Source organism: Erithacus rubecula (genome assembly GCF_903797595.1).
Source record: "Erithacus rubecula genome assembly, chromosome: 10".
NCBI classification, from domain to species: Eukaryota; Metazoa; Chordata; class Aves; order Passeriformes; family Muscicapidae; genus Erithacus; species Erithacus rubecula.
Genome location: NC_136662.1, coordinates 6,421,332 through 6,531,913, shown reverse-complemented (window position 1 = coordinate 6,531,913; position 110,582 = coordinate 6,421,332). Strand labels below are relative to the sequence as shown.

At 37.1% G+C, this 110,582-nt stretch overlaps 2 long non-coding RNA genes across 5 annotated transcripts; one reads left to right on the top strand and one right to left on the bottom strand.

Annotated features, from left to right (window-relative positions):
- Positions 1-31,344: 31,344 nt before the first annotated feature.
- LOC306805654 lies at positions 31,345-90,784 on the top strand. Of its 4 annotated transcripts, none has more exons than XR_013775256.1 (6): positions 31,345-31,763; positions 61,265-61,377; positions 67,039-67,153; positions 86,398-87,300; positions 87,388-89,044; positions 89,703-90,784. It is a non-coding gene; the product is annotated as an uncharacterized lncRNA (long non-coding RNA). The 4 variants fall into 4 exon arrangements; XR_013775257.1 differs by having other exon boundaries at positions 86,398-89,044; positions 89,703-89,925; positions 90,010-90,784; XR_013775255.1 differs by lacking the exon at positions 86,398-87,300.
- LOC306806089 lies at positions 41,275-42,944 on the bottom strand. The gene is made up of 2 exons (XR_013775389.1): positions 42,663-42,944; positions 41,275-41,808 (listed from the first exon to the last, which is right to left on the bottom strand). It is a non-coding gene; the product is annotated as an uncharacterized lncRNA (long non-coding RNA).
- Positions 90,785-110,582: the final 19,798 nt, after the last annotated feature.

The window sequence follows — 110,582 nt, the reverse complement described above, 5'->3', positions numbered from 1 at the left end:
ATAAATGGTCTTTTTCCATGCAGTATAAGATGAATAGCTAATACAGTAATATACAGTCCATTTTTCTGAATAATCCCATGTTCTTTGAATTACAAGAAAGTTTAAAAATTATTTCTCAAAATCTGCAAAACACATAAAAGCTCTGGTTTTTCCAAGAGCCACTATCTACTGACTTTTCTGGGAAATTTCATGTTTGTTTCTTTTTCCAGAGGACTCTGGTGATCCACTGAATTGACAACTTAAACTACTTAAACTCACACTGCATTAACAACAACACATTTTAACCTTATTAGGGTAATTATTCACTTATAGAGTTATTCAAAAATGCACTAAAATATTTAACTAACTGGTGTTTCTTTAGATAGTAACTGAGAGTATCAGCCCATAAAATCAGTGTGTACTAATAGTGACATATACTCTAAATTATTATAAATATTGTACACTCTCTCATCTGGTTTAGTTATTTGTTAGAAGGAAAAGAACAAGGACAGCTGCAGCAGAAAAACCTGTACAAGACATAGCTTGGTTACTGGTTATATAGACCATTATTTCATGGAATATTCCCAAACTTCATTTTGGGTAAAAGATTATTACATGATTGAAAAATTCTAAACTGCCATCTGTTTTTAGACCTGTCTCTAAAGAAAATACAAACCAGTGTCCACACAGAATGCTAAAGGTTCAGGGCCACCCCTGCTCCTGAAAAAAGACAAGTGCTTTTATTTAAATCAAATCATGAAGACAGTGATGACAAAATGTCACAGAAATGCATTTATAAAATGAGTTAATCAATAGCTAATTCTGAAAAAGAATATAATGTAAAGTCATTGCTGATATCCTCTGACCTCACAAAGCACAGGTTAACATCACTGAGAGAATGTTAAGTAGATAGCCTGCAGGGACTAAAGTTGAAAAGTGCTACAGAAGTATTTTCTGAGTGTAAGGACACTGACTGCAATCAGAAGGAAAACAAACATTAAAGACCTATTTTAAAACCTATTTTTCCCCCCCAGCTGAAAATAGAAAGCTGCTCACTACCACAGGATTCCACTCAGTCAAATTAATCATAGAGTGGAGTGGATTAAATTTAGATTAAAAAGAAAATCATTTTTACCAGAAGGGTTAGCTCTGAGGTATTCATGAACAAAACAGCAAAATGAATGTTGAGGGTTTACAGAGAATCATCCAGGAACCTCCATCCAAGCAGCCCAGTGCTGTGGCACTAAACCCATGCCCAGCCCAGGGTTGGATGGTTTGTGTTGTTATGGTTTGTGTGGCAGCCAGGAGTGATCTCAAGGTTGGTCTGTGGCTCTGACAGACTCAGAGGGTTAAAGGGCACTCTGATCAGTTCCTGTTTATTAGCAACCCTTGATTAGGGAATGGCTGTGCCACTGCACAAACACAACAGTCAGCATCTCCTCTCCCTCCAACAAAAACATTTACAAAGGCATTAATAATAAGATTGATAACACTGTTGTTATGTTGCTAATTTTACTAGGTGTGCTAATTCACATGTGGGCTTTTATGTAAAATATATCCAAACTTTTGAAGCAATATGTCTTAACCTGAGAATGAGATGCTGCAAATTCAGTTTGTGTGGCTAGAGCATGGATTCAAATGCATTAATTCCATTTTTGTTAAAGGTCCCCTATTACAGGATTACAGAAAAAATAAAAAATTGAATTTGTAAAGAAATAGGACAGTATCAAAAGTTAGATGAACAGTTAAAATGTAATCAGAAATTCACAGCTAATTCCAATATTGGAAAACTTTTCATGCTATAAGAATAAGAACCATTTGGGCTTACTTGAGTGCTACAGCAGCTCAGAAAGGTGTTTTGGATGCTGATTTGGGAGAGTTAGTAAGAGACAAAAGACTGAAGAATTTAGTGTAGGAGGGAAAAAGAAACAGTATCCAGAACCACTAGAAGAAATGCAACAAAGATAATACATAAGGAGGTGACTATTTTTATTTTCTCTACTTATTTAGGAGAGTATCTCAAAAGAAAATTCTGAAATCCCAGGTTTCTATTTTTTCACTAGATGTTTTTTATCAGGTAAAAATCAGAATAAAATTATCAGCAATGTCCTTAAAGAACTTAATGAAAATAGCTTTACTTCTACTTCCAATGCATAATTATAGATTTTTTAGTTTCATGTCAAGGCTGTTCAGCTACTTAATGTTTGTGTTTAACCATCAGAAAAGTTCATGCTATGGTTTATGTTTTCTTTTCACTTTTCTAATTCATAAAGCATCTCTTCTTTTTAATGCATAAGATGCAAATTAGATAAACATTCAAATGTAGAACATGTACAAAATTCTTCTATTGCAACAAGCTGATCTTCTGTGTTTCCTATTCTCAAAAGAGAAGTTAATTTTTGCCAGTTTTTTTATTTTTACATCAGCTAAAGCTATGGATACAATCTAAATTCAATTCAAATTTTAATTTAGACACTAAGAACCTATTTGAACATATTGGTTTAATTGGAAATTTTATTTCATTTATCTTTTTCATTTGGGTACATTCACCAATTATAAAAGACTTTAAAGACTATTTTTCTTGTAAAAAATCTAAAAATGACCACATCTTAATTAATCTCTGCATGCAAAAAGCCTTCTAAAGGAATAGCCATCTTGTACAATTTAGTTTCGTTTTTTAAAAAATGACCATGCAAACCACTAAAATTAGAAATAGCTCACTGTTGATAACAAAACAAGAATCAGATTCCAACATGCCTGGTCCAAATCAGAAGTGAATATGTATGATATGCCCTTATCAGACTGTAAGCATTTGATTGGGTTTTTTTTTTGCATCCCTGAGAGCTTGTTTGGAAGTTTCACATCCATAGATGTGCCTGTAGTTATCAGTGTGAACACTGAGCTGCATCTTGTCAGCTCTCACACTTTGCTGCTGTCCCTTCAAGAGAAAGCACACACTGAAAGGAGTGTCCCTGTCCCCAGCCCACCAGGGACCTGCCACAGGGCACTGTGTGGCACAGCTTTCACCCTGCCCTTCCGGACTTTGTGCAAACCCATTCTGCTACATCAAGACAGAGTTTAGATTTTGTAACCAGTATTGGGATAAAAGCATTAAGATTATAAACCAAACTTTTCTCATTTCTGTGCCAGCAAGTGCAGTAAGATGAGGAGTTTTCACTGACTGATTCCCCTTTCAGGCCTCACTCCTTTCTCCCATGCACTGCAGCATTCAGAATTTATCACTGCTTTCATGGGTAACAATAGCATCAGCTGATAATATGCCAAAGCAATGGAGTCTTATTTCTTTCACTTCAGGGTAACTTAAAGTCTTAACTTGGGGGTTTTTTGATCTTGGGCTGGGAAATCATGGGGAAGACTGAATTTTACTATTTACACACTTTCCTTTGTATAGGTGATGGAGCATTAGCAAGATACAGATATACATGTGTTTTTTGAATTAAAAAAATTAACATACATAATCCAAGGAGACAACACAGTAACTTGAATAGGATCCATTCACATACAACTGAGTAAAAATAATCTGTCCATATTGCAGCTATTCTACACCACCATCTGTATCTGATCTTTATATAGATGGATGATACATTGACTCCTGCAGCACGGTCCAAAGTCTCACAGCAGAGAGAACACTTCTTTCATCTGTCTCATCAAAGCAGCCTTCAGCCAGCCCCACACCTCCAACACCAATAGAAAATGCCAGACAACATCACTGCAATTTTAGGGTGATTTATCCAAATGGTACCAAAAGAAGCATCCCTAAACAAGGTGTGCAACTGCCCAGGGTACAGGTGCTACTGCATCTCACAAGCCTAGGATGTAAATGTGACAAATTCCAAAATAACTTGCTGTTAAATTTCCTTTGAATGCGTAATTTCAAATTATTTCAAATAACTCTTGGTCATTCACATGGGCAGCTGCCACTTTCAGCCCTCACTGTGTGAATTAACTCAGGGCTGAAGCGTTTTTTGTTTCTGCCTGCCACCACAAGAACCGAAATCCAGAGGCAAGAAATTCCTTGCAAGGAGGGTCACAAGAGTTTCTGCTTTTCTACTGTATATTTAATGTTAAATTTTCTACTTCACTTAATTTATTCATCTTTGATGAGAAAAGGGGTCACTGGTAACATTTCACTAATTCACACTGGTTGCCAGGTTGGCACACACAGCTGAAAAAATACAGAGCTGCTTTTTTACCTTCATTTTTTTCTTTCCTTTCCACCACTTTTAAACATAAACTGAAAAATATTACCTTTGTAATACACAAGCAATCCCTTTCCTGCACAGTCTAGAGTTGTAGGCCTTCCATCAGTCTTTTTCACCACACTTTTAAAGGCACTTCAGCATTAAGGAGCTCCATAACTGCACAGCAACTGGCTGGCTGCCAACCAGCTGCAAAACAAACGCCCCTTGTATTGACGTTAGAGGTTCCTTGATCATATTCAATAAAGAACCTTTGATGTTAGCACTATTGGCTAATATCATCTTACAAGGTCTTGAGGGAGAGTTTATCAAATCTGTAAGATGGATCATGATGCTAAAAAAGAGCCCTCTGGTTTCAGAATACAACAAAGTTTGTGTTTTGTGAGGTAAAAAATTGTATTTATAGGTGGGAAAATGTCAAAAGACAACATCATCTATGATTCACCTTTTTTTTTTGTGTAACATTTGGTGAACCACAGATCTCACCTTGTCTGGCAAAACCCAAGTTGAGCTCTCATGTTATCCAGCCTCAACAATGAAGTCCCCCACAGGACACTAAACAAACCAGCCATGCCTGGGTACCTTTCTGTCACTCCATATCCTCCCTGCTGCCATCCCATATCCTCCTGACCCTCCTTTGCCACAGACAGGCAGCTGCCTCCTCCTTTGCCTTCCTGGCAGACTTTCTGCTTTCAGAACCGTCTGTCACCCTGCCCACAATGTGGCACTTCAACACTTGGCAGGTTCAAAGGAAAGCTTCTAGTGCTCTAGTACTATGGGCTGTTTGGTTTAGTGAAACCTCTTTAAGCACATGAAACAGTAAAAGCAGAGACTGACAGGCTGCCCAAAAGGTTCTGAAACAAAAGGGACACTGGCCCAGGAAAAAAAAAAAAGATGGTGCAATACAAAATTTGCCTTGTTACAGAGTGCTCCAAGAGGAGTAACCCCTGGAAGGGTAGAAATCTTTCCACATCCTTTACTGAAATAAGGGAGGTGTACTAGGTTTTGGTGGTAGTGGTTTTGACTTCTTTTACTCTCTTGCTTCATCTTTTTCTTTCATTTTTAGTTTTCTGTTCCACTGTGGGAAATACCATAGGAGACCCAGCTTCTTGTCCTCTGTTTCAGCTACAGCAAAATTTCACACCTCCCAGCCCTCTAGACACGGAACAGCATCTGGCTAAACGTTCTGGTCTGGAAGATTCCTTCCAGTATCAAGCTGGAGACTTCCCTAGCATCCCAGCCATGTCCTGTTAGTCTGGACAGGCCAGGTCTGTTCATAAGCAGGAGAAGTGACCCTGTTGGAGGGCTGGTGTCAGTGTGTTTGGGTCTCAGCCTTGCCTCCAGCACTAGTTATCAACAGATGCTAGTGAAGTGTGTAAATACCAAGCAGACACACTTTTCTGTTGTATTCTTCTATCTTGCAACAACCAGAGGTTTATTAGCTCACAGATGTCTAAAATTTTCTCTCCCCTGATTTTTAATTATAGAGGGAAAAGGCAGAAAAAGGCTATCACATATCACTTACATGAGAAAATAAGATATTCTGTTTCATTTTTGTGAAAACACACAGGCACAGATGGAGATGATGATTATCATCATCATCTTTTGAATGCTGGATTATGCTGTCATATTGGCCTGGCTTACTCAGCAAGGCACAGCCATTCTATTTTGTTAGACATAGCACATATGAAATAGTTGACATTATTCTATTTCTTGGGCCAGCTCCTCCCTCTTCCTCCTGTTTTGTCTGCCCAGCTCAAGGACTGCTGCCTCTTCACTCCCACCACCAGTTCACATTCAGGGATTTTTTCACTTTAGGCTCAGCATTTTGTGCACTCTCAGCTCTGCTGCACCTCCTGCTCTGGGAACACAGACAGGGGAACACTCCCCACTTGTCAACACCAGCTGGAAAAACCCTCAGGCCTCCAGGCCCTGTAAAATGACTCACTCTGTCTTATGTAAAGGACAGAAGCACTAGAAATGGGCTTTCAATAATAAAAAAAATTCTTATTGATCTGCATGCTGACTGGATACCTGCATACTTATTTACCAGTTTGCTGTGTGAGATGTTCAGCCTAATTGATTTCATGCCCTGAGGCAGATATTTTAAACTAATTAACAGATGTATGAACTTCCTTAGACATGAGCTGTTCAGGTTATCACATTGCATTGAACCAGTGTCCAAACACCAGCTCACAATGTAATCCTAGCAGGGAGGAACTACCCAGTGCCACAGTCTCCAAAAAACGTAACATTTCTCCTCCCTGCATTTTTGTATCCTTGAGCTCCTTTTTGCAAACTATTCTACATTCACTTCAATGAGCTTTGCTGAAAATGTTATTGTTTCTTTGAAATAGAAAACTGAATAATAGAACAAACTATGACCATACTTTGGGGAAGAAATAAATCCGTAAAATTTCTAATTTGTGGATGAATTGATTAGTTACTCAACTCCCCAAAGTTAAAAGTGTAAGATCACCCAAATGTTTTATACCATAGCTATGACTCAATTGCCTTTTAACAGTGTATGTTCATTAAATCACTAAAACTTATTTAAATTAATTTTTATATGTATACAGGTATAAAAACAAAAAAAGGCCTGACAAGTTTCTTTTGGAAAGGAAGAAAGGTGACATTAGGAGTAGCCAGAAAATTATATAGATTAAAAGAATTCAGACAGACAAAATATTGCTGTCCAACAGCTCTAATACTCTCCAAATAAAGATTATATTTTGGTAAGCAATTTTCTGAGCATTAGAAAACACTTTCAGTATGAAGCATAACCTAGAGAAGAAAGGAGAGAGGGTGGCAGTTAAGTAGAAAAAAAAAGATAAAGAACACGAATCCCTGAAAGTGTCATTTTCAATGTATTTAAGAAGGGTTGTAGAGGCATAGAAAAGGAAAAAATTGATACAACGAGATCAAATTGCCTGGAACTGCTATAATCATTAATGATTTTAACTGTAAAATAAATTCACATGTACAAAATGATGTCTCAAACAGTCGGTCCCTGTTCTAAATGAAATCAAGGGTGATTGTACTGTGTAGCTTAAAGAACATGAATTACTAATTCTAATTGTCAAAGAACTGATTGAAATTGAGATTCAAAGAGTTGAAATGTCTAAAGAAGACAAAGAATTGTCCTTGCAAAGATAGACAGTTTCCAGACCAGAGAGGGTTTTTAAAGAGCTGAAGTCCTGAGACTTTTAAACAACTTAGGAGATTTGGGCTGTGAGAAAATAGAGCAGTGGGTTTTCAACAGTGGATTAATAAAACTAGATCTTTTAAAATACTTTAAAGGTTTCTTGCATTTTTGCCCATTTCTGACTTTTATTGTATATTAATATTTTCAGAATTCTGTCTTTACATATCCACTGCTGCTAAGACAGAATAAAAAAAAAAAAAAACCTAAGTCATGTTAGATATTACGTTGATAAAGCATTAGGAACAGAAAATTCAAAAAAAGGTTAACAAAATGAGATAACCATATTTTAAGCATTACTATTTCAGGCAATCCAGAGGTGTCTCTAATTTTTATGAGACTTGCCTTCCTTACAGGTATTTCATATTAAGGATAAGATGCCTACTTTCATTTTTCACTTCAAATCTGTACACCTTTTTTCCTTCATTTTCTTTCAATAACCCTAAAAAATTAAAAGGTCACTAGTGATTTGCACATTTCTCATATCTGGCAAACATTAATATTAAAAAAACCCAGAATTTTTTAGAAAACTAGATGAACAAGAGAAAGTTTAAAAACTGGAAACATTTGAATTATGGACATTTAGTTCTTCACACTCCTGTGAACCTGTGAATTTCCTTTTTATACTGGAAAGTCAATATGACAGTCAAATTTATATCCACAAGCTATGCTTAAGTATTAAACACTAGATAATGTTATTAATGGAATTTTAAAAGATAGCACAGTTCTGCTCATTAACACAACATTGAAGTATTTTTGCTTCTTCAGTGTAAGATGACTTTTTGATTTCACATAATAAAAAACTGAAGCCAAACAACCTGGGTTTTCTTTCCAAACCTACCCTATGTTTTTCTAAAATAACAAATTTAACCTTCAGAGATGTGCATGGCATAAAAGAGGCAGTCAACTAGTAGTTTACTTTGCTTTTTATAGCCACATTACTCTGTATTTTCACTGAAAAAGGCCACACATGCTATTTTAAAGTCTGATGACTCCAGCCTTTTTCATGCAAAGCCTCAGCCCCTCCCCACCTCCTCCTCAAATGCTCAGACTGTCCGGTGACTTGAACAAGTATTGCTTTTTCTGCACAAGCATCTCCCTCCTAAATCAATATACCAGGGTGAAGGCAGCTTGTCATTTCCTGTCACAGGATACCCTTCTAAATTACCCTTTTCTTTTTAGGAGTTCAGCAAATCATGTTTCAAGAAATAACCATTTTGATTTCCTTTCTGATTTAACATGTTAAAAATAAACACCAGCCATACTGCACATGAAGTCCAGAGCCAGATGAAAGAATTGTAGATCTAAAATAAACATAAAATTATTTCTCCTCCCATCTAAAACAAGTTATACTAGAAGTCAAAAAAGAAAGCAATCTTTTGGTGGGATATTTTTAAAGATATTTACAAAAGTAGAAAAGGGATCTGAAGAAATTACAGAAAATTCTTTCCCCTACTTTTAAGATTTTATTTTGGAGAATGCATTCTCAATTGATAGAAAACAAATGTCCCCAAAAATGCTTAATATATCTCAGATTTAAACAGTAATAATCTGAAAGGTGTTGAAATTTAATCCAGTTAAAGTTACAAGCTTTCACACCATGTTTTACCTTGGAGTTCATGTTTTAGATGAGGAATTACTACACATGCTGTACTGTTAGCACAGCTCTCAGAGCAAGAGTCACAACCACAAATTCCATGCAATGATACTAAGAATGAAACTCTGAAAAATGGGGCCACTTGTGTAGTTTAACCAAAATATTTTAATAAATAATAGGCTTAGATCAAATGATAATAGAATAATTTATTTGATTTGCAAACTAACCTTTATTAAAACTTCATTATGAAGAGTTTCAAGCTATAAATGTCTGGTTTTAAGCCTGAAAAAGGGGCTGGCCCATGCCATGAGGTCATGATGGAAACACTGATTTAGGGCACAGAATGACAGAATGCTTTGGGTTAGAAGGGATCTTAAATACCATCTAATTTCAACCTCCTTGCCATGGGCAGGGTCACCTTCCACTAGCCCACACTGCAGACAGAAAAGACATTTCATACAATCCTAAAAACCCTGGCACAGCAAATTGAGGGCTCCAGTGCAACTTCTCTATCTCTGTAACTCCACTCCTTCCAACACGTTTAGCTCCTTATATGTGAGCAATTCTGTTTCACTCGTTTCCATACACCATTAATTTTATGTCTGTTGAGATAATTTTAGAAGTATCTAAAGTTTAAATCAAAGAAAGTCATTAGTAATCATCCACCCAAAATTACAGCTTTTAAATGTTTGTTCTGAGGTTAAAATAAAAACACAGGGTGTTCAAAGTTCTCCCATTTCTTAAATCTAACCAATGCTGAAAAAAAAGAAAATAAAAAGTTCTTTTTTTTTGTCCACTAGAATTCCTTAATTTCTTAACTTCATTATTTTACATGTGTTTTATATCAATCTTTCACTACACTGACTGCATATCTTCTGTACTCTTTATTCTCATTTTGGAAAAGATGGACAAAAAAGGTTAAAAATCCCTCTACAATCTACCTCAGCAGAACAGCATCAATGAGAAAAGCCAAATGAAACACTCCAATAAAAACCAGCATACATTTAAAGCATGGATGTTCTGCACAGTCCCTAGTGTACCTCATTAACTCAACCAGCTTTTACTGCTGCTAGTTTTGGTCAGTTTCTGAGGTCTCTAACCAGATCTCCCATCACAAGAATGGAATTTTTTTTCTTACATATGTTGAACATTAATCTGAGTGTAGAAGATTCCCTGTTTTAGAGAAGCACACAGTTTTCAAAATGTAAGAAAAGCCTGGCTTTGCCACATGTTGATAAAGGTTAAGGAAACCTGCATATGTCCTAAAATTAGACCACGACTACCTCTGTATTTTCCACCTTTACTGGGTTTGTCTAGGTCTCACATGTGACAGATCTTCATTACACTGGCTATTCCTTCATTATTAATGAATGCTCTGATTTTATCCCCTTTCATGTATAAAGAGCCTCGTGAAGTTGCAGAGTCTGCTTTTCTTCTCCGAGGTACCCAAGGTCATTATTAGCACACTGGAGGGAGTGAATGCAGTGCCCTGTGTGCTTACTGCTCTGGCTTAGGCTTGGCAGTGTTGAGATTTCAGTAAAAGCATTACTGCTGCAACAGTGAACTCAGCATAGGGAAACCTGATCATTGGTGTTTCTTTTACTTACAAAGTAAAAGAAAAGCTTTAGGGTAAAATATAGCTTTTCCATTAAGCTCCTTTCTCAGCAATACAAAATGCTATGAAAGTGGCAGTGCTTTTACTTATTTGGTGGTTGTTAATTTACAATCAGATCAAAAGGTATGAATTAGGTGTTTGAACTTCCTCTTTCCCTACTGCTGTATTTGAACTAATTACACCAAAAAAGTCCATCTTACTTTCTTTAAATAAAACTAATAGCATGCTAATAAAAAACCAAAATGAGTTATACAGTTTTCTATTTGTATCTCAAGTACAATGAGGTCAGTAAAAATACTCTCATTAAGTTTAAACAGGCTCTGGCTCAGACATTTGTATGGCAACAACTGGACAATCAAGAAATATGGATGTCTTTCATGAGGCTTGGAGCATTTTACATCAGATTCTGCCATTTATCATGTTAACATATCAATGGATATCAATGACCTGGAATACAAACAAGAGGCATTACAGTATTTCATTGAAGGGACTAATAGATATTGAAGTTCTTAATTGATTTGATGAAGGGCCAGCACTTTAAAAAGTCAGGAAACCTAAAAAGATGAAAATCCCATTATATGCATATGGATGAATATGGGCCTTAATTCAGAATAATCACAAGCAGAAACATTCAGAAACACTTTGTCTTTCACCTCTATCTTTACCTGTAGAAATCTCAAATGTTTTGTTGGTTTTTTTCTGCCCTTCTCTGTCCTTCTCCTTCCATGTTCTTAGCTTTTCCTCTACACCAGTCAAACATTAATTCCAATAGGTATTAATAAGTGGAAAGTCCTAACTTTGGGGTTTTTTTGAAAATTAATATCAATGAAATTTATTTTGGATTTTAGTCTCTTTTTAAATATCAGAATATTTTAGATTTGATTCTGAAACTGTATTAACTTTAATTTTGATTTCTTCTATTCATAATTTTGTTAGAGTGTTTTTTAGCCAAGTGAAAAACTTCACACGGTCCTTAAATACTGAAAAATGCTTTTGACTATAATGAGATTCCACATGTAGTTAAAACAATTAATGTGCATTGCACATCCTAGACAGTTCATGACAAAGTTTCATCCTAGTACTGTGTCCACAGTAAGCCACTTCCCCACACTGGCATGCCAGGTTACTGTTGCTTATTTTTCTTTGCTCACATATTCAAGTACATAACCAGCATTTCTGAGGCAGCACAATCCTTTGTCATAAACATGTAACATTTATTTTAAAGGCAAATATCTGTGGATTCCTTCTAGTGTGGCTGTAATAATTTCTGAAATTTTGGCTTGTGCATTAATAGGTATCTGTGGCATAAACCAGCTGCAGGTAGAGTGAGCAGAGGCTTGGTTGCAACACTCAGCTGCATTTGCCTGATTCACCTGCTGCAAGCCACACACCAACAAGAATCACTAACAGGGCAGCCAGACTTCCAAATCCATGGTGCTCCTCTGTAATCCCCTCTTGCACTGCCAGCAGCATGCAAAATAAATGATTTATTAAGCTTACCCTGCTTAATGCTAGCCAGACAAAAAAATTATGCAAAGGCTTGGTAGGCCAGAATCAAACGGGTTTAGACTTTGGGATGTTACCTACAATTTGTAAAATGAAATTTTATTTCAATTGTGTTTTTAAATTATTGTTAAGGAGAAGAACAATCTCCCAGTGCATTCCTCTTTGAAAAGGTCCCATATACCACGTAAACATTTGCTCACTGTTGTCCACATTTCCCTTTCCTTTCATGTTTATTATGTAGCTTTCCTCTGTTTTTCAGACCTCCCACTTTTCCTCTTTTATGGTTATAAACACTCAATGTCCTGACATTTTCTTCCCAGCCATCACCCTATTCTACTGAGAGGTTTCTCATTACCTCTGAGGCTCTCTGTGCACAGACAGCTTCCACTCTGCCCTCCCCACCCCAGTGCCAGTCAACTGTGCTAAATCCAGACATTCCAGATGCCACAGATACTTGTCCATTACATTATCTCCCTTCAGCCCATCTGCTAAAATCAAATTTGCTGGATCGAGGACTAAACAAATGCTTCCCCTTCCCTGGCCTCTGGCAGCACTAAGCCAGCTTAGGGTCAGCAATAACAGCAAAACTTTGAACTCGGGACTTTTGGTTTTGCATGAAGATATCCAACTCGACAAATTAAATTTAAATGAACAATTGAGCTCTCCTGTCATATTACACACTGTTATAGTATTGAAAAATACTTAGAGAAAATAATCTTTGCACTATTTTAGGACCTGAAAGACCTAATGTTCGAGCCCTTGGAAAGAATAGGAACTTGTTAACAAATAAATAGTAGCAGTATTTATCAATGCAGTTATCTTTGTAGTCCTCAATAACCACACTGCTATTTTGTATACACATGTACTGCATACCATCTGCTGATGTTTATTTTAATTCGCCAGGAAAGGCCTGTGTTTAAGTTGGAATTTAAGTGACAGAATCAGAACAAAAGAAAAAGGGCAGTAGAATAAACTGAATAAATTCCAAGTCTGACTTGTAAAGGCAGACAATATAAAAGCTATAATCTTAGTTTAATCCTCACACTTTTTAAACATAGTAATTACTAGACATCTGCTGGTAACACAGCCTTGCTATTGGATAACCTTAATTACCCTGTAATATTTCCTGACACTCCCCAAAATATGCCCTATGGATAATAATTCATTCACGGTTCAGCCCCATTATTAGCTACTAATTCAAACAATCAAGACAAAGACAACGAACAGATGACCTTGAACAATTACCCACTCACTGAACAGAATTTATTTCATGCTTTTCAAAGACTTTACTGCTTTCCTGGCTTCATAAGCAGCACTCAAAAATTAACAAAACTCAAGCAAAAAAAAGCTGCTGAATAAAAAGAGATTTGCTGGGGTACCCCATTTCCCTGAAATATCATTTGCTTCCATTAACAGCATAATGGCTCCTGCAACAAAGTTCATTTTCTGAGATTAAACAGGGACCCAGACAGACTGGGTGCAAACCCCGAAACAATTGTTTTAATAGACTGGATTTGTAAACTGTTCAATTATCTGCAAGAAATGTATTGGGAAATCTGAAATGAAACACAATAAATACATATAGGTATAATAAATGGTATTCATGCAACTGTTGCACAAGCAGAGGAAGTATCAGTGACTTCTGTGTGGAGTAGATGGCTGTGAATGTCTGAGGTTTTCTTTGGGCTGCCCAGGAAATATTTCAAGTCACAAATTACACTTTGTCCTCTTTTGAGCTGCCATAACCTGGCACCCTTATTTCTGATTTTACAGGTAAAAGCAAGTGCAAAAGATGGACCATTTTTGCCAAATAAAACTAATCTCTATTACTTTGCATGATTTGTTATGTTCATTTAGAGAAATGTGACTAGAATTCCAGAACTGCTAGGAAAATATGCTTGAAGGAAAAGATAAGGAAAAAAAGACTGCTTATGAAAATTCAAAGTCAAAATTAAATCTATCTTTTCTGAGAAAGACATTATCATCCTAGGAATAGAGCTAAATTCCTTAAATACCTGTAGAAGTGAATGGCAGAAATAAGATATTGTGAATAAAATAAAAACATACAGATGCTACAGAATTTCCCCCTGCCAAAATCAGAACTGTGATAAAAAATAACTTCCAAACACAATCTATTTATATGTCCTAATCACAATGACTTTAAAGATAAGAGTTTTTTATTGTAAAGTGCATAAGAATGGTCAATTTTTTAAAGTTTAGAGCAGGATGCTTAGCTCTAAGTCCAGACAGATAATTGGAAAGCCAGAGATAAAAGGACAACTTTAGTTTTCCTTGACCTTAAAAGGTATGCAGTCTGCAAATATAAAGCACTTCATGAAAGGGGGAGGGGGGAAAAGAGCTTTTTCCTCCAATGGAAAGCATGAGATTGCAATATCTTAAAAAAAAAAAAAATTGTGTCAACACAGCTTTACTGACTACTTGAGGTTTCTTGCTGAAGCTATGCCCTCTGTACGTGCTTTGCTTATCAATAATATGTAATAAAACTTCTGAGATTTTAAAGTCCACATTCCAGAAATGAGGTACACAGGATGAAATTTCTTCTTCTGAGCAGATGTTTTCTACTTTTGCACTACCCATCAGAATTTCCTCTTCGAGCATGGCATTAAAGTGCACATGTCCCTATAACAGTGCAATTTTTCAGTGTAGTCACTGTAAGAGGGAGTTCATCAGGGAATCCTCACTTTGAGGATTTATCCAAGTAGTTCTGGAAGCACTTTCCAAAGGAATATATGGACCAACTTTGGTATGGTCTCTTCTGGTTTCAAAAACCTATTAATTACATCAACATTCCTCCTTTTCTTGTTTTTCTTTGATCATTACATAACCCATAATCCCAACATTCAGGAGTTTTATTAGGGAGTATGCTATTTCTGTCTAGAACTTTTGCGGAAGTGAACATTGGATATCTCATTTCCAAGATAAAGAGTAGCCTCTCATGTCATAATAAAACTGCTATGAAACAAATTTGTGATCAAGGCTTTGTAAGAACTGTGTGCTCCTTTCTTTAGAAAATCACTCATGTAATGGATTGTCAACATAAAATATTTTCTTGGGGATAAACAAAATAATCTCTTGGCCAAGGGTCAGTAATGGCCTTTTCTTATGCATAAATATTCAAATTAATATTTTTGAAGGGAAAGTTTAAAGTACACTTGTTATTAATTTCTATACATACCAAATTAATGCAACTTGCCTGAAGCTCATGTCCGTGTTCATTCAGGAGATGAAATGTCATCTACAGCAAGATAGTCTTTTCTTCTAATTAATGTGGTCATGAAACAAATGAAACACAATATGCAAATAAGAGCTATGATGACTAAATAAAATGCTGTCCCTCCAGGAACAAAACACTCAAAATAAACTAGTTTCATATGGTTGGTTTTGAAAGGCCCATCTGTTAAAAACTGAAAGTATTTTGCTTCAATTACATCTGGTTACTAATAGGTGCTGTGTTTCACTTATTTCAGGGAAATTTAAAAGACAGAAGTTTTTGTTAGCGTTTAGGTCCAGAATGAACTATGTAACTGGGTTATCATGTGTTAATCTTAGATGCTGGGCCAAGCTCAAAATTAAATTCACATTTCTGTTCCCATCTGAAAACTTCCAATGTGATTCTATGAATGTTATACAGCCAAAGGTCATATTAAAGATTACAGATTTAAGCTCTGAATCTTATGAGTGCTACATAATACCATAAAGCAAACACAAGGAAATCAAACTTATTTACAGAGCGAAGGTGTCCTGCAAAAATATGATTCTAAGAAAAATTACTCTTTTAATTCAATTGTTCCATTTTCATGTAGCATGTTTAACCTAATCTCCTGGAACACACAACAGTATCTGGCATGATTAGTTTAGAAAATACTCACTTATTAAATAAACATGAGAAACTGAAGGAAAGTGAGAGGATTCACTAAGAGGAATTCTGTTTCAAGCATTTCCTTGGCTGACTCAAGGCCTGGGCAAGGTGGCCTGGCTAGTAACACCTTCATAGCAGAAATTGAACATTCCTGCCAAAACTCCAGTGGGAATTTTGACAATGGATCTGTAACCAGTTTCACCTCCTGGACCCTTCTGGGGCCTAGAGTCTGTCACTGGAAGTTTTTATGCTTTTTTAAAAAATACTGTGTTCCAGCTATCCTGGACAAGGTGAAGACAAGATAAGGAAAATCCAAGGCCAGTCCACTTGTCTGACATAAAGGAAATCAATACTTCCTGGAATGAAGCAGGTTCAAGACCTGGCATGCAACTTTCTCCATCATAAGCAATTATTCTGACCACCAAATTGTGTTCTTAATTAGTTTTGTCCATCTGGACACAAATCTTTTCCAATAAAGTCTCTATCAAAACTCTTAGACTCCTGTGAGAAGTCTTTCTCTCAAGCTCTTGCCATTTTTCAGTAACACAAAATCTGCTTAATTTCATTTTTTAAATGAGAATTTAAAGCCCCTAGAAAAGTTACAGGTACAGAAGGCAGTGTTACTGAAGCAATAAAGAAATCACCATCTGTATAGGCAAAGATGATATTCTGACAGAGTAGCCCTTGGAGCTACAGGAGAGCTGGCCAGAACCAGAATGGACTCAAGAGAAGCAGATTTTTATTTTTTTTTCTCAGTAACACTGTTCAGGAATCAAGGCTTCAGAGCTTTTAAGGCCTAATCCACACAGTCAATGGAAGAGCTGAACTTCAATTGCTACCACCTGCTTTTAATTTCTTGGGGGTTTTTTGGGTTTTTTTTCCCCCAGATCTCCTATACATGAAAGCTTATTTTTCTTTCTTAGATTGAATACTTTTTCTTGCCTATTTTCCCTCTTCTTCCTGAAGTCATGACTGCTTTTATCTTCGATGTAGTCAATTCCAAGTCTAAACCAAAGTACTCTGTGTACAATGTACTTTTAAAAATTGATATAAACAAACCTACCAGCTTTTTTCACTTCTCCCTACTTCTGATGCCTTCCTGGTGCTGCCTAATTCCTACTTTCTCTTTTCTTAGCTCAACCTCTACTTTTACACTCTGCAAAATGCATACCATTATTCCTTACTCTTTCTCTTCCTACTTTTATTTTCACGCACTGTCTTCAAAATCCAAATTTGTTTTCAATTGCAAAGATTTAAGGATTTTTTTTTTCCCTCCCAAAGTAATACTTTCATTCCTTAGCTTTAGTATGAAACAAAACATGTTTGGTTGTTTGAAATAGCAAGGATCATCCCACCTCCTACATGGTGAATACCAGCTTGAGTCATAGGATCATCTCTCTCTGAAGCTTGGTGCTAAATCCCTGAAGCATTTTTAGAACTCCCATCTTTAGTTTTGCCACAGATGCATTACATCAGTCTGTTTTGTAGTTTCCTACTTGATGGGAAATTTCCTGCATACTGTACATTTTGTAATTGTAGCTTACTGCAGTCTGACTTGAAACAGGTCTCCTGGATGATTTTTGCACCTTCTCACTGCAGAATAACCTGTATCTCTGCAAGGGACAGAAATCATCGTTTCCACATTTTTACTTCATAGATTTTCCACGTGAAGTGAAACTATAACTATGTAAGATGCCATTGTTGTTATAAGGAGACAGTTTTAGCAAAGCTGGTGGTTTTTCCATTGCTATGTTGCCCACAGAAGCTCAAACATTGTCTGGCAACTATTCTCAAGGGCAATTGTCTGGCCAACTTAGCAGTGGACCCCCTGCCATCCTAACAGATGGGCACCAAGTGTAAGTAGCCATAAGACCATATAAGTGCATTTAGTGTGAAACTTGGGGCATAATTCCCAGCCTTGATCACCATATGGCTTTTCCATACAGAGTTCGTGATAAATGGGATGCACAGGGCTAATCTAACTTTGAACATGAACAGCATTAAGGAAAATAATAACAAGAATAGTTCCCACCATGTGAGAAGCAGCAGGTAAGTCTGGAATTAGCAGGAGCAGTAGAAGAATAGGATTATCATGCACCAGCATCTTCCTCACACTTATATTTCTGTTGATCCATTAAGATTTTCATGACTCAACTTCTGAAAAACAAGGAAATGGGCTCCTTCACTCCCCTCCTACTCCTCTACAGGGAAAGAGAATGAAAAATTGTGAAAGCCTGTGCCTTCAAGAAAAAATACTTGGACTGATTCACAAGTGAACTGAGCCTACATTTCACAGTCACTTCAGTACTGAATTCTGCAGGACTGCTTCAGAAGAGAAGCTCAGGATTTCGTAGACTTATTAACCGTGCACATATTAACACTTTTATTCTGTATTCTAATTGGATATGCAAAATGTTTCACCTCCCCTAAGCACACAGTGTTTCAGATATATCTGATCAAGTGCTCAAGGAAAAAGGGAAGCCAGTAGAACTTATGATTATATCTGTGGCCACCATCTTTATTGTAAGCAGTTCTAAGTAGTGCATGCCTTGCTGCCCATGGAATTTAGTTATTGCAGCAAACTGTGCTTGTGTATGCTAACAGAGGGGATTGTAAACAAACACTAAGTACTGAAATATGGGCTTAGCTCCAAGAAAGTGGATCTTAAAAGTTCATACATTGGTTCAGAGTATTTTTAGATAGTACTTTAAAGTTTTAGTTATTGTCAGCAAAAGATGCTGATTGTGACTTTTGAAGAGTAAGAAGTCCTGAGAGTATAAGAACTCTGAAGAAATATTTAATCTAATTTTAAGATGTCAAGTGGTAGGAAATCATCTGAAATAGAATTTACCTGGTTATGTTTTTTCCTTTTCTATCATACTTAAAGGTGGAGTTCATGGTCGATTTACACCACCCTAAAAGGATACCAGCTAAGGGAAGGAAAAAGTCCCACCTCTCCCATCTGCAGTTACATATTTCTACAGGAAAGGGCAGTGCCACTCTTCAGTGAGGCAGGGATTCAAGGTATTTACAGAACCATTGTCTTAGATAAAAAAGAGGGAATTTGAATGCTATATAAACCAATACAGATTTTGCTGAAAACAGTTCCAGCTGTGCAGCTGAAAGTCCAACACAATGTAGCTCTGTAGTCTTGGCTCCTAAATCTGGGAGAGAAACACCTTTCATGAACAGATATTTGAATTTGCTTGCTTTCCAACTGTATTTAAATAATCAACTCTTCTGGCATGAACACTTGCGGAAAGCAAATGTCAAAGTTGCTTATGTGAACTTTTCTTGAAACACAATTTAAATCTGTCCCTCCAAAAATTTCAGTTGATACATTCAACTAATTAGGAAGAGAGATAACTGACAGTATTTAATCAGAATCCAGAAGTAAGCATAACAGAGAATCAGACACAGTCATGCTTTTGGTTGAGACATATGACCCCTTTCTGAATTAACTTCCTGCTTACCTGAAATAAGAAGAGTTAAATGAGTGCCTATTTATACATTCATTATTTAGGCTACCAATAGCTTGTCTCATATACAGTTAGATATGATTAGAGACCATTATGTTTATTTCCTCTTAAGAAGATTGGATCTTTTAATTTTATTTCTAACTATTAACAAAGAAAGTTTGAAGCTGAATCAGTTTCAAAAATCAGTTAATTCACTGGTTAATACAGTATATTTTATCAGACCTATGCACTCACTGGAGACTCCAGTCTATTCACTAGTTGAACAAACCAAGCATACAAAAAGAACATATCCTAGTCAGCATCAGAATATAATTAAAAATTTAAAAATCCCCTTGAAGATACAGAATCTACTACACGTATTAGGACATCAAATTCACAATAGAGAAAAGGCCTTTCAATTGTGCCTCTGTTAAGAAATGAATCTAAAAGTTGCACAGCTTCCTGTTTATGTTCTTTCAGAAACTTCCAGGTCCAATTCATTCCATCTATTTGAAAATGTTTTCTCTGTTGTCAGCCCTGTGAGACTGACCTTAAGCACAAGTCAAAGCATGGGCTCCTTGTGATGCCTTAAGTTTTAGCTTTTATATTTTTGAGATCAGTACTGCTTTAGTGTATAACTCAAACTCCATAGCCTGCCAGCTATTGTTCTCCCATTTTATTCAGACAAAAAAATTTTTCTCTAGGCTGAAACTCAAGGACACCTTACTGTCTCAGGCCCTGAAAAATGTAAACAGAAAGTGAATTGGGGGGAGCAAACTGGGGAAATGTGATTGCATTACCTGAAACTGTAATTGGACAATTAACCTCTGATATGCAAATAGACCAAACTTATATCTCAAAAACTTGTGACTTTTGTCCATCTTGGGTGTAGTCTCTGTGAAACTGCTTCACTGCCCAAGGTGAACCCTTTGAAGGCCTTTCAATAAATACCTGCCTGTATCCCTTAACTCTGTCTAGCCTCTCTTCTAGGTAGCCTCTCCAGGCATCACTTGGGATGAGTGCAACTACAAACACACCACTGAAAATGGCAGGTGGAATCATCATTACTCTCTCATCATTCACTCCATAACTTCTCCATCATGAAGTCTTAAATACACCAAATCCATAATATGGAAAGCAAAAAGGGGACTTGAATAAGACAAAACTAGACATGGGTGAAGTAAGCACAAACAGCAAAAGTTGACTAACTAAAATACCATTTTGTCTATCTTATATTAAACTGGCAATATTTTAAAACATGTTAAGATTTTTCTCTAAAACTCTTCCTTTAAATCTTTAAGGATATAAAATTGAGAAATGACTACAATAGAAATAATTTTTCTATATAAAAATTCTCTACAAAAATCTGTTTTTCTATGTCTTCTTCTTCCCAAAATATTTTACTTTCTAAGGTATCAATAATACATTCAAAATTGCAAACTGGACAGTGTAGTGACCCGTTCAGATTCCACTTTCATAATCCACAGAATCTTTGCATTTAATCTTTTGTTCGAAGACCCCAATGTTCTTTGATGCATGCACATTATTTTCTAGTGATTGCCACCACATGAAAAGGGTGTTAATCCTCTGCTAATTAACAACTTGTTGAGGTCAGAGGGGGTCAGTACTTTACATTTTTGGATTTGGTGAATTTTTTGTTCATTGGAACTTCTTGTTCTCATCAGTTCAGGTATTCTGTAATTTTGTTCCATGTCAGTGATAGCATCCTCTGGCCTTCTTAGCCCAGTAAAGAACATACTAAATGGAGGTTTAACATGAGATTCAGTTTGCATCTCATGCATCTCTTAGAGTATTTTTATACTTTAAGTAGTAAAGTCCCAAGTCTAAGTCCTTTTATTACACTGTTTCTTCATGCAGTTTTTTAGAAGGTTTATCTAGACAGGACATGGAGTTCCACTGCTTTTGATAGTCATACTTAACATTTAAAAACAATACAGTAGTTCTAAAAATAGTTAAAATATTATAAAAGGTAATAAACCAAATCCTTATTGATGGGGGGAAAGATTGAAGATGATCTTGCCACTTTTATTTAGTCAGTAATTTTATATATACCTCTACACATACTTATTTATATGAGTAGTTCTTCATTGCCTTCTGAATTGGAAAAGTAGCTTCAGTAACTCCATAAAATTTTAACTTCTCTCACTGAAATAGAACTATGCTGCCTGATCTGGGTATGCTTTAAAAAGGTTCTGCAACTTGAAGAAAAGCTTCACCAATACAGTAGATGTTTTGTTTTGCATTTAGTTCCCACAAACTGAAAAAGGTGCATGAGAAAAGGCATCATGGAAACAGATAAACAAAACTTGATGGGATTGGCAGACTATGAAGAAAAAAATACAAGGCCACCAAATCAATCGATATTCATACAGTAATTAAGACAGGTCGAACCTTAAAAATCCTAACAGTGAGTTTTATGACACATTGTATGAAAAGGCACTTCCTCTTATAACTAATGAATCTGCTCTATCTTTTCTAATCTCTCCAGATCAAGCTGCATCATCCCTTGTGAGAGGTAAGGAATGCAGACATTCCCACTCTCTTCTACAAGCTTCAGTACTTAAAATTTCCTTTAAAATCTATCATAATCTTTGCAGTTTCCTTCACCCAAATAAATGCCCTGCATTTACTTGATAGTTTTCATCACCATTTGAGCAACTGATATTTTTAAAATACTCTGAAAAGGAAGAGTGAATTCTCTTCAGTAACAGTTTCTTAGTCTAGTTTAAAATTAAATGAAACTGCTTAGAAAGAAAAAGAAAACCACCACCACAATATAATCTTCATTATAATTCCATCAAAAATTCTTTATAAAAAGTACAAAGCCATCTAAACTGAAGTGCAGACTTAGCCACACCTGTGTGGACCCTGTCACTTATTCCCCTTTACATAAACAGTATCTCACAAACAGCACTCTATAGATGAGAGACCATTAGCACAGTTTGCAAAGGGAAGCAAGTGATCTTATCCTTTATAATATTGATTAAGGGAAAAAAATGATTGGATGGGTTGCTTGGTCTAAAGTGATTTTGTTATCTGGACTCAGTAGAACCTCATCACAGCAGAGGTGGCTCATGATCCAGGATGTGCCCGGGGTTTTTGACAAAGGAAATCCCTCCAGGGTGCTGAAGTGGTGCAGCTCTGCCTGAGCCATGTGTGGCTGAGGGTTTCCCTGAGGTACCAAGCACAGACCTGGCTCCTGTTACAGCAAGGCACTGCTTATCTCCACAATCATTTCTGAATGCTTTTGACTGCTGAAATGAAGCAACTTCTGACATTTCATTAATGCATACATTATGTTAAAGTGAGACTTGCTGAAGAAAGAACACTTGCCTTTCTTTTCATGAGTCTCTTTTCAGAACTTGATTAAAGAATTTTACTTTTTTATTAAATTATTAAGACCATTTTTATTTGTTCTGATAATTATTTGTAGCAATACATTTCCATGCAGATAAACTAGTAATTCACTTGAAATACTCTTCTTTCCTTAACATATTAACTAAATAAGGAATGTGAGTGTAAATACTGGCATTAAAACAGTGCTAGTTTCAGCATTTGAAGCAGTTTCATTACTTGAGGAATTGGTGTATTTAGATAAAGTTAAATTAGGCCACAAGAAAATATATTTTTTAAAAAGATGATGACCTAAATGGTGAATTGTGACAGCAGCCAAGTAAATAACTTAACAAGAAAAAGCTTTGCAGAATATTGATTTAATGCATCACTTAAGCAACAGAATATCTCAAACCCGCATTATCCATGCTCTATTTCCCTGTACCTTGGACAGTTTATCTATTCACCTCTCTCAAAGGAACAAGCACATATTTCTACATGGATTGTTTGCTATGATGTACAGTTTTTAACACTATGAAAAAATTAGAATAATTCTATTTTTGTGAAAGATATTAGTTAGTAGACATTTTAGAAATATACTGGAATTAAAGTTACAGAAAAGCAACCAAGATAATTAATGTATTATCTTTACTCTGGGAAAATCCATCACTGGAAAAAAACATATTTTCACTGTTTTAAAGGACTGCAAACTGCATTTTAACTTCATTGGAGAGTTTCTAAAAGAGCATTAAAACCACCAAAAAATCTCATATAAAATTACACTGATTTTAAATTATACCTTGAGATGTTACATTTAGAACTAAGGCTATATAGGTAGTGCTTTCTCTGAGAAGGAGGGAGAAAAAGCAAGAAAAAATAATGGGGTTTTGGTTTTTGTTTTGCTTTTTTTTTCCTTTCTTTTTGAAGAAATGATTGAAAGAATCTTATTTTTTATAACATTCTGGTTTATTAGCCAAAGTAAAATCTGGTGTTGTAACGACTATTTCAGCTAATATTAGACTTTATCAGTGTTATGCCATTTAATATGCATGAATGACATCTTGATGGATAGAGAGGCATCGGATCTGAATTCTCTGATTTCCTCTGTGAGGCTGCAGAGCTGGAGCTGCTGCTGACTCCATGTGCCCCAGCTGCCACGGCAGGTTCTGCACGTAGACTGCCCTGTTCCTGCAGCATGCACTCTAACAGGGTCCTACAAGAATTATGAATATTATGAATGAGGCACTTCCCTACATGCCTGTCCTCAGGAAACACTCAAACCACTTTTTCCCCTCCAATACTCTTGATTTTTCCTCGTTAAGAACTCAATTTTATGGGAAATGTGCCACTCACCAGGGTAACAGAAACCCAAACAAAATTATGATTTTCATGGCATTTGTCAAGAATATGGACAGTAAAAATACTTTCCCCAGCACAGGGTTTCAATCACTTTTTATTCATATCTTCATTATTTCCATCACTGTTACTTAGTCTAAAAGGTACCTCACCACAGCCTAGTAAAAGATATGGAGGTAAATTCAATACTAGGGAAATGAATCAGAGTTAAATTCCTTTTTAGCAGTATCTATTTCACCAGACAAAAAAAAAAAAAACAAAAACTGGTTGTAATTTTCAGATCTCTTCTCAGTCTTGGAGGGGTTGGACACAAGCTCTCACTGACTTCCCTGCCTCCCTCCATGCTGTGGTAAAAGGTCCCATGCTATTTGCAGTCTACACTTTGTAATATCTGGAAAGCAGATTTAAGGAATTGCACAAGTTACCTCCTGGCCAGTTTTATTTATTTTTTACAGCTAAAGGAGTTTATAAGAGCATTGTTGGAGCTTATTTGACCACCCTTTTTAAATCTCTCCAGCTGAGCAAGGAAGGGAATAAGACTCATCTGTTCACCTCATGTTGATTTGTCATTTAACATCTGTGTCAGAGCAACACCCTGTAAGAACAGACACTTTGATGCCACTGCAGCTTTATCTCTGTCAGGACTAGGGCTGGGTGTGCTATTTACTGGGAATAATTTATTCAGCAGATTTCACCCTTTCTTCAGTTTAAGAGTTCCCTATACATGTTCTAATTAGAAGAGATAATTGGCTTAATACTCAAGCACTTCATTCTTACTTGTTCCCTTTGTCCAGAGGTGTCCTGAATAAAGTCAGGGTGAAATCCTGGTGCCACTTAAGACACTGAAACCCACTCTTCTCTTTGATTTCACTAAGGTCAGGATCTCAGTCAAGGTCCCTCAAGCAAGAAACCTCCAGTTTAGATTGTGATAATGCCATAAATGAGGTCCATAATTAAACAATGGGAAGGAACAAATGATACAGAGTGAGGGATAGAGTAATAGGATATTTAGATAACATCATGATGGCTCTATTAAAAGAAAAAAAAAAGTAAAAAATACAATAGAGATTATTTTAAGTAGGATGATATGTAGGAGGGCTCAGGATAAAATTTTATTCCCCTACAAGGATCAGACAAATATGCAAACATACTTTTGGAACTGGAAATATTTGAACAAGTGCAGTTTGCATTGACTTGCTCCCTGTGCCCTGTCACTTTTGTCCCCTCTGTCTACACCTTGTTCATTAACCAGCATCAAAATCCTCCTGCTAAATTAATTCTTTGCTCTGTAGTGAATAAGATATTCATTAATCGATGCCAAATACATAATTAAAGATAAAATGTCATTCCTGGAGTAGCAGTTCTGTTCAACTATACAATAATCTATTTCTGAAAGCATCTGTACTCTGCATGCACCTAGCAAGGATCAGTGCCTGAAGGCAGTATTGAACTATATTCTCTGAAATGCCTCATGTTTTGCAAGCAATTTCAAACTCCTCTGTTCTTCAACACTCAGTCACTAAACTATGCTGCTTAAATTATTAAATCCTTTTAATTTAAATTTTCATAAGCTACCAGAGGAAAAATGTGCTTCCTTAAAGTAACAGGTCTGGCTTCTTGTAAGGAAAACTATGGTAATGTTATTGCTTTTATGCAGTATTAGCATCCTTTAAGGAAATAAAATAAATTATTTCATTAAGGAGCAAAATGTGGAAGGCAGATGGTTTAAAAAAACAAATCCTTTTGAAACTGTCCTGGTTTAGGACCACCCAAAACTGGAACAGAAATGGGACTAACTATCTACTACCTTAATCCCTGAAAGACTGAGATGTAAGACAAGAACTATGAATTAAAAATGGGAAATCTCATCACATCAAAATTATTGACAAAGAAGAAAAAGCATCTCCAAGATTTATTATATTGGTCCACAAATAATATATTACTTAGAAAAATTTGGAATATATCTCTTACTTTAATATATTTTTACTGAAAAAGATGTTGCAACTACTATAGGCTTGTGTCCTAGTGGTACTTTATTCTCACCTGAAATATTGCAGTTCTGTGCAGCCAGTGCTGTAGGAGAGGGACAGTGCAGGGAACACATTATTTAATTTAGTGAATTCATATAATTTGAAATACTTAAACAGTCATCTATTTTCTCTGTGAAGAGAGAGATGATTTATCCCAGGGAATGATAGATTTAATAAAAAATATTCTAAATTAGACCATGTAGGATTTTTTCAAGGAAAAGACTTCTACATTTGACACATGAACTGCTAAATACTATTATTCTTCACAAAATACTGGATTGCACCCAGTTTGATAAGTTCTAGATTTTGAAAACCAGTCTTTACAAGGAAATTAAAATACAAAGTGCCAGTTACAGACATCTATAAGGAAATGACAGTTTGATTAATAATTTATAAAATGTATATTATATATTACTACTTAATATAGTTAATTGGAGATTAAAGAACTTGCATCTGAAACCAGAAAAAGATGCACAACCTTGTAAAAGTAGTTTGAGGGAAAAATTCCAGTTATGGCCACCAAGTCTGACCATCCCTATAAAGCCTTCATTTTTTAGGATGAAAACTGATCCAGCTGAGTGTCACACAAGTGTCTTTTAGGGGAAATAAATTGTTTATTCTGAAAGGAATTAAGAGGAAAAAATGATAGAAGAAAAGGGATAAAAGTGGAAGAATTTTTAAAAATAAAGGAAATTACTGAGGAAAGAAAAAAAGCATTATTAAAGAAATGACCAGACTTTCTGGAATACAGAGATGTGATATAGAAACTGTATCTAACTTCCATTTTTAGGTTTATCTGGTCCAAAGCATGGTTGGCTCTAACTTTATTGATCAAACCTTTCTGCGATCTCATTTTTAGCCAGGCTTTAAGTTTCATGTCATGAAATTTGATCTGAGGTATACTGCAGTTACCCCACTGTTTAAATAACATTTCATCTAAAATTTTTCTTTTACAAATCCAATTCTAAACACATTATTTTAATTTTCACTTGAATAAATTTCTAAAAATTTTAGGATTAATTAGCTAATAATACTAGATTTTTTTCCCTACTGTATTAAGTTCACCTGAATGAGGTCTGAATTCCTCACTTCCTGTTATAAACCAAAATCAGCTTTATAAATATACAACTCTGAGCTCAACAAATGCATGAATTCCAGTATGTAGATCAATATTCCAAGATCACTTTTTAAATAGTGGTTAAATTACAGCTGTATTATCTCAGCTACCCACCAAAAGCTGTCCCTAAGCAGACAGACCTGCAGAGGGAAGAGGAGTCAGTCATCCTGACTTTGACTAGTGAGGGGATAGCAGCCTTCTCTCTGACTTTTAAAAATCCTCCCAGTATTTCATCTGGTTTCATTAACTTCTACAGAAATAGAGGAGACCAAGGAATTAGACTCAGTTGGAAAAAAACAAAAGCAAAGCATACACCACCTCCCATCCCCCCCAAAAGCTTCACAAAATCCATTATGATATTTGTAGCTAAACTCATGATTTTTCTTAGTGGCAGTGGTAGATATTGCAGCCTGCCCAACTGGGTCATATACAGAAGAGATGATTTGCTCAGAAAACATTTCAGCTATTTTCACCCCTCCTGGTGAGATGAGAACAAACCTTTACTCACAACCCCCTTGCACTAGACACATTTGAAAAACTCCTTGTGCTAGCTTTGGGCTGTTCTTAACTGGGGAATAGAACCATTTCCAGAATATGTGCACACACTGCATGTACATATTTCCAAGCTCTGGTAATTCCTCCTCCTGAAAGGGTTGTTGGGTGCCCTTCATCCACTTGCTCCCCCTCAATGATTTTCAATGACTTTTTATTTTTCTCTGCCTTTTTCTGGCTTCTTCAGTATCTCCCGGGATTTTTTTTTTTTTTTTTTTGTCTGATTTATTTTTTTGATGCACTACCAGTCTCAAGGGATTTTACTAGCAGTGACTAATATAAACTTGAAACTTTAGCAAATACCACCTACTGCTGAGTTATAAAATGCAAAGGTGTATAGAACAGCAAAAATTCTCTGGCAAAGTTGTAAGCAAATACACAGTCTATGAAGTTCAATTATTTTTCAGTGAAATAAAAATGGAAAGACTTAAAAATGCTGGACATGAAATCTGCACTATACGCATGATAGGACTGCATTTGATTGTCTAAAGGAACAGCTAAAATACATATTTTCAGAAGTATCCATGCAACATATCAACATGCAAACTGCATTATTGCCTTTATTTTGTTTCTGAAAGAAATTTATCTCAACGTTTGATTTTTGTCTAAGTGTTGTAGGCCTTACTAAGAAGAAGCCAAGGGGAAAATCTGCTCCTCCTCCCTAGTAGACATTAGTTTATATTTCCACATGAAAAAAAATCAATGGCTGTTTTTAAAAGTTCTTTGTAATTGCACCCTGTACAAGATGTTCAAGGCCATCCTACTTTTCCTCACCCTCATACCAACCATCTGCTCTCTAATGCTTCCAAATATTGAAAATGTTCCTTTAGTAAGTATAATTTCTAAGTTCAGTCATATATTTTCTTTTCTAGTGTTCCTGGCCAGGGAAGCTTAAAAATTCCCAGGAAGAGGATCTGTATTAGGAATTAAGCATCCCTACTAATCTTTGCTAGATCAGGGAAAAAGCTGCAACACCAAAAATCACAAACCCAGAAATGGAGATTTGTGGTGTTAAAGGATGGACTCACAGAGGACCACAGAGCAATAGGATCTCCAGACTCTGACAGCTCAGCTCATGCTGCATCTTATCTCATGTGTTAAACTTCATCACAAGGACAGAATTTTAAAAGTAACGTCATTTTTCACACTGTGGTAATTTCATGGTGCTCTTATTCTTTGATTCTTACAATTATAAATTCATCTTTAGCAACAATAGTTGCGAAAGAAGCAGCTTATTATTCAAGGAGAGTGAATATGATGTAGCCTAAATCTTAATTTTGTTTTCTTTTCAATGGACATGACAGGGAGAATAAAATGTCCATTTAGATGCCCAAATACATATAAAAATGCACTTCTCTCTCTGGAGGCAACAGCAAAGTATTAATTTGGTCTCCAAAATACTGTGAGTCACAAAAATGTGTATTATCTATGTCTTTGATTCATGGCTCAAGAAATGCAGGTAAATAATCATTGCTCCAGAGTCCCTAGATTTTCCTGAAATCCACTCCTGAGTTGTTTGAGGAAAGAGCTAAAGAATAATAAATGAACCCAGATGTTTATTCCCTCTCTGTAAAGAGCTTTTCAGCATTTTAAAATCAGAAACTGACATTCATGAAAAAGATGTATTTAAGACAAGACCATGTATTGGTCTTAAAACCAAAGAGTTTACTGCTCTCTAGAGTAGGGTTTCTTTTATTAGTGTTTCTTCCCTCTTTAATTGAATTAAACAACAACAAAAAAAAACTCAACCAAAATTATGAAGACCACCAGCACAGTGAAAGAAAGAAAATGTCTCCCAGGGTTTTCAGTTCTCTTCCCTCAGTGTTCTGGAGTCCAGATGTTCAAAACCTAGTGGAACTGAAAACATTTTTAGAGGGTGGAGAGAAAGTTTTGACGCTACAGTTGTAGCTTTATTTTGTCCAAACCAGACAATTATCTTTCTTCATGAAGATTAAATGCCAAACAACAACACCCACCAAACCACACCTTTTATATATTGTTACTAAACAGTATTTATAAGTGAGCCTGCTGAAAAAAACCCCACTCTGCATCTTCTTAGCACTTAGAATCAAAGGTCTTTACAAGGCCTTCTTAACTCAGACTAGAACATTTACTGTTTTCATCTTCTTTAAAATCCTGTTTGTCAGGTGTGTCAGCTTATTTTTAAGAAATGTACTTTTTCCTGCTCACATATCAAGCAAACACATATTGATTTGCTGCAGCCATACCAGGTCACAGGATATGGAGGAACATTCCCATATCTTACGCAGCTACACCTGGAATATGGTGTTCAGCTAAGTGATGACAAGGGTGGTCAGTGAGGTGATGATAAAATTCTATAAATAGTTTAAGAGGGTGAAACTCTGAGGAAGGAGAAGCATTGGTTTAAGGTGGACTGAACAAGCTTGACTGGAAGAAACAAAACGATGCCCTGGCAGCCAGGGCCAGGCATAAGCTGCTAAAAGGATCTCGTACACACCACGACTGCCAGCAGAGCAGTCTGGGCTTGGCCTTGCGTACACCACAGACATATAATGAATTTACTATCCCAGATTAATTATTCTGGGAAATTTCCAAGCATATTTAAGCACTTCAACTGCTAAATTGGGCCCCAAGTTCAACAGTCCACCAACAGGAGTCACACGCTGGTGTATTTAGAACTACACTCGACACAGCACTGGAAATGCATAAGGGGAAATAAATCTGCCCAGAGAGGAAGATGGACACAAATCTTGCAGATCTGTCATACCTCTGTTTTCTGTAGTTCTAGGAAAACATGCATGTGGGATTTGGGAAAGGTCTTTTTAATAAGGGTTAATTGGAGAAGTATGTCACACATGACTGAGTACCGTTTCAAATTACTGCTCACGCTGGCATAACTAAATCAGACAAATGACAGAATACCAAAATAGGGAATAGTCAATCTATTTCCCTCCTACTTAGTATTTATATCTTAATTATTTTCAAATATCAGCAATTACAGATTTTCTGGAATTTGTTGCTTATTTCAAAATATTACTAAGACCATATCATAGAATGTCCCACAAATCCAATAGATCTGTAAAATCTTTCTTCTGTTGTTACTTATTAGTCTAGGCTTTCAAACTGCTGGATTCATTTACCTGCTTTATGTGATGCAGGATAAATGATACTGATATATCTTTTTCTGGGCTTAAAAAAAAAAAAAAAAAAAAAAAAAAAAAAAAAAAAAAAAAAAAGGAAAAGGAAAAATAACCAGTAAACCAAATTTGTTATTCCCATGAAAATCACTGTACTGTCTGTAACATTGTGTTACTATAAAAGTTAGGCCCCTAACCCCGAACCCGAAAAAGTCACTTCAGTTTCTCTGTGTTGCACAAGTTAACTGCAAGCATTTCCTGACGCTGAGAATGCAGGCAGAAAAAGGAAAAACGTCGACTTGAGAAAAGCACAGCTTCCAATCCCCACCCACCAGCTTCAGTCAAAGGGATGACTTCAGTCCCTTTCTTAACTAATCCTGTCACTGTAAAATCCTACAGTCATTCTTCCAGCATAAAGGGAAAACGGACTCACTAGGAGGACCTAGACTCTTTCAGCTTGAACTGTTAACCAATGGTGGAAATGCAAGAATGCTGAAGTTGTGCCTTCAGAGCCAATAGAGTGGATTTGTGTGTCCCACATGACTGTGTTTCCCCTGTCTTTCACATGGGCAGTATTTAGTTCAATTCAGAACTGCAGATAGTATAGCGTGCGGAGCAGCAATGGGATGTCTGAGCACAAGTAGCTGACTTCCAGGAGACTTCAGGAAGCACATTTGTACATTTCTCCTGAATTATCTGGGATTCTGCACCTTTGACATTCTCCAATCCTCCTTGTCGCTGCAAAAGGAGACAGTGACCTGCACAGCGCAACAAAACTGTGAGTACGGGCTCTATTTATTTTTATTTTCACCCGGTAAAGCAAATATCCTAAAAATGTCAAAATGCTATGTGCCCTAAATTAGTGATTACTTTTCTTGTAAGATGAACAAGTATCTAAAGTGTTATTCAAATTCAGAAATATTTCTTGCATGCTTCAATAAAAGAAAAAGGGGGGGAAAAAAGGCAAAAGCGAGTTATCCTCCAGGGCAGTGCCTCCATGCACGCTGCATGACACACTGCTTCCTGACTTAGCCAGTGTGCTGCTTTGTTCATAAAGAAAAACAAAGACAAAAAGCCCTACACACGTATGTTGTTCACTTTTATTTGTACTCTGTGTCTAATCAGGCCTGATCTGTCCCCAAGGGGAAAACATAAAGGCAAACTTTAACTCCGCCAGCAAGGGCAGCCCAGACTTTGCAGACATCTGACAGTTATTATAATTAGCTATGAAAGACAGCAAAGACACTTTGGGGCAAATAGCTCTTACATTTGGAACAATGAAGTCGAGCAAGGTTCCCATCCCACCCCTTCCACGGGGGGAGGGGGAGAGGCGAGGCAACGGGGGAGTGTTAGGAAAGGGTTATGGCTGGACTGAAAACACACAACTAGTGTAATATCTGGACTCACTCAGCATGAGGAGAGGCTTTTTGATAAGCAACTTTACCTCTAGATTGCAGCTTGCATTCATTCAGATTCCTGGTGGGGTGGGAAAGGGTGTGGGTCTCTTCACGGTATAACGTCAGAAGGTCGGGGTGGAGGGGGCAGCAGGGACGAAAGGGGCAGAAAGAAGAGAATATCCATAGCAAGAGACATTGAAATTGTTTCCCAGAGCTTTACTGGCCAGATCTCCTTAAGCCCAAGTTGCTTTCTGGGCAAGATTTATGAGAGTTCTCAAACAGAAGCAACAGACAAAGCAGCGCTTTTTTTCTTCTTCTTCCTCAGAAAAGAAATTGAACCCAAACGAATAACCGTATAATATACAGCACTGATTTGTATTTTTGCTGTTCCCCCACCCTCCCCACATGCTTGTAAGACCTTTAATAAGGTATTTCCCCCCTGCCTGCACGATCCTTCCCACCCCCCTTCCCTACCAAAAGTTAGATTCTGAAAACTACGATCAGAAGGGAAAAAGCAAAGACAATAGAAATCTGACTCGGTCCTGGCAGGGCTGGATCTCTAATAATGCATGAAGTGAAAACAGTTTCTAAGTGAAAGATGAGCAGACTTGTTTAAAAAAAAATAAAAAATTAAGTGCAATAAGGAGAAATTGTTGAAAGACTCCAGACGCTACTAATTATGGCTTAAATAAATCTTCCTGGACAGATGTTTGCTTGCTCCCACTGCAGGGAAAGGAACGTTAAAAGAAGCATTTTTTAAAAAAGGATTTGACATGAAACTCCTACATATTATTTTCTTTTTTTTTTTTTTTAATTTTTTTATAAATACATAGTTTTATTCTTTGTCTGCCCTCCTGTTATCTCCCCCTCCCCCAACCGCCGCCCACTGTGAGCTGAGACACCTGAAGGCTAGACACAATGATCAACAGAGCACTGCGCTCGCCTGTCTGGATTCCAGCCAGATTTTTTTTTTTTTTCCCTTCCACAATCAAGGAGCCTGCACGCAACGCACGGCAAGCCCCTTGCTCTGCTATGTGCAGATCAGACAGAAGTCTGAAACGTGCTGCAGAAAAGATTAAAGACAAACACAAGCCTTTCTTCCTTATGTCGGCCAGGCTCAGTTTCAACTTTGTTATGATTTGCAAAAAAAAAATACAAAATAAGAAACTTTGTAAACATATATACACATTAATGTACTAAACATATGCACACACTTTCCAACACAGTGTATCTAGGGACATCCAATGTTTCCCGTTTTACTGTGATTTCTACTCTAGGTTTACAGTCAATGCAGTATTTTATGTTAAGTTCATGCATCACTTACATAATTGCTGTGTAGCTCTCAAATATATGTAAAGATTTAGTATGCGCATATATTACATAAAGGCAAGTAACTACTGTACAGATCCCCATTCCTGAGTGCCCATCAAGCTGCAATCTTACCAAATCTTTGTGTTTAGAGAGATTAGCAAGAGCCCTGGACAGTTTTATGGTAGTTTCGGAGGCGGCAGGGAAATGCTTTGTGAGCAGGCTGTGTTGCAGCGGGGAAGGGGAGCATGGCAGGGCGCTGAGCTGGCCCCCGAGCCCTGGCCTTGGCTGCCACAGCCCCGAGACACGCCGAGTGTCAGCGTGCCACCAAGTTGGGCTTGGGAATGCAGGACTCCCCAAAATAGTTGCTCTCCGTTTGGTGTGGCTATGGGTGGGGTTAGCAGACATGCAGGGGAAAGGCAGATTCAAAGCCTGGATTCTATTTAATTTTTAAACGCATGCTGTGCAGACCGACCTATTTTCTAAATTCTTTGGAATTTCATTACCTTGCGGTACAAATTACGGTGTGATAAACATGGTGACTAATATTTGCTTTTCAATATGAACTTTGTATGAAAAAGACCTAACAGAAAATGCATTTTAAAATACACAACCACATGCACACATGTGCAGTGCTTTTTATTTACTCCCTGAAAAGGCTTAAACTATATTTTAATCACTGTAACTGGTATCTTAATGGAAAGATAAGAAATTTTTTAGCTTTTTTTTCTCTAATATTGCTTATAAACTCTCTGAGAAAAGGAATCAAGCATAAGTATCCCATAAATTTAATCTTAAAAAAAAACTTCCTTTCCAAATAGAGGGGATATGCAAACAAAAGATTGCATGTAGTAGCAGCAATATCCACAGCAAAGTAAAAATTCCTGAATAGAGATTTCAGAAAAAATAAGTGAATGAATCAAGAGCAGCAGTCAAATTTGTATTCTGGCAATTAATTTTTTAGTAAACAAGGGATTTAATGCTTTTCTAAATGAAAAATTTACACACCTTATATGAAATATACAAGCAAACTCTACACAATGGTCATGCATGAGGAGTACATATTTGTAAATTATATGTATGCACACATGTTCACTAATATTAAGGTGATAATTTCCTTTCTACTTTTCCTGACATATTATTGTGTTTTAAAACAAAATTGGTCGCTTGTTTCAAAAAATGTGTTTCAAAATAATGCCTGCAGTTAAATTATGAAGTGCTCACTTTCATTTTCTTAATGTAATGACAAGGCAATCATGTTTTTATCCTTTCCTAAAGGCTGAAATCCTATGCAAATCAATTCCTCTAAACTTCAGAAGTGATTTACACACTATCTTGTCTTAGAAGGTTATTTCAACTGGCAATTTATGCAATGTTTGTCAGTGTAAAAGTAATGTCTAATCATATAAGAGATAAGCATTAAGCTGGAGAATATGAATACAGGGTCCTTGCCTCCATGTTTAGTTCAGCACTCTCCCCTTCTCCCAGTAAGGTCTCTTGGGTTTTGGGAGTGCTGGGTACAACTTCTCTGACTAGAGTAGGGAGGAGATACCTGACCAGTGTTGCTTTAAAAATGGCATTGTCCTCTCCTGCTCTTGTTGTCCGTGCACCTGAGATTTGGAGTTGTGTGTTTTAGTTTTTTAGAGGAAGAATTTATTTACCTTGCGTGAAAATTGCTGACCTCTGCTTTTTACTGACTTCTTCAAACTTTTTAATAGTTGATGCTGAAATAATGCAATAATGGAAGCTCATGCATATTTTTTACTCCATTCCTTAAAAATTTGGCATCTATTACAGCTTGTCTCAGCCTGTGGATTACATTTGGTTTTATACATTCCATGGTACTACTCACACAAACTTCAAATTCTAATTTCCTTTTTAAAATTCTCCTCTCCCCTCTTCCCCCTATGCTTCCTGTTGCATTGGCTTGTTTGAGCCTTTCCTAGTTCAAGCAGAAGTGTGACTTTTAGTCCTAAGTATAAAGTGCTTGGAATTACCTCCACAACTTGCAAAAGATTGGTAGTTTCACTGATACCTCTGCAGAGCTGAAGTAACTTGAGAACCTACCAGAAACATAGACAGTCTCAATAAGGTAACGGGGTCAAATGAGCTCATGCATTACAGATAGGAAGAGAACAGTACATTGCATTTTTACAGATAAAAAGCGCAGTGTTTTAATGTAAACATATTTCTGTTTGATATTTCAGCAAACTGTTGCAAAGCTCAAACTAGAGCAAAGTCAAAACTACTTTCAGCATGGTACAGTTAGACCAGATGGCCACGTGTTCTTTTCTTATTTAGATGAGACTTTTCCTTTCAATAACATCTTTCTTCCTGACCTGCTTAAAAATTCCAGCGAATGAAATCAGCACAGGATTTTCAATTCTAATTGACCATGTGCAGAGGAAAGGCCAGTAGAGAAATCAGTAGGACCATTGTAAGGCACACTGCATCAATCTCTCCTTTGTCCTGAATCTTTTCTTGTATGAGCTAAAATAATTAAGAATATTTAATTTATATTATTTGTACAGCAGCAAAACTAGTGGTATTCAGGCAAAACTCATAGTGAGTTCCTCTTTTAGAAATGTATGTAACAAGGAAAATGTATGTCTGACACCAGACAAGCAGGTACTTGACATCATTTAATGGCTAAATACTAAAAAAAAAAACAAAACAAAAAACCCTCATAAAACTGGAAACAAAGCTCCCAAAACAAACCGACCAAAAAGACTGAAAGGTGTGGCTGAATTAAAGCATGAACAACTTTACCTTTTCTAATGAAGGTAGAAGATTTGAAGACTATGGTACTTAAATAAATTTTTGAAAAGCATATTTTCAAGGAGTCTGAAAAATATATTTTTCCACTGTCCAAAATATTGAGCCTTAAACATCTGTAATCTTCAAATGCTTCAAATTTGCCTACACAGGTTTTACCCGCACGCATCCCACCCACACTACATTGGCTGTGATCTGCCTCAACTGTGTCTGTGTGATCTACATGACAGGTACAGACTACAAAAACTGTGTGTATCACACACAAACACTACCTACAGAAATACACACCCAGAGGACATCATTGCAGCCTTGCCCACTATTTTACTTGCATTTAGTGAGATGTGTGTGAAGCAATGTAACAATATCTGAGATTTAACAAGTAGAGTATGCAAAGTATGCATTTTATGTAGCCCATGGATAAGGTAAGTGGGTAAAAGGAATCTTTCAGAAGAAAAGGGGGTGGGGAAAAAGACTGAGAGCAATCTAGAACAAGATTGGTTGGTTAAAAAAGTAGAAAAAACTTATGGCTCTACTATTTCATACAAATTCACTCTACTCCTCACAGCTCAGTTTAACATGATGCTTGAATGGTTGGTGGTTTTGTATTATCACAATAAGCTTAAATCAAAAAACAACATCTGTAGAATATAAATTTTGAAAAATAGTTATGAAAATGGTTTCATTAAGACAACCTGAAGAAAATAAGGGTTTCATTAAACCTAATATTTTTTAAATTTAAGGCAAAAAACAAATCCAGGAGAAAATTCAGTGGGCAGCATGGCTTTTGCTATATGTCAAGCATGAAGTCCAAATAACATTTGCATGAAGAAACATGCCTGAGAACATAAAACAAAGCACAGACCTTGGGTCTGGCCAGGCAGACATGGTAAAAGGTCTGATTTCAGCTCTCCAGCAAGAGGTTTCATAGCCTTGGGCAAGTCATTTAACTGCCTTGCTTCACATCTACGTCACATTAGCAGAATTTAAGTCTTGAATGTGTGATGATAATTATGAGGTCAGCAGTGAGATACCACAGAAGAAGGTCAGGAGAGACCTCACATGCTTGAAAACGACATAAAATACTAGACAGAACAATGGTCTTTTGTTTTTGTTATTGAGATAGTTTTTGGTGTGGTATTTCTACAACAAGAAAGATACAAAAAGACAAGATACAAAGCCTCTTTCTCAAGAGATCAATGTCATTCAGTTCTAGCTTAATTTTCTACAGCTCTTCATGTACTTGAACATTCATTTCTTATTTTTCACTAATTTGCAACAAAATATCAGAATACAGGATAAACGGAAGATACTGCTCCATCCGTAAGGATGCTCAAGATTCAGCACTCCTGCAAGACCCACCACTAAAACACTGACCCCAGTAATGGCTTATTGAACAGGCTGTGCCAGGGTACCAGTGAGACAGAGCAGGTTAAAAGCTGCTCAGAGCTCAGTCCTGTGCCCTGCACATGCACTGCCTCTGGTGTTCTGCACCAAGGGGCTCATCCTGGAATGGCATCGAGTGCATTATTGTTTATAAGGCCTGAAGGCACCTGGCAAACCCCTCCCACCCTCGACGTTCAGCACGTGCTCAAAGCATCGCGCTGAAACAGAGCTTTAATTTCTACAGAGCACATTCTTCTGAAAAGTAAATCCCTCTGCTGGGTTCTGCCCCCATGAAATTGTGCTCTCACATTCACCTTTCTATCGACACTTCTTTGATTCTAGGCACTGAACAGACTAAGTTAGAAGCCCCTTGGTAGTGACACTAAAAATCACTGTCAGGAACAGAAAAACAGTGAGCCTGCACTGTCCAAGAGACTTGACAGGACACCTTTTGAGGCCACCATTATGTGTCTGAGTAATGGCCAGAGAACTGGAAACTTTGTTTTCTCTCCCTGAGGAAATATGAGGCACCTCTGTGCAAAACAAAAAAAAAAAAAAAAAAAAAATCCCTGAAACATTTTCTTATCAATGTTGTCACTAATCAATATTCATGCACAGTATGAAAGAAATACTCAGACTTTCAGCTATCTTGCATCAGCATGGCTCACAAGATGTAAAAACTAATGACAAAGGCAATGTGACAGAGCTGCAGAACATCCCAGCAGGTTTGCAGAAAGGGTAGGGCAGTAAAAAGTGGGTGAGAGGAAAATATCCTGTGTGGAAGTACAGCCTTGTGCAGTGCTCAGAACAAGGAGAGGAAGTGAGCAAAATGTGCACAGTTACATGCAACTGATGGGCTGTATTTCACCAGCCTATTTTTACTGTCAAGGCTCCAGACTATATTGGAAGTCTATCCAGTCTCTTAAATCATGGGATGTGGATAATGGCATCAGATAAAATGATTAAAAGCAGTTTGGTCTCATGCTTTCATCTACCAAGTGTAATAGATGCAAAACTGAAAGACTTAATTGCATAACAAAAGTACAAACAACTCTTTGTTTTATCTCTGCATTTTTCAGTTTAGAGAAATCGATGAGGTTTGTTTGATTGAAAAAACAATGGCAAACAAGATGATTCTTTTCTTGCAGCATCCCAGCTGAAACTAGTTTCATCTATCCAAACAAATAAACTCAGAAGTAGTTGCAGAAAAAAATTTTATACCACATCCCAGGAGATATTTTACATAGAGCTTCAGAAACAAAGACTGCTTTTAAGTAGTTTACAGAGTTTAATAACTGCCTTTTTTTAGAAGTAAAAATCTGATAATTTCCCAGAATGTCTTATCCATACACTGAGTTTGTACTACTGTTTTCAGGTATTTTTTTTTTTGCTTATTTGAAATCATTTTTCTCAGAGAAAAATTTACAAAGGAAAGGATTTAAAAAGAAGTCTAACAAATGACAACAGTGAAGAAAAGCAATTCTCAAGGTTGATTAAAAGACTTGGAAAGGGTTAAAAATTCAGATCTTTATGTAAGAATTATAAATGAAAGGAGAGTTAAAAAGGGGGAGAAGCGGGGGAAGAGCTAAGCTGCTGGTGACTTGAGTGTATTTATGGATTACTATGTCCTGAAAAGAAGAAAACCAGAGTTGTAAGATGACACTGCAGGGGTTGTCTGGACTTTTCACCGAGTGTAAAGTCTGTTTAGTCAGTGTCTTAATGCCTAATGCTGACCTTTGCCCTCTTCACTCCTCCCTGCTCCAGGTGCAACATTTTTGCAAGTGCTTTAACATTATTGGAAAGTTTTTGCAGGTTTCACACACTGCAAAGTGCAGAGAGCACTTTATAGATCCATTACGCCCACTCAATATCAAGGGTTAGCACAGTTTTTTATCCTAAGTACACACACTGATTTGTGTTACACATTTTCCTTTATTACTATTACTGATTATATTAATAAAAATAAAAGCTTATTTGTAACAGTATTTAATTTACATAATTCTATACAAAACAAGATACAAAATTAAATATAAACTCATCTCATGCACCCCAGCACTGTGATTTATACCAGGAGTATGCAACATATGCTGGCAATGCTATTGATCTCTCTTAAATTAATTCTCTTTGCTATGGAAATGGAAGACAAAAAACAAAACCCATTGCTACAAAATAGTCAAGGCAATATAACTTATTTTCCTCAGGAAAAAAAAAATTGATTTCTTGTACAGTTATTAATTAGATTTGAACTGATAAATTTTAAAGAAAAGCAGCACTTTTAGAAACTAACAGTAAGAAGAGCCAAATTACATAAGGTCTGTACAATTTCAATTTTGATTTACAAAAATAGTGTTTTAAATCTATAAATTCTAGTTTTCAGTAATGAAGGTAATATAATAGTACCCACGATTATTTCTCTGTGCTTTATGTTTAGTAGATGATTGCTAAGATTTTTGAGGCCTTAACTTTTCTGAGAAGAAAGTATAATTTGGGTACCATCATCTTCAAGAGCACTAGAGAGGATGTGTTGTTTCTGGAAAGGGTACTGTGAGCCTTTCTTGCTCCTATGGGCAAGGAATTCATTTTCCCCATGCAGCCAATGCTGCTGGACTTCCAGCTCCTTTGGATTTCACCTGGCATTGCAGATGATCTTCACAATATAGTTACTAAACTTCACAATATCAGTTATTAAAACTCACCCTTCTGCAGTGGCACAAAGCAAATCCAAGACTGCCCAGTCATGCTTCCTGCACTTTCTGGACTGTACTAGCTAACTATGCCCCCACAAAAAAAAAAAAAAAAATTGAAATTGAAAACTTTTGAATAACTGACTGACCCCACATTCCTTCCTCACTGAGCTATGCTGAGAAATGTTCATTACATTGAAGGAAAAGAAAGGATTGGTTTAAAAGATGTGAATAGCAGCAGGTAGGCTTTATGGAAAACCCTAGTAGTGTAGCCAGAATAACCCAGGATAACACATCTTCTATGCACAGCAATACTTCAAGGTGAGACTTATATAAAAAAACAGAGTTCAGATGAGGGTTTATATTTAGGGAATTGCCATGACAGAGAGATGTTTGCATCTGGACTAAAACATTTATTTTACCTGGATTACCTTTTAGATATGCTACACAGCTATACTGCTTACAGGATACTGTACCTCTCTAAAAGATTATTTTAGTGTTTTCCTATGGCATTTCTAAAGAAAAATTAGCTTAGGCCATCTTTATTACCTTGAAAGTTTTAAAGGGTCTGATATTGGGGGAGATTCTTCTTTAAAACAAAATATGGATCTTAATATAGTAGTTTATTCCAGGAATAGGCACAGGTCAAGGGGTCAAAATACTCTGGGAAGTGGGTTCTGAAACAGTTTTCTTATGTTTTTCAATTTAATTTGTGACACTGCAACTACAAGAGAATAATGGGGGGAAGAGGGCTGTTTATTGCATATCAGACTATTTCTAGAGTTGGGCAGCTTTATCTCAACACAGAGAGTGCTCCTGTTCACAGTGCAGCTGCTAACAACTCCTCAACACTCCTTGTTTAATAGTAGAGTACAATTAGAAGTCAAAACTTTAAAAACCTGAAAAGTTATTACTGCAGTAAGCCATGCAACTGGATTTGATTTCTAGCCAGACTGTGTCCCTTTGCTCCTGACACTGTTTACAAGACATATTTAGTGCAGGTGGTACTCTCCTTAATTTCACTGAAGGTCAAGTGTACTTGTCATAATTGTATTTTTTGCACAGCTGAGAATTCAACTACTTGTGCAGACTGAAAACAGACATTGTTTCTGTAAAGGAAACACAGAGTACTGAAGAGTTGGACTTGAAATAAACAGAATGAAGTAAATTCTCACAGTTTTCACCTACTATCTCGTCAAGATCATCACTTTTGAGTCTGCTGTGTGTCAGTGGAAGCAGCCATTTGGGTCCTTCACTCCCAGAACTTCAGAATCCTCTATGTGGAAAAGTGGTTTCATTTATCTTGCTTTACATGGCTATTTTAATTTTTTTCAGGACTACAAACTAAGATGGAGATTTTGCAATATTTGCAAATGAGTGACATTACAATGATTGACAAGAATAAAAATGAATAAAACTGAAATTAATCAAGATTCTAATGCAAGAAAAACTAGATTACCAAAAATATAAATTCATTTTCTGCTATTTTGGAACATCAAAATCATGGCTTTCAGAAAAGACTCAGTCTTATTCTCTGTAAAGTCTAAACTGATTTGTTACAATTGTCAGATAGCAAACTAAATCTGCTTCAGGGCAGAAATAGGATACTATTCTTGTGCTTCGATTCATTTAGTCTTATGAATTATCAGTCTCTCCTACGTGCAATACGTGCACCTAAAATACAAAACGTTGTCCACGGAACCCTCATTTTCCTGTGAATACATTTCCCTCATCCTCTAGCTTACAATCATTCCTTGTGTCTTCACTATGCATTATACCTGAAGAAAGGAAATTAAAGCAAAACATCTCCAAATTGTGTTTCATTATATTTTTTTCATGTCAGTTGAAAAAAGCCATAACAAAAAACCCCCCAACAACCAGGTGTCTCCTTCTGTAATTCTTATGTAATAGTTCAGTCTTGCATAACACTTTAAAAATCTTCCAGTTTTCTTCAAGGAAATGATTTCCTAATATATCAGACACAAGGAAGAGAAATTATCCTTTTTTTCCAGATTTTCTTCATGTCAGAACCAGAGCTCAGAGTTCGCTTCAGAGCACCAGTTCACAAAATTCTAAAACTAGAGACAGATTCTTCTTGTGAAATCCATTTTCTGATTAGCAGCTTCTTACCCACCTCTTCTACCCCCATCCAATCTGCTTCTCTAAACAACCCTGCCCTGAATATCTATATTACAGCAAAGTGTAAAGATGTAAAAATTGGAACTAGTTACATAAATACACAGCATTACTCTACATATCATGAGAGTTATAAAAATATTATTTAAAAGCATAAATGCAAGCAGAATAGTTCCTTTTCATGGGGGAGTTGGATGATACAGAAATACTTTCATTAATCTGACACAAGATCAGGACTTCAAATCTACATTTTTATTATCGTGGAAACCTCAAAAAAAACCCCAGGTTGCAATCTGATTAGTTTCTGTTATTTCCTCACAACATAAAATAGTACAGTAAGGCAAGCAGCAGTCTCATGAAATTTTGCTAAGTCAACTCACAGGGCATTGGTATTTCAATCTGTGGGATTCATCTGACATTTTGTTTGTAAATCCAAACTTCCTCTTTCTTCACCACATTGGCAAATTTATTTTTTAGTTATATTTATTTGTAATTATATCGTTTAACTGCTTCATTTTACGGTCAAATCCACAAAACATATTCATTTTGTGGGGTTTTTGATTGTTTGTATTTAGCTTGTTTGTTTATTTTTTTTAAGAGGAGAAAATCACAATCCTATGCCACTTTTGTACTTACAGTCAGGGAATAAATTTTACACAACTTCATTTAGAGAATTTTTAAATCAGGGGTATTCTTTCATTATCAGTTTTCTAGCTGAGTTTTTCAGATTCAATATTAAATTTGGGGTAACTGACAATCTTTTCCATGGGAAAAAAAAAATTAAAAATCTATTGTCCTGGTAATGAAGGAAGTGAAACCTAAGTTACTTAAAAAACTGATGAAGTTCCTGTCCTTTTCAAGGAGGAATCAAGACGGTTTTTGCTGAAACACTGGTTTAAATTTATACCACCAAAACAATCCTGAACTGTAAGAAACAGTTCAAAGAGAAGAGGGACTAACACTGAATGTGTATCAAATTCACCAATCTACTTCTCAGACACACAACTGCATCATTTCTCTGTGGAGATGGCAACACACTTGTCCCTTTGCAGCAGCCAGCACAAGGATCACACTGAGCCTCACCCCAGCAGGCTCCAGTGGGGTCAGCCACTCCTGGAGAAAGGAGAATGCATCAAGGCCATTGAAATGACCAGTGGGACTGGGCTCAATTCCCAACTTTTTATTGTATTAAGAGGTCTCTACTCTGTCCTCCTGCAATTCTTCCCTGATGACTAACTCACTATGTGGTGCCTATATCCTGTCTTTTTCTCTCCTTCTTTGGGATTTACACAGAACAGACAGCAATGATTTCCTGCTGGATGCCCTCAGGATTCACTGCATGTTTTGGATGTTGCAAAGGAAGAGGAGACAGTCAAGAAAATTTGAGACTTTTATGGGAGAGGGGTTTGTGGCCTTTGGCTACAAGATCTTAATGAGCTTCCTGCTCCTTTTCTCCTTAGCTCTCTACAACAGGAGGTGGCAAGCATTACGGAGACTAGAATTGTGCACCCCTCCTTTCCAAAGATTTGTCATCCAGTAGCTTTAAATTTAGAAACTTAAATTGGCTGTCATTTTTTTTTACTACACAAATGTAAAATAAGTGATGTTAAGATAGCATTAAAGAGAAGTGTGGGGGAGACTGCTTCTCAATTGTTCTGTTTGAAAACTTGTACTTTATTTCATGACAAGCAGCGAGATTCACTGGAAAAGACATTCTGCGCTGAAAGATACTGGGCATACTTCATTACACAAGAATATTTCCAAATGAGGACCTTCTGTATTGTTTTCCATTTCCTTAAAGAAGGCCCCAGACTGTACCACCTGTCTAAACATATTTACAGTCTCTCCACATGGCTGCAAGCCCAATGTCGTGGAATTTTTCTAAGGGTCAAAGGTAGCACAACCGAAGAGGTTTTGTTTTGGTTTGTTTCTTAAGACACAAGAAGATAACCATAATTTTCTGCAAATCTACCTGCAGATATAACTGGCTCATAATAGAAACATTCATTAATCTAATCTAGAGATACAAACTCTCTGAGTGGCTGATAAACAGTCAATTAATTTTTTGAAAACTTAGTAGCGCATTCTGCAGTTCACTTTTGACTTTTCTCTTTTGTTCTCTGCTGCCCTGTTTCCACTGTTTTTGTTTGTAAGATGTTAAGCCACAAAAGCAAACCCTGTATCTCTCAGCACACTTGCCAAGTTAATTTTACTTTTACTTCCTCATTTAAGGGGAAAAGGAGGGCTAGGGGCAAACTTTTTGGATCAGCTGATAGACACATATCTGAGGACAGAAGCAAAGATGAGAGATCAAACTTACCTAAAATAAGATAAGCAATTTCTGAATCACAAGTATAACATATTTATCATTTGAATAAATTGTTCAAAATTTGACAGTTGCTATCTTTTCTGAAATTTCCATGTGGAGGATCCCTCCCCCATTCTCCAGGAGAGACATCTGGCTACCACTGAATGGAGTTTAATGTTTGAACATCCCATCTGGTTTCATCATGTTAACACATGATTCCAAGTCATTCAAGAACTATGAACAATAGATATTGTATTCCATATAGTGCCATGTGGATTTAATCTTTAAAAGATGGTGGCAGTGTAGAATTCAATCTTTTAACTAAAAGTCAAAACATTTCATGTACTGAAAACTCATTTCCCACAGCCTCAGAAGCCTCACATTTCATCCTGCTCTGAGAACAAGGGGACAATATCTCCCTCATATAGTGCCATTCCTATTGTTACCTACCAAAACACCTATATTGATAAATCAAGAACACATTTCCTAAACATGACAGTTACATGACAGCATTAAAACAGATTTTTCATGAGGATACTCATCATTTTCATACTCAAAATACTGCCAGATTGATTAAAAACAAAAGCAGAAGTTTACTGAGGCAAATGGAAGTTGGGCACTTGTGCCTTCTGTGAGCTGGTAACTCTACCTTTCACTCACATTAGCAAAATCTAAAAAAGTCTCTCCAAAACAAACTGTAAGGGCTTTCTTCAACACTTTATCAGGACTACTTTATCTCAGTGATATTGAAAGTACATCTAATTTCTCTATATACTCTTGAATTAAAATTTAATTTTCAGCTAATAACATTTTTTATTCAAACAGTTCTTTCACTTTATTTCTTCATAAGGATAATTGTCTAGTGGCCCTGTAATGCTGATCCTAATATATTTTTTGTATTTCTTAAAGGATGCCTAGCAGGAACAAATGTTCAATAAGTGGCTTATTATGAAAACTTAATAAAAACTTATTTCAGACTAAAAGAGACTTATATAAACTTCAAATGTAAGCAGGTATTTAAATATTTCCTAGCTGTCCTTTAAGCCACCTATTAAAAGTTTATTGCTTCATTAAAGCATTTGGGAAAATGACTGGCTTTACCTGCAAGGCTGAGAAAATAAGGAAAATATAGATATTTTGGAGGAAAATATATTTTTGGTGGAATGAAGCAGGACAACATGCCTTACATCTCTGGAACTGGACCATGAAGAGTGACTAGTTTATCCTCAAAACTGTGAGGCCAGAGTTTTTATTTAGTAGAGTCAATGTTTTATTTAGTATCACCATTTTACCAGCCAGCCAGCTCAAAGGTTGAAGTTAATTAGATGTATGGATCAGTAACATCAGGATTTTCACAGAAACACAAAAATCAAAAGTATTTAAGAGGCTAGTTTTGGTGCTTAAATGATCACTTAGTGCTGTCTGGAAATTTTCTTTAGCTGTTTTACCTGCTGTGTTTCAGTTGACAAAACCTGTCTAGAGGATAGGGACTACTATATTGAATAAACAGACCAAAGAAAAGATGTGCTCAAATTTATGGAAATGTATGAACTCCTCTGTGACAAACTGGAACTCCCAGCAAAGTGGGTGGAAGGCTAGCTCCATCACTTAGAAATTAGCTTAAAATCTGTGGAGATCATACAAACTGTTAAAACAGTGAATTATATTCATTGAACAGAGTTACTTCTAGCTGATTGCATCAGGGAAGCTGCTGAACTCCCTAAATTCAGGAAGAGAACTATAAAATGCAAGACTGGAATAGAGATGGCAAATCTTGCTGATTTTAACTGTGTTCCACTATTCCTATCACCCCTAATAACTAAATTATTAATACAGTAGTGACTATGTTCATTGGTGACCACCTTAGTTTTACAGAACTAAAAAAATTGTTTGTTTAATTTGGCACTACTTCAGTCGACTCTTTTCAAGTAATTCTGGTATTCATCCAGCACAGATTTATGCAAGCTATAGCAGACAGCCTGTGTCAGAAAGTCTTCAGAGTCTGTTTGTCTAATTCAAGTACTCTGCCTAGAAAGGCATTGCTTCTGAGTACTCAAAACCTATTCATTCAGTTCCTTATGTTGGCAGGCACAAAATACACAATACTTCTGTTTGTAATCCATCTGCAACACCTGAATTACGACAAGCACTTGTCATACACTGAAGAGAAAAAGGGATGCTGACAAAAGGAATCTAAGGAAACTGAAGTCCTAAACTGAATCTTCCTGAAAGCATTTTAAAAATTTATTTTATTTCGGTGCCCTCAAGCCATGAATGTCTTAAAACATGCAAGATCCATGCATAAAAAGAGCTAAAATCCTGTCTCCTAGAATTTAGGTAGCTAGTTAAAACTTGATGGTTCTATGTAAGTATTTTGTACTAGTGGAAAGTTTGACTTCTCAGACAGGATCCAGGATTACAGTTGGTTCTACTCACGATCAATTTCACTTAAGATGTAGCAAGAGAAATTTGAAGACATAGCAAGACTTTCCCAGGGAGATAGAATTGATTTTAATGCTTTACTTCAAGATAGACTGTGCTGGCCTAGCTAGACCATATGAAATTGGTGCCAAGTGATCCTCAATCAGATTAGCAATACATCCATTTAAAAGGGCAGTGATACAGTGCTCTTGTTGTTACATCACTTCTCTAATTTACAAAAATGTGTGGGATATCAATGCCAATTTTTTGGTTCCTCTATGGCATAAGGAGCATTTATTTCCTAGAACATTGTATTCAGTCATCTTGTTCCTACCTATGATGTTTAAATTCCCAAAAGTGAAGCAGAATGCCTTCAAAATCTCATCCTTCATTAGGGGAGAAGAGGATCTTAGCAGTTTGACTGACATAGATTTCAGTATTAAGAGAAAACTTGAGTGGGTTTATTGAATCTATCCACTCCTGGATACCTACATAGATTCCACATCAAATGAAAGTAACTGGTGGTCCTAAAGTGAAATCTCCCTGTGGCAGTCTGAGTTCTAACTTAGGCTTTGGTTGTTTGTAACTCATGTTTATCCTGATAGAAGATCCAAGTGCATTATGATCCAAATAAATAAGTTCAAACTTAAATCTTTTCTCCTTTAAGCAATCTAACTCAGATATTTGTGTACTGTAGATATTTAATATCTCACTCTCTCCCTCTCACTAACACAATCTTGTTTTCCACATATAAATGGCAAGCTGCCAATTAGGGAAGTACACATGCTGCAATGCAAAGGAAAATAAGTAGATATGTCTGTGTGTATTAACTACAAGTCAGAGTATTGTCTAGTGCAGCTGGAGTGAAAAACACTCCAAAAAAGCTAATTACAACTCCAGTCTTTATTATTATAAGCAAAAGCTTTTGTGAGCTAGGGTTACAGTCCTCACTGCAGTATATTTCTTGTTTTTAAGTCTTTGTTATTCTTTTTCCACTGATTCCAACTCTTGAAAATAAAATTGTCTCAAAGCTATTAAAACAGCAACAAAAATGTTTAAACAAGACAATTTATCAAACTATAGTGCAAAGAATAAAATTCTGTTCATTCATTCCATCACCTCAATGGCCTTATAGCTGCTTTTTATCCATATGTAGAACACAATTCCAACACCAACATGACAATTAAACAAAACCTGTTAGTGTAGATTGAAAATTTTTATAAGCTTCCTTAAGGAAAAACCAAGCTACTGGTGAAGCCAGCAGGACATCCAGGTTCATCTGGGCTCCTGTTCCAATTCAGAATGATGTAATATGAGAAACTCCTCTTTGTTTATTCCCCGAGTCCCAAGCTCTGAGAAGCTGTGTTAGGACTATTCCCTTTATTCATCTTACTATAAACCAAAGCAGACAATCTTTTGGACGCTGCAATAGAGCAACAGAGAAATTTAGGTAGTTCTGTATGGTACATGATACACAGAGTAGTATATTACCCTCAAACTCTAGCAGCAGTAATTTAGATCAGGATACTGAAGTTAACAAACCTAAAACACCCATATTATCTTTTTCATCTCTGTAATTACAGTACAATTTCTGTAGGTATATTGATCTTTTATAAGCCTGCTAAAAAACAACTAATTATATTTTATTCATTCTCCTCTCTATTTAAGAAAAAGAGACTTAGCATAACTAAATTTTCTGGGCTCTGTAATCTCCACGTGACTGTGCTGCATTCTCTCCTCATGAAATGCCTGGCATCTTCTTGTGCCACACTTCTCAGCATAAGCTGCTTTTCTGTAATTCATAGGCCACTTCTGTACAGGGCCATTGCCATATTTAATTTCCAAAAGCAACTGTATGTGATAGAGCTCTCAGAAATGGAAAAAATGTGTCCTACTTTTAACTAAACAGAAAATGGCATTTCATCTTATAGCCCTGCCAGTGCACTTGCTCGTAATGTGATGTGTCACGTAGGTTGAAGTGAATTTCTTTGCCTCAAGGATCAAGTGCCACTTCTCACCATAAACGTAAGAAGATTTCACTTCATGTTTGACTCCTAATTCACAAGTGCAGTCTTTGAATATCGGCTTTTCTGTCAAGCTGGAGGATGGTGATTCATAAAGTTAAACTTCATGTGGAGTGGTACCATTTTTAAAGAAAACTCCTTCAGAAAACATTTCCAGGGATTAAAAGGGAATTTATAGTCAAAAAACAGACACACTGACTCCAAAATAGCTGTTTCTCATTTAGCAGTAAATCGAGTATTTCAGACAGATCTCTTCATTCTTCCTAAATTTCACTGAAATTCAAAGTAGAACAGGACTAGTTTTGAACTAAAAGTTTTGTGGGCTGGAAAAAGTGAGTTTTCTGCTTACCTGTGGTCATGAAATATTTATCAGTTTGCCAGTTAAAAAATATAGCAATGAATGGTATACAGTGATTCATTTCTTTATGTGAAGGACTTTGTATAAATTAGCAATCTAGCATTCAGTGGACACATGGATTCAACATACTGAGTAATGCTACTTTATCTCACCCTCGTACAAGAACAACAACGTGGCCTCCCACTAAGTTATTTAGTGCTTAATGTAGTGGGCCAGAAGCACCTCAAAGTTGTTTGGAATAACTAACAACTCAAAATAGAACTGAATATAAAATCTGTGGGAAATTTGCAAGCAATCCTACCTGCAACAGTACCAACCTAAGTAATTTACAGCAAAAAGCTTTCAGTCCATTTTGGACAAATGCAACTACTTACCCAACTTTTCCAATAAAATATCCAAAAAAGCTATTTAATAAAACATAACAATGCCCTAAGACCAATCCTCCAGGAAAGTATATTTACCACAATCCCAGATCCAAATCTACTTTTCAGGTGTTTTAATAGAGAATTGCAATTGCTATGAGTTATGCAAATTTATTCAGGGATTGGAAGGATGACTTTTGGACTTTGATTAGTACAGTTTGGTGGGAGGAAGAGGAAAATAAATGAGATTCAGCTCTATTTTAAAAATAATTCTGCGCCAGAAGATTCCCCTATCACAAAACAGGTGATACCTGCAAGAAGCTGGAGAAGATAAAGATTTTCCCAGCCTCTGCTTATGAGCAAAGCTAAGCCAACGTGCAGCTGACAAAGGTACCTGAGACCCTTTTGCAGGGCCTTTGGAACCTTCATCATGGTATTGTAGATAAGAATGTTAAAGAGATGCTTCCCTTCCTGAGACATCTTCAGCCTTTATCAAAGTTATTGCAGGCTGCCATTTTCCAAGCCATACTAGTGTGGCATTTGGTACTGACTGCAGGGGACTTCTCATGAAGAAAACTCCGTGTTTCATAGGAATTTGCAGAAGAGCCTTTAAGCACAGCCTTCATCTTCCATTTTAAAGCTATGAAGAGGCCAAGGTATACACTTTAAAAAAAAATTTAAAAGGAGGGGGGAATGTTTCAGAGTATCTTCAAATTTTTGTCTTTTTGAGTGTGGAAATAATAAAAAAATACAAGTTCAAAACCTTTAAGCATTTTGAGCTATCATCAAATTTATGTCAAATCCCTTAAGAGAAATTTCTCACTGTGAATCATGTTCTGGGCTTGCTTTTGTTTTAAACACCAGGAAGTTGCCTCCCAAGTTAAAATGCTGGTTTGTTTATTACAGTATCATTTAAAAAATACTGTCCAACAAAAGATGCATTTCTTTACAAAGACACAATACCATTCAATTTGAAAGGTTTATATGATTTAAAGAGAGACACACAAATATTTAACAAATATATATCTTCCTTTATCAAGTGGAAGCCAAGTACATGGCAGCATGCTTGGGAATAGAAGGTGGAGGATGACCAAAATTTCTTTCAATGGATTCTCATCAAGGTTAGAGATCTCCAAATTGAAAACAACAATAACCCCCACAAAAGCCTCTCCAAAAAAACAAAGAAAAACACCTGTAAAACCTTAATGCACACTATTTTATATACTTAAAATAATTCTGGTACTTTAGGCTGTTGATTTTTGTCTTTACATGAATTTTTACAGGAGGTTCTCTACATATTTTAAGGCAGAAGGATCAGGGTAACACTTTTAAAGAAATGAATATACATTTCTGCATCTTTTAGTGATTAAGAGGGAAAATGGTTTTAACAGTCAATCAAAAAGAGTTACAAAAGGAAGACAAAGAAGTTCAGTTCACTAAGTACTGCTTGTCTTTGCAGAGAGAAATCGTCTGGAAGCATTCAAAATGCAGAGTTGAAGCACTCTTCTGCAATATCAGAACTGAGTGTCATGAGACAAAAATGTTTTTGCTGGATAGAGAGTGATTTGAAAGTTTTCCTCCTAGTTGAAAAGAATTGACATGTACCATTGAAACCAATGAACCAGCACCACTGGCCAGGCTGTAGATCTGCACAGCAGCAGCACTGCCCAGGCCATGCCCTGCTCTGCTGCTTGTACTGTGCAGCTCCTGGTGGAGGAACAAACAAAAGGCCAAATAGTTTCAGCCAGCCAGAAGCACCCCCAGTGTGTCCCAGCCATGGCCTTACTGCTGCTGAGAAGCAGATTGAAACTCTGAAAGGGAAACAAGGTGGAGAAGAAACTTTGACAAGTATGACCTGCCCTAACTTGAAGGCAAGAAGCATTTAAATGTTAATGTCTATATATGCTAATTTAATTAGCAAAATGAAGTATTGTATGCCATACTACTTAAAAAAACCAAGACTGACTGCATACACCAAAATATTAATATATATTATATCTAATACTTATTTCATAAGTATTATATACTTATGAAACACATTTGCCACATCTGTCCCACTTTCTGTAATGACTTCAGGGAGGAAGTACTGTACAGAGCCTGGCAAAAAAAAGGGTAAAATTATTTAACAGAACTCCATTCCCATACCATAACTGAAGACTTCTACTACACCTGTGTCAATAGTATAGTCTAATAAAACTGAGAGCTTTAAAAAAAGTAAAAAAAGAGCACAGGATACTTAAAAATGAGAATAGGACTTATTCTTTGTGGGAATAGAAAATTATCTCCTTTCGGGGGGAAAACCAGTGGAAGAGGAAAGCATCACTGTCTTGTTCTACATCCCTATAAGTTTTATTTTTAAAAAATAAATCCATTTATTTAACTGATCACTTTATATTTAGGCCACCTGGGAGAAATAATGCTTCTGGAAAGGTGCAGTCCAAGGTAGCTACGAAACCCTTTATGAGAACATTTAAGTAAAGAAATAAAAATCCTGTTTCACCCTCTTGTATTTTTATCTCATGGCTCTTCAAAAAATACAAGTAGCTGTGTTTAAAGGAGTGAGAACATGAGGCACACTGACTTGGTGAGTCTGAACTTAAACTAGGACATCAAGAAATACAGCAGCAGGTATTCCCTTACTCTTCTGCTGCCAAAAAAAAGATGAAATTCTACTATTTCTTCCTCTGATTACAGTGGTGCACTTGAGTTTCTAATGGCTAAAGAGGGTATTACAGGAAATTTTACTCTTTTTTTTTTTTTCTTCCCAATTACTGTTTAGTGTAAAGCAGAAGTTTTAATTTCCAGAATCTGCATGTGAAGTATTGACATTTCTTTCCATTTTTGACCTGCGATGACTGTCACAATAGTGAGAGCACAGTGAGGGCACTGCCCCTCCTTCTGAACCCCTTGGAGGATGCAGGACAGAAAGACCTGGGGGAGGCAGGAGGCTCTCCTCTCTACAGCATCACTGAAATAAATGCAGCAGTAAACGTCTGTGCCTTTCAAAGGTCTTTTCTACGTTAGCATCTATCTTCTGTTCCCTATTTTACAAAGAAGAAACTGAAAGTCTAAGCCTCTTTTTTAATTGAATCTCCAAAGTGAACACCTTTTAAAATTAAATGCCTGAACTCACATATCCTATTGGCTATCCTTGGATTTTATTACCTGATGGCAGTTCAGAACACTTTTTATATTTCACTTCTGTTCTGCTTGCTGACAGCCTGGAGAGCTTTTGCACACACTAGGCTAAACTTTCCAGAGGCAGCCAATAGCAGTCCTGTTAAAAGAAACTTTGGGGCAAATTCTTTGAGTCTTAATGCATCTGCTTGCTTCTACTTCAACACTTTCACAGCAATTTACAGTATTTTCACCCATACAATCGTTATTTAATTTTAAAGGAGGATGAATAGGAATATCTTCTTTAAACTGTATGCCAAAGTAAGTTTATTGCTTAAAAGCAATAAGCAGAGCTTTCCAACTTCTGTGAATCAAAAAGATTTTCAAAGACTTCCTACAGAAAATGTGAAGCACCAAAAAAATAGACTATTAACATATTTAAATAATGGTCTGGAATGTAATTAGAAACTTTAATATTTGAAGTTGAATGAAAATTAATTTTCCTTTACTTTCTTCTAGATAGGTTTCTTATAAGGAGCCTTCTGTTGAAGCAGAAATAAATCTTCACCTTTAAAGTAGACAATATTTAAAAATTCTGGAGAAGGGATGAACCAGGTCCAATCACAAGCACACACAGCAAGAAAAAAGTAATTAAAATGCTAAAGTAATGCTAAAAGTAATTAAAAATCCTACAGGACAAAAAGAAATATTGCATTAGAAGTTGAGGTATAATCAGGGTACCTACAGTTACTTTGAACCTTGCGACTTTAATGGAGTAGGGTTTAGATAATACCTTATTAAAGAGAGTCTTCATTCTTTTGGAAAAGGGCACAAGATGATCCCTACAATACCACATAAAATAAACAGGAAATCTAGATAATATCCTGGAAACTGCTAGTTATAAAGAGTTCCACTTGGAAACTATGTACTATAAGATTAAAGATAGCAAAATGTTGCCACAATACCTACCTAGTCCTGTTAGAACTGCAGCTTTTCATATCAGCACCTTTGAGATTAAACTGAGGTAATATCAGGAATCTTACTCTACATTAGTCTAATATTTACTATAGCCATTAATCTCTCTGAAATATGCATTTAAACAACCTACATGTACCAGTGCACACAGCTCTGGTAATATATAATCTGACAATTCAAAGAATTCAAACTGTTCACTGATGGATCACCTTTCTTTCTAAAAGAAGCACGCTGAACATGGGAATTTCCTTCTTTCTTTAACGCAAAACCACATAAAAAACTGAATACAAAGATCAGGCTCAATACAAGAATATTTTGTGGGATATTATACGTGAGTTTGGTATTAAAGAGACTTGTATATTGTTTCCTTTCTAATTAGAAAAAATTCTTACTCTATATGCTGCACATAATAGATCTAGACAAATGACTTTCAAAGGTCCAAAATAAATGAAAAACTAATGCAATTTTATTCATAGCTTTGCTGTGCAGGGTAACTTTTTTGTGGTAAAGCAAAAGCCCTGTTTCCACAATAAACTTCATTGGAAACTCAAAGAATTTTTACAGTTCTGAGCTAGAGAAAAACTTGATAAAATACCTTATAGGTACCCTGAAAGTGCACCTTCAACAGTTGCCTCTGACTTTTCCCTGTTACAATAGGCATTTGAAGTGACATCTGAGCTATTTATTTTCAGTAAGGAGCCAAGCACTTGTGTCAAGTAGTACCACATTCCGCAGGTTGTCTCATTTAAAAGCTGTAAGTCTAGCTAGATATTGGCATGCATGATTCAAGGGGACAGAACTCAGTACTTAGCAGGGGAGAGAAAGGCATTTAGAAGATAACAGAAGTCCAATTATGAACTGTGAAAAATACAGAAACTCACTGAGGAAAATGGGAGAAGCCTATGCTTAAGGTTAGATGCATGTGCTCAAAAATCTCACTTAATCAGTCAACAATAAAAGAATAACTGCCAGAAAACATTTTAACCTGACAAGGTATTGCAAACAGCATGGTCGTCTTTTGGGATATAGTCTGTTGCTTTCATAGTATACAAGCTACAGTCGGTGGAGAAAGTTATGGAATACAGTGTTGGGGTGTCTTTGAATTTACTGAATTCCTTCCAAAATGCCTTATGGTGGACTATTTAGTATTCATCACCACACTTCTGTGGAGCAACGGCTGTTAATCTTCTAAAATATACAGAAAAGGAAAAATCATCAGCTCTACAAACAAGCTTATTTTGTCCTATCTTGTCATTTTTAGCAGAAAGCCCAACAGCTCACCTACGGGGGGAAATTAAATAGCTAAAGCAGGAATTTACTGTCCAGCGTATCTAAGAATCAGCAAAATAAATTCACTTTTCTTCTCTTTTCAAGGTCAGCACCAAGATGACAAACAGTCTTTATTACACAGTTGTATCATATAGTCAGCACGCCAGACGATGAACCCATAATTCAACAAGCCCAGACTTAAGGTCCAGCACAAACACAGAGTTAAATGAGCTTCCTAGTACTTCTGAATATTGCATTCAGTCATTGCTGCTCCCTAGGAAAACAACCAATCCCCCAGTCACACAGACAGAAACCTCCTCCTTTTCCTGTGCCTCCAACCTCCCCCTCCAGTGTAACCCAAAAACCAAAGAAATCAGAAGTATGGCAGGCAAGGGCAAGGCAGAATTTCTGTGCAATGTGGGGTTACTGAAATGAACTTAACAGCTCAGTGAGATAAATAGCACTGCTCTGGTTTTACACTGCTACAGAAGAGATGGGGGTCTAACTCCCCTTCTGTTTAACTGATTTTAACAAGAGGAATTGGGAGGGGGAGAGAAGGGTTTCCAACTACTTTCTGAAAAGGTATCTTTGAAGGGAAAATGCAGTCTTCAAAAAGGAAGAAAACTGAAAGCTTTTCCTCAAGTTTCCTTTAATTTATTATCTTCCTAAAATATATATACAGTTTGTTCCAGGAAATGTCTGAAATGCCTTCTGGTAGCTTTTAAATAAACATGAAAATCTCCTTTTGAGTTCAAAGAATTTCAAATAATGACAGGGGAAGAGTTCTTGGACTGTAACACAGATGTAAACAAAGGTCAAGAATCACTCTCAATAATTAAAATGCATTATCATTATTTTTTTACTTTTAATCTGCTATATAGTAACTGAATTAGACATAAGCAAAGCTCTAATGTGCCTTCACAGTGATCTTTTCCTGTACACTAAAACCAAGAGACCTCAGCTACATTTCTCAGGCAGGAGCTAATGTTTCTGGGTACATGTTACTGTTTCTGTTTCATTTGTCAGTAAAGCCTTATTTACTTGCTTCCTGTTATTAATTATGGGAAACAGGATCTCTTCAAACTGTAGGAGAGGCTCTTTTAACTCCTGTCTAGACTTTTCAAGACAAAATATTGATGAGCCCTTTAATGTTTGTGCAGTGACACAATCTGAGCAAAAAAACCCCCATCGTTACCTCAAACAGCTTAAGGCTCCTTATCACACATTCACAAAAAAAAAAAAAAAAAAAAAAATCCTTTAAATCACATCCTTATTGTTAGTCACTGAAGTAAGGTTTCCTTTCATAGTTGGATACTTTTTTCATCTGTCACACTGATTAATTAACAGCTCACAGTATGAGCCCCGAGCTTAAATAGCCTACTGAAACGAGGAGGAGAGATCAACGTTAATATTCCATAAAAAGCTGAAGAGGAAAAATGCTTTCCTTAGTATGAAGGGATCTGTCTTCTAATAATAATAAAAAAAAATTAACTAATTTCTGTTTGGTTACATTACATGAGGAGATGAAAGCACCCAGCTTGCAAAGGAAGATTGCAGGAAAGGATTAGGACAAAAGTTAGAAAAGACTAGCATTTTAAATTAAACTATTGGTTGGAAACAACAAGTCTTCAACACCAGTGAAGTTATGTTCATCATCATTAAGAAAAGCCCATTTATCAGCACACAATGAAGAAATCTATAATAAACAGTACCATTGCCTGTAAAGATCTATGGGGAGAAGGCATGCAATTAAATGAAATGGAGAGTTAAAACCTTAAAGCTAAAGCTGGTTTTAGCCAAAGCATTTGCTCTCTCACACACACCTCTTTCCCAAACTGTTACAGTCCAGCAATTGTTTCAAGAGTTTGACTTTCAACAACTGCAAGTTCTCCCCCTTTTTTAAGCCCCTCCAGTACTGCTGAGTGGGCAAAAATTACAGATGCAAGAAAAGCTGACAAATGAGTGCAAGGCCCCTCCTCTCCAGTGCCTCAACAGTCAGAGCCCCTGCCAAAACATGCCTGAAAGCTAGTGAGGAGACAAAGACACAAAGATTCCATTTTTTTCAGGGAAAATAGATTTCATGTAGAAACTACTAGGGAGAAGAATAGCACAGTGGCACGTATGTAATCTCAAAAGCAGAGCAGGAATGAATGTTTCAAGAAAAAGTGAAATTATATTTGCTTATTGAGTAAGCTCAACAAATACTATTTAACACACGATTCTTTAAACTGCAAAGTGCTACAGGGGGTAGGAGGGAGAAAACTCCCATAAACTCAGAAAAATATTTTCAGTCATGGAGAACCTTCAGTTTAACATGATCCAAACTAAGAGTTCATGGCTGTTGCTCTAAATCATCTCCTGATAATGCCGTAGTACACAACCAAAACAAAGTAAATCCAGCTTTTTAGCCCAAATCTGTTCAGCTGTGTTTAATATTAAAAGATGCTTCCCCCAGGCTATCATTAATAAAGTTGCAATGAGTTTAAAAGCCTGGCACCTAGGCACATCCAAGTTTTCACTCTTTTCATACCAAGTTTACTACTTTCATGACTGGCACTCCTCACTGAGCTGGAACAGGTTTGCCTCTGAGCAAGGAGAGCAGCAGCGAGGTGAATGCAGGCAAGCAGAGCAGGAGAAAAAGCAACAACAGATTTCTCTTCGAAACTCAAAGAGAAAAGCTGGGGGAAAGTCCAATTTATGGTGGGAAGATTTGGGACAGCTCAAGATTCTCACTAATTTAAAAATAAAAAGGATGTTCACAACAGCATATAAGATTAGAAACTATTGTTTTAAGTGTGATTCCAGTCCTTTAGGACTCAGTGGGAAAATCAGCGACTGTTAAAAATAACAGATGCTCCCACCAGACAGGCAGTTTAGGAAGTAGAGGTGTAAAATGGCGTTTTAGTCATCAGAAAGGTTCTCAAAGTTCTCCCAGCTCTGATAATTAGTGCTCATCAACATGCAGCATTCCTACAAACTCTTTGCTTGTAATACACCTTTCCTTTGTCTTATGGGAGGCTGCTTCTACAGAGGCACTCAAATTCAGCCAAAGTCTTCCAGTCTTTCAGCAGAACACTAACACAGTATAAACAGAACAGAGAAAATGTTTATATAATAAACATTCTAAAAATGTGAATAGACAGGTTTGTGACTGAGGATAAACAACTGCTGAGAGCACTCTAAAAAGACCCCCAAGGGCTCTCTGCCTAGCAGGAAGAACCACGGGCAGGGAGTTGAGCTCTCTGCTGGGCTCACCCCCTCCTCACCCTCATGTTCCTCTTCCTTCATCACGAGGATGTGGCACATTCTGACTCTGAACCCAGGTGCGGCCTCTCTTCCCTTTTGTCTGCTCCTGAACACTTCTCTGCCAAAAGACTGAAGAAAGAAAGCACTGGTAGTCCTTTGACTAACTAATAAATCCCCTTCAGGATATCAATACTGATTGTTACAGGGATTTGGGATAGTCCAGAAATATTAATAAAAAAAGCCCCAAACCAAAACCCAATCCTATTATCCACATTATACCTGAGGTGAAGTACCAGGAACATCAGAAAACTTGAACACTGACCACTTAGTTTAAAATACACATTCAATTTTCATGAAATTTCCTCACATTCCTTTAGCTGATCGCACTATCTTCCCATTTGCTGAGTCTAGCATATTCTAACACTTCATAGCCAGTCAGTATCTGTACTGTTTTGGGGGGTTTTATGCATTTTACCATCCAAACATGACTCAGCCCATCCTAAATGCATAGCTGTGTCCATTCGGTCTCCATTCTTGACCAGACCAAACCACTTTCATTTTGTCAGTACAAAGAGATCCTAGATGTTATGTACTGTAGAGATGAAAAAAAAATCATCTATCTCCCAGTCTGATACACCTATTGACACATTCACCTCACTTCAAATTCTCAAACTGAATCACAAACTCTTCCTCTACCCCACCCACCCTGAAAGTAGAACAGCTGTATTTGTACACATAGATAAAGAGCAATATGACTGCCTGATTTCCAGGAATATTCCAAGATAAAAGAAGATTTAGTTCTGAGGTTAAATTCTATAAATGCTAATAGCAGAGCTATATGAAGAAAAAAAGAAAGGGCTGCCATTAATGACTTAGATTAAGAGAAACAGTGAATGAAATAAGATTTATGAACAGTCACAAACATTATCTTATACAGCTGGTAAACTTGTTCTTCAGAGCATCATTACAATCTTTACAGAGAAAACTCAAGTTATATCAGATTATAGAAAGAACACAGCAATGAAAAATATTATCGCTTGATTTCACGCATGTTCCATCACTCACCTAACACTATCCCTATCTAAATATTTGTAAAGATTACTTGAAAATCAAATGTTAGCATTATTTCAACCTATAGAAGCTGTTGAAAGTCAACATGAAACCTTTCATCTGTCTAGTGTCTGTTGCTGCAACTGAGCTCATTGCAATGGCCGTGTGTCCAGGCAGCGTGTGGCACAGGGCTCGGAAAGGAAGGAGACTTATGTTTGACTTGGCACTGGTACAGCACAGGTCTTCAGCGTGAAATTTATTAATGGGCATTGTGTAATTAAAGCACTGTGATTTAATGCCCTGAGGGGTGATGGGGCTTTTTTTATGTCCTATAAAATAGACAAATAAAAAATGCGAGACTTTTTTAAGCTATTCAAAGAATTCAAACGTGTGTGTTCCTCCATTAATCATAGCAAGGATGGCATAGCTGAACAAGATGGATCCGAAATTCTCAAAATGTCTTCCACGAAACCACAAGATAGTCAATACTAGACACCAGGTTTTCTGAGAACATGCTATGTAATTATAGTATTCTGCAAGGCCACAAGTTCTTCAAAAAGTAACCATTAGATCACTGAAAAGTATAGATTTGAAAAATATCTTTTTAGATCTAATATACCATACTTACTTAGAACTAAACTTGCTTAAAGGAGTCCAATTTAATAAAGTGGCTTTGAGAAGCAACACAAATATTTGTTACTTGAGCTCTGGTATTTTCTTTCCTGAATGACAATTTAGAAGGCTTTGAGAATCCCATCACCTAACCCACAGGATTTAGGGACAGGGAGAGGCATTTATGTAGTTCCTCCGGTGCTTTTGAATATCACAGGCTGAAACTGGAATAATATTCAGAGCTACTAAAAAAGTGCAGGAGTGGTGCAGGTTTCATTAGGATTGGTTCACATCAACAATAAACATCAGAATGTTACCTAGACCTATGTTTCAGTAGTTAAGCAGGATTTATTTTCTGTAACAGAAAACTAATTCAGAAGTACACTATGAAAAAAATCCAACACACACAGGTCTAGTATTTGATTTTTCAGAAACTGATCTTGACAACTGATCTGTAGCACTGCAAAATAATCCTGGAGCTCATTTTCCGGCAATTTTTTATTGTACTGTATGTCTAAATGATCCCACATGAACAGCAAGTCAGAACAGCATGTAAAAAAATACCACTGATGTAACTACTTATGATGTTTAAGCTATTGAAAATATAAGGCTTATTGACAGTATTGTGTCACATCTTAATATTCTGAATAATCTAATTTCACTTAAAACTAGCTTGAAGCAAAACTTATTTTATCTGAAAATCTGAAGAAAAAGTACAGATTGCACAAAACCACTAAGACCGTTACATCGACACTAGTGATTTTTCCTTGGGGAAAGTCAAGATGAATTATTGGCTGATCTATTGGACATACCCTAAAATATCAAACAAAATTCTTTATTTCTTTGTCTTCTAGACAAACCACCACAGAGCTGCAGACCAGCAATGAAGAGAGCTGAGGGCAGTTCGACCAACATCATCAGTGTCAGTTCCAAAGAAGTCGATGAAACACGTAATCGAGTCTCCAAGGTACATCCCAGAGATTAGTTGCTGTGCCATTCAATTAGTAAATGATTAAAACAAGATGTTTTCTTAGATTACATTAAGGTACTGGCAGCAGGGAGGGCTATTGCTTTGCATGGAAGAGTCTACCTCCCCAGATTACATTGTTTATTAACACATCATTAACAGTGCGCCACCTCAGCCAAATGATCAGTGGTCTCAGGTACAAAGTAAAGATCATTACAGAACTCCACCACCTGCCTCATTTGAGTAAATCAAGTAAGCACATCTGAATCACAACTGAACAAAAATATTCAAGTGCCAGTTTTCATCTTCAGCTTTGTGCCTTTTTTGCTGAGCTCATGAGCCTTCTTCTGAGGAATCAACAAAACCACGTAAAGATAGTGTTAAACAGAGAAATTCTTGAAACTGAAACGTTTTTCTTTTCAAAAGAACAGGACCACAGGTAAATTATGCCTTTTAATACAGCACATGAAAATTTCAATTATGGAAATCATTATTCTAGGCACTATGCGCCATTTTATATTCCCAGCAGGATGTTTTTCATCTCATCAAGAGTTTCCAAGGCTGTTTAGAGCTCCTGTATATGCAAGACACATTTAAGGGCCCCCAAGAAGATCTGTTAATTAAAAAGCCTAGTCAAGTGGTCAGACAGACTGGAACTTGAGGATTATAGGTAAGAGGGATGAAATGAAGGCTTGGAAATTATAATTTCTCTGTCTGTGGTAGCAGCCAAAGCAGCTGTTATAAACTGAGCAAATTAAAGATGTGGCTGACTAAGCCAGCAGTCTGGAAACAAGACATTGCAAAACATAACAGCAAGTCCTCTGCACCCCACCAAAAAGCCAAAAGTGCTGACCGTTTCTTTTTTACTCTCTCTCTTCCTGTTATTCTGATCTGTCACAAATATCCTCCAGCTGGTACCCTTCCAGCCCTTGTTCACGAGTTCTAGCTTCCCACCCCCATCTTAGGGAGTTAGTAGTAATTCCCAGGACTGTGGACAAGTGCTCCATAGTGGGAGTAGTCAGCAAACAAGAAAGGACATGTTTAAAAGAAGAGCAGGTGAAATAACAGAGTTGAAGTTCTATTCTTTTCTTTTCTTTTTTTTTTTTTTTTTTTTTATGAGAGTTTTTCATGTAAAAACAGTCTTCTCATACTGAGCAATATTTATCATTCCTTGAGAGCTGTTTCATCTGCCCAGTACAGTCAGCATCTAGGTATAGAAAGGTCTCCAAATATAAAAGCCAGATTGGCACTACACTTTCCAGATACATTTATTGTCTTGTAATGGACTATTTTCAGGGAAAAAATCCAAACAATCCAACCTTTTTTCTTTCTACATGTTCTAGTCTGTTTCCACAAATATTTTCAGAAGGGCTAAAAATAGTTTTGCCATGAGCTACTGAGGTTATACATATTTTTTATGATCTATTAATTACTGCATAAATTAGTTACTTAGGGACCCCCAAACAGCAGATATGGACTTCCTTTTAGAAACAGAATAAACATTAGTTGCTTTGTTTAGACAGCTTTTGGCCAGCATTGCCACACTAGAATTTGTCTCAATTTATATTAACAGAAACTTGTGGCCTATTTTTTATCTCATTTTATACATAGTGAGTGAATACCTCCCAATCTATTTCGTCTACGTTTATTTGTATTGAAGACAAATTCATAATTTCAGTTTTGTGTTGAATTTCTAAGTGTTACCATTACAATACTACACTAACAGTACTGTTAATAATATTGCTGCATTGAAACGTTGCATCTGATTTGAGGCACACTTCAATCCCTTTGCAAACAATTATTCATTAAATACATTTGAAAACTGTTTATGAGATTCATACCATAAATCTTTAACAGACACAAAATTGATACAGGCAAGCTGAGTACTCCATTTTTTATCAGAAATTAGTTTTAGGTGGCATGGGGCCTTTGTCTGATGCTTTTACCTGAAACAAATCAATTGCCATTTTGTATTTTCATATAAGTCTAAGAGCATGAGAGAAGAGAAAAAGAATTCTAAAGGTTAAACCCCATGTTCAGCAGTCTCTCCCCCGCCCCTCTGTTATAGTGGGTATTTGAGGAGGTTCTTTACATCCCCTCCCACACAGTTTCTCTGCTTCATAAGCAGAAAGCAGCTGCTGGTTCTTTCAAGTCTAGCGGTTAGTTGACATTTACCAATAGTTTATGGTTTTCATTCTACCTTCACAATGAAAAGAGCTAGAATATCAGTTTTAAAGAGTCTAAATCTTTACATTTCTAATTCCCCCTGCCCAAAACTTGAGGGGGCTGCATCCAAGGTTTTTGGTGCAACATAAGGGATTAAAACAATGCTGTGAACCAGCACAGAGAATAGGACCAATGGGTCCTGGCTTTACTGCTAAAATTCCTTCCCCTGGAAAACACCTCGGTGCTACTCTTGACCAGTAGTGCAATTCAATTATTTCCTTTTCAATCCCACTATCTAAAAAACTGCTGTATACAATGTTGGTTACATATTTGACTTGACAAACTTGTCAGCGTTATTTAAAAAAACTGCTGTAATAAAAAGAAAAATCTTTCATATACCTATGATATGATGCTTTGATGGTAGAGATGGGAGGAATGAGAAAGGTGCAGAATTCATCACAAAAAACACTATTTTCCAGAGCAGGAAATAAAAACCCAGCTGAAACATAGAAGGAAAGATGTTATGTCCTGCAAACACTGCCTAGCACAGTCATGTGAAAGGTTACCCCCTACAGTTTAATTCCCTTCTCCAGGCACAGGCAGACACAGGTTATGACACAGTCCTGACAGCTGACTTTGCTCACAAATAAATGCACTGACACGATGCTGTTTAAAGTTTGTCTTTCTGAAATTTATCTCTAAAATAATGAAAATTATGATTTGTTAAATACATGGAATTATTATATCAAAATAGAAAATGAAAAACGGTACTTTACTGGCCACTATTTCAACAGTGGAATACTCTTGCTAAAATTATTTTCAGATTTGCAGGTATTTTGAAATTTTGATTATCAAAATGTAGTCAGGGATGGCTCTCTTTTAGGGCAAGTTTATATCCAAGAGAATCAGGAAAACAGAAGTGATCTGATAAGCAAAATTCCCTCCAAACCAGGAGGTTAAAAATGCCATACTTGTAGTTGTTAACAGCGTGCTAAAACCCCCAGTAAACCTGAACTCAGAAGTCAGTTAGTTAGTAATACCGTGTTTATGTCACGGGCTTTTTCAGAGGAGAAATCCAGAGTACAAAAGCCTTTTATCTGACGATATTTACTAACAAAGGGTTTTAAAGAGGTAGCATTAACAGGACTGCTGTAGATGCAAAAAGAACCTTGGAACATACAGTTACTGGATGGCTCCAAACTTCACATAGTGTGTTTAAAGACATAAAAGTAAACCATCCCAGAGGGCTCAGCACACGGTGCAAGAAAATGCCATACTGTTTTTTCCAGGTGTAGGTCAGGACGTTTGAAGACATCTATGACTGAACTGGGTTTCTTCTTCCTAAATCAAGGCTTCCATGGCTGAACATCACAGAGGCAGTTATAAAAATCATACTGGCTCACAACATCTGCAGTTTGCTGCACACATGTTAAACAGGCAGCTCTAAAAATTATAAAAACATGTCAAAGCAAAATGAAAAAGTACTTGAACAATTTCACATCGATAGCAGGAAGAAAACATGGAAAAACCTTTTCTACAGGTCAGCAAGCTAAAGCAGTAAAAGAAAAAGCAGTTTGCAGCAATCCACACACAATAGGTCTTGAGCATTACTTCCTTTTATCATGTGTTGCACTTATGGGGCACTAGATTTTTCTAAACAGCAACCAAAGCATCCTTTCAAGTCCATCCAACAAACATCTGAATGACACAGCAGACTGAAATATCTCAAAGAGATCAAACATACACACCAATGGCTACCTCTTGTTCCCTTGAATTAAGAGTGAAGAACTTATTTGGAAAGCAGAATCTAATTAAAATATATCTTTTCTAAAGAATAAAAGAGAAAAGCACCAGTCTTTAAACAAGGTAGAAACTCAGCTGGAGATGGACTGAAGTGTCTGTTTCTTTTTGCAAAGTAGTTATTCAGAAGCACATTCAAAACCACATTTAAGTGATAAACATTAAAATATGAAGTACTAAAAATGAGGATCATGGGAGCATGATCCAAGGACCACCTTTCTTCCCTCACTGATAGAAACTGCAGAGAAAATCAGATATATCTGTATGCAAGTACATTAAAAATAAAGAACAGTAGTATCTTAGCACACATGCTTTTAGACAGACATTTGACTGATTTCAATTAGCATTTGTACTTCAAAAGAGATGATGTAATAGTCAGAGCAGCTAACATTTTTTTCATGTTTTGTATGAATGGAAAAGAGATCCAGACATATCAGACTGATTATTTTATATTCTTCCATAGAGAGTCACTGTGGCTTTATGAAGAGAATTTTTTTCCCCTCAAACTTGTTTACTTCTCTTAGGATTTGAATTTTTTAAATCACTCACATTTTCAATGTTAGTTCTAGTTTTTCACTATGCAGAAATAAAGGAAAATAAGTACACGTACAAGTGCACAGACAGCAAGGTGTTTCTTTGCAATACTCAGTAGAATAAACACAAGAAATTTCCACAGCTCCAGAGGTCTTCAGCCACAGCATCCTTCTTACATATGCATACAGTTGCTTCAATTTCATTACTAAGAGTGAACTAGACAATATTTCATTACTAAACAACATGAACAATGGATCTATGCCTTACTGTTAAGGCTGATCAGAAAATAATATTCCTTTTTCAGAGAGATAAAAAGATTTTAGAAATTTTATTATTAGACTAAAGAGAGGTATGTCTGAGGTCTTTCAATTTTCTTTTGGGAAAAGGTGCTTATCATAAAAGAAAGTGGAGAAGAAAAAGTAGGCAATATGGTCCCTTTCCAGACAGACAGTCTGATCATTAAGACTTAAGTATCAGAAATCCAGGTTTCCAGGCCCTTCTCCAATGATAACAGAGCTCTGACATTCCAGAGGCACACCAAAACACCAGGCCATCAACCCTTCCAGGGCAGCAAGAGGGCTTTTTTCCTGTCCTGACACAAAACGCCTTCCCAGAAGAACTTCCATGTATTTCTTCAAAACCTCCTGCATTTTCCCCACAGAGGGAAAAAAAAAATAAGTTTTCAACCAGATCCAGTTACAGTTTTGCACAGAATTGCAGTTGCAATGAAAAAACTAACAGAATGAAGAGAAAAAAAACCACCTTCTTCTATAAAGTTCTAGTAATACCTTTAATCATATTACAAGCTTAATGCATTACATTAATATTTTAAATTAACACAGTCAGACTTTTAGATCAAACAGAGAAGAGAAAAAAGATTGTGATCCAACAAAAGCATGTTATAAAACACTGCTGTTCAAAACAGGTCAAGTATTTTCTTGTGCTTGAAGACTAACAAAGGGGTTTTTCCTTACGGCAGTCATTAGGTGTTTTGTCTTTATTTTTGTTACTTTCTTTTTTTTTTTTAATGGCAAAATATAACTTCTACTCCTCTATTAAATACACTCTAATCTGTATTCCTGGGAATAGCAATTTTCTTAGGACACTTCTCTTGCTATTAGTTGTCATAGGATTGCTTTCTCTCATGTTTGCCTTTTGCAGACCACAAGCCTCAGAAGATCACTGTGGAAGACCCTGGGCCAACCCATCCTGTTGATACCACACAAAGTACAGCCCAGTCTGGTATTCTTTCCACTCTGAAGGAGTCTCACATCAGGTAGTAGAAGCTAACTTATTTCATTGCTGTTGAATGACTACCAACTGACTGGGTCTTTTTCCCCAGCCTTCCCCATTAGGCAAAATTTACATTTTAATTATCTGGAGAAACTTTAAAATGTTAGTGTCCAAGGTCCACAATAAGATGTGGCCATCACACCCAGTCTGAGGAAAGAAGGGGGTGGTTCTGGAGACCCCCAAACCTTCCCCTTCTCACAGAGCCAAGCAAAGTCCATTAGAACTGACAGGGCATGCAGAACTCAGGAGAGAGGGCTAATTGAGTTTTAAAGCTGTGTAGCTGCAGCCTCATTTAGGAAATGCCTCCAGGCTTGCTCAAGAGTTTGGTAATAAACCTAGACCACAAAGCAAACTGAATGTTCAACTCTATGTGCCCAGAAGGGAGAGAAGATCCTTTTCTTCACACTCCTAAGCCCATGTTGTTAGCTCCTCCAATCTTTCTTCCACAAAGTAGGGTTCCAGGAATCATCTCCATTTTTTCATTCTGAAGACAGACCTGCATCCTGCTAACAGCTTTGATAATCCTGATTACAAATTTCTATTACAATAAAACATCAATATCACATGAAATCAAGAATCTGTCTTGCTACATCTTGTTAAAAAAAGTAATTTTCAGCTTAAGCCAATTAGGAAAATAGAAATGGCCACAGAGGTTTTCAGAACAGAAAAAAAATATTTACTTTTGATCTTTTCTGCCACAAGTGGCAGCTATAGTTGGTATGTGAGAAGCTTTCTGCCCTAACTAACTGATCACTAGGGCATTTAAATTACCTGTAAAAACGATTTAAAATGGGATAACTGACAACCATAATATCCACAATATTTAATGGAGCTATTAAGTGTGGAAGAAACTTGGTATCAGCCCCCCAACTCAGTAATGAACACATTGAAGAAATTTGAACAGATGCACATTTGACCATAGTAGGACATATTCTGAAATAATACCAAAAATATGCGAACAACCACAACTAAAGTTGTTCTCACATGCTTTGTTTCTACTGAGTCCAAGCTTTATTAAGCTTTTAGTTTCCTATAAAAACAGCTCCATGAATCAACAGGAGATACACTGAAGCTGAACATCTAGAGACTCTTTCATAGATAGGTTTAAACACAAACTGCAGTCATGACTAGAGCAAGAAGTTGCATGCTTGAAGTGGAGGGTCTAGAGCCCAAGTCCATCCAGGAATGACAGAGGGAACTGAGGTTATGAAGTCTAGAGGCTTAGGGGAGAATTTATCACTTTCTATAACTACCTCACAGGAGGCTGCAGTAGAGCATGTCTGAGTGTCAAGTGTACTTTTTTTCCCAAAGTAATGAGTGACAGGATAAGAGAAAATGGCCTCAAGTTGCACCAGGGACCATTTAGATTTGATATTAGAAAAAAATTCTCCACCAAAAAGCCTGTGAAGCATTGCAAAAGGGCTCCCAAAGAAGTGATGAAGTCACCATCCCTGAAGGTACTTAAAAGACATGTACACATGGTGCTGTGGGAGAAGATTTAAGTAGCAGACCTGGAAGTGTTCAGTTTGTGGTTGGACGCAATGATCTCATGCGCTTTTTCCAACCTGAGCTATTAAATGAATGACAGGTTCAAATCACTGGCTGTATTACCAGGTATGCTGCTTTGAATAATGGCTAATTCCTTCCTTGCATGATACTTAAAATGTCATAATTATATTCTCAAATCCAAATGGTTCTTGCATTCACTGGAGTCATATGAATGCATTTAAAGACTGAAATCCGTAACATAGTTTCCTTCCTAATGTATATACAGGTTCCTACAGCCACAGTGAAAGTATTTCTACAGATACAGCATTATCAGAGAGCCAAATTGTATCCTTGCTGTCCAACAATTACAGCAAAACAGGAACATCTGGAATTCTGCTCTTGTGAGGGCAGCTGGGACTGCATTGCTCCATCGGGAAATGAACTGTGCTCAGGTTATAAAATATACTTGGGACTGTTCACAGAAAACTAACAACCATTCTGGTATGGAAGAAATAACTTGAGTACAAGGCACTTATTAGGAGAAGTTTGTCAAAGTGCATACTATGTTTTTTTGACATGGAGAAATTGTGCAGATTCACTCTATATTTAAATCCCATTGAGCGTGAACAGCTCCCTCTCATTTCAGAAATTATTTCCTAAGTAGAAAAATAGTGTGATAACCAAGACTGATTTTACCAAACCTGCCACTAAGGAGAGTTTTTTCATTAACTCATATTCTGATCTAACTAGAAACATGGTAAATCTGGGAAAGTGCTAGCTATTCCTTCTCTCAAGTTCTGCCTTGGTTTCATGTTATTTCTCAGAGTTTGTGGCGACAAGTGCAAGACAAATTATTCACTTCTCTTCAGACAAAACTGGAAAGTATTGATTGCAGTAGCCAGGAATAGTGGCCTAGGTAAAATCTTCCTTTACTAATATTATGGAGTGTGCTGGTTTGAAGTGGCTTAGGTTTTGGTTAAGGGAAAAACCAGCCAGGCCAGGCCAGTGCTCAACCCACTACATTGGGAAAGAAATTAAAAAAGACAATTGCTTTCTGTCGGCCAATTGTATCATTTTGTATTTTATTGGCTGTTCTGCTCAAGATTCCTTCCAAGATCAAAACATTCAGACAATTCCTTTTTTTGCACATACTGGCATCAATATTTTGGAAGAATTTGAATTTTTCTGTGCATGCACAGGTTTAGTAGAAAGACATTTTGATGATCACAGATTTGAAAGACCTTACACACTAGATTTGAAGGACTATACACTAGATGGAGAAAACACTCATTACTTCTGCTAAGTTCCAAAGTTTTAAAATAAATATAAAATTAATAAGAATAAATTAATTCTTCTTATTCAATTCTATTTGCCTTCAGTATTAGGTAGATCCATGTCTACTCCATATGTTTTAAATTGAAGGCTTTATTTCTTTTTAAAGTGAGAAAAGAAAGGCATACCTAAATATCCACATATACCACACTTTGAATGTTAGACTTGTACTATAAAAAGAAACAACTTCCCTGAAACTCCATACCCATCCCATTAGCAACTTTTAATATTTCATTATAGTTCACGGAGTATAAATTGGCTTAATTTTTGTTAACACTGCATGAATATTTTGACAAGAGTTCATCCACTTATCCAAAATTGGAAACAGCCAAGTACTAACATGGTATAGGACCAGACCTACACACAGTGAGCTAGTTTAAAGGGGGAAAAAAAAAGCCTAAGTGAGATTTGCAAAGGCATTCGAACAGGATAAAGAAAGAATGCAACTATTGTACCAGTCTCCTGCTAGAAGTGGTGAAGCACTCTTTAAATGAGTTTTACTTACACAGCATTTCTTCTCCTCCTTTGAAATATGTTCTAAAAAAAGCTTCACAATTAACATATTGTATATATTTTGCAAGCTTTTCAAAGATCAGGAGCTGTTTCTGGAAAGACTCACTCTGATTTGGCAAATAATTAGAGCATACATTACACTAAGGTGCATTAAATGTTTGACATCTGTGAGGGTACAGAAACATACACTTACAGCTTCAAAAAGAAAAATGAAATCAGATATATTTTTAAATGGGGACAAGAAAGAAAAAGGAAAAAAGAGAGCAAGGAAAAGGACAGAAGTCTAAACGGCAGAAAACATTACAACAGCCAAGTGGAAACAAATGAGATATTATAGCTGGGGTGCAGTCACAGGACTCTGTGTAACTCTGTCACAGCTGAGCACCAAGAGCTTCTGGTGAAACTAGTTCTGTGTGTGACTTTAGGAAAAGTATAAAGAAGCATATTCAAAAGACATCGAGCACAAAGAAAACACAGTCATGACTATTGACAATAGGGAATTCTGTACGGAATGTGTGAACGGGACATGAGCGAGGCAAAATAGAATCAGCCCCTCTTTGCCTGGGATTTTTGTAGTGGTACAAGCCAAGCAATCTAAACAGAAAATATCTGTCTGTGCTGGGAGAGAAAGACATAAAACACCACAAAAACAAACTGCTTTCCTCATGGAAGAATGGTAACTTTGGACAACATTTGGCACCACAAGTTCAAAGGGCTATTTCATCTGCATTTTAAGTACAGACCCAGGGATTTTACAGTATTCCTGTCTCCATGCTATTGTTTTCTGTGCCATTAATGACATTTAAATTATAGACCTGCTGCAGCCATATAGTCAAAACACCACATCACCCGATGAGACACTGTATTATAATGTCAGTGTGTCTGTGTTTTAGCTGTGCTTTCATATACTCTACTTCTCTTCAATCACCCTTTTTCTCTGCCAAAGAATAGATACAAGAGACAAGTCTATCTTTAGCTCTACAAAAATTTCTTACTCAGGCAGCTGCAACACTTCATTCATCACATATCCAAGTCCCCTGTTTACAGCAATGAAATTTTTAGACGTACAAATAGTACAGAGGCGAACAGGGAGATTTTAAAATGAAAATACAGGACATGGCTAGGGAGTCAGAAATAATATGCTTCAAAGCAAACCAATTTTTAAACTACATCAGGTGGGATTTCTTATTCCTTTTGGGTTATTTTGAGTATTAGGCATTTTTTGTATTTACTTTCAGTAAAGTATTTCATATTTACTGAAATACTGTTTCCCAGAAGCATAATACTGTATGTATTGACCTTTACATACAGTTATTCACAATGACAAATATTGATTAAACAACAAATAATTCTTTGACAGCATCTTAAAAGAAAATGTATTGACATTTCTAAACAACTGCGTAACTAAATCGGACACATTTTCTAAATTTTGCTACTAAAAAGCTAAAGTGTTCATAGCACATCACTAAAGAGCTACGTACAAAATTCAGAATTTCAGACAGCATTTAAAACTTTTTTCCATCTCAAAAGTCTCAAGCAATCTATTTCAAGGTCACAAAACTCCTGGGGGGTGTGGAGGATGTTGCCTGACAGACACTTCATTCTTACTCAGATTTAGCTGGCTGTAACCTGTGTCCCAGGTGTAGAATGACAGACATTACTTGGGAAAAAGTAGAATACCTTTTACTCTACCCCATGCTCCAAACTGGGATACCAGGTCCATTTTTAACCTTACTGATATGTTCTATTGATGAGGTGACAGGAAATTCACTGACAGAATATGAAGGGTACTGCATTTGAACACAAACCAAAATAAGAATGATCAGGACCCTCTGAATTCCCTCTTACAAATCACATGTCTCATGTTAGACTACATATTTCCAATATTTTAAGGGATATAAATGGTTGAATGCATTCCATTTTACACCTTGTTATATGTTTTCATATCTTTTTCCTTTTAAATCAAGTGCTGATAGAAATAAGCCTTTACAAAAATCAATATGAAAATATTTTGGTTTTCTTCTCAACTACAGAAATTTTTTGCTCTGTGAAGTCCAGCAGACAAAAAATTTGAGACTGTAAAATCCTTTTCCACTCTTGACTATCTGAGAAGTCAATTGTATTGTGTCTCAGAGATCCTCTTTCATTCACACCTGTTTACACTCAGTCATGGTGTTGGTGACCAAATTTTGAATTTCCTGATAAAATAGTTCTGTGCATTCATGAGTGACAAGTTTTTCAGCCATTTCCTTGGCTTCTCCAGGGAAAACCAGATAAATTCCTTCACCTATATCTCCCAATTTCAACTTGCATGTAATGATAGCATGACTCTCTGGAATACTCAATTTCTACAGACAAAATCCAGCTGCACATATTTAAATCATTTCTTTGCATAGTCAAGAAGCAACCACCTGTGTTCAGGGACATGTGATGGGACTGAAGGGGACACAAGGAGGTAGAAACTTCCTCCTGTTCACACTTTTTACTGTTCACCATTACTCAGATGCATAAGGCTGCAGAGAAACTTGCAGCAGGCCTATCATACCTATGATTTTTAAATACTGCTTTAGATTTAATGATATGAAAATCAAATAAATTTGAGTAAAACTTTAGTTGCCATACTATAAAGAGTTTGAATATCCATTCAATAATTAATTGCTTTTTAAAACAGATGATTAGATACCCTCTGGAGTGGAACATGAATTCACATAATCTGGGAACTGTTTTGCTGGGCTCATCCAGACACTTCTTTTTAAGGTGCAGTTTTCAGCAAACATTTGTAATCACATACCTGGCAGATGAAACATCAGTTTTCATTATTATTAAGTGTCTATGTTTGAGTTGAAGAAATATGGAGAGAATACTTGAAAGAGCAAAGAAACCAAAACTAACTCCAAAAGAAACATCAATGCCTGCATTCTGGTCCTGAAAAAATGCCTCTATCACCTAACATAGCAAAACTTTCTGATCATAGTTTTCCCAAACATAAGAAAAGCAGTAAACTATGTAAATACAGTAGGATGAAAATGCTGAACCTAAACAGAATCACAAGTGAGCATCCACGAAAATTTTGACAAAAAATTATATAAATAGTGCACTGAATTATCTTCAATTTATAATTACCAACTAGTCATAACCCCTTGCAATGCAATTGCCCAGCTGTCACAGTTCACAACAGAAAGAGAGCTCCCAAGGCTATTATTTCCCTTTTTCCAGTGCATTTTTGCAACATATTTTTTAGTTTTATCTTTAGAGTCCAGCTGGACTTCATGCTTCTGTTGCCAGCTGGTTTTCCCCTATAAACTCCCTCCCTTGTGAAGGGAAAATACAGAACAGTGGTGCAGTGGTGGGAGAAGCAGGAAAGTAAAGGGGGAAAATACAATCAGAAGCAATAGAAGCAGTAGTGCTATCAGACCTGTGTATTAGGCAGCATCTTTTTAATCATAATAACTCTTCAAATGCACCTCATCATAAGCTATTACACACCACACCTTTCACAAGAATAGGCATGTTTGCAATGTTTCTAGGCTCTCATTTTACACAAGAAACCTTTGTTCTCCTTGTCTCAAAGTAACGAATGAAAAATCAAATGAAAGTCAGCAAAATTCATACTACAGCACATTTGTACAAGCAGTTTTTCCAAGTATGCCCAAGAGGCATCTAGAGAGGAGTAACTAAATTAATTTCAATTACCTGATCTTCTGAACAATAAACAAAAATCAGCATAAAGTTTCAGTAATGAAGCAGTCAAACATGGGTAAGGAAGCTCAAAACCCAGTTCACTTTTCTCAAAGTCAATTTAAAAGGAAAATATTTCAGGAAATCCCCACCTTTTATTAGACCAACTCAAGTTGACAGACACAGAGTAGAAGAAAACTGCATAGCACTTCCTAAAGTTCAGCTTTGCAGATAGGAAAGGCTAAAACTCTTTCACTGAAGGTAAATCATAACATCCAAAATAAAGGTTAGCAAAGGAGAAAAATTGCCTTAAGGGTTATAAGTATACATATATAGGTATATATGCTCCCACTAGTAATTCTCCGTATTAATAATCTTTAAACAAGAAATTTCTCTCAGAGCCTTTTACAACATTTAGCTCCAAAAAAGAGCTTGTAAGATACAAGCCTTCTGTTTTTGTCTTGTTGACAGAGTAATAAACTCTACAGTTTGATATGTATATATATTATTTTTTTTAATATTCCCAGATTTACCTTTCAGTGTAAGATTTAACAGAAAGTTAATCTGCATTCTAAAAATTCTTTTTAGACCCTCCAATTCATATGATAATGTTTTCAGCTATCAAAATCATATGCATAAATACTTGGTTCATACATTCATATTTCTAGAATTAGCAGTTGAAGCTAAGATTTTCATAATGGAAACAGACTTTGGGTCTCTGGTTTACCTGCTCAGCTCTTCCTGGGAAACTATGGAGCTGGAAAAAACACATCCTGCATGCAGATTTCTTGGCTGTGCAGTATCACACATCATCCAGGAGCTGTCACTTCAGCAGAAGGAGCAGTATCAACTCGGGCCTATGAGGAAAGCAGAACACCCAGCAAAGAATACATTAGCTCCTTAGTTAAGGACAAGAGGAGTCAATCATAACCCATAATCATTGCAGCCATTTCCTAATTAGAAGGCAAAGGAGAAGAGTACTGAAAATAGGTTAGAGCAACCAAAGGTCTGAACTTACAGTTCAGCTAAACGCTGCAGTTGTCTTCCAAGCATTGATAACCAAAATATCCATAGAGGTTTATATCCAGGCAATACATAGGAACTAGGCAATTCATATCTAGGCAATGCCTGAGGAACTGCACACACAAAAATACTCTCAGAAATCTGTAAGTTGAAGATAGTCCTCCTAAACTATATGGGAGAATAATGAGAGCCACAGGCATAGAATTGCAACCTTTAAACTTCTGCTGGCCTTACAACAATATGGCCAGAAACTCTCTCCTGGAATTTGGCCTTGAAAACACTCCTCTGCCAACTGACAAAGGAACAGGCACTTGTACTGCTTCCCTCTGAAGAAACTGCTTACCCACCCAGGGCACTGACCTTGGATTTCAAACCTAAACCCACCCCCAGTTACAAGATGTTGTGAATGAGGGATCCTCCCAAATGTTTCCTCAAGAAGTAAAGAACAATTTAAACATTGATTTGGCAACAGAGAATACATCTGGTAATTGAGGTGCCATCTTCCCTCCCATTTAGGATTTGCTGTGGTGGCTGCTCAGAGGAGCAGAAAGCAGAGGGAAAGGGATGTGCACACACTGACCTGTGCAAGACACGCTGCAGTGAGGCCAGTGGGGCATTTCTGCAGAGAGGGCTCAGCTCCAGCCTGGCACTGGCAACACTGAAGTTATCTGGCAGATATTGTGCAGTCAGTGGCTTTGGCTTCCTCCATGGTGCGACAAGCACTGAATGGGCCATTTTGAGAATTCAGATATTTTGGTACAGTGTGATAATTAAGCACCTTAACCCAGCTGTAAAATACATTTAACAGAAATACAGCAGCTTGATCAGTCTTACACTGGGCTAATTTTGTTATGATTGTTTTAAATGCCTACTAAAAATCATCTGCATATTTTAAGTGCGATTGAAAAATTAATTCTATTTCTTCTTATACAAACAAATGGCACTTAGCATTTTTAGAAAGGTGCCTGGATTCTATAAAAACTGGAAATGCCAGGAAGATACATTCGCAATTATGAACGAATTTGTTTGCACATTTACTATCAGCATTACTTTTTCTGAGTTTAATTTTAATATTACACCATTTCAACTCTCAGCATGGCAACTGTGCACAAACATCATCTGGGTGGTGAATGCTGGGGGCAGCTGAACTGCTTTATAGGAGATCTGCTGGGTGGCGTTCTGTGCACGTGCAAGGCAGTGTGATATCAGTACTTGGACCTGACTGCAAGCAAACAAGCTTTTTAAAACAGAGGAATTTCTATATTAACAGAGCTAAAGGTCTGGCAGGTGAAGAACTACATGACAAATACCACATCAACTCAACATAAAAGCATTCCATGCAATAGAAGATACCCACACTTTGAGACCAGAGACCAGTTTAACTCCGTAACCATGCAGGATGGCAAAACATTTGTTACATAACAGCAACTTCACATGGCATTTTTACATCCTGCCATCTTTTCACTGAAGAACAGAACATTAGACTTCTACCGACTCTGAGAGACGGGGAATGGAGCCAGCAGCAATATTTAGCACAGAGTGACTGATTTCTGGCACCATCTAGCTTCTCTGCAACAGGAATCTGGCAGCCTGGAAAGTGCTTTTCAAAGATACTGATTGAATAATTGATACTAGTGTGCTATACAAAGGCTCAAGACAGCACAAGAAAGAATAAGACATAAAGTAGTTTTCGGTCTTAGGACCTATTCTTTTTTTTTTTTCCTCCCAATAAAGATTGTGAGGTAAAAATCTTGGGCAGAATACCAAAGCCAAGAGAATGCAGACTCTGTTCATCATTCAGATTCTGACTATGCAACTCTGCCAAGTATCTATAATATATGAAAGTATTAGATACAAAGAAGCCATAATGCAACCAAGACTCATAATTGTTCATTTTCATGAGACATGGTATAATCTGAAAAGAACAGATTTGTTTTGACCAGTGGAACTATTCCTAATTCAACTCAGGAACTGCAAAATTCCAATGATTATTTGTAACTACAGTGGATTTATACTCATTCATTGCAATTAAGGAGTTTTGGACACTAGAAACTTCAATCGACCACCACCAACTCTGTATGGAGAACTGCTGATTATTTGAGAAGAGCAGCCATGTTTGGTGCTGAACATCTAAATTCATTAACTGATGACATATACATCCTTTGAATGCTTGTGCTCCGCAAAATTTTGCAGAAACATATTTACTTGGCAGCCTGAGGACGTTTACAGACATACACGTTGGTAAACCAGAAAGGAAGACAAATAAGGTTGGTTTATATCCTCAGCAGAGGAGGAAATAGCAGAGAAAAAGGAGGGGGGAAAGAAAAGTCTTTCTGGACTACACCAGACAAGCAAGCATAGTGTCTCCAGTTCCCACAGTGTAACTTTCTTTCCATTTGCCTGAAATCACCTGTAATGTGCTTCAAGGAGCTAATCCCTACACATTTGGTTTACTCGGCAGAGGCCCAATAAAAGCAAAGATTCTCAAATACATTAGGAACCCAACCCACTTTCTCACTTCGTCTTTTCAACTGCATGTGACCACAGCTACTGAAAATAGAAAATTAGCTACATTTACACACAAGTAATACATAGGAGTCTCCGAGATGGAAAAAATGGAACATAGTTACATGCTTTTTCCTATAATCCACTTAAAGTAATATTTCTCTCCCTCAGGGTCGCAATATATTCTGTTAAGGCAGTTTCTCAGTAAAGAGGTCGAGGGCTATTCTGAGGTTCATTCATTCACTATCAGCTCTGGTTTTGTGATATGATCCAATAACTAAAGTGTAAATGCAAGGGAGGCATAGTTGCCTACGTGTTTTATTGCATTTCAAAGGTTTCTTTCTTTAAAGAAGAGTCTTACATTCTCTTCTGCCTAGTTATGCAGGTTTTTTAGACTCCATATTTTCCACTCCTTTTGGTTATACTAAGAAGGAACATATATTTTCCATGACACAAGGACATGTGATGAGTGAAGAATTAGTAAGTCAGTATTTCATGTGGCATAAATAAGAGTATCCAAGTGGGAAGGAATTTCAAGATTTAGATCTAAGAATTAAAATGCACCTGATCTGAACCACAGGCAGAAGTCTTAACCAAAACTTGAAACTATCCTCAAAGTCAGCACCTGTTATTTGAAGACATTTTATACTCTCTGAACAGTTACAGATCAAAATGAAAGAGCAAGCAAAGCAAAATGAGGCAATGAGAGCAAAGCAGAAAACATGTTCATAGAGGGAAAAGGGGAATTGAGACATCTGTCATTAACATCTGACTTGGATGTCTCTTAATGGGTTTATATTCAGTTCTTTGTTATTCAACTGCAATTAATACGAAGAATGAGTTTTTACATCTCTGAATATTCTGGGTTGGAAGGCACCCACAGGGATCATAAAGTCCCACTTGAGTGAATAACCCATAGGGAAAAGAACCCACAGCTTGTGTTGGCACCACACTCTCACCACATCCAGAACTAAAGTATCTTGGGCTATTGCACAGTGTTCTCCTGAAGACAACTCCAAGGAATTAATCACCAAGATTTTGGTGATATTCTTACACTCAGATTTCAATCTTCAATGATGCATAGAAGAGCACTGGGATTTTCAGAAGCAATTCCCCTGAGGGTCAAGGATAGAGAATTTTTTAATCCCTCCATCCTTTTAAAATTCTCTGATGCAATTTCAAGGCAATATATGGTTTTTAAAAGCCTAATACGAAATTCTTTAAAAAGCAAAAAGTTAGATCTCCTGATATGTACACCAGCAAACCTCTGTCTCCTGCATTCTCATCTACCAAAATGTTGCAAATTTAGCAAAAAATAAAAATATAAAAAAATAAAACCCATAAACATCAGAATGTACTGCATTTATGTAAGTATTTGCAGAAGGCACATTATGCAGGTAATCCAATATAATCATAAAGAGCTGAATGACATTCTAATCCTGACATTCAGGTACCCAAAGCAGGTGCTTAAGGATTGGAAAGAAGGCAAAAAACAGAGGAGACAGTAAAAGTGCTAAAAGCATTACAGGAACCTTTATATTTCTTATTCAGGTGGAGTTTGTCATGAGCAGCCCACTCCCTTTTTGCACTGAATAATTCCCAGCATTTTCATATCACATCTCAGATACACATATCAAAGACAACTTTCTAATTTTGCAAGTGTGCTTAGAGAAAAGGAAAAGGAGAGCAAAAAAACCCAATAAACTCCCCCCTCCTCCCCCTTGTCCTCACCTTACTGGCCAATACGTCTCATTTTTATCTAATACCTGAGGAATTCTCCTCCTAGATAGAGGAGGAGACTGAAACGAGGTAACTGATTTGTATGCACATTCTATTGTCATTTTATTTTATAAATGAAAATCTATTTTATATATATATTTCTCCCATAACAGGCAAAATTGCAGTTCTAGACAAAAACTGTCTAGGATCTGCTACTTTCATTGGCTTGTTAAATGAATTTTATATTCATTCTAGAATCTAGATCTCAGAAATCATTTGTCTTCAAGCTCCTCCCAGATTTTACCTCAGAAATATGGTGAATCACTAAGCACTGCGGCTGTTTGTTCTCCTTCCTCACCTGTTTGACATTAGATTAGCAGTGCTGTGCACACCATGTGACAATAATACTGAGCTCAAGACGGGACCCTCATGTGCCAAGAAAAAAAAAAAAAAATCTATATTTCACAACAAGAAAATTAAGTTTCAGAAACATGAGACTGCTTATATCCTTTCTTTGGCCATATCCTATCCTTCCTTCCATCCCATTCACTAATTTATTTTTCCTCAGTCTTGTACTTCATCTCCCAGGCCTTTAGTGACAGCTTTTGGAACCTTAAACCAGTCCCAATCAATAGGTTGAGGTCAGCTGTCAGATCCATGGGATCAGAAAGATCAGAACACATTTATCCAAAGTCTAAGTGCAGTGCCCTATTCAGACAGATATGCTGCCTGCTAGTTATCAGGTGGAATTGAAAACAAAAGTTATATTAAAAGACAGCATGATCATTATTTCTCCTTTCTGCCCACCTCCTCATGTGCCTGAGGTCATTTTCCACAACAAAAATTAAAGCCCTTCTTGAAAGTGTTTTTGTGCTAAACAGCAGTGGTTAATTTCTTGCAACTAATTAGTTATTCAAGTGAAAGTATAATGATCCTCCAACGTGATTGAAAGTGCTTCAACTGAGTTTCCTGCTAACAGCATACTCCTAGAAAAGATGCAATAAATCAGCAGGGTTATGGAAATCTTTAAACAAAAGCAAGTCTATGACAGGAACCCATTAAAGATATAGCCATGTAATATTTATGCACCTAGCTGACTTGGGCTTTTAACCCAGCACTTTCAGCTATAGCTTTTTAGCACCTGGGTCATATTCAGTAAGAATGAAATTCACCCTATCTGCTAAGAGCCAGCACAATGTCTCTGCTTAAGGTGTTCAGAATATAGAGTTACCATAGGGCTTACAGGATGGAACTTCCCTTCAAATGGAATTTCACCCAGATATTTCTAAATACACAAATAGAACACCTTTGAACAGCACAGAAAATGTAATCTGTGAGCCTCAAGCTACCTAATAACCTTTAGCAAGAAAAGAGGCAGGTACTGACACAAGATTGGTTTGTAAATCCAGGGAGGTATTGATGCAGAAACAAAGCTCCTCAGAATAGCCAATAGCACCTATGATTGTTCAGATTATTATTTGTGATTAGAAGTGGTAACTGGGATGGTGATAGGGGATCTCTTGAGACATTTACAGAAAGTCCTGACTGCGCAAAATGCCATCCACTTACTCCTAAACCTACTAATTCATTACAGGGTTTGCATTTCAATGTGTTGGGTACTGCAGAAAAGCAAGACCCTGTGGTGGAAAAATGCATCTTGGTAATGTTTGAGGCTTCTGGGTGCTACAGGTATACTAATCTGTTTAAATTTCCAAAACAGAGATATTTCACTTTCTTTTTTCACATTAAATTGCCTGCATATGCACTTGCATGTATTTTTAAGCCACATATAAGTGCACATGAAGCAAAAAGAATGGCTTAATAAATTAACTTACTTGGCTGTACATGCTTTCCCTCATCCCTTTCACTCATTTACTTCGTTGCCATCTCAGTCTTCCTACAGTTTTAAACCACAGAATTTGGATTCACAAACGAATTTGAGTTGAGGAGTCAAATACAATTTCCTGGCCTACCTTTCCTTGCTGCAGCAAACGGCAGCAAAAAGCGAAAACCTTCCTGCTGTGAGGTTGGAAAAGGGGGACTTCAGGGAAAGGTGTAGGAACTGCAGTTTACTTGGGACTCTGGGAGGGGAGGATTGAAGGACAGAGAAAAGGAAACCAGACATCACTCCCCCTTCCCACTAAAATCAACCTTGCCTTCATGATATGTTTTTGGACCAATGACCACTTTCAACTCACACCTTCTGTTGGAAAAACAAATTAGGAGTGCAGCTTTATTTTATCAATAGAAAGTTTAAAGTGGTCACTGGAGCACAAAGCTTTTCAAAGGGTAGCTGAGCTCAACAAGGACAAGGAGGAGGATGTTGAAAAAGCCACAAAAACACAGGCAGATTACATATCATTAAAGGCCATGCCGTTTTGCAATTATAAACATAAGGCCTTTAGAACAATTCTGGTAATTTCTATCTATTTATTGTGGGCTATTTTTCTTAAGAAAAATATGTATTACTTTTAAAAAAAACCTCCACCAGAGCAGGAAAAGGTATTTTGTGTTTGTGTGTGTTGGTCGTGATAAAAAAGAGTCACCAGAAAATAGTAAACTAACTAGGCATTTGCTCCCTGACTACATGGGATTATGTTTCACATTTGTGCTGTAAATCATTGGATGCTGTACAAGTAATTGTACTGTAATGGGTTTTGCTATGCTAAATATTTAAACTGTGTGCCCAGTCCTTCAAAGTCTGAGCTTATTCTGTGTTCAGAGCTTTTTAGAGTTGAGTCAATGGCATATTTGTTTTGAATGGCTGCTCCTCGATAACAGTAACAAAAATCCAAAACTTGTTTACATCATTTATCATGCCTAAGAGCTTAACTTGAGACATTAAAAAAGCCACACAGCAACCAAGCAGAAAAATTCAATCCTTTAGAATAGTTTCTACTGGTGAAAAGAAGTTACACCAAAAAAGCAAAAAGAATGTTTTGCTAACTCTGGACCAAGAACTGCTTTATTTTTAAACTGGAACAACGACTGGCATAAAAAGACTTCAAGCAACTTCCTCTCCTCCCTGAAGATACTCATGAGCCTTTCTAGTGCCCCAGACTTGATGTTGTAGTGATTGCAAGGATAGGCCCATCTTGTGGGTCCTAACCAGAAGCCCTTGTTCATCAGAGTGTGCAAAATGTCACAAACGTCAGAGTCAAAACAAAGCAAATGAGGCAATTCCATCAATCCTAGGAAAACTGTTCCCATCTGAGCAGTACCTTCAGCTCTAACAGGCAGTTACATCAGCTGTGTAGAAAATACCCCTGGCCTATTTTCTTAACTTGTATTGCTACCTTAAAAACAAGACTTTGCCAACATCGATGTACAGACACTCATGGAGTTTTCAACACATTCTCAAATTGCATTTGTGGTCTAGGTTCTGTAAAGTGTGGTGATATTTTTGGGAACAAAGATGAAGCATAATTTCTCATCTGTTTCAAATTGCACATGAAAAATACTGAGGATGTTAATAAAAAATAGATTTACATACAGAAATTTCACAAAGGAAAAGAAATGCAGAAATGCCAAAATAGCAAAGGAAATAATGCAACCAGGCAATGATTTGCCATCCTCACATTTTCAGAATCACAGTTCTAATTGTTACAATCCAGTGCAGGGTAGTAGACACAGTATCTGAAAAAATACTTTCATAACTCTATGCTACCTTGAGAGCTCCTGATACCTAATCTGGAAGCAGACAGAACTCAAAAAGGTGCCTCTTTTCCAGTGAAGATGTGACTTCCCCTCCAAGTGCCTGGGGCACTGTGCCTCAAAAGCTAATAGCTTGAGCTGTGTGCAATAGCCCTATATTGTTTATATAGCACTTCACATGTTCAAAGCACTATGAGATATCAGCCATCACTACACTTTTATGAGGCTGTAAGTATTACCCACTAAACATCAGGGTTCAAATGACTTGCTCTTGATCAAAAGAAACTTTGTGCAGCAGGACCATAATTATTTGAATTTGGTAATTCTCGCAGACCATTCCTATGGCAACACAGAATGAAGAGGGGGATGGGATATTCAAGCCAATTGCTGCTATTGCACTCTGCTCTGGCAGCAAGATGGACACGTGTAGGATCTCTTAAGCAAACCTACACTCACAGCATCTTTTATAGAATATTCCAGAAAATTATTTTAAAATCAGAAGCAAAAATTAAACAAAAGGTTTGAAAATCCACAAGCATGTTTTTCTAAATGTGTCTATTTCACATATTCACTGTGAATAACATATAAGAAAACATGCAAACAGTACTGAAGTACTTCAGAAATTCTAAAAGGAGGTTCTGAAGTCATTCTGAAGCAGTTTGGGAATTTTTATACCAAGAAGATTAGGTGGCAGCTTAAAAGCAAGTTCAGTTTCTGCAGAAAAAGAACTATAGTCTTGTGTCTTATGGCTGACTACAGCAGGACTCAACTTTTTAAAATATAGGCTCTTTTTGCTCTCCATTTTTATACATATATTCCTCCCATGAAAATTTAACTATGCTGACATTTATGTCACTAGTCTCCAAGTATTGAGTCTCTGTTCCTGAAAAAGGATACAAACACAAAAGGAGATGTTTACAAACAACCAATGTATCCACAGTACATATGACAACCAAATAAAGGCGACATAAATGCTAAACAGGATAGATGCTGAAAGTTCTTTTCTTTACAAGTGAAACACTTTATCCAAAATTCTTAGCACTGAGATTGAAGACAGAAAATGAAGACTCTTATCCTCTGCCTTTCCATCCTGTGCTCATCCTATTCTACAACGTTGTCTTTCCCACCTCTTACATTTTGCCTCGTACACAGCTCTGGTTTCCACACACACAGTATGTTTTCAGAGCACAGCTTCACAGTTACTGCCTTAGAACATTGCCTGCAGAATCACGTGGGAAATAGATCATATTAATAAGACAAATACGCAGAGCACTACGCACAGTCCAGATTCATAAAATAAGAAAAGGATGTCTGTTTAAAGCTTTCATAGGAAGGGGGAGGGAAAGAAATTCTCTTCAAAGACAGCAATGAGTGCAGAGAGAATTACTAACATAACCTTTTGTGTTCTAGCCAGGTTGATCCTGTTGCTATGAATATTTACCCTCTATCTTACAACTTTTGCTTGGCATTTTTCAGGTACAGGCCACACAGAACTAACTCTATGCCAGACTATGCTTGCAATTTCTACTGTTTTGACTAACATTGCCTGAAAAGTCAAATTACTGAAATATTTGCTAAAATAATAAAGTTTAACATCAATAGGTGAGCATTACTTCATGGACATTAATGTAAGAACCAGTTACCATATTCCATCTACTGATCTAAAGAACAGATGTTTGTATATGATTTATGGACACTGAAATATGTGCATATCTTCCATAAATAGTAATGTGCTCCAGTAACAAAGAATGGAGAATTGTGATCCAAAAGAGGGAAATTGCAAGCAGTATTAGAATTTATGTACCAATTTCTTGGCTTTAAATAAAATGCAAATCTCATAGAGCCAGGGCCTGAATCCTGTATCTTGGAAAAGTGCTTACAATTTCAAACAGGACTAACAACATGAAGTAATAAATTGCAGTTGGGCTCAAAAGTGCAGATATAAAAGTCTGTTTTAGAACAGGAATGCAACTATGGTTTGTTAAATAAGAGTAACAATTTATATTGATTGAGATGCGATAAATCTAAACAGTAAGCAAAAAGCCAATATTACTGTGTGTACTTTCACATTAAATTTGAGCTTGGAAGCTTCTTTAATATCAAGATTTAATAAAATACTAATCAGGTAAAATTCTAATGGGCAAAGCATAGTTTTGAGCTCTGCAATTAAATTATTTTTGGAAGCGCAATCAAATATTTGATTGAACTAATATCACTGCTGCTCCTCACATTTGTTCTGTTCCTAAATTAGCTTGGCTAATCAGTATCCCACCTCATAGTCTGTGTTGTAAACATGTAATATTAGCTGATGAGTTTCATTTCAAGAGCACAGGCAATTTTTTGACAGAAAACTTACTCAAAACCTTGGTCAAAGCCTACAAGCACATGAAGCAGCATGTTTGGAGATGTCACAGTTCCTGGGCCATCAGAACTCTGATAAGACTGAGTCAACTTGAGATCACTCTGTGATGACTATGCGTGTCAAACAAGTTTTGATTTAGCTTAAAAACCACTTTTGTGGACAGTATTTCATCTCAAAGTGTTTTCTGTTTTTCCACCCTCTTATTCTATGAAGAATGTACGAAAAAGCAGCCTTGTAGAATGCAGAATTTAAAGAAGGCAATCACAACTTTTTTCTCCTGTCTCAGGCTGGCATACATTAGTGCTTCAAGATGTTATGCAGCTGCTACTTTTCCCCAGAGATGGCTGTACTCCAGTAAATGGTGAAATACTCCCTCAAACATCTCCTCCCCCCCCCCCAGAAGCGGGTAACAGAGATGTTTCCGTAGGTTTAAGGCAACATGAAAACATGGTGATCGTGTGGTTGGATTTCTTGAAAAATATTAGCCTTAGATTTACTGCATCAGTAATTAGGAGCTGCTGCTGGACTCCAACACACTGCAGAAACAACTGCAGCTAGTGTCTGTAGAATACAGTGAGTCTTAGATTACGGTGATTGGTATTTGATTCTGTTCTTGCAGCTTTTAAGATCACAGAAGAAACAAATACTTTTCATTTTCTTGTCTTGATAGCTGCACGGATTTTTTTTTACTTTCAGCATATAACTCGAAGTCATCTAAGAACAAATTGAATTTCTAATCACTACAGTCAACTGGATTTAATTCCTTTCAGTGGGAGCACAATCGTGTCAATACTTACTGAGATTTAGCATTACTGCTGATTTATTGAAAGTAAAATGTCAATACAACATGAAAATCTGTCATTTCAGAAAGGTTTAAAAAAAAGATGAACGCAACACAAAAAATTGAAAATATAAGAACCAATAACTTATCATTCTAACTCACTTTTTTCCAGATGAGCATCCAGTGTCAGCTGGTTCAACGCAGATGCCACTGACATCAATGGAATTGTCAGTTTACTCTAGCTAAGAATCTGATCCCAGGTGTGCTGCTGCCAGTTTTAGACACTGCCAATAGAATTCACTTTTGCAATTAAAAAAAACACATCCACACATTGCATCTCTTCCTGTATCCAAGTGTATAACTGGAAGTCTGTTGACAGACTGTGGGAGAGGGCAAGTGGAAGGTGGAAGTAGCCAACAACTGCATCCATGAGATAACTTTGCAGTATCAGTATGAACAGTGTTCTGTTGTCTTCCTTTTATACAAACAAATATTTGGCTTCAAAAAGTTTTAACTCCACCTTCCGCTAACAAACAATTCTATGTCAGCAAAAGAAAAATGATGCTGTAAACTATGTGGAGTATCTACCTTACAAATTTGTTAACATGGTATTTTAACCAGTATACAATCCAGACAGACTGTTTTAATGCACCATTAGAAAAAGTACGTAAAGCCACAAGAGGCCCCAAGGCTGAGCTCTGTGTCTTCACCTAAGTATTTGTTCCAAAGCAATCTCCCTGCTGTGCCAGCAGTAAGATTGGTAACAGTTCTAAGGCAGCTGTTTGAAGTGGCCTGCAAGCCAGACTTCTGGCTGGCTGGCATCTTTCATATCTCATCTAGCAATTGTATGGGCAAGAGACAAGGAAGAAAGGAAAAGGTGGGGCAATAAGCAGGGCAGAGTAGTACTTGACAGCTCCTCCAATTCTAATCAGGGAGAGGGAGCTTTTTGCCTCATTTTTACAAAAGGCAGTTGTTAACATGAGTGTGTTGTATAACAACTGCCCAGTATTAACCAGTACAATGAAATTGGAATGTTGGTCTTTTGATTCAACATAGCAAGGTCAAAATGGAAAAGGTAATTAATTAGAACCAAAGATGCAGTTCACATAGTATTGAAATAATTGTCTATTTGTGCAGCACAACAACCATATCTTCAATTTAGGTCAGGCCATCAAGAGGAAAAGGACGGAAGACTGAAGATGAGATGCTCTACTTCACACAGTTGCCCTCTGGAAGGACTTGCAAAGGCAGTCACTTAAATTAAGTACAGGTCATCAGAGAAGATATCTAATCTATTCCTAAGACAGGCAGCTCTAGCAGCCCAAATCCCTATGGCCTTTGCAGCGACACGATGAACTACTTCCTCATGTTCCTCTGTCAATTCATGTTAGGTTCCAGGTTTTTTAAAGCGATATTTCATGTACATCATGACCCTATTGCTCAAAGCAAGGAAAGTGCTTTGGTTTATTTATGACCTACTAACCTTAAATAAAAAAAAAAAAAATACATCCAATCTGAATGTTCACATAAGCCTGCAAATCTGAAATAAAATTTAAAATAAAGCTGGCATTTGTAACAGCTAGCTAAACCTGGTAAGGGATTTAAAAAGAAAAAAAAAAAAAAAGAAAACCAGATGAAAGAAGATGAAAGCATATTTACCCTGCATAACCTTCACACATCAGGAACCAGGGCTGGAACCCATAAATACCTTTGTGCTTAGAAGTTTCAGTCCATTTCAGAGGCAAGGTGACCAAGGAAATACTGAGGTTTTCCATGATGGGGGAATGGGGAGACAATAAAAGCAACCTGTGAAAGTAATTCCTTCTAAGAAGCAATCTAACCAGCCACTAGCTCTACACAGCTCCTCCTCCTTCACCCCATCCCAATTGTGAGATATCAGCCAGGCAAGCCCCCATACTGACATATGAAGTGACAGATGGAAGCAGGCAATAAGGGCATAGGAATGAGTACTGAAAGAAATTACATACAGAAAAAAGGGTAATAATGGGGCAGATCTTAAACATGAGCAACCCTAAACCATAAAGTTAATTCATTTGGCTAGAACAATGTTGAACAGATGCACATGCACATCAGGCTGAGTTGGAGAGCCTTATTCTTTAATCACTCATGCCAATGGACAGAGGTCTTCTCCTAACATCCATGGAATTAAACCTTTGAAATTCCAGTACAAATAAATGGTGAAATAAAAATAATCTAAGCTAAAGTACTGGCAGCAAATATCCTGTGCTGCTGTATTGGGAAAGAAAGGTGGGCTGCCAGATTTAATTAAAATTATTTAATTTAGCTATATTCATAATCACAGTGGCCTTCATAAATAAAACACATCTAATCTACCATAAAGAAGAAAATTAGTTAATTCTATTCTTGTCTAGTTCTCCAGTAGGCTATATTAATGACTTTCTTTTAGTTAAATTAGATGGAAAATACAGTTGAGTTAAACCATGTAATAAATACCTCTATAGGCAGAGCAACTAGCTGAAAGAAAGTTAGGACAAAATTGTCCCAATATCTGTTTACAAAACAGGCTCAGGCAGCACACTGATGTACTCAGGGTTCCCTTAACACAAGTACAGACAAAACCCTAAACATTTATTAAGTCTTATAAATAACAAGAGATGGATGAGAGAGAAGGCATCTTTAAGCAAAGGATAAGGTAAACAAACAAACAAACTCATACCAGTCAATGAATCAGTCACGTAATTTCAGCGCTATTAAGAGCCGACCTAGCAGAAAAGAATTCTGACAAGCTGAGCTTCAAGAACACCTGCATAAGAACATTTCTCACAAATGAAAATAAGGTAAAATTTCTGGATTATCATGGTTTGCCTTCTTATTCAGCCTCTAAAACCCTTCTACAACACAATAACTGCAACCTTAATTTTTTAAGAAAATATTATTTATTTTTATTATGATTAGGACAGTTGAGTTGGAAAGCTCAGAAGATTAGGAAAATTGCTGCATTACTGTGGAAATTTTTAAGAATAAGGACTTTACTGTATGATGATCACCTATGTGTGCACAGCATGCTGACATTTTAAAAAATGAAAATAAATATAGGTCAAGCCTTGATATACACTCACCTTTTTTCCTCCTGAAAACTATCAGAACAGGTACTGCATGTGTGAAAATTTGTAAGGAAAAAAGGTCTGTCTCTGAGATGTTTTTTGAAAAATTAAGCCTTCTTTAAAGGAAATTTATTTTTCATCAATTGTGAGCAAGTTCTAATAAAATTGAATCATGTCAATAGAAGAAATTCTGCTAAATTGAGCAATCTCTAATTGGCAACACTAATTTGTAAAAACCTTAGCCAGCTCTGTTCATTTATGGGATCTCATGTTTTATTTTATTGTTAAGTTCAGCCTTGTGAAATAACAGACAACATGAATCCACTCGTGCCTGGATCTCTAACCTTTATTTTTGAAGTCTGAATAACTGAAACATATTTTCTTTTTGTAGAAAGAAGTCTGGGAAACTGCCAGCTCCTTGCAGAAAAGACTGAAAGATGATGGGCAGAGAAGGATGTTGGTAAGACAAAACTGATTGAAGTTGCATCATCTGTATGATTAAATTCACTGTGTGAATTTTGATTTTCCCCCCCTACTTTCAGACATTTGAGGATGCAGTCAAGTCAATGGAGTTCTGTTGTAGTGGTTGCTTCAGTGAACATTCAACGCTGTCGGTGAGTTTGGAATTAAAGTGAAAACCATCGACCGTTGATTGTACCCTCCAGCTAACCATCCTCCTCCTTACTTCATGCTTTCAGGCCTTAACACCGAAGATAGCAACCTAACCATCACATGATGTTTCTCCCTCACCCTGCCAAGCTTTACAAAAAGGTCACAATCAACATTCATTGCTGTCGGTGGGTTTAACTATGTGGACAAGCTCACTGAACAATGAATGCAACTGTGGCCCCACATTGTACAGTTGCTGTTGAGAGGAGCAGCAGCTCTGAAGGCAATAGTGAGAAGCAAACACTTTTTATAAGCTGCAGGTTTTTGGTCAAAAATAGTTGGGGGTATCCCACTTTGTGCTTGCTTGGTTTTGAGTGTGTTTAAGTTAGCTGACTAGAAGAGAAAGCCTGCTGCCTTTTTCTGGGGTATTATCCTCAAAGGGTTCAATGCCACTGAAAATGTGCAAATTCTTATTTAGTATGTATGCAGGAAAAAAAGGATGCTCTGTATATCCGCTCCTAAGGACTCTGACATAAGAGAAAAGCATATTTAATTGCCATTAACTAGGCATTGCTGAAGAATTCAAAAGTTTATTCCATACTTGTCATGACGAATACAGCTGAGAACAAATGGGATTTAAGAGTTACGGATAAAAACGTTACATTAAAAATATTAATTAATTTTACATGAAACTGATTTTAAGAACACAAATACTACTGCATTTGCTCTTTTTAGGGATCTGAAAGATGACAGAGAAATTTATATCCAGAAATAATAATGGAAAAGCAGTTAAATTGTAAAGTTACTGTAAACTGAGTACCTATGTCACGTTCTGATTTTTGCAATAAGAAAATAAAGTGCAAATAAGCCAACAATTGTGTCCTTATTCCTTTATTAACCTGTTCAGACACAGAGAAGGATCAGCCTACACTTCTCACCTCACACAACCATCCAAGGTAAGTTCAGCCTTGAGATTCAGAGCAACTCAAATACTCTGAAGCAGGAACTGCTTATAAAAATCAGGAAAATTCACAGCATATCATTCTATCACTCATATCATTCTTTTCATTATGGGACCGTTTAGAAACAGTACTTTGTTCTGATTATTTACAAAGTTTCTTCAGCACATCAGTCACACAAGTTATCTTGTCTACTGAGCTTGCTTGGTTTAGCCACATTTCACTGTGTAGGAACTGAACAGCATAAAAATGTAAAGGCTGTCATGGGACAATGCATCTATAGTCACTTCTTAAACTGTTATTAGTCTAATTAAATGGTAGAAATGTATTTTAATCATGAAAGAGATCAGTCCTCTGTCACATGTGAAGATAATATTTGTAGACTCCTCCTCCACCATTTCCTCAAAATACATAGCCACACTAGCAAAATAAATCCTGAAATTATTTGGACATTATTTTAAATTGGTTTTTGGGAAGATTCTTTTTTTCATTCAAATATTGACTGGAGAAGAACCCACATGGTCTGTTGCTCACTGAATACTATCATGGTCAGAGAGATGAGTAAAAGTATTGAAAGGAGGAGTTGCTATGGATAAATGATTTCTCAGCAACACTGTTCAGAGATAAGCTTGTTTCTTTGGGTTTACCCATTTCTACAAAAATGGGAATTTGAATTACTACAGACTTACATATTGCACATAGATAAAGATCATATTAAAAGCAAGACTCAGAGGTATATGTTTTGTGTAGAAGGAGAAAATTTCAAATTAAGCTGTGGCTAGTATGTTTTTGCTACAAAACTAAGTTCTTTACTTAAAAAAACAGATTTTTATTTTGTAAAACATAGATGTGCTTTTAACAGACTTCTCAAAACAGAAGAATCTGGAACTTCTCAACACCGGAAGAACTAATGTCCTGGAACATAAGTGATTTCTGTATATATGTTTTCTCTGCTAACTGATAATGCCTGAATAATTAGCATTGAGGAGGGACAGACTCCACTGCAAGAAAAAAAATAAAGTTACAACCTTTTTTAAGGCAGTACTTTTCCTCAAAATACACATCTCTCCTGATTTCAATCATCACTTTGTTCTGTACACTTACTAATGGAAGAACAGCTATTCATGCCCTACAAGGCCTGGGTGCAGAAACCTCAGCCAGTATTGGCCTAGGCACACATAGTCTACTCTCATTACAAATACAAAACAAGTATTTCTACCTGGACTGTAAGATTTTACTGATTTCTGAAGAAGAGAATCTGCAGCAGTTGTCTTTTTAATGGTGCTTAGTATGGGAATTTATCAGTAATTTTAGTTGCACCATGTTTCATATAGAAATAGAAAAATGTCTCCTTAGTGCACAGATATATAGTGCTTCATACAACTTGAAATCAACCTCTACAGACTAGTTATTTAATAATATTCATTGGAAAACAAAACCATTATTCCACACCCCATAAGAAATGTTGGCTTGCATATGTGTTTCTTTATGCTGTAAAGCAACAGAACAATCCCAATTTGGCAAAGATAACTGTGATCTACTGTAGAAAGTTTTCATGGCCATTTTCATGTTTTTTGTTAATATCATACGTATGTACTCAGTACAATGCCCACAGGCCATAGAAACATTCTAGAAAATTGCTCCTCACAGTCACTGTAAATAATTCACTCACAGCAGTATTTTTAGGTCAAGCATATCAAAGTTGCAGTAAATGCGATGGACCTTGACATAATAGGAGCACTGCTTTTACAGCAGTGGAGGGAGAGGAGAGGGAGTGCATTCCCTCCATGAGAGATCAGCTGCTCTTCTCCAGCATGCACATCAGTAGCAAGGGTGTGTTATGAGGTTTGCATTGTTGGGTTGTTTTTTAATTACCTCTAAGTTCTTTTTTTTCTCCCTGGCTTTTGGCGTAAGATGATTTAAAACATCCAACCCAACAGCTTCTGTATGAATTCTGTAACTTCTGCTTAGCAAGTACAGAAACACACTCAGTTTTACTTCTAAAACTACAAGTCAAAGAATTCCTATGGTAGAAATAGTCTGTGATATTCAGGACCATGGCAGGATGAATATGATAGACTTGCTTTTAGGCACAGCTGACACCACCACACTAACATCTCTTGCTTTACAGATGGTGAAGTGACACAGTATGTTAAAGAGTTAAACATAGAAGTCATTTATAGTTGAAATGGAAGCAGTATCTAGACAATTTTAGACTTCAACCATGTCTTTCTGGGAAAAAGAAAAAAAAATATTGCAATCCTGACTTTTACCTCATACAAGTGGTTTTCTTGCCAATCACCTTGTTTTTTTCCTATTAATGTAATCTTTGTTACTTGCCAGATTTATAATGGTTACCAATTATTTTTTCAAGAAGTAGCATGGTGACACCCACTACAGAATAATTTTTACATCTTGCCTTCTCTTTTACTTAGATTTGTATAATTTTGTTTGAACTTTACTTTTTTTCTTCCCATACATCCTCCTTTAAGTGCAAGTGCCAGAAACTTAGACCACATTCCAAAGAGCCCAGCCAGGGCTAGCTGAAATAATCTGATGTCTCTTTATTTTACAAGTAATCACTGATCCTTTTCAGCCAAAAAAAGCATTTGTAATGGCACCACACAGTTAACACATTTAAATTTGTCTGACATTATTCCATAGATACAGTGTCCACAAGTTCTTCCCCCGTTTAAAATAGATTATTTCATCCCCTTGAAATGCAACACTTGCGATTTTTTGAACTTAAGAGATTTTTGTTCAAAATATAGCTCCTCCTTCACACCCCCCCAAAATCACTAATGTTTTGAAAATTAGTGTCAGAAATTACATGGTAACACATAGTAGTGGGAATGAACTTTGAATAAAAACAAAAGCCTATCATAATTTAATTTTAAAAAACTAAACTTTCCATTGTACTGCATTTCCCCCACATTATTTTAGGAATAAAAACTGCAAAAGAGGCAGCAGAAGCACAATATTTAACTCTTCCTGCTGTCTCCACCTAAAGGGTATTTACAAGCTCAGTACTTCCATGGCTGCGGTAGAGCCTTCACTTCATAACAACCAGTAACCACACACTAAATACAAAGATGTCTGACAAATGCACATAAGGGAAAGTTTGAGTTTAACAATTATTGAGCTGAGGAGGAAACAGGACAAGTCTTGAAACTGCACAGCTTTCAAATACACTTCTTATGAAAACTGACAGAAATGCCCAGATTCTACATCTTCTTATGAGATTGCCTTCACATTGCCACTAGAAATGAAAATACCCTCCTCCTCCTAGGTTTGGATATGAGCTAACACCAAAAATTTAGGGAAAGCTTCAGCTACAGAAACTAATCCACACAAGCCGTGAGTTAGAACAGAAACTGTCTACATTTTACAGTAAATCAGAAATAAGCCCCCAAGTTCTGCAGACAGAATACAGGTTCGTGGTACATACTCTGATATTTCCTGATTTTACTTCATTAAATACAGCTGCTTCCAAGATGGGTCTAAAATGTTTGATGTTTTAACAAATCGGCTTTAATCCAACAAGTTCACAAAAAGATTATAATGAGATGATATACATTTTTGGGTTGTGTTTTGTTTGGTGGAGTGTTTTGTGGATGTTTTTTCAATCATCATTATTTTCTTCACTAGGAATGTCACCCTACACCTTTATGATGAAAAGCAAGTTAAAAACAGAACAGATACCACAAATCTGTAACTCCGTTGTTCAGAAGGTTCAAATACCAGGCCAGGTAAAGAGGAGAGAGAGCTGGAAAGCAACATGTGTCTGGCTTTCAAGATAGTTGAAATTTCACCTTGCACTCAAGAGAAACTGCAATACACAAACTGTATCTCAGCTACAGTATCACTTCTGGATATCAGCAACTCGTCCCAATAATCATACTGCTCAGCCAATTGATTGCATGGATCTATTATTCAGTGATTAAACAGTTAAAGTATTTTACCACAGGCATTTTGAAACACTGGAACAAAAATAAATACAAAAATATTTGTTTTAGCTAGTGAGAGTTGAGTCCAGGTGGTTGCCCTCAAAACTCAACATCACCATCTGACGTGTAAAACATTCCTAATTATTATAGAGTACACCCCGTGCTAATTACTGTGCTTGCCTCAAAATAATGAGCCATGATAAGCCTAGGGTTCATGCAGTAGATTTACATTTAAATACCATCCAGTTCACTCAGCATCAATATGCTGCTGGTTACCAGACTGACAGACATGATGAAATTAGGCTCTCCTACAGACAGGGACAGTGAACATGCTTTAGGGAGGCCACAGAGTGCTAGAGGGGTAACAAAACTAAAGGAAATTTGAGAGACATTCAGGATATAACTGTAGGAGACAACAGGAAGAAAAAAAAAAAAAAAAAAAAAAAAAAAAAGACATCTCTTTATAGACAGCAGCCAGCTGTGGCCTACAGCAAATCTTAAAAGAAATCTTAGACTCCCCAGGAATATCTCTGTACATCCCCACAACAATTGCAGTAGATTATTCCAGAAGTTCCTGTGGATCATGGTCTGCTACTAATGAATTCAGATTCTCTGCTGGTTTTGGTACTTCTATCAGTTTCAGTGAATTATGCCAGTTTGCACAAGCTGAGGATTTGGTAAGCCAACACACAAGAGAACTGTAAAAGAAGTATGGTCCCACACATCCTACACTACAGGAAAATTGCAGAGGTAGATGTCACTCTTGAGGGAGGGGGAAGAGGAGAAACAAAAGAACACGCATTTGAAAAAACACGTTTCCACCTACAGAGAGAGCATTTCTGCCCACTGACAAACAGTGGGTGCCCCACACAAACAGCACTTGGACACTTCACCACTCCACTGGTGCAGATTACTGCTCTGCAGGTACAAATAAGGAGCTTCAGAACACAACAGGCAGGAGAGTATTTTTGGGCAGAGCAATCTCACCCACATTATGATAATCTGGCCTTTGCCACCACATGACAGTCTCCTTCACTTCATAAAGCTTGAGCTATGTGGGTGGGAAAGAGCTCACAGCTTATTTTTGGCTGACGATGGCTCCCACAGCACAAGTGTATATATTTGAAGCAATGGCAGCCTGTTTCCTCTCTCTCCCTTCACATTGTGCACTTCCCATCATTTCCCATTATTCTGATACTGAGCTAGCAAAGTAAGACACTCATTGGTTACATTTGTGGGGAAAAAAAAGTCTAAGCAAAACATTATCACATCTTTTAAATACCTCCTGTCACAATACCCAGGGGGTTCTTTATTTCGGGTGCTTATTGGCATCCCACTCTGGCTTAGAGCTACATATGGACTTCAGATGTGTATCAGCCTTTACAAGACAAGATTTATGCTCTGCACAATTTAGGCAGCACAGGTACATGTACAAATGCTGGTAAGTGTTGACTGGAAGTGCTTTCTGGAACGAGCTGACACGTATCAAGTGCAAGATAACCAAACCACAGGTCTGCTCAAAGTGAAGACCACAAACTGACTGTTAAGAGTGAATTCTAAAAACCAACCAAACAAAAAAACCCTTCCCTTCTTCATTTCTCCATTGCTACACCACCTATCCCATCAATGCCTTTTGGGGCAGAAAAACACTTAAGACACTTTATCCTTGCAGGAGAAAAATAAGCCAAACCAAAACCAAAACCAAACAAAACATTACATTTCCTTTCTCCTTATAGAGATTCCTATCTATGTGGGGATGGGATTTCTGCTTTAAACCTTGTATTGAGATTCTGAGGCATTACTGAGTCTATTGCTAATTAGTCAGGAGCATTGCTGAGGAGTAATCCAATTCTGAGACATGCATGCCTGTGCAGAAGGGTTTGTTGCTTGAACTTAGGTGTGTGCCTTTCCAGTCTTAATATCTAACACTAATGGCTCCTCTCTACTTAGGTGAGTACCAGAGTCACATTTTCCACCTTCGGAAATCATCAGATTAGCTCAGGATACTCATGACAGAATTATTTGCCAGGAGGATATACCATCCTTCGATGAACTGTAACTAAAAATTAATCAAAGTGCCTACAAATAATAGACCATGTTTTAAGGACTATTTGTAGTTATCAAAACAGATTATTTTGCTTTCTTTCTTCCATAAATGAAGCATTACATATCAAGTCGACAAAGAAATTTTGACTTGGATCCCAAATCAGTAAGATCTCATTAGCAGCTTGCTGCACTTGAGCTCACAGGTGTTGGAGCTGCTATCCTCCTCTAAGAGGAGGACCCACAGCTGAACAGGCACACTTGCTGAGAAAAGAACTTGGTATCTCTGCATGGCACCCAGACACTGGATGGTTCCTGAGGTGCCTGCAGTTGATGTACCTTCATCTTCATCAGAAGCTGTAAGAGCCACTGTTAAAGTGAACACAGAGTCTGCACAGAGCACTGCAATATGAACTCAGGCTCCGTGTTCACTTTAAGACTGTTGGCTGCTACATTTTATCAGCTCTTTTGGAAATAAGGCTGCTCAGTAACTGCTTTCCAAGCTTTCACATATGTACAATTCCCATCAGCTACAAGTGAAAATTTGCAAGCAATGGGAACAACACACACGCAGTCTGATGGAATCTGCAGAGAAGGTAAAGCTGTCTCCAGATGGCATTTTTAAGTTTTGTAGAGCCAGATATTCAGAAGCAGCATCTGAATTTTCAAAGCTTCATTTTTATTTTTATTTTCTTAAAAACTCCCAAACACAGCATTTGCTCCTAGAAACAATCTTGTGATATTCTGTGGCTAAACCTCCAACAGCTCATTTTTCATGACTACATACCTAGACTATAAGAGCCCTAAATTAGTACTTGGGTACAGACTGCTCAAAAATTCAGTCTATAATGTCAGTAAATAAACTTCTTATGAATATAATTTTGAGTCAGCCCTAACAGTAGAAAAAATAAGTAGGTTGCCTGTTCCTTTCCTACAGGGAAACATTGCCAAAAATATAAAACTGTCACTTTTCATCTTTGGAATAATGTTAGCTACTGAAAAAAAAAGATTCACAATGAGCAATTATGTCTTCAGCTTTCATGTCATTTTACATCATTCCACTATCAGCCATGCTCAAAAGCTTAGAGGCAACATTCTAGGTCAGTGACTTTTGCAGGCAGTGTATTCACTGTTTGGTAATTAAATTAGATACACTTTAAATAACCAGATTCTGAAACAGACAGCCACTTATAAACACGTGACCAAATGTATCACTGCCACTGATGACACTGGATGAGGAAAATTATGCACGTTAGCAATCATCAACTATCACTGAGGATTATAAATTTAAGGATTATGATATTAAGAATAACTGGATCAGCAAATCACTGCAGAGAAAAATCTTTAAGATGTAGCTAAAAGCCATACTGAAGGACTGACCTACTTTTCATCACCAAGTTTTATTTATACGTGTATAGAATTTTTTCATATGGTTAACAAAACATCTCCCACCAAGAAAGCTCTCAACTGTTAATAAAACTAAATAGAGTATGAATTTTTGTACTAGATGCTCAGTTTTTAATAAGGCTTTAGCCTGCATCTCAGGAAATAGCCACTAGTGCTGTTTCAGATAAAACTTTAAACAGCAAAATAGGGACACTAATTTGCACTTTATGTGGAATTTTTCTGCATAAATTATTAACTCTTGACATAAAATTGGAGTGCTAAAATATTATTTCATATCAAACACGGCTCAGAAGCATCAGTTTTGTGAAAAACACATAGGTCTGCCTCTTTTTCAAAGCTTGCATTTAGAAATTAACATTTAGTAAGTCAGAAAAAGATCTGGCAGGGGCTATAAGACATGTTGTTTGTAAGAGCAGATCCCATAATTCTTCAAGGGATAAACAGACCTTTATAGAAAAAAAACAATAGCCCAATAACACACTAAACTAAAACAACCAGACCCACAAATACAGTAATTTAGAGAGGTGCTGTAAGAAAATAAGCAGTAATGTTAATGGACCAAGGCATGTAAATGAGAACAGAAAGGACAAAAGTTCAAGCCAGTTTGGTAATTCATGTGTTTTCACTTTCTTCTCCACAACAGCACAGGCTATTGTTATTCCATGTTTTGAGCAAACATTCTGCATCCACAAGGTGCAATTCACTTTTGGTTACCGTAATTCCCTTGCCCCCAATAAGCATTCATATGAAAGTCTTCATTTGTGACAACTGTGCAAAAAGGTACAATTTTTAAATCCCATTTTGGTTTTGCTTCTGGAGACTGAACCACTGGCTTTTTTTTTTTTTTTTTTCAAGATAGACACAAGCCACAATCCATAGACACAAATTATTAAAATACCCTGTCCATTTATGCCTGCAGACCACTGAAGGCAGCCCCACAAGCTAAAGATGTCCCAATCCAATTGTAGCATTGCCATAGTTACTTCTAAAGTCCTGAACTGGAAAATTATTCCTTCTGTTTGCAGATCTTGCATTGGCTAAAACACATGGAAAAACTAGCTCCAAGGAGGGAAATGCAACCCAGCATATGTATTTTTCTGACTATTATAAAACATGAGGCTGAACAAGGGGTTTCTGTGTCCCTTCCTGTGCCATAGGTGGAGGTTTGCAGGGGTGTCACACTCAGCTGCCAGCAGGTGTTGCACTGAGCAGCCATGTAAAGCACTTATTCACTGAACTCTGTCACTGCAGTTATGTGCTCTTTATGGCAAGGAAAACAGAGAAAACAAAGAGCCTGTTATGCTTTAACTTCAAAGCCTCATACCCCAAGCTTCAGTCTATACCTCAGGCATTGCAGTCCAGAAAAAAGGCAGCACAGTCACAGGTAAAGATATTTTTCTGCTCTAAAAACCTAATCTCTGTAGTACTTACAAGAGATATTGGGGGAGAGGAGGGGGTTTAATCTTAAATATAAGCATAGTGATAGCAGAAGATCATCTGACATTTGTCATTTGACTGACAAGTAAATTTTACTCTGAAGCTTTCCAAGTTTACAGGAAAGGTCATAGAGGAATCTTAAATTTATCTGCAAGTGCTGCAAGAATCTTGCTGCACAAGAAGTTAGGAGATAGTGATCTTCCCAGTTCAGAGTTATCATTCTCCAGTTGCACCAATTTCCTCTCCATCAGGGTAGAGCTTTTATGAGATCCCTAAAGCCTGTGTGCAATATTTATTCTGTTAGTCTAATTAAAGGTATTACTATGTACATAGTTACTGAAGTTGTCCCCAGTGCTTCACATCATAAATAACAGATGTGAAATATTCTCCTACTGGGACAAGCACTAGTATCAATTCTTATGCTATCTCTAACCATTACATCACCTCACTGTTTCTTGGGATTTTTCTTAAAAGCAGAGAAAAAAGTACTATGAAAATGGTATTAGTTTGGGACAATTAAACTTACTAGATCTTTACAGGCCCGTATAAAGACAAGCATTTTGATTATGTAAAATTAAAGTCTTATAACACAAGGGAACAGTACCAAATTTCTGATGTTAATTGCACAGGACTGTCCCAAAGATTAGTCCATGAAAGGTGGAGGAAGTGCCATATGTTCCCCCAACATACTTGTCATACTTGCTCTTTTCCCAATTTTATCCTTAGTTGTAAAGCTAACCAAGACACTCAAATTCAACATCAAGTTCTTGGTAAACTTCTTGAATTGTCCTGACTTGGGACAGAAGCTTGCACACCCCACTCACTAGCTTTTTATTTTTTGGACATCCCCACTCCATAACTTTTTATTTGGAGGGCAAATAACTGACAACTGCCTTGAACCTTACTAGTACAAGGCTGAATTATTGCTTCTCTGTTTTCTACAAGACTATTATCCCATTGTACTGGAAATCTTCCAGTTTTCTCCTTACAAATCCTCAATACAACTAATTTGCCTCACATCCTGGAGACTTTCAAAAGTTGGACCATTTATTCCAATATTAGTCCAAGGAATTTAACTTCAATGGTGTGACCCTTACTCTGTTCCCACTTATTAAAGATACAAAACATTGTTCCTCTTTCCAGGCATCACCAGTCCTCCACTAAATTTTCAATCTTCCTGTCAAAGCATATCTTCCAGGCATTTTTTTTTTTTTAAAGGAAAAAGTTTGAAAGACAAATTTGAGAGTTTCACATATGATTGGCACTGTCAGCACAGGACACTTGGCAGTAAAAAATAAAAACGAGATGAGCAGCAGTACAGCAGAACTGAAGAAAGACTTGTAGACAGAAATACACATCCCACTTTCTCACTGCAGACCAATAGTGCAAAGAACAATGACATGTCCCATGGTCAAGGCTGCAGGCATCATTGCTGGTCCCTAGGCAGCTGTGCTTTGGGACAGCAAGAATGTGCTCGAGTGACCCAGGGACTGTGGACACCCATGGCACAGGGGCATGATGGGGTGCATTAGGCCAGGCAGGAATGGGAAGAAGATTAAGGAATTGCAGTATTGATAGATAGGAAAAGATCATTCATAGATAGATTTCAGGGAGAAAAAGTTTAGAATGGTTGCATGAAATGAAAAAAAACTTGGGGGAAAAAACATAAGAGAAAATAAAGAAGCATCAGACAGTGTCTCAGCATAGATCAAAAAATATAATTCAACAAAAGGAGGTGAGACATTTTCCAGGAATGAGGAAAAGAGTCCAACAAATGTCCAGAAAAATGATCATGGAGGGACACCAATAACTGGCAGGCAGCTTTTCCTGCTCACTTCCATATTTGATAAAAGCCCTTTGCAATCATTAATTCCCTTGGTTTAGACCATAATGACAGCCAGCTGGGCTTACCTCTGCAGCAGCAGCCCTATGAACCCAGGTACCCATCTTTTCCTGACCCTTGTTTTTTAAGTCAGCAATCTGGCCCCATTGCCTTGCTGTGACTCCACAGGTCAGACTCTGCACTGGGGTCCACTCAAAGGCAGGTTTATACTGGACCAGAGACTGGCAGTAACTGGCACATGACTGGCTTTATTCCCTTACACACACCTAGAGGCACCCATCCTGCTCCCTGGATAAGATTAGTGATATATATAGACATAGAATCTTTGCTAGCTCACTCTCAAAATAAGCTTTCCTACTTCTAGCATTGCAATAGGAACAGAGAGTTAGAATGATCAAAAATGTAAATACATTTTGCTTGTACATCTACCAGGTGAGTATTCTTCAAATTGGAGTTTTGAAGGAAAATAACATCTGAGAAATCCATTGTGAATTCTGACAAATCAGTATTAGTTCTTTTGTAGCCAGACCAGGATAAAAAAAACCTTAAACTTTTCATTGCTCTACTTATTTGTTGAAAAGTTTTGTCTCTGGGTGGAATTTGAGGATGAACATCCCATTTCTGCCAACATGTTCAGCCAGCCATGCACAGCTGCTGATCCCAGGTCTCACCATGCAGTTGCCTGCACTGCCACATCAAAACAAGTAGTCAAATTTTTGTTCTCTACTTTGGTTAATCAAGATTTCTTGTTTCCTTTGTTTTAAGAAACGTTCACAAGTCATGCTATAGCAACCCTTCTTCACACAACTGTGTGATGTTTTTATATGCACAAGATGTGCCTCATCGAGGCTTTAGACAAGTCACAGCAGTACCTGGCTGAATTCTTTCATCTTCTTGAAATACTATTTTGAAGTTGCTTTGTCCTAAGACAGCCACAGTCAGACTGCTTCTGCTTTCTGCCTCAAAACTTAGGAAAAACATAGAAACACATGAACAATAAAGTCATTTGTGATTTTCTTACAAGCTGCAAAAACTGTTTTCCGGGAGTTAATTTTTTTCATCTCAGTTCTCTTTTCTTTGAGCCAACTTCTTTTTTTCCCAGACTGTTAGAGTTCATAAAAAAAAAAAAAAAACCAAAAAAAAAACTTCTGGCTTCTAGCAAACTTATGTTCTACTTTCATCTCAAAAAGGCATAAATGTGTTGAGCCAAAACCACAGTATTCACCACTATTTGAAACAATCTGTGTAGGTTTTTGACATCCCTGTTTGCAGCGCCCTGTACAAAACTCAGTACATAACCACAGCACTAACCTTTCCAACTGTCCACACACATCGTGCTCTGGGTAAACACTCACATATAGCAGCAGTCTGTGCAGGGTTTTTGGGTTTTTTTTATGACTGCAATCAAAATAGCTCCCTCAACTTGTATGTGTGAATATTGCCTTTATCATATAACCAAGACTCCAAAATTAGAATTTCAGTGGGTATTTCTGCTGATCTGAAAGATTTAACATCTCTTTTCTCATAAAAAATTCTATTTGAAATAAAAAATTAATGCTCCTAAATCTAGTACTACTGTACACAATGTAGGAAAGAGGCAGTAATTTGGTATTTCAATAAATTTTTTAAAAGAATATTGAGCCAAAAAACTCAATACCCACCAATGAGACATTGGAGAAAACTCTAAAAAGGCTGTATGACAGGTTCATTTTTTGTATTATTTTATATGGACAGATCCAACATTCAGTGCAACTCAGGTTTAGAAATCATTCCTCCCTCAGATCCTCAATCTTGAAGAACCTGCAGCAGCACTTAAACATGCAATGAAGTCCAAGCATTTTGTATAACTGGACTTCCCTGTCCTACTCCCCTCAGTGAAATAATAGATTAACCATAAAATAGTAGTACAAGTGTTTTGTGATTTCCAGCTAAATTGCACCCTCAATGGATCAAAATGACAGGAAACTGGAACCTCAGATCAATTTCATTCAGTATTTTCAAGGAAAAACTTTCAACATGTTAATATAAAAAGCCCTTTTAATACAGATTAAACAAATAGAAAATAATTCTTTAATTAACTTCATTAACTTCAGACTATGTATTTAAGTTCACACAAAAAAAAGCTGATAGGAAAGCTAAACCCCACCTTCTTCCATCTGGTTTGGTTTGTCCTGAAACCATTTCCCCTCTCTTTCAAATGCATTAATTCACTGAACTGTAAAGGTCTGGCTTTATTTAACATCTGTGCTCTCATGCACACATATGACTGAAGGATTGTAAAGCTTTTTGTTAAGCAGTGTTTATACTGCAAAGAACATCTTTAAATTTGTTGGGATTTTATTAGCTGTTGTCAGAAGTCACACACCAAACTGATAGGCTGGGGACAGAATCCATATTCATCTTCTGTGGACACCACTGAAGAGAAAGTTTGAGGGACAAAACACTTCAGGGACCTGTTGCAAAATTCACAGACCTGAGTCACTTTCTTGCTACACACCCTGCACTCCAGTAAGCTTGACTACTGTTTCCCCATTTAGAAAAATTAAAGTCTACAAGCTGTTTCATTGGATCCAAGGGCTAAAATTGAGGAAAGGGAAATAAATGTCTGTTTGATTCATAAACATTACATACAAGGACAGGAACATGAGCAAAAAGAGACAGTGTCCACACAGAAAGCATTTCCTGCACTGCCTTCAACTTTCCTTCAGACTGAGGCATTACCAGAATCTATGGGGTTTTGTTCTACACACAAAAACAGTATTTAATCATAATGGAGTCCAAGAAAAATGTACAGGAAAGGTCAAGATATCACTATAAATGATGGCACTCAATCACACCCCACCTCTCACTAATTACAACTCTCTCCTGAAAATTCCCAGGCATTTTGAGAAACAAGTCTCTCCCCCTCATGAGGGAATCATACATAAAACCTGAGTAGCCTGATCTAAACGTGACTCTGGGATCACAGCAAGCAGTGACTTCATGAGAGTCTGAAGGAACCTGAGGCAGGATGTTGCTAACAGGCAGCTCTATCACAGCTCCCCCATGAAGCAGGAAAGGTTTGTGCAGAGCCAGTGTTTCAGCTCATCACTGGTGCCTCAACACCTTGGGGGTGCTCACCTTCCAGTCAGCTCTCAAACCACAAGGGGTGAGGGTGAGAAAGCTGCCAGCTTGCACTCCAGACTACAGAGTCTCCAAAGCTTTTCAAGCAGAAGCTGCACAACTGTATAGCATAGATGATGTTATTGTGAACCTCAAATAAGTTATAAACCTGAAAAAAGAGCAGATAGCAAATTCTGAATGCAAATTCTGGAAACACAGTACCTGTGGCATACACTGTTCTTAAGCCTTTATTTTGACACGTTGTTGGAGAAAGATGGTCCCAAACAGTCTTTCTCTACAGAGAAGACTGAAAAATACACAGCAAAGCAAAGTTGAAAAGAGAAAATAAAGTTGGGGTTTTTTTAAGTATCAGCTACAGCAATTTTAATGCTATGCAAGGTTTAGGGGAAAAAAGCTAAATTTCTAAGTTGCATTAGTCACATTAGGTTCAACGGGGTATGGAAATTAAAGTCTGAAGTCTCAAATCATACTTAATGATACATAAGACTTCCTCTTAAAAATAAATTACTACTCTTTGATAAGTCTAAGAATTTCCCAAGCAAGAAAATGACCCTGTTAAAACACAGATTTAATACTGATAACCCAACTTTCAAGTATTATCTAAATACATAGTGGGTTAAACTGGTCAAGTGGGAAGTCAGCTCTTTATCAAATTTCCCACCAGGATTCAAATGAGCATTTTTTAAAGTAAATTTAAAAAAATAATTAGGTTAAGTCAAAGGGCTGCTGATTATTAGCAGCCCCAGATATTAGTTTATGGAACATACTGATAACCTTTATTTAAGGGCTCACTGGTTCCTCATCAGGCATCCTGAGTTAGATGATAATCAAGAAAGTCCTCACTAACACAAGAACTACAAAAAAAGGTCTTTAAGAAGAAAGAATTGAGAATTCTCACTCAGTATCTTTAGGCAGCTGTTAAAAACAAAGTCCCATTTCTAAATCTGTGTTCTCAACAGCTCTCAGCCACTGGTACTATGTATCCTATACTAGAAAACAGCCCTTAAAGCAATCTTTCATACATTGCTTCTGTGCTTATCTATAAATATAATGGGCAATCAGCCCCCATGGTGGTGCCTTGCTGTCTGTCTAGAACTACTCCTCTATTGTAAAATTTTCAGACAGTGCTTTTGCCTGTTAATAAACAGAGCAGCAAAGCTTGCCTCTGAGAGTTTAATCTCACAATGTCTAAACTGCACACATACCCATATATCTTTATGAGCAGATACTTGGAACAAAAAACAAGCTTTAGCAGAGATCTGCATTTCAAACTACAGACCAGATGACCTTTTTTTATATACATAGAACAAAGTACACTATTAATAAACAAACATATGCCCTAAATTCCCAGAGTCAGATTTATAGCAAAACTGTCCTTATGAACACGTTAGGTCTCCCTCAAAAACCACATTTACTTAATAAAGAAAACTGTGTGGCAGAGTACATGTGCACCCATACTACCAGAATATACATATATAAATTGGAGACTATAAATGCATATTCACAAGCCCTGTGATACAATGCTCCATTTCAGATTAGCCATCTGCCCCTTGGGGACATTGCTGTGGATCTCTTGTTTCTCTTGAGTTTTTCCATCCATGTTCTAAAGCCACCACCTGCTTTCAATCATGCTGTATTTAGTCCACTAGAGGTTAAGAAAGCTCTCAGGAAGACTCTTTCAAGTTCAAACTGCTGGAACTCTCATAGGTGGCATATTAAAGAGTCACAGTACCAGACACAGACACAGTCCTGAGTCAGAAGGTGGGACCAGCTACAGGAAGATGCTGATGGGCAGCCTGGATTCAGCAGGGCAGACATGCACTGCAGCTTTCCACTCCCTGCAGATGCATTTAGGAGAGGCACCACCTGTTTGGCCAGATGTTTACATGCTCCTTTCACTGATAAATCATCAACCAGCCAATCAACCCTGATTGTGTTATGAGAATTTTACAATTAGTGGAGTCTCCACATAGAAAACAACACCCAAACTATTGTATTTCATCAGAGTAATTCCATCAAGTTGTAAAAATTACAGTTGCATCCATGCTTAAATGAAATTATCCCGACGAAGCATGGAAGAATCCAAGATGAAGTTGTTGAAATATTTCAGGGAAGTTATGCTCCCTGTAAGTTATTTTACAGCTTGACCTCTTTTTTTCCCCCCAAAGGGGTTTCTCAACCCCAAGACAGGCACTTGTCTGTTGGTTTTACAGGGACTACAAATCACACTATTCTAGACACATAGCCCAGACTCTGACATTGCTCTGGTTACATAGCTGCCCATTTTCTTATTAAAATTAGAGGGAAAATAAGTGTGATATAATGTAGCAATAACCTTATCTTACATTGCTAATGTAAGCAGAAATACCGAAAGAAAACACAACAGAGACCAGCTAAACAAATCTTAGGTTTACTACCCACAGTTCAATTAAAGTACCACTTAGGCAAAAGTTTGAGAACATTTTGTAGTTCAGAAATCTGTACAAATATTTCCAACTTATGTAATGAAATAGGCAACTTAAAATCAGATATCACAAGAGCTAATTAATATAGGGATACTTGTAGTTCATACACACTTAATAGCTTGTAATGGAGGTAATCTGAAATGAACAAAACATATTTATTTCCTTTATAGCAAACAGCAATACATGACATTTAAACGATATTTGGTTTAGGTTATTTTTTGTATGTGATAGATTGGTTCAACTTCCTGGTTAAAGCTTTTTGACCCTCATTTACTACAAGGGGCTTGTATGCTGGCACAAAATGAATGCATATAATTTCCTCTGCACTTATTACATTTGTAATCAGTTTCCAGTTGAGGGGAAACTAACAACAGTTATGGAGGAAGCAGAACATTTTCTGTCCCAAAAACAAATACTCCACTGGCCTATTTGGGTGCTGCTATCCCTGTCCCCCATATTTTCAGAACACTTTTCTGTCCTTTTTCAGGTGCTGGGTTCTACTAAGTGGGAAAAGAAATTATTTGGTTCTGCATTTGGGTCTTTAAAAGTCCTTTTAAAGCCAAAATACCAAAGTGAGCTCAACACTAAATAAAGGTAGATTCCCAACATATATTTTAAGTTTTACATTAAAAACACACAGATTTACCACACAGAGGTTATTTGTCTTGCATGTTACACAGAGCAAGGCCTTTTTTGAATGTTGATTTCATGTGCTGCTTTTTATTTGTTCCCATGGCATACACACACTGATGGCCAAGAGCATAAATTACTGCAGTTTCTCAGTTTCCTCCCCATGCCAGCAACTACCATGTTACTTTACTTCACTAATTCACTCTGTAACCAAATTCCTCTATCAAGAGAAAGTGATTTTCCTGGAAAAATAGTATAATGTGGATGAGCACCTCCTATTCAAGCTTTCGATTCTTTCAAGACTAGGTTCTTTTACTTAACTTTATCCAAACCTTGGTGTATAAAAACGCCACAGGCAGACTTCAACTTCACAAATTGGAATAAACCTGCTTCCCCCTCCCCACCACTCTCAGTCCAAGAACTGCCACTAACTGGTTTCAGGTGCAGCTCTGATGTAAAGTAACTACACATTCACATTCTTTGTTGCAGAGGGAAGTGATAAAAATTTTTGATTTCAAGTAGAACTGGTGAGAAAGGAAATAAAAAAAATAATTTAAAAAAGGAAAATCTCACTAATACCAAGAAAAATTGCATGTATAATTGGATTGTCAACAGAACACACCTTCCAGAAGGAAGGACACGCCACTGATGATTTCTCCCCCTACTTTTCTGAGCCCAGTTTGGCATAAGAATTAATATCTTACCAGAGCCCAGGATCTGTGAGAGCAGCAGAAAAACACACAGGAGATGAGGGCACATTCAAACTTCCCTCTGAACGCCTGTTAGGAGTCACCTCGCCCTGCAAGCTGCTTTGACAAAACCTTTCCTTAGTTTGTTTCCCTGTCCACACCCCTCAAAAGGCCGAGCCCCTTCTCCGTGTGTGTTCCGCACAGCTTCCCAAAATGCAGGGCAGCTCAGGGAAGAGCCTGGGGCATGAGAGCAGAGACTGGGCTTACCCAGGGAGGCTCTCCCAGACACACACAGCAGCAGCTTTATCTGAGCGTGAAGCCAGAGCCTTTAAAAACCTTGGAGTCCAACTCTCTTCAAGGAGAAAGGAAACCTTCCCCTCCCTGCTCCCACCGCCCACACAGATGTCCAGCCCAGGGTAGGCTCCGAGGGAAGCCATCAGGAGCAGCCTACCTGGAGCACCAGCTCTTCACGGGACACTGCCTGCACACCCTCCACAGAGTTTGCTGCAGGATGGAGACTGCTCTGGTACAGCTGCCACCGGGGCCCGAGGGTGGCCGAGCCCCGGTGCCGCCCCTCAGGGGCCAGGCACAGCCTGTCGGGCCCTGGTGGAACCCCTCAGATATCGGGTGAAGCCCCTCTGATCCCAAGTGCATCCCCTCAGGCCCTGATGTACCCCTCAGATCTCAAGTGCAGCCCCTCAACCAGTTCCCACTTCAGCCCCTCAGTCAGTTTCAGGTGCAGCCCCTCAGTTCCCAGTTCAGCCCCTCAGTCAGTTTCAGGTGCAGCCTCCCAGATCCCACTTCAGCCCCTCAGATCTCAAGTGCAGCCCCTCAGTTCCCAGAGTTCAGCCTCTCAGTTCCCAGTTCAGCCCCTCAGTCAGTTCCCAGTTCAGCCCCTCAGTCAGTTCCCAGTTCAGCCCCTCAGTTCCCAGTGCAGCCCCCCAGCCCAGGCAGCCTCTCCCCCAGCCCATGCCACGTTGCAAAGCCCTGCTGCAGCCCCTTCAGGCTCTTTGCACAGGCACGAGGTCTCCTCTCTCTCGGTGAGCCGTAGCAGGTGATCCCAGTGAGTGATGGTGAGGTTCTCCCAGGCATCACTCAGTGCCAGGCTTGGGGCAGGGCTGTGCATGTGGATCTGTGCTCTGAGATGCCTCTCCAGGCTGGAGCTGTCAGGCAGCAGGCCCTTGATTGGTCACAAAGATATATTTTTATATCTTAAAGGCAATTACAAAACCTAATGTCTCGTATACTGCAAACTGTTTAGCTGCCACCTCCCTATTTGTGCTCCAGCTGGTCTTGCCAGGAGCAGCTGTTGTCATAGAGGCCAGCTAGTGGGAGCTAAGGAGAGAGCTTTTTCACAAGGGGAGTTCACTTCTAACAGCAAAAAGAAATTACATTGTGCAATAATCTATGGGCATAGTAAGTTGTTAGAAGTTTTCAGAGTACTTTGATTCATGGAAATAATTTTATAATTTTGCCTCCTGAAACCATGCCTATGGGAGCAGGGCTGTGATCAAACTTTTGAGTTACACCAATCCTTGATTATGCCTTTAAAGAATCTGCATTGTCAAGCAGCTCTGTCCTGCTGTGACTTTAAAAAAATATCAATTCCAAATTTCATGAGTGCTGCAAAAATGTTTCTGTATCTAATACTTAGCATCTGTCTAGAAAACATATCAATCATATGATCACAAACAGCTGTTGCATTAGACTTTTAATCAGCCATGATTTTCAAAGGAGACAAGGAATGTTGGATGCAGTGATGGAAAGTTATTGCAGCGAATGCCCTAGTTGAAAACTAAAAACCCAGTCTCAGGGACTCAGAGCTTTACTAAGCCTTGTAAAAATTCCTCATATGTACAGACAGTAGAGTTATTTGATAGAAATTGGAATAAAACACTATGGCACAATGCACATACAAGCTAAAGTGTAAAAGGTGCTCCAGGCAGGTATTTTGTTGTTAAATGTAAAATGTATGTACCACTACCTCGCACAGATTGCAAAGAGTAAAGTTGTTGCTCAGCAGTTTGTTTTCTCTTCAAGTTTCATAAATCTCATTAATAAGGGGTTATGAAGCCCTATTGGAGAAACTACATATCTCTTTGCTTAGAAATCATTGATG